We start from the raw sequence: 107,422 nt of genomic DNA on the forward strand, positions 1-107,422 counted from the left end.
ATTCTGCTTGTGTTACTATTATAAAGCTGACTTAATAGGTGTGTGTGTGTGTGTGTGTGTGTGTGTGTGTGTATGTGTGTGTGTGTGTGTATGTGTGTGTGTATGTGTGTGTGTGCTCATCCTATTGCGTCTGTTCCTTTAGAGAACCCTGATACAAAGGGAAGGGTGGAATTCTAAAACTAAGAGGCTTACCTCAGAAAATAAGCACCTCAGATTAGAGATAAGATGGCTTTCCCAAAACAGGTCATAACAAGCTTAGAGAGCTACAGTTTAAACCTGGTACGAGCGAAAACCTCCAAGTGGAAAAGGCAAAAGGAACAAACACAGTATCTGACATTTGCACACATTGTAGCAACTTTTATTGTCATGGGGAGGGGAGCCTTTGAGAGTGACTTTATGACTGATACATGGAAAATTCAGCAAGTGGGCAAACTTGAAACAACTGTTTATTTAAAAAAAAAATTGCTTTACTCTCCTTAGATCAGCTGTAAATCAAATGTGAATCCATGACCTTGGTTATAAATGGCAATTATTGATTCCCCCTCCCCCACCACTTCCAGTGTGACAACACTGTATCACTAGGGTGAGGAAAAGCACTCCTGTTGAGTGTATTGGCTGACTAGAAACTGGAGAATGGTCAGGACTCTAATTCTAACCTCCCATGAGGCAAAAAAAAAAAAAAAAAAAAAAAAAAAAAATCCAAGAAGCACCAGTGAGATCTGCTGCTTGGAGATAAACGGGAAGGGACCGGAAGCAACGGACAACAGCGGAGAGCAGGAGTTTGAACAGTAGGGCAGAGGACTGCATTTTTTTCAATTCAAGATATAGTGTTATTTTTAATTAAAAAAAAATCTAAAAACAATGCTCATACAGGAGTCTAGTTTGTTTGGTTTTTGTTTGGATGGGTTTTTGTTGTGTTGTTCGGTTGGTTTTGTTTTGACATGACTTTTAAAGTCAGACAGGCTTGGGAAGGCGGCTTGGTTGGTGGAATGGGGTTCACGTACACCAAGTCCTGGCTTCGATCCCCAGCAACACATAAAACTGGGTCCAGTGATGCACATCTGCAATCCAAGTCTCTGCAGACAGAGACAGGAGGAAGTTCCAAGTTCAGTCTTGGCTACACTTCAAGTTCAAAGTCAGCCTGGGCTATATAAGACCATGTCTCAAAAACAACCAAACAAACAAACACCACCCCCACCCCCTTATGGTCAATAGAAATACTGGAGCCCACCTCTCCTTTTCTGGTCCCCACAAGCACTGGATGCAGATGCACATACATACCTGCAGACAGAATATTCTTACGCATACGATTTTAAAAATGAAAGACTCCACGCATTCCTCAGGTTGTAAAATCAGGGACAGGCTAGGAGGGCCTGGGCCCAGAAGAAACAATAAGGAATTGTGGAAGCCACATAAACGGGACTTAATTGCTCCGTGTGATGGATCAGAGAGAGAGTCACACAGCTGCCACAAGAGCCCATTGTGTTTATTAATTAGCGTCTTTATCAAATCTGTAGCTCGGGGCAGTGCGGCAACATACCTGTAATTTCAGCACTCAGGAGGGAGAGGCAGGAGGGCCAGGCCGTGCTGAGCCACATACCAAAACAATCTCTTTCCCTTTGGAATTAGGGAACTGACGGGCTTGGAGCCTATGGATGGAGTGTGCAGAGAGCGGAGAAGGATGGAGAACTAGGAGCTAGGGTCCCTCTCTGTCTTCTGCGGCTTGGGTCAAAGACCCTGATAAAAGCATCGTAAGGAAGAAGCTCACAGTTCAAGGCCCAGTCGGTCCATCCGGAGCCTGAAGCAGCTGCCACATCAAATTCATGGGCAGGAAGCAGGGGGGTGGGGACATGCTGTTTTTCTGGTCCCTTTCTGATCCAAGCCAGAGAATGGTGCCATTCACAGGAGACAGAACTTCCCACCTTAACTGACAAAGCAAGATGATCCTCCACAGCCACGCCCACAGCCCTCCCCCCCCCCCCCAGGTACTTCTAGAGCTGGTCATGTCGCCAATCATCACAGCCACCACCCTTATCAAACATACTACCTGGTCTCCTCACTTGGAAGGAGGGGATCCCAGAACTGTGTGGCATCATTAGTTACTTCCTGAAGAGGGGACAATACTTACAGCAGGTGACTAAATGCGCCATTCCAGGTCTGGCAAGAAAATGGCTTGCAGCTCTTAAACCAAACCACAAAGTGGCAGTCACTCCACTTTGGCTCAGTTCAGGCATCAATCTTCCATGACAGCTGGCCCACAGTCTCTGCCAGGCCACCTCCCCTCATTGTGTGCGTCCCTGTATCTCTGTCTCTCACATCGACTGCACTGTCAGCAGGAGGCTGAGTGCCTGGCATGCACCTTGCATGTGCTGCCTGTCTGCACTAATCCTGACCCTGCCAACTCTACAAGGGTCCTGGTGGGCCATTGGTGCTGCATCTGAGAGAATCGACTGTCCGGCTCCCTAATGACAGTCACAGAGAACACAGGGCATGTGCTTGGGTGTGTCCATGTGTGTCCCATGCCCATTCTCTGTGTGTGTGTGTGTGTGTGGTTATTTGTAACTGCACTACAGATTTTCGCCCTCAGCAGCTCTGTATTCTGAGAGCTATGTCTCCTCCTCATCATGTTACCTCTGGTGTTCCTGAGGCTAACCAGAGGTCTAGCCTGTTCTCCCAAGCAGTACTTTCCCAATACCCTTTCCTGCATCTTAACACCCATCCTGCTGTGTCACTGTGATCCACAGTCAGGTTAACAGGGTCTCTTTTCCAAACACCAAGTTACTCCACTGCTAACAAGTGTTCGTTCCCTGGGGCCAAAGCAAAGCCCAGCGTTTTCTTGCTTCCCCTACTTCTGAACTCTGAAATTATCCATTGCACAAATCAATAATGCATTAGCCTAGCCACAGTTAGTCTAAATTGCACCATATCACCCCAGGCTAGACTTAGAAGTCCTGCCCTATCTGACCCCGTCATCTAGCCTCTTTCCAATGGAGATACCCAGGATGCTCTTGGCCAGGACCTTCTCCCCAGCATGCCCCCCACCCCCACCTGCCCCCACTTCTCAAGTCATAACCCTATCTGATTGTCATGTCCAGAGCCCAACAGTCCATCTCTGTTATAATCCAGTGTGCTCTTGAAGATCTTCTGTTCGCAGCCCAGTCAGCGCCACAAGCCTGCTGGGCTCTCCATAGAGACGTTCACAGTTAGAAGTACTTAGTTTTGCATTAAGTTGTACTTCATTTGCTTCAGAGTGGCAAGTTCTGTCTTCCTGAGGTGTAGTTAAGTCACAGAAGGGCAGACACTGGCTCCTAGGGACCCACAAACCCCCACCTCGCCCACCGCCCCCACCCCACCCACTACCACCACCCCACTCCCCATGTCAGCAGGATGCTCTCTGGGAAAGCTTCTTAAACCTGCATTCCAGGGTTCCCTCTTTTCCTTAATCTAAACTACCTCCAACTCTCAGCCTTCAATCACACTTTCCCCCTGTCCCTCAGAGAGCAGGTGTCCCAAGCAGTGTGATCACCAGACCACAGCAGCCACAAGCCTATGAGGGAGGGATTCAAGCGAATTGGGCCAGGCTACTATAGCAAGCCAGGCCGTGGGTATCGGCTCTGCCGCACCGCACCCCCCCCCCCAGAACAGGTGGCAGAGATATAAAGAAGTCACGGTACTCAAGAGAGAGAAGGGCAGAAGACCCATCTGTCTAGGTCTGTATGGTTTCCAAGCACGTTCCCGTCATTAGCACACTGGCCTTCAACCACCCAGGAGATACAAGTAGACAAAATGATTAGTGTGGTGTCCTAGGTGATGAACCACTCCTTTTCAGGAGGGACTGGGCAGCCACCTCCTGACAGGCTTGGGGCTCCCATTCAGATCCCAGGACACCACAGTCGGGGCTCTTCAGCTCCTGTCGTACGTAGGGCTCACACCACAGCAGTAGAGAAGCCTGGGTGTTAAGCCTGACTCGGCTACCTGCCTCAAGCCATTTACACAGTTTCAATTGATTTCTTGTAACCTGTAATTATTTTGCTGATTTTTTTTCATGCTCCATTTGTATTTCCCTCTCCAGCAGGCAGCGACAGGAAAAAGCAGCTTGAGAGGGTAGCGGGAGCAGGAGGAGCTGTGTGTGGCTGCAGGGATGAGGGGAACCTCCGGTAGGATTCCTTTCTTACCACCACCTCCCAGACAACTCCCTTCAGCTCTTCCTTTCGTGTGTGTGTGTGTGTGTGTGTGTGTGTGTGTGTGTGTGTGTGCATGCACATGAGCCTGTATATGTGTATATGTGAGCAGGTGTGTGTGTGTGTGTGTGTGTGTGTGTGTGAGAGAGAGAGAGCATGTGTGCGTGCACGCACAGGGGCCTGTGCATGTGTGTGTGAGTGTGAGTGTGTGTGTGTGTGTGTGAGAGAGAGAGAGAGAGAGAGAGCAGGTATGTGTGTGAGTAGGTGTGTGTGTGTGTGTGAGCATGTGTGAGCATGTGTGTGTGTGTGTGTGTGTGTGCATATGTGTGTGTGCTGGAGCTCAGACTGCCTTTGCTTATGGACTGAAACCTGCCTTTGGGCAGCTTCTCTGCCACCTTAACTCCTTTCTCTCTGGAACCGTTCTCACTGGCACATCTGTCAGGACAATGGCTTTTGGAAGAAAGGAGTGAATCTGCAAGCAGGACTTTTCATCTTCTATTCCCCGCCTCCTCTCCCCACCCTCTAACCCCATGCTGTGAATGGAACCCAGCTAGGCAAATGCTCTACTCCTGTTGCTATAACCACAGCCTCTCAACTGTTAGTTTTCTAAGTAAGGATGACTTAAACTCATCAGTATGCCTGGCTGGTAAAGCTCTGCAGTATTTCTTAAACTCTTTGGAGGGCTTGGAATGACAAAGACCGTTTGGCCCTTGACCAAAATTACAGCTGAACTCCATTGCTTCAAAAGGCCAAGGTCCCCCTTCTGTCCTTATAGAAGCCCATTTAGGCAAGAACCCTGCCCAGACACATTGGGGTTTTTGTTTGTTTGTTTGTTTTTGTTTTTCTTTTAAAGTACTTCAGTGTCAATAGTTTGCAATAACTTGTATTATTATACAAGCCAAACTGCTTTTTTTTCCATACACTGACACCCCCCTTTCAAATATTTCATTATTGATTCACACTTATCCTTTGGGGGGCCTGGCTGAGCCCAGTCTCTCTCCTCTTACAAGGCCCCATCACAGTGGTCCTATGGCGTGGGCTGGGGGGCAAGGAGGAAGGTTCTGGGGGGTGCTTGAATAAAACCTGCTTTGGCACCTGCAACAAGTGTTTGGGCTGGCTGGCTTTTTTTTTTTTTTTTTTCTTTCTTTCTTTTTAACAAAGATAGCCAATCACTCAATTCAGAAAGCTTGGGGAAAGACATTTGTAGCTAAACTTTCCCTGTGGGCCATATCATGCCTGGGGCTTTGTCTCAGTTGGCCTTTGAGTTAAGAATGGTTTCTATATTTTTATTTGTGTTTTCTGGCATGAGTAGTTGTTTATTTGCCAGGTTATGAAAATAAAATATTTCCAAACAACTAAAACAGTAAGTTCCAGAAACAGCTGGAATTCTAGTAATAGCTAAGTGCTGTACAAATTCATGACTATTAAGAAGTCATGGGGAGGTGATGCCACTCTTGCTGGGGAGATGCCAAAAGGCACAGCTAACCTTTTTATAGTTACAATGTTGCAATAGGAAGCTGTTCCTCAACTCGCAGTGGGGTTATCTCCATAAACACAATATAAATTGAGGATGTCATAGAAAGTACAATGAAAACATCTAACCTAACAAAGCCAACAGCTTAACAACATGATAGTTTTTATACTTCCAAGTGGTTGGGGGAAATCAGAGCATAATAACATTTTGTGACATGTGGAAATTCTATATAACTCAATTTTCATTGTCTATAAATAAAGCTTATTGGGAGGTAACAACACATGCGTGCTTTCAAGTTGTCCCAAGAGGCTTCTAGTCTACCACAACACAGCCGTGTGATTGCAACAGATTGTATATGGCCTGCACAATCCAAAACAGTTATTCTCCAGTTCCATACAGAAAACGCCGGCTTTGGCCAGGCATAGTGTTGCATGCCTGTATTCCCAGCACTTGGGAGGTTGAGGCAAGGGGGTCTCAAATTTGAGACCAGCCTGGATAATATAGTAAGATCCTTTCAAAGACAAAAGAGAAAAATGAAGAGAAGAAGAAGAGGGGAAAGAAAGGGGAGTGAGGGGGACAAAGAAAAGAGAAAGAACTGATGTTGTCAGAGCTGGTAGCTCTGTTTTGAGACACTGTGGAGGCACTGGGAAGTACAGTGGGTCCTCACTGGTAGAAGGTCATAGGCCCAGGCCTTTGGGGGTAATGCCTGGTCCTGTATTCTCTATGCCCTCTCTCCTTCAGCTCCGCCACCCTCTCCTACTGTCACAGTGTAAGTCACTTGACCACACCTTTCTTCATCAAGATGCACGGAACCCTCTGAAGTTGGGAGTCAAGACAAATCCTGAGGGAAGTGTGAGTTCCTCAGCTGGTTATTTGGCTACAGCCAGCGAAGGAAAAGCTAGCTAATATAATAGGCCGGCTGTCCATCACAACCCCCACTGCCCCACCCACCTCACGGAACCACTGTGAAAGTCAGTCTGAGAGTTGGGCTTGAGTCTATTAAATGTGACCTGCCCTGACAGCCCAGGTCTTAATGCTCTTAATACTGTTCCTACAGGGGAGGAAGAAGCTAGGGAGACAGTCTTATCCAAGAGGCAGAAAAGCTAAAGTTATCAAAGGGAGGCACACTGAGCACGCAGAACCTACTGCCCCTATTTTACCTCCAAAGTTTGTCCAGGCAAGACCTTGTCTAGGCAAGTCTCTAGAGCTACATACTCCTGCAAACATAGGGGTCTACTGCTTTGTTTGGAAGGGATGGACAGATATTTTTTTCAAGAACTTAATAAATAAGTTGTTAATCATGCTATCAAAAAAAAAAAACCTAACATAAACTTACAGTTCAATGCATTTTATTGAAAAGTGAGGTAGTAAAGAAGGGTCATCACTTCCTAAATCTTGGCTACGTTTTATTAGCGTCTGTGCTCTTGGGACTGTTTAGATCTATGGTCTCTGGGTGGTAGAAAACGATGAAGCACTCTGTTGCTGGCTCTTTTCCTGGCTCTGAATCAATGGTATCATATTGGTATATTGCTTATAGTGAGAACATTTATTTAAAGCTTCGCAATTGGCCGACTCCATCTCACATGTTACACAGTTTTGAATGCACTGTTGGGACTAGGCTCCTATGAATAGGAGATTCAAAGGGGAGACAGGACAAGTCTATAAAGATGATGGGACAGCAAGTAGTCATAGGCTTTGGAAGAGGAGTGTCAGGGTCACTTTTATCCTGGGAATACTGGCCCAGAGAAAGACATTGGGGGGGGGGGGGCATGGAGACGCCGTCTTCTCAAGTATTAGTTGCCGATGGGAACAGATGCACAAGCCAGGCCTGAACTGCTAGTGTCTTCCTGTCAGTGAGAACCTATCCCGCTCCCATGAGTCAGCGGGCTTAGGAATCCAGGACAGCCTGGCTACCCACAGCCCTCTTTCTCAGAGTGTCCAGCACATGACATGCTTGGCACACAGTGTGTGTGTGTGTGTGTGTGTGTGTGTGTGTAGGGGGCGGAGGGCGGTGACTTGCCATGGCTCCGGGTGGCTGTGTTGGAGAGGAACTGATAAAGGACATCTTCAATCTTAGATGAGAGGCCTTTCCATCTTGACTTATACACTCCTTCAGGGTAAGTAGAGGAAGATGAACACGAAAGAGTGGGAAATGGCATTCTGGGAGTGATCCTGTCGGTAAGCACACGGAATGATTTTATGTCATCACTTCCATTCGGCACCACGCAGAAGGGCAGACATTTAAAAATCATGTTTGCCTCAGAGGCAGATGCCAGCAACCAACTATTGGACTGGGCATGGGGTCCCCAACGGAGGAGCTGGAGGGATTTACAGACCCATGGGAAGAACAATGATCTCGGCCACCCAGACGCCCCAAGACTCCCAGGGACTGAACCATGAATCAAGGGGCACACATGGTTCCAGCCAAAAGTGTGGCAGAGGAAGGCCTTGTGGGGCATCAGTGGGAGGAATAGTCCTTGGTCAGGTAAAAGCTCAACAGAGGCCCCAACAAAGGGAAACCGAGGTGGGGGGTAGGTGGGAGTGTGGATGGTTGGGGCATATACATGGAGGCAGGAGGAAGGAGGAGGGGGAGGGTTGGGGGATCTTAAGGGTGGGGGGATATCGGGAAAGGTTTTACCATTGGCAATGTAAATGAAGATGATATTCAGTACAAAAATTAAAATACAAAAAAAGTAAAAACATAAAAAAATTATGTTTGCAAGAAACCCAAGAGCCTATCACATCCAGAGCCCCACTTTACAGATGAGAAAATCGAGGAGAGAGGATTATCAGATTATCAGAGCAAGGTAGGTCTGTGAGTGAGAACTTTAGTTCTGGAGCCAGCGGGCACTGTGACGTCATGAGCCGTGTATGTCTCTCCCTTGCCGCACAGTTCCTAATATGCTTTGCATCACCAGATGTACAGTTTGGGGGGCCCCTAGATAGCTTCAGGAGGAAGGCTGCTCACCAGAATGACTGAGTCAGGCCAAGTCATGATCACCAGGTCAAGGCAACAAATCGTACTTCCCACCTTTGGGATAAAATTGACCAAAGGTGTGGTCGGTCACCTATGAGTAGTGACATAATTAGTCTATGTAATGGTTCCCAGAACCCTCAAAAGGGCAGAGTTCATAGAAGATGGGGTCCGGAGAGCTTTTGAGGAGATGAATCCCTGGGGACGACTGAAAGGCCACAAACACCCAGAAGGCCTGGAAACTCCATACCTGTACTATGCACCATGATCCAGCATCTGCATCCCAACCCCTGTAGCACCCAGTGATAAACTGCTAGCCGTAAGCAGTTTTTTCCTCAATTCTCTGAGCTTTCCTAGCAAATTAATCCAGCCCTAAAGCGAGGGGCGGAGTCCCAGCTTAGACGTGGTGGCTCAGGAACACAAGCTACATCTGAGGCTTTGAGTGGCATAGGAAGACTGAGGAGCTTCTGGGAGACCCAGCTCGAAACTTAAAGGATCCGGCATTCTCTGCCGGGATGGGGTCGGCACTGAGTTGAAGCACAGGATCTTTGCTGTCTGCTAGATAACTACGTGGTACAAGGGGAAGAAACCCGTACATCTCACCACAGAAGTATGTTACGGTGAAAACTTATGTCTGTGTGCATGCTTGCCTGTGCGTGAGCATTTGAGGGCCAGAAGTCCTTGATGAATGCTTTTCTCTATCTCTTGCTGCCATTTTTTTCTTTTTCTTTTCTTTTGCGATAGCCAATGAACTAGGAACTCACCGATTTGGCTAGACTAACCATCCAGAAAACACCCACATCCACCTGTCTCTATCTCTCTGGCAAGTGGTTTATGATGATGCACGCTGTTACGGACACTGGGCATCTGAACACAAGTTCCCATGCTAAACCAGAAAGCGCTATACCCACCGAGCCAACCTCCTGGCCCTGAAAATAGTTTATTTTTATATATTTTTATTTACTAATTTATTTTCTATTCAGACCACCTCTTCTTGAAGTTTCTTCTTTTCCTAAACACAGGAGTAGCACTTTGTCTCTTCACCCCAGATTCCATTTGAAATTTATGAAACCATTACTATTTTTAAAGAGCAATTGCTTTATTCCTGGAAGTATGCTATACACCATGAAAGGAGCCCAGTAAACACGGTTCCTGCTATCCGTACAGTCTGGCAGGCAGCTTCACAATGAGACATAGGAAAGGGGTGCATATGGGCTTAGACGACCAATAAACGTCTAGAATGTGCATTCCCTGGCTGGTGATAATGCATAAATGCAAGCTTAGCATGCTGCAGAAAGTATGGGCATGGGAAACTGAGGCCCGAGATCAAATCCTGGCTCTGCTATTTACAGCTGTATGACCTCAGGCCAATTGCTCAGCCTCTCAGAGCCCCGGGTTCCCTGGCTGCCGGCAGCAGGTGCTCACTGCCTGGGCTCTGGGCTGACTGAAGGGCAGTCAGTGCAGAGTGCACCGTACGCCAGCAGGGACCTGGCGGCTGGAGTCCTTTTGCTAACGACAGGCAGTACAGGGGAAGAGTCAGGAGCACGTGAGCTGGGAAGGGAATTGCCCACCTGCCTGCTTTGATCGCAATAGCCGTGAGGCGCGAAGAAAATTCTTCGTAGCTCCCTATAACATATAGAAGGCCCCAGGAGACAAAGCATTGTCTGTCCTGTTTCACAGGCTAATGAGCATTCACATTTATTTATTCAGTTAAGTTTTTTTGGTTTTGGTTTTTGGTTTCTGGGCATGTTCTGACTTATGAGAATATAGTGATTATATTATTACTACTCTTTAATATAATGAAATACCAGAGGCAAGGTAACTTAATAAAGAAAAGAGGTTTACTGAGTTCATGGTTCTGGCTGTTGAAAGACATGACACGGGCCTTGGCTCAGCCCTGATGAGGGCACTGTGGTCGACACCATCATGGTGGCAGCACCCATGGGAGGAGGAGCTCAGGACCTGAAGAAGGAAGCTGGGTTGCTTTTTTTTCTATATTCTTTGTTTACATTCCAAATGATTTCCTCTTTCCCGGTTGCCCCCTCCCCATAAGTCCCATAAGCCCTCTTCCCTCTGCCCTTTCCCCAATCAACCCTCTCCCACTTCTCTGTCCTGGTATTCCCCTACATTGCTGCATCAAGCCTTTCCAGGACCAGGGACCTCTCCTTCCTTCTTCTTGGGAATCATTGGATATGTGAATTGTGTCTTGGGTATTCAGAGCTTCTGGGCTAATTTCCACTTATCAGTGATTGATTGCATTCCATGTGTATTCTTTTGTGATTGGGTTACCTCACTTAGGATGATATTTTCCAGTTCCAATCATTTGCCTAAGAATTTCATGAATTCATTGTTTTTAATTGCTGAGTAGTGCCAGGCGGTGGTGGCACACGCCTGTAATCCCAGCACTCTGGGAGGCAGAGGCAGGCAGATTTCTGAGTTCAAGGCCAGCCTGGTCTACAGAGTGAGTCCCAGGACAGCCAGGGCTATACAGAGAAACCCTGTCTTTAAACCCCCCCCCCAAAAAAAAGAAAGAAAAAGAAAAAGAAAAAATGCTGAGTAGTATTCCATTGTGCAAATATACCACATTTTCTGTATCCATTCCTCCGTTGAGGGACATCTGGGTATCTGGGTTCTTTCCAGCTTCTGGCTATTATAAATAAGGCTGCTATGAACATACTGGAGCATGTGTCCTTATTACCTGCTGGGGAATCCTCTTGGTATATGCCCAGGAGTGGTATAACAGGGTCCTCCGGAAGTGTCATGCCCAGTTTTCTGAGGAACCGCCAGACTGATTTCCAGAGTGGTTGTACCAGCTTGCAATCCCATCAGCAGTGGAGGAGTGTTCCTCTTTCTCCACATCCTTGCCAACACCTGCTGTCTCCTGAGTTTTTAACCATTCTGACTGGTTTAAGGTGAAATCTCAGGGTTGTTTTGATTTGCATTTCCCTAGTGAGTAATGATGTTGACCATTTCTTAAGATGCTTCTCAGCCATTCGAAATTCTTCAGGTGAAAATTCTTTGTTTAGCTCTGTACCCCAAAACCGCCTTTTCAACAAATGGTGCTGGTTCAACTGGAGATCAGCCTGCAGAAGAAGGCAAATCGATCCATTCTTATCTCCTTTTACTAAGCTCAACTCCAAGCGGATCAAGGACCTCCACATAAAACCAGACACACTGAAACTAATAGAAAAGAAACTGGGGAAGAGCGTTGAGCACTTGGGCACAGGGGAAATTTTCCTGAACAGAACACCAATAGATTATGCTCTAAGATCAAGAACTGACAAATGGGACCTCATAAAATTATAAAGTTTCTATAAGGCAAAGGACACTGTCAATCGGACAAAATGGCAACCAACAAATTGGGAAAAGATCTTCACCAACCCTACATTTGACAGAGGGCTAATATCCAATATATACAAAGAACTCAAGAAGTTAGACTCCAGAGAACCAAATAACCCTGGGTTGCTTTTTATGAGAACTTGTTCAGGAGTCCCAAAAGAACTACCTCAATCTCTTTCCAGGACAGCACCCCCTAATGACCTAAGGGCCTGTCAGCTGGCTCTTAATGTCCCACCACCTCCCAACACCACTACAGGAGGGAGTGAGCATCCAGTGTTGGAACCCTTGGAGACAACCTATTTCTGAAGCATAGCCATGATACACAACCAATGGCTGGTAAGCCACACAGTTGCCCAGACCGCAACTTCAGATTCTCTAAGCTGGCTTGTGACAATGCAGGTCTCACTTGTTCCTCTAGGTCAATAAAGGTCATGAATATTCAGTGTCCAGACATCAGAGGAGAGTAAGGAAGGGCTTGAAAGAGGCCACCACATGCTCCCTCATCTCATGCCTGTTTAACGCACTCGGGAGGAGGAGCCAGGTCACCTCCTGAGGCGCCTTTCCTTGATGGCTCTTCCTGACTAGGCAGGCTCCCATGCCGGGCCTGTGGAGGCCCACTCACATCGGACAATTGCTTCTGGGTTGCTGTTCTGGGATCTGTGCCAGGCAGACTCTGGCTTTCATCCAGACAAAGCCAGAGTGCAACGAGCAAGCGACAAGACAGGTGTGGCGTGTCAATGGCATGAAGGAGGCAGGAGAGATTGCTTACTGCCTGGACATCAGCGTGGCCAGGCAGGAGCCTGCTGGAGAGCTTGTGTGCAAAAGGGTACGCAGACCCACAGAGTAAGGGCGGGCATTCAAGTGACCACTTCTGGTCAAGAGATTTCCTGCACTTGGAGGCTGGAAGAGGCACACGTCTGGGGGAACGTAGCTAAGAGCATGAACACACGGAAGTGTTTGTGGCAAGGGTGTTTGAGTGCGTGCCGCGTGTTATGAGAGTGGTGGGTGGTGTGAATATGTCTGTGAGCTGTATACATCCAAGATGTAAACAGAAAGCAAAGAGGCTGATGCCTTCAGCCTAAGACAGAAACTTCACAGACGAACACTTGTTTCCGGATCACGCATGTATGTATTAATGGTGGGTATCGCTGTGGTCTGAATGTTGCCCCCTCCCCCCCCACCCCATTCATAAACTCCAAAACATGATAGTTTTAAGAGAAAGAGGCCTTAAAATGGGATTAGGATCCTTATGGAAGAGACTGAAGGGAGCTACCTCGTCCCCTCTGCCTTGTAAGGTGCAGCAAGAGTTACTGGCACCATCTTGCTTTCCTGGGCTGTTTCATTCACATAAGTCTCTGACCTTGTATGTCTGAGCCTTGGCAAGTGCCCATTAGAAATACGCCAGTCCGTAAGCTGTGTGCTTTATAAAGCAAAGACATGTGTTTACTTCACAGTTTTAGATGAGAGTCTGAGATCTTGCAGCCGTATCCTGTGAGCCTGGTGGTAGCCTTCGGGTGGGCAATATGACACAAGGGACAGCATCACATGACAGAGCATGTGCAAGAAAGGTCACGTGATGAGAGTGAAAACAGGTTGGACTGAGCCTTTTACAGAACCCACCCTCATGAGAACTAATCCATGAACCTTAGTTCAATCCAGTCATGAGACCAGCATGACTCCCTCCACAAAGGTGGCCCTAACCCCGTCACTGTCACTACTAAGGCCCACCCTCTGAACACCCAGCCACCTTTCAACACGTTACACCAAGAACTGAGCTCCTAACAAATAAACTTTGGGAAACGAACCATATCGCCCCAGAGTGACCCCAACGCTCACTGCTCCAGCCTAAATTACGCAGAAATACTTTCTATGTCACACTACCAGGAGGAGCCTGTGACCCAGGGGTTGAATTGTCCCAAAGACTGTCATAGCTATCCCTTGTCCTGTCACTTAAAGCAACGGGCCTGCAGCCCAAGCTGAACAGTCTATACCAGCATCCTGTATCCTGGGGCTAGAGGAGCTGGTGGGAAGACCAGGTCACTCTTACCGCCTTGCCATCTCCTGGAAGCTGCTCGCTCTCACGGCCCCGCTACAGGGCTGACAAGCCTTCCGTGCTCATCTCCCTCAGCTTCTGTCTAATGAGGTACAGGAGGCTGCTGAGACTGACAATGGATTGCCTGATGCTGGATTCTGCCAATCTCCATCAGGAGCCCAGGAAGAGAAAGTCAACTCACCAGACACCTTGGTGCTGTTATTGCAGTTTGCTGCAAGAGCAAATAAAACAACCTTTCCCTGTGATGTTCGCCCCTGGCCCATGAGTCAGCCTGGCTTCCAGCCCAGGCTGCAGCATCCGCCTCCTCTCCAGAGTCTGAGGAGACAGAGCCCTGGGACAATGAGGACCTCACACAGGGTGTCACTGACCCGTTGATGAGGCTCACCCTTCCCCAGAGGGAACTGCATAAGCTTGGCTCAAGAACCCGATCTCTGTTTAATGACTTCCGCAAAGGCCAAAGGCTCTGTCAGATTCTCTGACTTATGGACTCTTGACACTTTGATTTTGAGCTGCTGGTGAATTGCTTAGTAGGTAGGCCACATCTCTGACCCTTTCCTCTCCACGGGCTTTCCCCATTTGCACAATCTCAACCCACTGTGGAACTCCATCTTTTTCCTTAATGGTGTTTTTTGGGAAAAAAAAATCAAACGAAAAGAAACAATAGTCCTGGAGCAACCAGACAAACATACATATACCTGTATACATGTATATACATACATATACATGTATACACGTATATACCTAAACTGCACAGCTTATACAAAAATTAACCACAACTTAATTTGGAATGGGTCATGTAACATTTGAGTCATTCATAAAATGTAAGACTATAAAATTTCTAGATGAAAGCATGGGTGAGAATCTTTGTGATCTTGGTTAGGCAAAGAGCTTCTATATAAAATTCCAAAAAGTGTAATCAATCCACAAAAGAAACAAATAAAATAAATTTCAAAATTCAAAACTTTGTTCTGCAAATGATTCCAGGAACAGAAGGAAAACACATGCCGGAAGCAGGGAACGAATTCTTGCAAATCACACATTTGGCAAAGTGCTTAGAACCAGAATATATGAAGACCTCTCAGATGACAACAATTAGCTGGGCAGGGCGGCACATACAAAAAATTTAGCACTCAAGAGACTGAGGTGCACAGATTATGAATTTGAGGCCAGCCTGGCCTATACAGTGAGCTCAAAGCTACCTTGGACTACAGGTGAGACCCTGTCTCAAAAACAAAATACAACAAAAATTCCAAACAAAACCAAAAACAACAGAATTTAACAAGTACTTAAAGATAACAATAGAAGAAAAAAATCAGCAAAGGCAGGGACACAGGGACAAGAACCACATTCAAAAAGTTATCTGTAGCCTCAGCCATTAGAGGGATAACTAATGTAACAGCGTGTACATCTATTACAATGGCAAATAGCTAAACATGAGGCACAGCACCAGTGCTGGGGAGGCCAAGGAGCAGCTGCACTTAGGGCATTGTGGGTAAAAGAGCAGATGGCTCAGCTGCTCGGATAGCACTTGGATCACTTCCGATGATCTCACACATACTATGACTATATGATCTATATAACTCTATTCTTCCTTGTTCAATACCAGAAACTCATATTCACGTAAGGACCCGAGAGTAGATGTGCACGGCAGCCTTAGTCACTTTACCCAAGCTAGAAGAACCTAGATGCTCTTTAATAGGCAAACACATAACAGACTATAGCACCTATCCAGAATGGAGTACTATTCAGCAAGGGAAAAGAAGCACAATTTGAAACAACAGTATCACTGTGGTGAGCCTTAAATATTTTTCTTAACTGATAGCTGTCAGATCCAAAATGTTAAATTGGAGTCTCTAAACATGACTTTCTGGAAAAAATAGCTATAGGGACAACAAAAATAGACACATAGTTGCCAGGTTAGTGGTAAGAAAAGGGACTGACATAGAATTGTTAGGATAAAGGAATTTCCAGCAGGAATTGTTCTATATTTCAAGTGTGGTGTGGATATTCAGGACCAGTTACCTGAACAACACCAAAAGTGAATTCTACTGTGTTAAACAGTAAAAAAAAAAAAAAAAAAAAAAAAAAAGTTATCAGAAAGTTCAAAGAACCTAAAATATAACAAAATGAAGTATGCTACAAATAAATTATATAGCTATATCAAAATAATAGAAGAGATGAGGAAGAAAGTAGCTACCCTACATGGCAGAAGAACAGCTTCAAAGGCATGATGCAGTACTACACTGTGCTCAGGAAGTGGCTCCAGTGGCTTTATGAGCCCAATACCACTTCTGTGAGAGCATGTGACGACGGAGAAGCAAGTGGCTTTCATGGTCCTTCTGAGGTGCCTGCAGACTCTGAATTAGCTAGCAGCCACTGTACATACAGAATTTTTGCTCAAGGAGGAAACATAGGCATGGGATTTGACTCCTGGGAGCCTCTTCTTTCTTTCTTTCTTTCTTTCTTTCTTTCTTTCTTTCTTTCTTTCTTTCTTTTTTAAGATTTATTTATTTATTATATGTAAGTACACTATAGTTGTCTTCAGACACTCCAGAAGAGGGAGTCATATCTCGTTATAGATGGTTGTGAGCCACCATATGGTTGCTAGGATTTGAACTCAGGACCTCCGGAAGGGCAGTCAGTGTTCTTAATCACTGAGCCATCTCTCTATCCCCCCTGGGAGCCTCTTTTAAGAACCATTGATACCTAAGCTTGTTTTTACATGTGTTTTGTTTTTAAAATACCTTGCTTAACACACATTGCTGATCCATTAATGTCCAACCCAGGGCCAAAACCTAGAACCCACACCTACATGAAACTTGCCTACATACCCACACATTTTCTCTGCCAGGCACACCACAGACAGCTCATACTTGGGAGGTTAAAACAGACATTAGCACTGTGCTCATAGACCTCCTAAAGAGCAAAACCACCAATGAGAAGCACAAATACATTGGAGACAGGCCAGGGGAATGAGATGCCCACCCAGGCCTTTCTGTGACCTCAGTGACATTGGCTGAGTACTGGGCTTTCTGGAATCCATTCTCAGACAAGGAAAGAAAAGATGCCTAGGATGAAATACGTGCAAGTCACCTCAGCTCTGTCCTGTCTATTTCCTTGTAAGGTTACACAAGGCAACCCTAGTTTATCTCGCCCAAGAGACTTTTGTAGGTGGGGAAGTCGGAATGCTTGAAATCCAGGCCTCAGTTTACCCCGACGGTTCATCCCTCCTTTCCTCTGATCCACTGCAAGCACTGAATGCTAATCCTGGTAGCACGCATGAGGTAAGTGAGCTCATCCACCCTCACTATAATAAGTCTCATCTGTGTGTGCAGCTGTGTGCAGCTGTGTAACAGATTACTAAACTTCAGGCTCCAATTGCTGACCATCTTTCTCCACTCACTGGTTACCTCAGGGGAATCGAAAACCCAGCATCCCCAGACAGGCCTTTGATTCCCTCCCCTGGCCTCTCCTCCTGCATCCATTCCCACCTTAGTCAGCAGTAGCTCTAATTGTTCAGACAAGGCATTGCCCCTGAATCCTTCCACCTCCATCCCACACACTCTGAAAGCATTTATCTTGGTTCCTGGGACTTCCTGCCTTCACTGATGTTCCCACCCAAGTCCTCCACTCCCATCTGGACACCCTGCTCCTGCCTGGGCCCCTGTCCCTATGTCCCCAAGCCCCCTTCTACCTACTCCATCCATAAGCTCTCCCTCACACAGCCAGTCAAACAGGAGCCTGACCCTTAGAAGATATGCCCACTTACTTCTTTGCCCAAAACTTCCCAATGGAAGTCGCTCAAGGTAAAATCCAAGATCCCAGATGACCTCCAAACCATCTGAGTGCTGGCCCCCTGCCCCATCTGCTTTCCCTAGTTCCAGCCCCATGACTGCCAACTGCCCCGAACACCCAGGCACATCTGAGCCAGGCCTGTGACTACCTGGGAGCCCTTTATACAGACCAAGGCAGCCTTAAGCTTCTGGGCTCGGGTTTTGCATCTGGTGATGGATGTTAACCTTTATCTAAGTTCTTCCAGGAAAAAAAAAATCCACCTCTCCAAACTGCACCTTCAGAACACACTTTGGTCTTCCTTCTGGGTTTTCCACTCACTGCTCCTTGTTACCTACAACACACTCATGCACTTGTGAGTGTCTCTTTCAGACTGGAAGCTCACATACCAAAAATACTGCCTAGAATGTATTAGGCACTTGGGCTTTTTAATTTATTTATTTTGAGAAAGAGTCTCACACAGTCCTGAGTTTTGCCATGCAGTCAAGGGTAGCCTTGAACTCCTGATCCTACTGCTTTCGAGTCCCCCGCGGTGAGTGCCACCGTGCTCAGCTGTACTGTTTTGGTTTTTCCCAATCAATAAATGAACAAATATAGGTTTGTGTTTTAAACTGAAACTCCTTGCCTTCTGGGGAGTCAGATCAGGAGACCGTTCCTGGATTTCCCACCAGGAAAGTCAGACTGTCTCTTAGAGGCCTTCAAAGCGCAATGCCAATAAATCTATGGGGGGAAAGAAGCCAGTTTCTCAACAGCCTCCACCCAGAGAGGCGAGGGAGCCAGAGCCAGTCTATCCTGTCTTCCATGGGATCAGGGTGCCACTCTGGCCTGCAATGGGGCCCGTTTTTTCATGTAGATACAGCAACCATTCTCAGAGCCAAGCTCCTATGGCCCTCACAGCTGTCCCCAGAGCTTATCTGGAACCTTCTGGCTGCACCGCCAAAGAAATAAAATGAATTCTCATTCCAGATGCTTGTTTTCCCTTCTGTTCACCCAAGACAGGCCCACCCTGCCACCTGGGATCCACGGTGGGTAAGAGGTGATTTCCTGGTTGGAGGGGGAAGGGGGGGAGATGATGGCATCTCCAGAAGCTTCTCTGTGAAAATAGGAGAGCTTGAAAGGAGATTGGGGGTGCAGGGGAGGAAACCAAATACAACAAAACCTGCCTGACACAATCACAGCCACATTTGCATAACAGAAGCCGAGCGCTGCTTAGAAGGAGTGGTAATTAGATTCTCAGGTGAACGAGGACACTTTCCAAGTGTGCGAGGAGGAGATGAAAACCCAGCCTTGAAGTGGAGAAGGAGGAAGCGCCCAGGATCCTCGAAACGTTTTGAGTTGAGCAGGTGGGTGACATTGGGAGGTCAGCCACCTGTGGCACACTCGTTAGTGACATGGTCTTAGAGCAATTTCTTTTCTCTCTGAGTCCCAGGCCTCGATTTCTCACCTTTAAAAAAAAAGGCAGCATCCCAGGGTGACCATGAGCAAAGGTGACCTTCATTATCAGCAGCAGATAATCTGTACTGCGCCTTCCATTGCTTGTGCTGAATGACTCTGGACGATGGGGAGGCAGACTCCTCACTTGCGTGTGTCAATCTGGGCACTAGGTGCTTCTGTCTTGGGAGTTGTGGCCCTGGCCAGTGACAAAGCAAACATCCTTACCTCCGCCTACGGCCATCATGACTCAGCAAAGCCTTGGGGACTTTGAGGATGTAACACTCCCCACAGACTTCCAGGCCATCAGGCAGGGCGTTGGATTCAGTCCCTGGGTTTCTGGGTTGAGTGGACAGACAGCAAGGGCTTTTTAAAGTGGGGCAGATTCAGTTCAGCCTCGCTTCGAACCTGGATCCACCATTAGACCTAATTGAGGTGACGGGAGAAAAGCGAGCCAACATTTGTTCTTAACACTGTGTGTGTGTGTGTGTGTGTGTGTGTGTGTGCATGTGTGTGTGCATGCGTGTGTGTTTTCACTTAAGTTGTGGTTACGAATGTATTACTGCAAGTCAAGGATTAGCTAAAGCTGAGTTTGTGTTCCAGTGGTTTCCATAGTAACCAAAAGCTCCTTTGCTTTCCCCCTCTTTCTCTCCCTCCTCTGTGAGGGGAGACACTCCTCTCAACAGGAGGGCCAAGGCTGGTAGGAAAGAAGGGAAACCATGCATACCAGCCTCAGCTGCTCTAGACACTGGCTAAGAGGCAGCTGTAAGCCCAGAGAGACTGCGCTTACATGATGGGCACAGAGCCAGAGAGCCAGAGAGCCACCGGCTTCCTGTTCCAATCCACCCAGCCCTGACAGCCCTCTGGTGTTGTGGGCTTAGCTGTCTGTCCCCAGAGAAACAGCTACATACTCTGGGTTTCATGTTCTCCAAGACCTGAGTTTGTCTTTAAACAGAGGAGCATGGAGTTAAACAGGAGAAGGGCAGGAAGAATGAGCTACAGGGGAGACCGGAAGCAGGGCAGGAAGAGGGGGGACAACTATTTCTGACCCCTCACTAGCTTAAAATACAGATTTTTTTTTTTAAATTTTTACTTATATGTCTGCGCGTGAGTATGCACATGTGTGCACAGGCCCCAGAAGAGAGCCTCGGATACCCCAAGCCCGGAGCTACAGATGGTTGGTCATGGGTGCTGGGCATTCAACACCGGTCCTGTGGAAGAACAGCAAGTGTGCCATCTCTCCAGACCCCTTGTTTTCTGTGGTTTATTTTGAGGCAAAGTCTTACTAGGTAGCCCTGGTTGGCCTAGTACTAACTTTGTAGCCCAGGCTAGCCTGAAACTCCCCAATGGCGCTCTTGCCTTCCCCTGCCAAGTGGGAATTCCAAGTGTGTGTTAGTTCTGCAGCGGCCCCAAAGAGATTGCAGGTGAAGGCTTTAGAGGCCAGGTCTTGGGTTCTAAACAAGTGTAAGTTTATCCTGTACCTTTCACCATCTACAGATTACCTATCTGATGGTACATAAATGTGTGTGTAAAAACAAAACAAAACAAAAAAAAAAAAAAAACCTTCCTCCTGCAATGTATATTAAAAGTTCCCACACCTTCTTCTGTAGCATGATACAACCACTTACATTCTTGGTTTTAAAAAAAAAAGTGGCATAGACTCAAAGTTCTGCTTAACCTAGACAACTGTGTGTGTCAAGCATGGCTCCTGTCCCCTCATGTGTACACATTAATCCATTCATGCCCACAAAGACCCTACAGGTCTTTAATAACCCGAAAGGTGTTCTTCAGAACCTGATAGGAGGTTGGGGGAACCCTCCAGAATGCACCCGAGACCTGGGAGGTGAGAGACTCTCAGGACTCAAAGGGAGGGACCTTAGATGAAATGCCCAACAGTAGGGAGAAAGAACTTATAAACTTATAGAGCCCACCTCCAGCAGGAAGACAGGGCATCACATGAGAGAGGGGGGCCATCCCATAGTCACAACTCTGACCCATAATTGTTCCTTTCTGAAAGAATTACAGGGGTGGAAATAGAGAGGAGCCTGAGGAAAAGGAGGTCCAGTGACAGGCTCAAAGTAGGATCCAGCCCAAGGGGAGATCCCAAGGCCTGACACTACTACTGAAGCTATGGAGCACTCACAAAAAGGGACCGAGCATGGCCACACTCCAGAAGACCCAACAAGCAGCTGAAAGAGTCAAATGCAGATATTTGCACCCAACCAATGGACAGAAGTAGCTGACCCCTGTTGTTTAATTAGGGAAGGCTGAGAGAAGCTGAGGAGAAGGGCAATCCTGTAGGAGAACCAGCAGTCTCAATTAATCTGGACCCCTGAGATCTCTCAAACACTGGACCACCAAACAGGCAGCATACACCAGCTGATATGAGGCCCCTAGCACACATACAGTAGAGGACTGCCGGGTCTGTGATCATTCAGAGATGATGCACCTAACCCTCAGGAGACTGGAAGCCCCAGGAAGTTTAGAGGTCAGGTGGAGTGAGGGGTGGGGAACATCCATCCACATGGAGACAGGGGGGTGGGGAGGAGGTAGGGGATGTGGAACAGTCAGAGGGTGGGTGAAGGCTAGAGGGGAATAAAATAAGGAGTGTAAAAAATAAATAAAGAAGAAGAACCACTACTTTATAGAAATGCAATTGGCACAGAGAAGTTACCTATGTTGTCCAAGGTCACTCAGCAAGCAAGTGGGAAAGTTTGTGCTTGTGACCTCTGCACTAACAGAGGCAGAGGAGAGTTTAGAGAAGAACTGCCATCCCCTCATCTAGCTTTTCTATGACCTTTGCAAGGTCACAGCGCCTGAGCAGGCACCAGGTGCAAGCATCCCGATATGCCTTAGCAGAAGAGTTCCCACCCTGCCTCACAAACACGCTCCTTACTGCAACAGCATCTGCCTCCTGCATCTGGGGTTCAAGCCCTCTCTCCCTTTCCTTAGAGCACCCGTAGCCAGATGCCCTGTCAGACTGTCAGGCTCACCTTTCTGGTGAAAGTAGGAGAAGCTGTGCCCAGTAGTCCCCGTGAAGAATGACAGCGCCACCCACCACCCTGTCATCTCTGCCTAGCCCTGTCCCTGTCAGCCGCCTCCCAGCTCACAGCTGTCTGTCAGCAGCTGCTCCCAGGATATAAATAACCAGCAGTTGGCTGAGGCGCCCTGGGCTGGGTGGGAGGGGGCAGAGTCAGGAGGCAGTGAGGAAGCCAGGGCCCTCCAGTGAGCTCAGATACCACAACCTGTTCTCTGAGGAGTTAGCTAAGGCTTGGAAGAGGAAAGGGAATTTGGGCTCGGAAAGGGGGAGGGCCAGGGATCCAGCTCTGTCACCCTGTCTTCAGGTTTTCTAGTGGCTGCAAAGTCTGGTGCTGCCTGTACCCATCGAACCCTCCAGTCTACACTCCTGTTCTTGGGAAAGTATTTTAGAGACTCTTCTCCTCCCCGCCCCCGCCCCAGACTGTGGTTGTAAGGATGCCTGCTCTCTACCAGATGTTGAGTACATCCACACACACATATCACCTTACTTCCTCGGATTATCCCTTTACTACTAAGGACAAGGACATGAGCATGATGGAGAAAATCAAGAAAAAGAGAGGCTAGAAGAAACCTGAGAGGTTGCCTGTTCAGTCTTCATCTTCTGCTGGGGACACAGAGAAGCCGGTGACGGTGACATGTCTCCAGACACGGCCAGCCAGTGGCCCAGCAAGCTGCAAGGGCAAGACAACAGCTGGTAGCCACTGCATAACCTCTGGAGCCGCCTGGCTGTGATCAATATGGGTGCCCTTAGGAAAGCCATGTGGGGGTCCCTCTTCCTTAGGTAAAGTTAGGGAGGTGCCTTTGGCACAAGCACTGGGCAGGACCCTTCGGTAGCTGACACACTGCCCTTCTAGTGTCTCTTGGTGTGGCAGTGTCTTATACCTCCAGGTACCTTGGACTGGCCTAGAAGGCTGTTAAAGCAGAGAGTTGATCCCCACCCACCCCAGGGCTATTGGGTCATCAGATATTTTATATACATTGTCAATTTTAGCATATTAATATGCCTTGATGTTTAAAAACAAATCTGGAGGGAAGAGTCTTCCAGGACAGATTCTCAGAGAAAGCATTCTGATATGCACATTAGATCACCTAGAGTGAGCACCCTCTACCTGACCTCAGGCTCAGGATCCAGGCTGTTAGGTACCTTCCAGGTTGGAGCTGACAGTCCTAAACCATTCCTTCACCCCACCCTGCCTCCCTTTCCCCTTGAAATCCCCATGAAGACACTTCCTGGGTTCTCCCTTCAATCCTTCCTCTCTACCTCCTGCCCACACTGATGCTTACCCAGAAGGCTCTGTAAGGAAAATTATGCCTAAGTCCTCAGACCTATGATAACCCTGTTTCCCTGAGCCTCCTCTGTGGCCACCCCAAACTAACAGTCATATCAAAGAATACAGATATTCTGTGTTGGAGCTGGAGACGACTTTCTACCATGCTCCCATAAGCTGCTGATGTTGCTACCACCTCCTGGGACCTCATTTGTGAACTTTGAGAGACAGCTGGGTAGGACAGGATATGAACTTGCATAGGATCAAGGAGTGAAGGGAAAAGTCTAAAGACAGTTTACTCTCACCTACTCTGCTTCAATGGCCTGGAAGCTGAGACTAGAAACTAAAGTCTCAGCTGCTTAGCTAGAGTGTAAATCACCTACATAATGTCCAGATGCAAGCTGGGTGTCCTGGGGGGGGGGGGAGTTTAGGGGGAGGGTCTGTACAGTCATTTGGTCAGCAAAGGTGTCTGTGGCAAAGCCCTGTGCAGAAACCATTGATGGCAGAGAGCCAGACACCGGCTACACAGGCACCCCCAGGATCTGTTCTTCTGCTCTGTCAGTCACACACACACACACACACACACACACACACACACACTTTTTTTTTCTTACCAACTTGGGGAGAGAAAGAGAAGGCACCAAGACATAGATGCAGAACTTTCTTTTCCGGTGGCTCGGTAGAAGATTCATTTACATATTACACTATCTGTCTGGGCTGGGGAGGTGGTTCAGCAGTTTGGAACCGGACTTCGCTCTCAGAGAACCTGTGTTCCCAGCACCCACACAGTGGCTCACAACTGTCTCTAACTCCAGTTCCAGGACATCTGATGCCCTTTGCTTGCCTCTGTAGGTGTCAATGGTGCACACCAGCCAACACTCGTAAAGTAAAAATAAAGGAAAGCGATTGAAAGCAAAAGATCTGTGAAGACTGCACCCCAAGCTGGTGAAACGCACCGAACTAGCTAGCCTTCACTGTTTTCTGTATTTTATCTTTGCCTCTGGCAGGAAGAACTGGCTATTGGCATAACTGTCCCTCCATAGTCTTAGGTTCATCCAAGGATTCAGCCGAAGGAAACATATACGTATGCATGTGTTCACCGTAACGAAGAACTGAAATCAACCTAGTTGTCCACCAACAGATGAACGGCTACCGAAAAACATATATGCATGCATGTGTGTGTGTGTGTGTGTGTGTGTGTGATGGAATACTACTTAGCTCTAAAATAAAAGTTAATATTTTTGCAGGAAATTTGATGGACTTAGACTGTGTCATCGGGAGCATAGGAAGCCCTGAGTTGGTAAGAGCCCCCCGGTGACTGTGTGTGATTGTGATTGACACAGTTGTGTCCATGTCAAGGACCCCAGAGCCTCAGATTCATGGATGAATGGCAGACTCTTCTCTGCCAGGATGAGGCTCAGAGGGAAACAGCAAAGCCCTCCTCAGGGGATGGAGTGTGAGTGTTGACAGTCTGTTCAGAAAATGGCCACCATCCTGCCATGTTTACTGCCTGAAGACTCCTCCCCTACAGAGACTATTTCCACAGATAGCTACAGATAGCTAGAAACCTGTCTCCTGGATCCAGCTGTATGCCATAAACCCTGCCTCCTTGTTTACATGTAGATAACTCTGCCTCCTTGTTTAGCTGCATGCCATGACCCAGCCTTTCTGTCCAACTCTCTATAATAACCATGCTGAATTTCCGGGGCTTGGCAGTTTTTCCAGCAGAGTCCAGGCCAACCACATCCTGTATTTGTCTGTCTGTCTTTCCTTCATCCCCTTGCTGTCCCAGCCAGGTCTGAGTCCTGGGAGTTGTGCAAGGATTCAGCAATGTCCTAGTATTAAGTGAGGTCACACAATGTCAGGAAGAAACAAACCACATATTCCTAGTCCTATGTGGACTCTAGTGGCAATACATATGCAAACCGATGTGTGTTGTGGGTAAGCGTACCAGGGAGACGATAGAACAAGAAAGGCTGAGTGAGGACTGAACGCAGGTAATGGCACGAGAAATGAAAGGGGAGAGAAATCTAATTGTTTTTCTAGTTCTGATTCTGTCAGGAATTCTTGGAGTTGGTGGTGGATAAATACACAAAATATATTCAATTCGGGAAATGTGAAGTTTAATGTCAAGCTCCCCAGCTCCCATTCTAAACGCCCAATCTAAATGCATACACGTACCCGGAGCTGTATAAACTTTGAGTCTAGTTAATTTGAGTGTGTGATTCTTTCATTTATTTGCAAGTGTTTTTTAATAATAAAGATTATAAAAAATTAGGTGAGAAAATGCACCTGTAAGACACATGTAGCCTGTCTTATTGTTATTCCCTAAACAAAACAGCATAACAACTATTTGCATAGCATTTATGTCTCTCTAGATAGTCTAAGCCATTCAGAGGTGATTTAAAGTGTTCCAGGGAATGTGTGGTTATATGCAAATTACTATTTTCCATAAGAATCTCCAACATCTTCCAATTATCATATCTGCAGGGGCCCCTGAACTCACTCCCTGTGCACATGGAAGGGTCACTGTACTTACAGTGCAGAATTCAGACCCCTGTGCACATGGAGGGACCACTGTGCTTATGGTGCAGAATTCAGACCCCTGTGCACATGGAGGGACCACTGTGCTTACGGTGCAGAATTCAGACAAATGGTGAGTAGAGAGAGGGTAGGACTAAGGAAGTGGGCACTGCCAACCCAGAGCACAGCCCAGCATCTGTCTTGCCCTGGAGGAAGGCAGCTGAGACTAGCTCTATTGATGGCTGTTGCCAAGGAGAGGCCAGGAGAGGGGTGAGAGGGCTGAGGTACCTGAGCACCCAAGGGCACATGCCTCCCTCCTATCTAGCACCCACCCTTGTTCCCAGAACTCCCTGGGCTTCTTCCTTATCCTGAAGTGATAGTTGGTCCTGTCCGGGAGTTGGGCCTGTCCTTCCAGTCTCAGCCACACACCCACTGGTTAGATACTGCTTAGCGACACTTAGAATCAGGTGACATTGTTATAAAGGGATCCAGATCAGGGCTGTCTCCAGTGGGAAGCTATAAATGCCTCATATTTTATCACAGACACCACTGAGACCTACACTTACGACAGCCTTTGAAGTGGAAGGTTTTTTGTTGTTGTTGTTGTTCTGGTAGGGGTGACATGTCTCTTGTCTAGAACTCTGTGGACTTACGTCTCTTCACAGCAATGAAATTCAAACGAAGACACCGGCCACTTCTCGAACTCTTTTCCTGTGATGAGAAATGTGGCCCCAGGAAACTCACGGACCAAGTCACCCTACACAGAAGGAAAGCCCGGTACCTCAGCTCAGAGGTAGCCCTGTTGGCAACATCTGGTTAGGATGTCCATTCCCGGAGACAGGTAGATCTGGGCTGGAAGTGGCAAGATCAGCCACGAGACCAAGTCTGAAATAGGGCGATGGCAGGCTGTGCTGGACAGACAAAGCCACTGCTCCAGGCTGCTGAGGATGTTAGATCATAAGCCCAGCTGGGCGTGCAGACTCCAGGCATGCACAGGACAGATCAGCACTCCGGAGTACACGTAAATAGGGAGAGCTTATAAGAGATAAATCTTGACCAGGAACTGGAAGAAAGAAAACAAGAGGTCTTTGGGAAAGAGGAGCCTGAGGGAGTCCTCGATGACGGCTGTGCAGGAGGGAAATGAGGAGGGATGGACTGAGAAGGAAGACAGAAATCCCCAGGGAGAGACTGAAGGCCCGGGGTCCTCCTGTCCCAGCAAGTCTATTCAAGGGCCTCTGGAGGGCCACAAGACGCTGCCCAGCCCTGGTGTGGGAGGCATTGGGGAACCAACCGTCTTGGATGAGAAACACGCAGAAAGGGGGCAACTGGGGTGGGGGTGGGGTGGGGGTGGGGTGGGGGTGGGGTGGGGATGGGGGGAGCATATTCCATGGAAATTAGAAATAATGATGGCAGGGTGGGAGAGGGATGGAGGGAGAGAGGGGGAGAGGGGGAGAGGGGAGGAGGGAGGGAGGAAGAGAGAGAGAGAGCTCTGTAGCCTGTGAAAGGAGCAGAGGCTGAGAGAACGGGAGCAGCTCGAGCGCTATTGTCATGGCAACACAGACAAATCCAACTCGCTGCAGACATCACTCTGTGTGAGTCCTTTTCTGAGACAGAATCCAAGAAAGGCAGGAATAGGGGCATGGCGCCCAGAGTGTGGGGATCATGTCTACCCTGCATCTAACCTCCCATGCGCAGCACTCAGGCCAGGGTGGAAAGGAAGGGCTCCTTTCAGAGGCCACCTCTCCCGTGGTGCTGACCAAGGAGGTCCCACATACCCAGTGCTGCCCTCTGCAGAAAGGGGTGTGAGGTGTGCCCATGGTTTGTACATCCAGGTTGGCTGTGTCACAGGAAGTAGAGGAGTTCAGACAGTGGTCACAGAAGGTGCCTGTGCCCTGCTCAACCCATAGTGCATGAGGCCCAGAGGTCTACTTTCAAACCGTAGGGCGTACCTGGTCTGCTCTCTCTGGGCTAGATGGGTGCCAAGGGCAAATCCTTCCATTGGCTCCTGAGTACCAAGAAAGCCAAGTGCCACCTCATCCCATCCATCTCCCTCCTCCTCCTGCCCCCCACCCTCTTCTTCTCTCTTAGCTTTTCTTTCTTGATGGCCCCCTTTCCCTCTGACCTGCCTTCTCTCTGTTGCCCTATCCTGGTGATACCAAGGAGGAACACTAGGCATCACACCGTCACGCCCCTTTCTCCTCTTGTGTTCCCAGCAGAAGTCCCAAGAGGAATTTCGACCATTGAGCCCCCCAGGGACCCCGGCTATTCTGACATTCGGAGTTTAGCCAAATCTCAAATCAAGCCCATGAAGAATGGGAAGGCAGGCTCTGTTGCAGAGGCTCAAGCACCTCATCGTCCCACAGGGACCCATGCTGGGGCCGCAAAGGAGGACTTGAGTCAGCTTGAAAATGTCACCACACAGGCAGCCGGAAAGACGATTTTTAGATCAAAGTTTGATTCTGAAGAAGGGCTCTTGAACTCCATTTTTCTAAAATAAGAATCAATGAAGCCACTCAATGGGACAGAGCTGCTCCCAGTGGCCTGGAAGCTTCTTTCCTCAAGTTACAGGGCCCTTATGTCCAAGCTACAGAACCCTGGGGAAAACTCTGTATTAGGACAGCTATATTTCCCTCAGCCTGGCACAGATGTCCTAGGCTGTCACCCTAGTATCCCCTGGAGTACCGGTGTATGTGTAGTAAGGTAAGTGAATCAGACCGTGAGAGGCAGCAGCTCCTCGGGTACAATGTGACTTTGAGGAGCATGCCTAGGGTTTGACCTCTGCCCTGCCTTCTCAACGCTCCGTCTGTGTCTCTCCCACAGCTGTCTGTGGCCACCATGCAGTGCTAAGCATTCAGAGTCCATTCTCATCTCTGACCTCATTGGACTCATATTCAGTTCTTAGTCACCTCGCTCGCTTCCTGAACCCAGAGATGTTGTGTGGCTACCTAAAAATATCATACTGCTCATTAGACTTAAGAAAACGCTTGATTACCAGACAGACTGATAGGGCAGATCAGTTCCCCAAACCCCCTTTCCATGGACCCCACACAATGGACTCAAAGATTATATATATGTGTATATATATACATATATATATATATATATACATAACTTGAAAAAAAAATATATATATATATTTAGGTGACTAGAGAGATGGCTATAGGGTCTGATTCCCAGCACCCACAAGGTGGCTTACAACAGTCTGTTATTCCAGTTCCAAGAGATCTGAATGCCATTTTCTCACTTCTGTGGGCACTAGGCCCACAAATGTTGTGCAGATACACAAACAGACAAAACACACACATAAAATAAATAAGTACATAATTAATTTTTAAAACTCAGAGTCTGCACTGAACTTATATAGTCTTTTTCCTTTGTCATTATTTTCTTGATTACTTCCAATAACCTGCATCCATTGTATCAGATATTGTAATCTACAGATGATTTAAAGCACACAGGAGACTATATAGGTTCTATGCAATGCAAATACTATGACATTTTATATAAGGGACTTAAGCACCCATGGATTGGTAGCTTTAGGAGGTCTTAGAATCAATCCCCCAGGGATAAACAGAGACAGCTAAACTTCCTGGGTTCTTCCAGTGATTAGAAATGTCAAACTTGTCATAAACACACACACACACACAGGCTGGCACACTGCTTTGCAGCTTGCTGGTCTAACACTCAAGAGACCTGACACTTGTCTAGAGTACCCTGGGTTGTGCTCTTCTTAGGTCTTCTGAATGTGATATGAAGGCAGCTGTCATGCAAGAGAAAAAAAATGAGTAAAAAGCTAAACAGCCTTGAGCAACACGGCTCTTGCCAGACTCATGCCCTGCAGCTCAGTTAGTGTCTGTATTTGCATGCATGCACAGGTACAGATGTGTGTGCACACATACGCATGTAGGTAGGTACACTCTCTCTGATGTCCCAGGAGTCCCTCCCAAATTCTTCGATTTAGGGCAGTGGATCTAGCTGCCAGAGCAGCCCCTGCCCCTGCTCTCTGGGCTCTCCCTGTGTGGGAAGGCTCTGCACACACAATGACTTAACACAGTCAAAGAAAACATATAAACAAGAGTGGATTAACAACTCATCTGTGAGAGTCTTGCACAGCAAGCCAGGGGGCGGACGTGATGAGCGGAGGAAGCAAAAGAGGAGGTGCTGATTCAAAGAGTTCATTCTGTGCCCAGATGAACTCTAATGGTCAGTTCTAGCGGGTACCCGTGCCCTCCACATTCAGTCTGGCAATAGTGTGACTGAGTAGATGCCTTGGACCTAGGGACAGAGGCTTCTCTGAAGGGTCTGGAGGGGGCAGGAAAGGGACAGGAGACAAGAGTGTCCTGGTGAGGGCTGGGTCATATAGACATTGGGCTAGCTACCCACCATGGTCAAAGGTGTAGATGATGTTCGCAAGAAGACCAGGCCTGCTCTGGGGAGCTCTGCCAGGACCATGCCCTTCATCCTGGAGAGCTAGGCCTCTTTTAAGTTAATGGGCTTCCAAATAAGCTGGGGTAGTAAAGGCTACAATATGTCTGGGAACCAAGCCCAGTGCATACGAAGGGAGCTGTGCATAGAGTCATTGGGCTCCCGAGAGTTGAGTCTGCCTGGTTTCTTGCAGGGATTCCTCCCAACTGGCCTCATTTGAGGTCTTCTGGAAGTTGATTTAAATTAAGTTTAAAAAAAAAAAGAAAAAGAAGAAGAAGAGGAACAGTCTCTACCTCATATCCCAGGCTTTATTTTCCCTAGGTGCCAGTTCCTTGTTGTATCTGAGCTGCCCTGAAAAGACATAAACATGCCTATGTTTGAAGAGTCTCTGAGGAGATGCCTTAGCTCTGGCTGTGCTTGCTGTGGGTAGATGCCATGCGGGGATGCGAGACACCAGCCCTCCCTCCTGCTGTCCTGCCTTGTGGACCTAGATCTGAGTGAGCCTGTGCATTGGGCTCTGAGCTACTGGAGAGAGAGAAATGACCTGCCTTGGGAGCCCCTTCTCCCGGCATTGATGATATTTCTGCTGTTTACAGCAGGCACCTAATTTATAAGCTAGTTTTACGGCTGTTGTCAGACAGCTACAAACCAAGGAAATAAAGTAGGCAGAGGAGCAGTGTGTTGTCTACCTTGACCCGCCCAGCCTGTCTGCAGCATCAGGACAACTCTCTGTAGGACTGGAGAGTGAATGTCCCCGGAGAGGACAGTACAAAGTGACTCCCATAGAGCCAGGTCTCTATTAGGTTAGTGGGCTTCTAACAGGATAAGGCATGGTGAGCCAGGCCAGTATGGAATAGGAGCTGTTCCTGCAAGAGATACCTCAGGGGGAAGCTCCCAGGCCTCCTCCAGAGAAAGGGCCCAATCCAGACCTCACTGCCCCTGGCCAAGGCAGCCAATCCCTTAAGTGGCTCCCTCCCCAGGTCCTCTCAGCTGTCAAGGGATGGGATTAGAAGCATGCTTGCCTGAAGGAAGACAGTGGTGATGCTGACATCCTAGGGCTTCAGCCTACCCTGGGGGACAGTGCAGCCATTGCTCTGGCCCACCCAGTCCTTATGGCACATACTGTGTTATCAGTACCAGTAAGCCAGATTAGCACCTTACTAGTGCCATTTGCTGTGGGGTGACAGGTGGGGTGACACCTGTCCTCCTCAGCGAGATAGATGTACCTCACATCATTTCTATGGCCTCTTGTGACTGGAGGTCAGGTTCACAGTATGTAGGTGACCAAATATTACAAGAGGGATTGAGTTGAGTGATTCCGGGAAGGAAACGGGTCTAGATCTCATGGAGTTGGCAGCCAGACAGGTATGAAGTGAAGAGTGTCAAACCAAGCAGAAGGAGCTGGGACCATCCCATAATCCCTCTCTGCCCCTAGGTCGCAGCCATGTCTGATAACTATTCTGTACTCCCCACCCATGGAAAGTGATGTGAAATGTTTGAACCCCTCCCCCCAAGGGTTCTCTCCAGTGTCCTGTCATTCTTCCTGCTGAAGGAACACAGAGGAGAGTGATGGCCTCCCCAGGGACACAGAGTCTTGTAACAGAAGAGTCACCTTTCAGGGCTGAGTCTTAAGACTGGGTTTCCTGCCTAGAGAGACGACAGCTGTCTCATTCTATGAAAAGAGGGAACATCATGATTACTGTTGCCGGATCTTGTGTGTTGGGGTTCAGCACAGATAACCAGCTGCAACCACAGTGCTGGGGCAAGACTGCCCTCTCTCCACAGCCTCCCGAACCCACTGCCACCATCTCCCTTCACTCTTGGCCAGGACCACACCCTCCCTGATCACCCTCCCTACCACCCTCTGTCAATCTCACACCACTCAGCAGCCACACAGAACTAATCTCAGTCAGGAGAATGATGGGAACAGGGGCAGTCACCTTGTTGCCGTTTAGTCAATGTCCTTGAGGAGATGGCAGATGGGTGGATGACCACAGCCTGTGGCCAGGAGTGACTGCCTAGCCAGATGGCCTCATTGTAAAGAAATCAGAAAGATTAAATGATCTGATGTACCATATCACAGAGCAATAGGGCAAAGCAAAGGCTAGACCTGAAACACGTCACATTTCATGGTGGCTCTGGTGACAACCTGGGCTTGCCTCCTGGTTCTGCCATTTTCTAGCTGTGGTCCTTTGGCACACCACCAACATTGCCTGAGTCTTGGTTTCTTTGCGCACATATCAAGAGACGACGCTTGTGAGGTCATTGTGAGGATCAGGCTAACATGGTTGACTGTTTCAAGTGGTGGAGCAAGTTCATTGAAGGCGTTTTATAGGAGCAGAGGCAGAGGAAAAAGGAAAGACCACTGGAGCAGACACCGCTGCCTGCCAGTCATTCTGTGTGCCTTCCTCATATCCACCCTCTGAGGTAGGCTCCTCAGACAATAAGAGAAAGCAGCAAACTTGCCCCAGGGCTCCATTCAAGAAGGATGGAGACACAGTACGCACTGCCCCCTGGCTCCTGCCCATGCCTGTCCTGGCCCAGTTGCCTCCTGCGTCATCCTCTGACCTTAGCCCATGAACATCTATTGAAGTTTACCAAGCACTCTAGAAACCGGAGACCGGAGAAAGAGAGAATGCCCTTGTCTTCTAAGAACCTGTAGCTGTGGAGGAAGGATACAATAAACTACTCCAGGCCCAGGCCAAGTAAGTTCAGACAAGTGAGACCCAAGAAGGGATGCAGCCATCAGAGAACGTTTCACAGAGGATGCAGAGGCTGGAGAGGAAACGCTATAGATAATGATATAGATAAACTGTATAGATAATCGATAAGCGCACCTGTGACCCCAGCATTGGGGAGGTGGAAGATAAGGAATACAAAGTTAGCCTCAGCTATATAGAGAGTTAAAGGCCAGCCTGAGCTGCTTGTGATCCTGTCTCCAGAATAGATATGTAGATAGCTATAGCCATCTAAGAGAGAGAGAGATAGATAGATAGATAGATAGATAGATAGATAGATAGATAGATAGATAGATAGATAGATAGATGATAGAGAGAGATATAGGTGATAGAGATATGAAGGAAAAAAAATAAAGCAGAGGCCCAGGGACAGGACTGATGTCACGATGGAAAGTGGTGGTTGAGTCCCTCAGAAGTATCTTTTTAGTCATTAATTTTCCCCTCTTTAAGCTTCATCAGTACTGGGTGTGTATAAGGTATATACGGCCACAGGGATGCCGTGACATGCGTGTGGACCTTAGGGGACACTGTAGAGTGATTTTCTTCCTCTGCCTTCCCATGGTTTCTAGGAATTGAGTACAAGGCCTCAAGCTTTCGAAGCAAGGGCTTTTACCCACTGAGTCGCCTCGCTTGCCCATTCATCTTTTTACCCATTCACTCACCCAGTACATGTTTCTGGGGCAGCGACTGCTCGTCAGTCATTGTGCTGAGCCTGGTGATGTGGGGTGAAGATGAACCAGGTCACAACTCTCAATGCAAGCTACCAGCCAGATCACAGGACAAAGGGAGACGTGGAGGTTGACAAGGACCACTGGTGCAAAGTAGTTCTTAAAAGACTGTGTCTGTGCCAGGTGGTGGTAGCGCACGCCTGTAATCCCAGCACTCTGGGAGGCAGAGGCAGGCGGATTTCTGAGTTCGAGGCCAGCCTGGTCTACAGAGTGAGTTCCAGGACAGCCAGGGCTATACAGAGAAACCCTGTCTCAAAAAAAGAAAAGAAAAAAAAAGGACTGTGTCTGTCTGTATTGAATAAGTACACATCCTCCCTTGTCATTATTTCTTTTGGTTTTTTGGTTTTGTGTTTGTTTGTTTGTTTGTTTCGAGACAGAGTTTCTCTGTGTAGCCCTGAATATCCTGAAACTCACTTTGTAGACAAGACTGGCCTCGAACTCAGGAATTTGCCTGCCTCTGCCTCCCAAATGCTGGGATTAAAGACGTGTGCCACCACCACCCAACTAATCATCATTTCTAAACAATATCAAAAATGTATATTTCCATAGCATTTATATTGTTTAAGAAATTGTATGTAATAGAGGACAATTCCAAATTTCAGCAAGGAGAAGGAGGAGAACAAGGAGGAGGAAGAAGAGGAAGGGGAGGAGGAAGGGGAAGGGGAGGAGGAAGAGGAAGAAGAGGAGGAAGGGGAGGAGGAAGAGGAGGAAAGGAAGAAGAGGAAGAGGGAGGGAAGGAAGAAGAAGAAGAGGAAGACTTGTGTAGATTCTAGGCAAAGACTGCCATTTTGTATAAGGGGCTTAAATACCTGTGGAAGGGCACCAATCTCCCTCAGACACCAAAGTAAAAAATTCTACAGGTTCCCAAGGGACCAAAGGTAGAGCCCTTTTCTGTCCTTGTGGCAGCAGGCAAGGTTCCCTGGCGGAAGCGGTGTCTGAAGCAAAGCCACAGAATGACTCAGAAACACTCCTAGTTACTATCACCACCATCGGCGCTGTCAAAATAACTTAGGTTTGTTGAGGCCTTGGTAAATGCCAGGGACTGGGTTGGGTGCTTTGCACACATTCTCTTCTAGCATGCATGACAACCGCATGCGACAGATGCTATCCATTGTGCTGCTTAGAGATGAAGGAATGGAAGCTGAGCTTACAAGGCTTGTCCAAAACCATGCAGCTGGGAGGTGGCATGGCTTTACCCTGTGACCTTAGCTAGTCACCATCTTACTATGTGCATGGCCATAGCAGCATGATATTGGGGAGTAGCAAAAAAAGAAAAAGAAAAGAAAAGAAAAAGAAAGAAAGAAAGAAAGAAAGAAAGAAAGAAAGAAAGAAAGAAAGAAAGAAAGAAAGAAAGAAAGGAGGGAAGGAAGAAAGAAAAGAAGAAAGAACAGAAAGGAAAAGAAAAGAAAAAAGGGACCTAGTCCTGACACTTGCTCCAGAAAGTCTGCTATTCTTTGCTGTCACTATGAAAGAAGACAGGAAGGAGGGAGTGTGAGTGTGTGTTTGTGTGTGTGTGTCTGTCTACCTGCCTGTGAGCGTGTGGTGGGGAGGGGGAAGGGGAGGTTTAACACATTGGGAAGTTGTAGGCTCCTCACAGTACTTCCCAGGTCACACTAACTACCCACACCTTCAGAGCATTTGGCCACCTTACACAGGGAGAAGGATGACACTTCAGAGTTCCAAAATACCAGAGCATAGAAAGGCAGAGTCAGCCGGACGGTGGCGGCTCACGCCTGTAATCCCAGCACTCTGGGAGGCAGAGGCAGGCAGATTTCTGAGTTCGAGGCCAGTCTGGTCTACAGAGTGAGTTCCAGGACAGCCAGGGCTATACAGAGAAACCCTATCTCGAAAAAACCAAAAAAAAAAAAAAAAAGAAAGAAAGAAAGAAAGAAAGAAAGAAAGAAAGAAAGAAAGAAAGAAAGAAAGAAAGAAAGAAAGAAAGAAAGGAAGGAAGGAAGGAAGGAAGGAAGGAAGGAAGGAAGGAAGAAGGAAGGAAGGAAGGAAAGAAGGAAGAAAGAAAGAAAGAAGAAAGAAAGAAAGAAAGAAGGAAAGAAAGAAAGAAAGAAGAAAGAAAGAGAGAAAAAAGAAAGAAAGGAAAAAAAGAAAGAAAGAAAGGCAGAGTCTATCCTACCTGGCTTCCCCACTTCCAGAACTGGCTCCAAAGGGAGCAGGGAAACATGCTCTCTAGCCTTTCCCAAGCGTCTCAGATGACTGATGTCCCATGACCTGCTGCTGCTTTTCCAGACTCCCCCAAAGAACAAACCAGAACTGTGGACCACAAGCAGGTGTTCAATCGTCAGCAGGCCTGCACTGCCTTTATCCACTGAAGAGTCTCTGGGCCTCACCCACATGTGGGCTATATCCAAATGAGTCTTGTCTGCATGTAAGGAGCCAGGAAGAAGAGGAGGACACCCCCGTGGTTTGATTGCCTACCTTCCTGGGTGCGGTAAGGTCAAGCTGCAAAAGACCTGGTCATTGATGGCAAGTGGGGTAGGGTGGCTGGGGCCCTTTCTTTTCCAGAAATCTGTGCAAGCAGAGCAAGCTAGGTTTCTGAAGGGGGAAAGGAGGACCTGTTAAACTAATCAGGACTTAGAGTAGCTCATTCAGGCTCTGACGTGGGAGGAGCACCAGGTATTCCAGCCCAGGACAAGATGGAGGCTGGGATCATCAGAAGGGATGTAGGCTCAGCGAGTGCAGACTTGGTTCTAAAATAAGGCAGCTGGGTAAATGCTGTTCTACCATAATTGAATTCCAGGGTCTTTCTCCAACTTGAAGGTGAAGCTGATTAGGCTTAGGATAAACAAAAACAAATCTAGTTTATCATCACAATTCACAGCGCAGGTAATCCACTTAGAATACAATGTCCCAAGAGCAGGCACAGACTTGAGAATCAGGAGCTTCCAAACATGATTATGATGAGACGAGAAACTGGACTCACTGTGGTGTGTGAGCACTGGTAAAAAGAGAAATCAAGTGTGTTACTCTGTTCCTAATATTTGAAGCTGACAGGAGACTCTGCCTTTCCCAAATCACCTCCACACCATGAGAGATCAGGGCAGATCTGGGTTTGAAGACAATGATAAGGTAAAATGAAAGAAGGCCTATTAAAAAGAAAAAATATTTTATTTTGAAGTGATTTTATATTCACAGGAATTTTCAGAATAGTAGAGAAAGAGCCATAGATTCTTCACTCAATTCTTCCTTGTGCCAAAGCATATTGAGTGAACACATACAACAAATATCAGACCAGGAAATGGATGTTGGACAATCCACCGACCTGTCCAGTTCTCACTGACTTATCTGTTCATGTGTGTGTGTGTGTGTGAGAGAGAGAGACAGTGTATGTGCATATTGCATGTGTGTGTGCATATGTGTGGCATGTGAGTATGTGTGGTATGTGAGTATGTGTGTGTGCATGTGTATGCATGTGTATGGTGGGTGAGCGTGTGTGTATACATGTGTGGTGTGTGAGCACGTGTCTTTGCATGTATATGCACGTGTGTAGTGTGTGAGTGTGTGTGGTATGTGATCATGTATGTATGCATGTATATGGTATGTGATCCTGTGTGTATGCATGTGTGGTGTATGAGCACCTGCCTATGCATGTGTATACATGTGTGTGGTTGTGAGCATGTGTGTGCACATGTGTGGAGTGAGAGTGTGTGCATGTACATGAGCCTGTGTGAGCAGGTATGTGTACATGTGAGTGTGTATGTGTGAGATTATGGGCACATATGTGATATATATGAGTATGTGTGCATGAGCATGTATGTGTGAGCATGTGTGTGCACATGTGAATGCATGTGAGTATGTGTATCAGAATTGTTCCATTGACAAAAATCCCTCACATTGTCTCTTTGGGATAGCATGGGATGCTCTCCTCCCCAAGTCTTGGTAAGCCCTCACCTGTTTGGATAATTCTGCTATTTTGAGGATGTCTTGGGAGCAGAATCTTGCAGCATGTGACCTTTGAAATCCATTGTTTTTAATTTCCATTCAACACTGTGCCACTGACCCCCAAGTTGCCATGTGTGTCAGTTAATTTGGGGGGGGGCTGTTGGGTAATACTTTGTCACACTGTGGTACCACAATTGGTCTAATTATTCAACCACTAAGTGCCATTTACAAATAAAGCTGCCATGACTTGTACAGGTTTTTGAATGACCCATGTCCCATGACACTCTTAGGAGGGCGAGGGTAGCAGTTAATCTTCTCTTTCCTTCAACAAAACACCTGACGAAAGCAATGTAGAGAAGGATGGGTCTGTCTGTCTTATGTAGAACTGGTTTATTTGTCTTAGGATTCTAGGGGACCAGGCCACCATGGCAGGGACAGCGTTGGAGCAGGAGCAGGACACACCCACAGTCAGGAACCAGAGAACAACCATGGTGGTGTTCAGCTCCCTCGCTCCCTCACAGGCACGCTCAGAGACCGCTTCCCACGGCCATTCTAAAGGCCACCGAGTTGGCGACCAGGATTACCCATCACAGCTAGTACGTTTGCTTCGAAAGAAGTTTAGGGGTGAGTGAGCAGAGAGCACATCTGGGGACCAGGAAGCTATCTACTCTACATTCAGGGTTGTCCACTGGGCCTGGGATGGGGCTCCGCAGGGAAAGAAACAGGTACTTATTGCCCTTTAGAAGCTGAAAGCGCTGCTGTCTCACAGCCGGGAAATGAAATGGCTAATGGCAGGAAGAACTACCCACACTCCAGAGCTATTCAGAACAACCTGGGGAGAACTTAGGAATCCATTTTCGGCATCAGAGTGATGTTGGCCTCCAATAAATGCCTAACCACGCTAGAGAGATGGGGTGCTCAGGATGATATCCACGCCGTAATCATGTGCTGGTAAATCAGAGCCTGGTACACACAATGCACAGTCAAAGAGGTTGAATTGATCGCTAGGAAGTTTCATTGTCCAGCTTCTCTGAGGCTCACCAACCTGGAGGGCTGCTAAATAGAAAGCACCAAACCCCTTCTCCTCCTTCATGGCCATCTGAGGAAGGCCTACTATACACTAGGCTTCTGGCCAGCACCCAAGAAGGAGGACGTACGTGAGCAGGTGGGCACATTATGAGGTAAAGCAAGTTTGAGGGCTGAGGTCTTGCCAAGACTTAAGATACCTTAAGAAAATTAGCATCTGTCCAGCTAATAGGAGGCAGACAGTAGGGCATGTGGAAGCAGCAGGGTATCAAGAGCCTTAGCAGCAAAGGCTAGCATTGCACAGCTTGTCAGGGGCAGGCACCAGTGCAGTGTCAAGCACTTTGTGATAATAAGATTCTATTACGGGTATGCATATATGAATATATGTGTATGCATATATGCGTGTATGAATAAATGACATATACGTGGGGGTACCCATGGAGGTCAGAGGAGGCATAGATTCCTTGGGGCTAGGGTTATACATACAGTTGTGAGCCACCTAACATGGGTGCCAGGAACTGAAGGTCAGGATGTACTCTTAACCACTGAGCCATCTCTCCACTCCCATGTTTTCACAGTTTTATACCTTAAGAGTGGAGAAACATGTGTTTACTCAATTTCCTACTGGATGCCAGAATGATCAAAGATTTCACAGAATGATCAAGAGACTTGGACAAGGGATAAAAAGACTGTTGATCAGTCCCCAGTAGACATGGCCAGGCCTCCTCTGATGTCCCGTTCTCCCCTTCTCCTGTTCTTCAGTGGGGAATGGAGGAAGCTTATCCTCCAAAGTGGGGCTCGACTGGAGCTAGATAAAACATCCTCAAAAGTGTATACTTAGAAACTAAAATTATCTTATTTTTATTAATTTGTCTGGCGAAAGCTGGAGTGAGTCAGGGTCAACATTACAGCCTTAGCTAGTTGGGACAGACACACACACACACACACACACACACACAAATCAGGAACTCTTAACTGAGAACAAAACTCTGGAACAAAGTGGAGCAGAATCTCCACTTGTAGGAGTGGTGTTTTTATGTTTATATCGGAAAGAACGTGAATTAAAAAAAAAAAAAAAAAAAAAAAAAAAAAACAGTTTAAAACACCACCAGTCAGTTAGAAGGCAGCACTCAGGGGACTCCTGCCATGTCTTCTGTCCACCTCTCTGAGGTTAACACTGTCCCTTAAGGCCTTTGGGGATGTCAAGCTGCTCCTTTCCTCAAAAGGCTGAGAGAAGGTAGAACTGTCATTTTGGAAACAGGAGCAGGCCTTGCTGCAGGTCTCCTCGGTTGAGGACATGCCTGGCATCCACCTGGTGATACGACCTAGACAAGAGCTGGACACTCGTGGCATTAGGAGGGCAGGTAGTGGGAGACCAGCCCCTCACAGCCATCTGGCAGCCCCTAAAGAATTCTGAGCTTCCATCAGTGCGAGAGGAACCAGATCAGCATTTTTCTCTTTGTCCCTAAGAAAGAAGCATTCCAGATAATTTCACCAGGATGGCGGAGAAGGAAGCGCTGAAGTGGCAAAGGAAATATATTAACGCCATCTCAGCTAAAATCACACACAATTAAAACCTGGATCTCAGTGTGCCTTCTCGTACAGAGAGCAGCCTGGAAGTGACAAACAGTAGTCACTCATTCACACAACCCGACGTTGTGTAAGAATGCTAGGGAAGGAGAGGTGCTAGTTTCTGACTCTGGTCCTTGGCTTCCTGTTGTCCCGCCAGGTGTCTGAAATCCCTCCATTCCATGGCTGGGGTGTCCAGGTGAGTCCCACAGGAAAAAAACTACCTTCTCTTTGGAGTATGACCTCCCTGAGAAGAGGCAAGGATCTGAGGTCTCTGCAGGCTCTGGACTTTAAAGTGATACAGAACCAAGCCACAGGGGCTGAGGGCCCTGGACTCTGCCAGTATTTCAGGGGTGGCTTCATGTCTCTACCTTCAGACCCCCTTACTAAGGGAGGTAAGAGTTTCTTCTCTTCTTTCTGCTACTTTTCTTCTAAATTCTCTTTCCAGACAGAGACAGAGAGATAGAGACATGGATACAGAGAGAACTCTCCAGTGAGGAAACAAGTTGTTTGATGTACTATAAGCATAAATTTTTTGCAACCTACCTTTAATAAGGGTTCAACCTCTCCTCTAGCCCACCACCTAGCAGAGTTAGTGGAAAAGAAGTTATTAAGCCGGGTGGTAGTGGCGCACACCTGTAATCCCAGCACTCTGGGAGGCAGAAGCAGGCAGATTTCTGAGTTCGAGGCCAGCCTGGTCTACAGAGTAAGTTCCAGGCTAGCCAGAGCTACACAGAGAAACCCTGTTTCGAAAAAACCAAAATAAAAAACAAAACAAAACAAAACAAAAAAACAAAAAGAAAGAAAGAAAGAAAGAAAGAAAAAGAAAGAAAGAAAGAAAGAAAGAAAGAAAGAAAGAAAGAAAGAAAGAAAGAAAGAAAGAAAAGAAAAGAAAAGAAAAGAAAAGAAAAGAAGAAAAGAAGTTATTAGTCTATTAGTCTATGGGGCGAGAGGACCTGTTCAGCAATAGTTCTTTGGGGATAAGCTTGATCTTCTTGGGCAGCAGTTCAGTCCCGTAGCAAGTACAAAATATGACTGAGGAGCTGCAGACCAGTCCTCTAGGCAGCCTGCAGCTTCAACACCACAAGTAAAGGAGAGGTGGGTGGCAAGCCCGGCTGAGGAGTAGTCTTCCTGATGCCTCTAGACTATGTGATGTGGCCAGAAGTTACATCTACAGTCCCTGAGCCTCACCAGGGCCTCACCACTCCTGCTGCCTGGAGCATCTACAAAGTTCACACCTCCAGAAACCACTTCTAAGCAGGACTCCAAGGGCCACGGTCACTCTGGCTCTGGCATTCCAGGTTCCCCTAGAGATGCCCCAGGTCCTGGTTTGTGCATCGGTGAAATGGGTCAGCACCCACCACCAGTCTGTTTCCAGATGTGCTGTGTGGCACAGAGCCCTAGCTTCATCAGTTTCAGACATCTCTGTGGAGGAAGAGCAGTCTCTCATTCATTCCATGTTCCTTTTCCCCAAAATAGCATCCCCCCCATCCCCCCTCTACTGCGAACAATTTCTTTTTTCTTTCTAAAGATAGGATCTCACCATGTATCCTGGAACTCACTATGTAAATTAGGTTGGCCTCAAACTCACAGAGTTCTGCCTGCCTCTGCTTCTGGAGGGCCACAGTCAAAGGCATGTGCCACCATGGCTAACTCTTTTTTTTTTAAATACGTTAAATTAAACAGAATGAGATTTGGTTAACATATTGCCCACTCTAACTGTTTTAGAAACTTGGGTTTCATTTCAGAAACACAAAGTACAGGTGTATTCCTTACAGGTGACTAAATATGGTATTTATGTTCACACCTACAAACAACTGGGCGCTGGGATCTCAGGGAGGAATGTAATTTCTGTTATCACATTGTGTATGAGTAAAAACAAATTCATCCTACACCATTTTTACCAGCAGTGCCATTTCCAGGAATGCAACCGGGCTAAACTCGAGAGCTGCCTTCAGTTCCACAAGCTAAACTCGAGAGCTGCCTTCAGTTGCACAGGCGTCGCTACCTGCAGTGCCATGGTTGACTGCCTCTCTGGTTCACTGAGTTCCCAGGGCATCTGTGGGTCCTGGCAGCTTCCTGAGGACAGGTGACCAGAGAAGATCTTGGTTTCGTAGGGTCCTCTTGGGAAGCCAGGGACAGGATTACAGTTGGTTCTGAGGCTGGAGATATGATTTAGTTAATATTATGCTTACACAGCATGCATGAGACTGGGATTAGGTCCCCACTGCCACAGAAACAAATAAACAACAGTAATTCCCAAAGAGACAAACAAAACACCCACAAAATCAGCTCCAATGGTAATTTTTAAGAATGTAGTTGTTATTTTTATGTGTATGGTGTTTTGTCTGCTTGTATATCTAGGCACCACTTGCAAGTCTAGTGCCTGAGAAGGCCAAATGGTACATCAGATCCCCTGGAACAGGAGCTACGGCTGTTTGTGAGCTGCCATGTAGACGCTGGGAGTCAAACTTGGTTCCTCTGGAAGAGCAGCCAGCGCTATTACCTGCTAAGCCATCTCTCCAGTACCCATTCTCTCTGACTACCAGCGGTAATTTTTATTTAGGACTAGACAGATGGTCATGGCAAAACACATGAGCCTTAGAAATGCAGGTCTTTTTCTTTTGATAACCCTTCATTCAGTTTATCAGAAATGCCTACATAAAAATATTTCCTGTTTGTAAATTGGCTTTCCCTCCCTACCAAGATCGCTCTACAACTCCCACCTCACAAGTTTACACTCCTGGGTCTCCACAGGTGAGAAACCCCAAACTTTAAACTGGTTAGCTTCACTATGCATTTGCCTAGGACTGAATGGCTACATTCTCCTGTCTCTTGTTAGTCTCCAATGGCCCAGAGGCTAAGGCTCTGCCCTGGTGTGGCGATTCGAATAAGAATGGCTCCCATAAGCTCATATAGTTGAGTGCTGAATCAGCAGGGAACTCTTCGAAGGGACTGGAAGGATTAGGAGGTGTGGCCTTGTTGGAAGTGTGTCATTGGGGATAGGCTTTGGGTTTCTAAAGCCCATGCCAAGCCCAGTCCCCTCCACCCCCACCTCTCTGCTTGCAGGTAAGGATGTAGTCGTTTTCCAGCATCACTCCTGCCTGGACCATGCCCTCTGCCAGGATAATAAAACTGTAGGCAAGCTCTTAATTAAATGCTTTCTTTGACAGGAGTTGCCTAGGTTGTGGTGTCTCTTCACAGCAACAGAACAGTGGCTAAGACACTGAGGAGCCTGGGTAGGGGAACAGAGAGCAGTGGACACTCCAGCCAGCACATTTGAAAGCAAGGTCTGTCCAATCATTCTGCATGACTTCCACATTGAAGCCAACCGCTCTATGGTCACGCTCCCCATAGTTGAGTCACTGGTGGGACAAAAATCCTCACTGACCCCCGAGGCTCTGCCCTGCAGCTCCTGGGATGGGAGCTGAGAAAAGAAGATGTGCAGCAGTGGAGGGTCCTTGAAAGGGAGGAAGATGCTACCACGTCCCAGCACCTCGCCTCTGCCCCACCCCTTCTGCCAGGCATGGTGTATGTTCAGGTTCATACACAGCCAGCACCCACCAGTTCAGGATTCTGATTCTTTCACTAAATAGCCGAGTGAAGTTGAACCAAGTATTTTTTTTTCCCCTAAGGCTACATAATCCTAACATCCCTCTCTTGAGACATTCTGATATTCTAGAGTCTGAGGCCTCCTGGCAGGACACTGTACTTACTAAGCACAGAGATTAAATTGGAGGGCAAAAGGTCAATAACAGAGCCATTAAATCCTCAGAGTAATTACCTACATACTTCCAAAGACCTGTACATTGAGTCCCCATCTCTTCCCAGGGAAGCATTTGCCTGAGAATGACAATACCAGCAGAAGTAGGTGGGCCTTGTAAGTTCAAGGCAAGCCTGGTCTACACGGTATATTCCAGACCACTCCTGTCTGGCATCAGTCTGCATACATTGGTGCTTGTGATCTACTGACACCACAAGTGTCCCCTAAGACCAGACTCAAAAGTTTGGGGCCAAATCTGAACCCTCTACTCACCCTGGTTCTGCCAGGCCAGGTCTCCCTTACAAGACTTTTGGTTTTTTTGAGACAGGGTTTCTCTGTGTAGCCCTGGCTATCCTGGAACTCACTCCGTAGACCAGGCTGGCCTCAAACTCAGAAATCCGCCTGCCTCTGCCTCCCAAGTGCTGGAATTAAAGGTGTGTGCCGCCACCACCACCTGGCCTTACAAGACTTTTGAACAAGACCTTGTCTCAAAAAAAGAAAGAAAAAGAAAAAATAAGAAAAAAAAAGTTTAAAGGTCCTATATTCAATTTCAGGCACCCATATTCATAACCATCTATAGCTCTAATTCCAGGTGATCCGATGTCCTCTTGTCACTTCTATGGGCACTGCATACGTGTGGTACACTGTCATACATGTAGGCAAAAAACCCATAGACACAAAATAAAAATAAAGGGATAATGTGGAGAGGTTGAAGATGCTGTGTCCAGACACCATGCCCACCCCAGATGTACGGAGACCTCTCCTCCCCCCCCCCCCACCATCCATGTCCATCTCAGATCGGTCCTGAATGCACATAGTGCCTGGATTGCTACCTTCCTTCTAAAAGAAGTACAGCAGGCGCTTCTCCATGCCTGAACTCTGTATGCAAGGGCCTTGAGTTCTGATCTCAGCTCTGCTGTGTTCTAATTATAAGGATGCTGTTCTAGTTCCAGAGTCCTGGGCTTTGAAGTTGTCTTCTTTTGTTGTTATATTTGTTTTCTTTTTTTAAGTATTAAGGATTGAACCCAAGGCCCTATGCACACCATGCCAATGCTGTTCCTCTGAGCCACATGCATCCCTTTTTACTTTTTTGGTTTGAAGCAAGGTCTTGATACTTTGCCCAGGTGTATAATCTTTCTGCCTCATCCTCTAAAACTGCTGGGATTGTGGCATCTCTATGGCTGTGGGGACTTTTCAGTTAGATGATACACAAATGAGATCACTCCCCTTGCCTAGAGTACACAGTCAACAAATGCCCATTGCTACTGTTGCCTAAGAGATCTCTATGAATTCATTAATTTAAACATTAATATTTTTACACCAGGAAGAGAAGCTCAGTAACCTTCCAGAAGCCACACAGAGTGTGGTCCAGCAAGTTCCAGGCTCACATCTCCCTGAGTCTAAATTCTTTCCTACTAGGTTATGAGCGATTTTGTCCTAAGAGCCCATGTGGTTTTCCCATGCTTCCCTAGTGTCTATCTGCCACTCCAAGATCAGCCCGTGGCTAAGATTATCTGTTCACTAATTAGTACCAGGTGTGGTGGCACATGCCCATGATCCCAGCACTGAGAAGGCTGAGGCAGGAGAGTCACACTGAAGAAAGCCTGGCCTGTAAAGACCCTGTCCTAAAAACTTCAACAGTGGCAGAAGCAACCAGCCGTCGTGCGTCCACTGTAACATCTTGGTTTCGTCCCAGGGCTGCCTGAGTCAGGCATAGCCTTCCAGAGTTTGTGCTCCAGTTGGGCTCAGACACTTGGTGGTGTGGGTAATAGGAGGCAGGGTTTGTGAGTGCCAGCTCAGACCTCGGGCTGGGAAAAGAGTTGGCACACTCTCCTCTTATTTGGACATCCGTTTGTTTGTCTATGTTGATGGCTTTAGGCTAGAAACATAAGTTCCAGGGACTTGACAGGTGTCAAGAGCTTGGCGCCCCATGCAGACCCCCTCCTACTCCCCTAGGCTCAGCCCAGGCTCCCTTACAAAGGCTCTTCATTCTCAGTGCTCCTTCACTTCCTGTCTCTACAGCAGCCTCCTTCCTAGCCTCTGGCCTCTTCTCATCCTAAATCACTGCATACGAGGCCACAGATGGCTTTCGAGATCCTGGTCGCAGCCTCTGCCCCCCTGCGTAACTGAGGTCACACTACCAGTACAAGAGGGCTGCCAGGGTGAGGACCCGGATTTCACCTGCTCCCAGCTTCCAGTTGCTGGGCTGTTAAATGGGGACACATGTCAGCTTGATACAGAGCTGGGGGGGGGGGGGGTGTCTCCAGCTTTCCTCTGCTGCCTTCCGCCCCGCCCCCACCGTCCAGACAGCCCACTCTATTTTGCTTGCCTCGACTTTCCTGCCTTGCTGGTCCTCATTTTCTCTGCCAGTTTAAATCCCATCCGTCCAGCTGGGCTCAGCTGGAAGCTCAGCTCCTCTATAAAACCTCCCATGAATAACCAGAGCCCAGAACGACATTTTCACATTTTCACGTTTTCATTCCGTGTTTCTATGGCACCTTCCATTGCCTTGAAATGCTAAAAATTTGTTTCAAGTACTTCCAAACCATCCCTCTCAGATTCCCCCTCCCCCCTCCCCGCCATTATACCCCCACAGCAGGGGTGGCAGGTGGAGGCCGGGGAGTAGTTCAGCAGGAATTTAGTAAGTGCTTACTGGAAGAGTAAAGGGGCCAACTCTGTCTGTACAGAACACAGAACTTCAAGTCCAGTTGACAAACCTGTGGGCATGGCTGTCACTGCTGGTTGCATTCTTAGAAAAGGCAGAACCCAGAAGTCCTGTGTTTGGCCATGACTGAGCTGAAGTCAGTCATGAAACCCCGACTTGCAGAAGTCCCCATACCTTGGGCCCCATCTTCTCTCATACTGACTTTCCAGGCTCTGGTTGGGCGTGGCCGCCTATGAAGCTGAGCTCTGGTATCCATTCTGAGTGGGACACACTGAAGGCCTCTCAAAGGTTTCACTGCAGCAGGAGACCTACTCTTCTAAGCCCCAATGCGTGCTGGTGACCCAAATCGTCTAAGCCACCAAGCAGTAGCCCGGCACCCATTTTCTGCATACGCGGAGTCTTGCCTTACCTCCTAGATTCATGGCTTCACGATGACCCACCAGCCTGCAGGTAGAGAGCCCTGCAGCCAAGTCCCTGTGTGGACCTGTCAGCTCCTCCCTTGACCCCTCTGAGACTAACCAGGTGCCAGGAGACTGGAGCTGCCTTTTCTGGAAGCAGTACTGGAAAAGCTACTACTCCTCCTGCTAACAGAAGAGCCGCCAGTGCCCATGGACAAACTCACCCAACGCTACTGTCCTATCCACCGTGAAGTTGGGAAGGGTAGTGCCATGCAAAAAATGTGGTCACAGCCACAAGCGGTGCCTGTGAGCCACACCTGTCCTACAAGCTGAATTTCCCATCTGTTCGCTTGGCTTTTGCAAGAGGGTCAGAGGGAGCATCAGCAAAGCCGCTTATTTCTCCCCTGACCCCCAAGCGCTATGCCCTTCCCCCCCTCTCCCGTAAACCTTGGGTCTTGATGCAGAAGGACCGCTCAAACTACGGCATCGGGCCCCACCCAACTCCTTCCTCTGGGATGTGTGCAAGTGAGGCAGAAGGGGCTTCTGGTCACTCAGGAGTTAAAATGGCAGCGGGACTGGAGGGGGTTGGCGTGGCAAGCAGACAGGGAGGAGGCGACCGGAGTGGGCTAGGGAGGTTGGGAGCGCGGTGGAGCAGCTAGTGAGGAGGACGAGCGCGAGCAGCCGGGAGGGAGGAGGCGCGGCGGGGGCGCCGGGCGCCGCGGGCCTGCTCCGTGCTCCGCAGACGCGCGGCGCTCCGGGAGCGCCGGCCCTGGCCGCCAGCCTCCAGCCGCGGCGCGCAGGATTGGGGACACGGTCATTCTGCTGACGCCCTCGCAGGCTCAGCGTTGCGACCACTCCCAGGACAAGTGCAGGTTGGGGAAGGCGCCCGGCGAGCCTCCCGGGCCTGGGTAGCAGCGTGCAGTGAAGCAGCGATCCCAGCCGGGCGGCGAGTGACAGACATAGGACAGCGCCCGCGCGGTGAGTGTGCGGCTCTCTGGCGGCCAGGGCTGTGGACTCCGAGGACGCTGCCGTGGCCTTGAGGGTCGCCGCGATCCTGTCCCCGCGGCCCGGGCTTTGATGACCGGGTGGGGGAGGGGAGCGCGGCCGCGACCGCGGCGGTCGCCGAGATGCCTGCAGGAGAGCTGGTGATTTGGGAGAAGGCCGGGAGGGGCGAAGGAAGGAGAGCTGGAGAATGCAAAGGAGGTGGCCGCCGCTCCGGCTGGACCCGAGCGGCGGGGGAGGGGGCCGGGGGCCTGAACCAACTGGGAGAGGCCCCAACCCCTCAAACTGTTGCTGGGTAGCAGGGAGCCCTGGAGATGTGGAGGAGCCAAAGAGGTGGCCCCGGGGTTAGAGAGGGCGTGACAGAGGCGAACTCGCAGGACAGAAGCACACCAGAGCCTAGGGGACTTTCCCTTCCTGGGAGCTCGGGTGGTGGCCGTGCAGAAAAGATAGGGTGGTCTAGGTTGGGTCTGTACAAAGTAACTGGCACCCAGAGCCAGGCTCCTCCGGGGCGGGAGACTAGGGTCTGACTGCAGTCTAAGATGGGACTTTTGGGTGGGGGAGGGGCCGGCCGGGCTTAGCCTGGGCTCTGTGCGGTTTAAAGGAGCTCTGAAGCCACCGCATCACACCAGGGACAGGCTGGGCTGGCCAGCCACAGGTGGGCCGTCTGTCCGGCTGGCATGACAGGGTTGTGCGGGCGCAGACTGCCCAGCCAGCCAAGATCCTCGAGCAGCGGGATGAGGCAGCTGAACTGAGATGCTGAAGGAGAGAACTGGCCCCCGGGGGTGGGCCCTAGCCGGGTGTTGCAGTGCTCCCGGCTGCCCCTGCCCTTCCTCCCCCACCAAATGAACAGGAAGGAAAATGTCAGCTGGGCTTTGTGCTCTGTTCCTCAGGCTGCCGCAGCTCCCATCTGTTGAAGCCAACGCAGCTTCTAATTGGGCGACTGGCAGGGCTTGGAGGGGGTGGGCTGGGCACGGCGCTGGTTGCCCCTGGTTGCGGGAGATGGACTGGCCGCCGTCTGCTTGAAGACCCCAGGAGGCAGGAGGACACAGGAGAGAGCAGTCAGGTCAGGACAACAGGAGTGGCCTTTTGCCAGCTTCCTCACCTTTATCGAGGGGACCAGGAGCAAAGATCTAGGCGTCTTTACTTATCCAGAATGATGACAGACTTCGTGTCCCTTGCCTCCACAGACAGTGTTCTCTTTTTGAGGGAGAAGCCAGCAGCCTCCTGTCAGTGGCCGCTGGCCTCCTTGAACAGTCCTCCAAAAGAGCAGAGAGGCCAGGGCTCCGTGCAGGGCATGAAGGCTCCCTGGCCAATGGGTCTCCTACCTACCTTGTGGTGGCTTGACCCACTTTCCTGGCCAGGAGACATTGTGAAGAAGTGGAAGAGAGGAGCCCAGCTCGGGGTCTGTGCCTCCCCAACCGTCTTCCTTCCCTGCACTGCCTCAGATGTGACCTGCTGCCTGTTTAGGGGGCCTGAGGCCTAGGGGAGGACGTTATTTGGAAAGGGTAGAGTGGAAAAACTCTCTGGCACCTCAGGGATTTTGACACTCCCGAGGTCTGGCTCCTGGTAGCACACCCCACCCCACAAGCCAGATCTCCTGCCAGAGCTTACCCTGAGGGAGCCACGGAATGACAACAGGAACGCAGGGATCTGGGCCTCACTGAACCAGGTTAGGCCAGCAGAATACTTCCCAAATGCCCACGTCTCCTTCCCCCTTTCCCCTGTCCCTCCTTCACTCTTCCCTCCTCCCGAACCACCTCTCCATCTCCCTTTACTCTCACACTGTACTGCTCATCCTCCCTCCCCCCCCCCAAGCTTATCTCCCTCCCTCTCTTCCAGGTCTCTACCTCCACCTTTGCCTTTCTGTAAAATGCCGCTTAAACCAGAGTCGAGCATACAATGGCTTCCTCGCCTCTTCACAGTAGGTGCACATGTGCCACTGTCCCTGGCACATCCCCTTTGCAGAGAGCACCTGGCTGGCAGGCAGGTCTGGCACCTGGATTTCCTGGTTTTCTGGCGTCCCCTTTGACCTGCCATTCACTCACTTGCCCCTCCCCCGCCTCTCTACCCCCTTGTTTCTTTTATTTGAAGGGAAGGAGGAAACTCATTACTTTTTTAAAACCTATGGTCCAACAACTACTTATTAAACACCTACTATGCACCTGTTTAAAGCGTGGAGGACACAAATAATAGACCTGAGCTTGTATTTGAACTTCATAGTTAGTTCCATGCCCATCAGTTTCTTTCAAAGGTTTGGTGGAGGGAGACGAGGAGTATTAATAACCCCAGCAAATGAGCATCCTAATCACAGAATGTCCCTTAACATCCCATCGCAATCACTTCCTATATACGATGTATCGCTTAAGTCGTTTCTAACCTGAAAGGATGAAGTGGTTTGTATATCATCATCTGTCTTGGAGGCCAGGACTGTGCAGAAGTCAGTGGTTCGCACAAGAAGGGGATTAAAGACAGCTTAGGGAGCAGCTGCTCTGCACCAGGCTATGTGAGAAGATTTACAGAAACCATCAGCTTCAGTCCTAAAGGGCTGCACCCTAGTCTCTGCTTTCTAGCTGAGGATTCTGGGGCATGGAGAGAATGGACCACTTGCCCTCCACGGTTTTGGAAACCACCACTGCAGTCCTGTTGCCTCTTAGGATACATAAGACATCTGCTAAATTCTCCATTTGCAACGAAGCCCGCATTCCCCCTAGCTTTCCAGGGGTGTGTGTCTTCTCCCTGCACTTAGAATACAGACTATATTTGCTGAATGGTTGCATGAATAAACCTTCTCACGTGATCCAGGAAGGCTTCCCATGGGAGGGAGGGCATTGCAGAGGACACAGGGAGGGCAGAGAATCCTCCTGACCTACAGAGGCAGGTGGCAGCAGCCAGTCTCCCTCAGTCTCCACCTTCATCAGGATGAAGAGCAAGGAGGACATTGCTGTGTTTATCAAGGCCAGTGTTGGGGGTGTCATCGGTGGTTGGCCTGATGAGTCCACATCACTCCTGTCCTTGGCCTCCCCACCCAAGCCTTCACTGTCACAAAAGCCCAGAGACAGAGAATGGGAGTGGGTAGCTTGGGTCCCTGTGAGGACTGTGGGCTGGGACAAGGACAGTGATTGAAGGTGGAAGGAGAACAGGCTATGGCAACACAGACAGGAAGGGGACAGTGATAGAGGATAACTTCAAAACAAACACAGGGGCACAGCCACAGCAAGACAGGTCCTGCTGCAGAAGTGTGTGATTGGCCTTTAAGAGAGGCCAGACCAGAAAAAGTGACTGTGTCTTAGATTTCCTGAGGAGTGCAGCTGTCTCTAGGCTATGGACAGGCATGGAGTTTGTCTCATTCGGGCATGACTTGTTCAGTCAGCTCATCTTCCCTAAAGTGCCTATTCTGTGAAGAAACAGAGATGAAGCAGCCATTGTGTCTGCCCTCAGGGAGCTCACAGTAAGGGTATAGATTCTGGAGCCACCCACCCAACTTCTATCCAGGCTGTACCACTTGTTGCTGGGAGACTCTGGGAAACTCATCTACCCTCTCTGAGCCTCAATTTCTCTATAACTGGTATGATTATAGCACCTACTTCATAAGAGGAGAGAAACACGGGTCAAAGAGCCCAGAAGAGTGTCTGGAATATAGTAAATGCTATATGAGTTGTTGTTATTATTAGCAAGGAGTCAGTGCTGTATAGTCTAGGGCTGAATAGAGGAAGGGTCTGTTGTCTTTAGAGCAGAAAAGACTTGCTGAAGCGCTTGAAATTTGGGGCAAAGCCAGAAAGAGGGCCATCTGGCAGAAGTGGAGAGCCTCAGGGTAGTGGTGCTGAGGGTATCTGGGGCACAGGAGTTGTATATGAAAAGGCACCGTGAAGTGTATGTGTTGTCCTTTATGGACATCACTAATACCACTTAGTGGCCCTCTTCAGCCGTTTTGTCCCTAATGCTAGAAGCTGAGCTTCTGGTGGGACTGGCTGGCTGCCCAGAACAGCCCCACACCCCTCAGTCTAAAAGAGCGAGCTTCGAAGCAGGGGGCCTGGTGCAGGCCTGCTGGGTTTGGATGTGTGACCTTGACTTCCCACACATGTCTAAGCCATCAGTGTCCCGATTCTGCTCTACCCAAGGCCTTGTACTCTGGCTTCTGGTACTTTCTGGGGACCTGAGAGATGCTTTGGCCTTAGAGAGCTGCCTTGTAGGAGGTTGAGTTTAACCAGGTCTGCTTTAGAATTCAGCTTGTCTCCGAGTGTTTCTTCCACCCACATCTTCCCTGCTGTTCAGCGTTTGATGGACTTGAAGCGAGTCCCAACATGAAGAGCATGCAGAGAGTTCCTGGGGCAAAAATGGCTTCTCCAGGTTCCACCTCTCAACTTGTAACGACACACAGTAGAGCACCTAGCATTTTACTGAGCACTCGTGTGCCAGGCACTGTGCAAAGTGCTTGCCCAACTAGACCCCAAATACCCCTATTAGCTGAGTGGCTCCCCTGCCCCTAATTGAAACACAGAACAACAGCTGGGCAGTGGTGGCGCACGCCTGTAATCCCAGCACTCTAGGAGGCAGAGGCAGGAGGATTTCTGAGTTTGAGGCCAGCCTGGTCTACAGAGTGAGTTCCAGGACAGCCAGGGCTATACAGAGAAACCCTGTCTTGAAAAACCAAAAAAAAAAAAAAAAAAAAAAAAAAAAGAAAGAAAGAAAAAGAAAAAGAAAGAAAGAAAAGAAAAGAATGAAAAAAGAAAAGAAAAAGAAACACAAAATAGTTGAGGCTTAGACTTGCTGAAGTAGACATGAAAAGAGGGAGGGATTTAACCCTTCTCTGACTTCAGGGTTCCAGCCCCTTCACCACTCCCGGGAAAGCCATTATTGGCCTAGAGGCACCCTGAGTCATGTAGCCTACTCTCTTAGCCTAGCTTCTTCCTACAGGAACAAGTTCCCCAAGCCTGCCCCGTCCAAGCCAGTGGTCACCTTTGCCTCTTTAGGAAACTCCAGAGTCTTCACGACCCTTTTCCCTGCTCCCACAGGTTGTGATGCTCAATACTATTAACCTGTTTTGGTTGTTTGTTTCTTGGTGGTCTTGGGATTCAAACCTGGGATCTTTCACAGGTTGAGCAAGGACTCTGAAAATGAGCTACAGCTACGACCCCCAGGACCTGATAGTTCAGGACAAGGTAGCACACATCTTTCATGACAGCACACGGGAGGCCGAGGGAGACAGATCTTTAAGTTCAAGGTCAGCCTGGCCTACAGAGAGAACTCCAGGACAGCCAGAGCTACACAGTGAGACCCTGTCTCAAAACAAAACAAAACAAAACAAAACACAAGATCTAACACTGCTTCTTTCGGTCAACACCTCCAGGGCCTCCAAGAAGCTGACCCTGGCTCAGTGCCCATGGACACAGGAGAGGGCCCAACCAAAGTGTGCCTCTCTGAGGGAGGGGAGAATAGAACACACCCAGGGAAGGGGAAAGGAGACCAGCAGGCTATGTAGGGCCGGCAGTGGGCTGCTGCTAACACAGCAGGCTCAGTGTGCTGGGAAGAGCCAGTGCAGCCGGTTCTGTTTACAAGCATCTCTTGAGGCAGCTCCTTCAGAGAAAACATGAGGTAGGAGGGAGTGATGGTTGTGAAGCAGCCAGCTTAGGTTCCCCCAGGAGAAGTGGGGCTGTCATATCTGATCCTTCCCGGAAGCAGAGAGAATAACAGCACGGAAGGTTGATGTCTGCAAAGCTCTGCACTTGAGCATGCAGAGTTGGGGGGGTGGGGGGAGAAAAGGTCTAGCCTGGGAAGGCAAAAGTCATGATGTCCTGAAGGCGGAGCAGCTGTAAAAGGGGAAAGGAGAGAGGCCAACATTCGACCCCTTGCCCTGGCAAGGAGAGGCATGGACTCCCACGCCCCAGGGGACCTGGGGAATGGCTCCACCCACAGCCCATCTCTGCACTGCCATGCTTCTGCCTTCACAAACAGGGTGGGTGGCGTGCCTCTTCATTAGCCAGTGTTTATCAAGCCTCCGTGCCTGCCCCAGGGGTGCAGGCAGCAGGGAATAACAGAGAGCTATGCCCTTAAGGAGCTTTTATTTTGCCATCTGGGGATACAGCAAAGTAAACTTAGAAAGCAACCGGCTTATTAGAGAGTGTAAAGTGTTCCAGAGAAAAATATAGCCAGAGAAAGAAAGACGATGAGAGGTCTGGGGCTGAGGGGCTGGGGGGAGGGGGAAGTGAGAGGGGGAGGATCATGGGGGGAGGGTGGTTCAGCATGGCCACAGGTGACTAGACAACATGAAATGAGTGCTGGGCAGAAGGAAGAGCTGGTGTGATGCCTGGGAGGCAGGATGGGGCCTGGCATGCTGGAGAGGGGCAAAGGAGAGGCCAGGGAGAGCATGGCGTACTGAGAAAGGAAGAAGCTGAGGCTGGGGAATACCCAAAAAGCCAGACTGGAGCTAGGGTTCTGGTTGAGGGCTTTGACTTCTCTGGGTGAGATGGAGACCTTTCAGGATTTGGGTTTCTGAAAGCCCAGGGTTGGGCCATCCGTTCCAGCGTTCTCCTGCCATCAAGACGATTCTGGTCAATCCGTGTGTGCCCACCGGCTTGTGGCTCTTGGTTTGGGGGGCTGGGGTATGGGTGTGAAAATGTATAAGGCCTAGTTGCTGCTGGTAGGGAGATGCTCAGATGAGTTGGGGAGGCAGAACTCATACTCTGAAATGACGAGGGAATAATAGCAGACAGTATTTAAAACCAAGTGCTAAACTGTGTGATTTAGACTATAAATGTTATCAGAACTGTGCGCTTTGTGTGGGAGTACACAGGGAACGCTTCCTCGGGAGGTGCAGCAGATCGGGGCCTGGAGAACAGAGTGGGGTTCCACTCTACAGGGGGAGGGATCAAGAATCTCTCTACCTGGAGGGGTGAGAGGGTGACCAAGCAGGACGGGATGATGATGGGGGGGGTCACATTAGGGATGGGAACAAGTCAGCAAGCTCTGTGCCAGGGCAGGGAGGTAGGGGACAATGGCGGGGGTGGGGGTGTCCCTTCCCTGTAGCCTCTGTTTCTCACCGGTGTTCCCCCAGGGTTTTTCCCAGGTCCAGCTGCTTTCTGTTCTGTTCTCAGAATCCCCTCCGAGCAGTCTACAAATGTCCTTAGCCCATCTGGTATCTGTGGCCCATGAAAGGCCCCTGGGCTCCATTTTCCTATCTAGTTAGCATCTTAGTGGCCCTGAGCTCCTGTCTGGCAGGTTACTCCATGACAGTCCTGTTAGTGAAGTGGCTGATCCTTTCCCCGAGTAGGGGGTGCTCGGTTGGAGCAGAGGGTGGCTCACCTCTGCAGCAGAGGGTAAGGGTACCCATTGGGGTACCCTCACCTACTCAAAATATAAGCAAAAAAAAAAAATGCACCTCTCCTTGGACCTCAGCCAAAGAGTAGAAGGCAGGAGTCACACCGATAAAATTGTCACTATTCACTAACAGTCCCTTCTCCTGTTCTGGACCCTCAAGAGCTAAGAAAGGAGGATTCAAACTGTATTTCAGGTCCTGCTCCTTGAAGCGGCAGGGCTGAGTCTCAGGCTGTTGTCCTTGTGACTCACAATCTCCAGCAAGTGGAGTCATCAGGAGCTGGGGAAGAGCCCCATTTTCTAGCTACTTACCCTTGGGCATTTAGGTTAACCTCTCTGAGCCTCAACCTGGGCTTGTGTTAAGTCTGGGTTAATAACAGCTACTTCCCAGGGTTGTTAGTAATAATAGCTAACACTTGCGCGTGCTTCTGCGGCGCCCAAGGCTTTCCTGCATTTATCTCATTTAATCCACAGAACGCTGGGAAGCAGACATTATTTTCCCCCATTTTGCAGCTGAGGAAACTAAAGCCGAGAAGCTTTAAGTCACTTGCCGGAGGCCACACACACAGTCGGCAAGTGACAGACCCAGAATGCAGCCCCACATCACTGTGACTCCAGAGCTCTGGTTCTCAGCCGCCACATTAAATGATCTAATCTGTGTAAAGTGCCTACTACAAAGTAGAAGCTCAATAAGTGTTAGTTCCTCTCCCTTCCTTTTCCCCAGGGCTGCTCCTCCAGAAAACAGCTTTTCCCTTCCGCATTCCCTTTCCAGAGTCCCCTGGAACACGAGAGGTAAACCTGAGAATGAGGAAGGAACAGGGCAGAGAAGAGAGTGATCATTTAAATAAAATCTATAGACACCAGACCATGGTTACTTTCTACCTTTCTGTGGTAGTGTTATTCAGCCTATGGGGTCTCAGGCCCTGGCAGACTGTATCTGCCAAGGTGAGGACAGAGGTCAGGTGGAAAGAAAGAGCAGGCTACCATTTCTCCCCCAGAGCAAGGAGGAAGCGGTTTCACATGCCAGTGCTGGAAATGGCCCCTAGGACTGGCAAGGTGCTCACAGGAAGGTTCCGAGACTGAGCTTTCCAGTCTTGGGTATGGCTTTTTGAAGGGTGTGGAAGAGAGGCTGGTATCTCAGCTTCATGACGGCTGAAATCAGTGTGCCTCCTGCACCTGACTTACACACACAGCTCCATGTGACCTTATCTGAAAAGAAAACCAAGATCAGATACTGCAGGGTAATCTGAATGTCAAGGTGAATGTGGAGTGGAGCTAGGGAGGTTCTTTAGAATGGTTCTCATTCCTTCCTCCCTAGATCCCCTTTTCTGGTGGCACTAGAGTCATCTCTGTGCACCCCGCAATTTCCTGTCGTCGTTGCCTCTGGACATGCAGGTTCCAGAGTTCCTGTTGTTTCCTCAGAAGGAAATCCCAAGAGATGAGAGGAGGAACCCAGGTCTCAGTTACTTAATAACTGAAAGTCATCTGGCCTTGTGCTTTCCAGTGCTTTTAGAATTGGGTGTTTTGCTTTGTTTCAAAACAAAACTGCAGTATATGGCAGACAGAGTAAGAGCCCTTTTGTATTATGCTAGTCCCCAGAGCCTGTGACTATGTTGTTACATAGGAAAGAGATGGTAAGTTTGTGAATAGAATGAGAGGGGCCAATAGAACTTCAAATCAAGAGAAGTCCTGAACTATCCTGATGAGTACAGTGTAACCACAGGGTCCTGTGAAGAGGGGACAGAAGTCAGAGCTGGAGAGATACGGTTCAGAAAGACTTGACCAGTCACTGCTAGCCTTAGGCCGAGGATGAAGACAGCTTATGGAAGCAGGGGAAAGCATGAAGCATTGTCTCTGGGGCCTCCAGAAAGGAATGAACCGTGACTTTAACTCAGAGAGACCCATTCCGGTCTGACTTCTCTGCCTATAATTAATTAATTAATAAATAAATAAATAAACAAACAAACAAGCAAACAAAAGTAAGACACAGAATTCATGTTAATCTGTTACAGTAGCCATAGGAGAGTGAGTATAAGGCAAAAAAGAATGTAGTGAGGTAGACCAGAACTCCACTCAAGATCCTGCTGACCTCTCAGTGACCCTGGGGTAATTGCTTTATATTCTGAGACCTGAACGCTAGTTTGAAACACTAGATTTAAAGTACCTCCTCCATGTCCTCCAGACAGTGAAGCCAAGGCACAGAGAGAAGGGACTTTGTTGGAGGGCATACTGAGTTGTTGAAGAAGTTGGGCTCCCAAAGTAGGGCTTACTTTTATCTTGTCAAATCCTGTCTGCTTCTGTGAAGTCTCTCTTCCACTCACCAGTGTGTAATGTGTGTGTGTGTGTGTGTGTGTGTGTGCTTACCTACAAAGGGTGCTGTGCTAAGTACCTGGCTGAAGTAAAGTAAGACCCAGAACAGTATTGCTTGGGTTCTGCCCTGCCTTTAGACTCTCCTTAGTTTTTCCAAAGAATATGTAACCAATCCCAGGATACTTAGGGCTGCAGTACTCCTTGCCCTGGGGCTGGCTGCCAACTGGGCACTATCACAGCCACCTCCTCTGCACCTGCCCCCACCCACCGCAGCCTGTGCAGGATTCGTCATCCTAGCAAGCTGCAGGTGAACAGCGCACAAGTCCTGGGAATGGGAAGAAAGGAGGCAGAGCCAGCAGCACCTCAGTGCAGCACCTTATCTACCTCTGTCAGGCAGTTCAGCCTTCCCAGTTCTCCCCCTAATACACCTGAGCCGTTGGCCAGCCCCCAGGACCGCCAGTTCTTGGTGTTGGTCTCCATGACAACCCCACATTTGCCGGTCTGGTTTCTAATGACTTATTGGCATGTGTGGTAATTTGCAGAGCTTGGCAGACAGAAACTTGGGAAGCTGGGAGGAGAAGCTGGAGGCAGTGAGAGAGACTTGGCCATGGAGAGGGGGTCAGAGTATCCAATGGAGACTGAGGCACAAGCCTTCCTTCCTCAACCCTTTTAGACCCTTTGGAGTAGTGGTCCAAGTAAGCCTCAGGCTTGGGCCTCCCCTCTGAAGAACATTGGCTATCCGTCCCCTCAGACCGGCAAAGGAGACAGATGGACAGGCAGATGTGGAGCACAGCTGCTCACCTGTCAGGCAGGCTTGAACAGGGGTGGGGGAGCTTACAGCTGTGTTCAGCTGTAGCAGACCAGACCACGCATGTCTTCTGGAATGCTTCTGCCTGCTCCCCTGGCCTCTGGAACAAGGGATCCCTTCTGGGGCGAGGAGTCATAGACTTCCGGGGACATAGGTGAGGACAGAGTCCACAGGCTCTAGATCTTGGCTTGTTTCTAGGCCTCTGGAGCATTCAGAGAACTAAGAAGTACAGTTGTGAATGAAATGTGAGAGGGTGCTGGGAAGGGAGAACCAGCCCAGCCATCAAAGAGAGAGAGCCGTGCGGGAGCCAGACCCTTTCCTACTCTGCTTGGGCAAAGGTCCCCAAGCTTGAAGTGGGCACAGCTTCCCCAGGATAAGGCCATGGGGAGAGGCAGTGGGGAGCCTCCGCTGCCTTCTTCCTTCACACCACTTCTCAGTCTTCCCCTCCACTCCGGTGACTCTCAATGGCACTGTGTTGTGACATTGTGGGAGTCAGCTCGTGTTCTGAACATAGCTTTACCTTTAAAATGAGCTCCTAATCTAGGTTAGAAACCAGGGGCCACCGCTTGCTTACTTGGTGGCCTCAGGACAGGCTCTCAACTTTTCTTTAAGCCTCAGTTCGCTTATTTCTAAAGTGGAATTGACATACCCAGCTCACCGGATCGTAAAATAAAATCAGCTCACATTTGTAAAATTCGTGATGCGTGGTTGGCCCTGATAAGTATTAGAGAATGTTTTTTAGCAGACTTTTAATTATCTACCCAGATAAACAGGAGGAATTCAGTCGATAATGTAGAATTCTGGTGGACCTGGTGAGGTTTTCTTCTTTAAATATTTGAAATGCCTTCATTTATTCGGCAAATGTTTATTGAACACTTACTACAGATGCAGGGATTGTCCTGGTGTGTTGGGGGTTAGGGTGGACGAGTTTGCTTGTGTATCCTCCGAGCACAGAGCACCTCTCAGAAGTCTGGCACCCTGGAAGTGGCCCTGATGTGGCTCCCTGAGAAGTGGCTGGCTCCGAGACAAAGACCTGCCTTACAAAGGCAATGCAGAGAGATAATGCTGCCCAACTCGGCAGAAAGGGTGAGGATTTTCAGGGCCGACTTGAAGAGAACAGCTTAGGGTAAAGGAGCTGACCGGTGGTCATTCTTCTACCTTGGAGAACTTCTGAAGCAGCAAGGGGCCACCAAAGACCACCCCAGCCACCAGCTAGAAGGGGAACAGGGAGCACCTGCTCTCTCCTGGTCAGATGAGCACGTTGTCACAGTTCCTTTGGTTGCAGCAAGAACGGAATATAGGGGAACAAGAGGAGCTAGGACAGTTGGCTTCCTCTGTGCCAGCAGATGGGTTTCTGCCTGTAGCAAGAGCCTGTTCTTTGATGAGCCCGCCTACAGCCACCTCTGAGAAGGCACACTGGAGACGCTGGTGTAACGGCAGGGATTCTGGGCCCCAGGGACTGGCTCACTAGTTGGGTTCACACTGTAGCTCACACCCAGGTGACAATGCTTAGGGGTTCCTGCTGACCCAGGAACGATGGGATCACTATCCGAACACACCATGCTGTCACTTCTAACCTGGGCTGGAAGCCAGGCCTCAACCACTTCCTGAGGCCTACTTTTATTTATGACAAAGTTCAGCTGCATGGAAGGGAAATGACTTGCCTGAGGTCACACCATGTGTTTATCGCTGCGGGAACTAGACATAAAGCTTCTAACTCGGGCCGTGTGTTGCATCTGTTGCCTGCTCTTCCTGATTTTTCTCCGTTTTCCTGAGCTAGTTCCCAGGGCACGTCAGATGCAAGGGGAGGAGGCCATTTCTCTAAGCCTTGTAGCCACGCTGACCTTCCCTGCCTGTTTGCTAGCCACTCTCCTTATTAAGTAAGTCTTTGGCACCTGCCCATATTTCCCCTTTCCCCTCCCCCATACCTACCCTCTCTCCCATCCCCCCCAAGTGACCCTCACCATCAGACCTCTTTCCAAGCCTGTCTGTCACCTGGTAAGATCAGTAACTCTGTGGGCAGTACATCCTACCTCAGGCCCAGCAGTCCTTCAGTGGCTCCTCCCGATCAGGGCCATCACCTGCAAGTCACCTAGAGGAGCACCCTGCTCTCTGATGACCGTCTCTGGCTCTCCCAGCTTTCTCGGCCAAGGACCCGCACAGCACCATTCCTGAACATTGGACCCTTTTCATTCGCTCCTCTGATTCTATACAGATTCCAAGGTCCATGTTAAGGATCCTCCCGCCACTATCTGACCTAAGCTGTCTTGACCCTCTCTCTTTTTATTGCCCCCCCCCCATAATGCCAGTTTTGGATCAATTGCTCTTTCTGCTGCCTTTACCTGAGATCAAAACTCCTGGGGACACACACACACCACACACAACACACACACACACACTCAGAGGCAGATGGGGACATCTACAAGCGCACCATCACCAACTCGACTTGTTCTTCAAAAGTGCCTGGTACTCCTATCACATTCCCTGGTCCTCCCCGCTGAGTCTCCGATGACTGTTTCACACCCTCCTCCCCAAACCTCCGCCTCCACCGGTGATCTCAGCCGAGGACCTCACCTCCCACTTCGCAGAGAAATAGCTTTCTTCTTCAGGCAGAACTTCCCAGCTTGTCCCTCCCAAACCCTCAGGCACACTGCCTTTCTCCATCCTCCTCGACTCCCTGACTCCCTTCTGTTTCAGCCAAGGTCACAGGTGCCACCTCAGTCAGTGCTTGCCCGCGGATGGGTTCTAGAACCTTCTTTCAGCCCTCCGAGAGTTTCTTCTGGCTTCAGGAAAACAAACCAACAACGCAGTCCATCCTCAAGCCCCATTGCTGCCCCGCCCCCATCTTCATCCTCTCCAGCCAAGTGTCTTGAGAGACTTGGCTCCACCAGTGTGCTCTACTCCACACCGCCCACACTTTCCTCAGCCCCACTCGGGTATGGCTTCCTCCCCCAGCCCTGGGAAGCAGCTCCTCATTCTGCTCAAGCTGGGGCAGCAGGCTCCCTTTGTGGAGGCACTTCCCCTCACTCTTGGCGCTTCCCTCTCTCTGAAGTTCTCTGACCCCATATTCCTGGCTCTTTTGGTTACATCCCACATCATCTTTGCTGACTCATGCGCCTTGTCTCCATCTTTAACTGTTAGCCTTCCCTGTCGTTGTCCCCGTTGGCAGTACTGTTTCCAGACTGAAGGTCCTGTCTCCACCATGTGCAGATGACCCCCAAAGCTCTAGTCCGTCTGTCTTTCCATCTTAGCTCTGTATCCTCATAGCCACATGCTGAGGTGAGTAAGGATACGCCAGGAAACTCAACTTTGGCATACCTCAGCCAGAGTCCCGCTTTTCCTAACTCTCCATGCCCTTCCCACCCCTGCCTACCATGGCTTGTGAACAATGCCACCTCATTGCTTGTTCTGCAAGCTGTGGGCTCGGACTTGTTGACCATTCTTCCTTTACTCCCTGAAGTCCAGTATGTGGCCAGGTCTCAGCTCCCCTTGTGCGGCCTCTCCACTCCCCTGCCTCCACAACTGCACTTTAGCCCAGGCTGCCTCTCTGACTCCAGCCGCGGGGATCGCCTTCTCCCTGGCTGTGACTACCTTGCATCTCCAGTCTTACCTGCCAGTCACTGCTCTAGAGACCTTTTAAATACAGATCTGATGTGGGCACGTTCTGTCATAGCCTCAGCACTCTTAAGGGCATCCTAGTGCTCTTTGGGATGGCCAGGAAATAGCCTCATGTGGAACCTGGCCCAGGCCTGCCCCAAAGTGCACGCTTGAGCTCTGAGCTCTCAGCATGTGCTTCTGTGTGTGTGTGTGTGTGTGTGTGTGTGTGTGTGTGTGTGTCTGTGTCTGTGTCTGTGTGTGTCTGTGTGTGTGTGTATAGGTGTGCAGGAGTGGAGGCCAGAGGACAACCTCAAACATCATTATGTTCCTAAAGCACTGCCTTATTTTAGAGAAAGTATCTCTCACTGGCCTGGAAGTCATGAAAATAGGGCAGGCTGGCTGGCCAGGGAGACCCAGGGTTCTCTGCCTCTCCAACCTCAGAGATGCATGTGCACACTACCATGCCCGGATTTCTTTTAGGAAGACCCAGGTGCTGGAAACCAAAGTCAAGTCCTGATTCTGACAAGCAGGTTCTTTACTCACAGCCACAGCCCCAGTTCCACGCCTGCAGGTCTTATATGTCCTCATGGCCTCCGTGTCTCTGTCCCCTGTCCCTTTGCTACTCCAGTCCTATACTTCTCTTGACATTCAGGTATAAGCGTCAATTGCCTTTCTTTAGAAAATTGATCCTCTACCTCCTCAAATCCCTGGAAAACACTCACAGTATCCCATGTGTCTCCTTTGCAATATGCATTCTTTTTACAATGGTTTGTTGTTTGTTTGTTTGTTTGTTTGTTTGTTTGTTTTGGAACAGAGTCCCACTGTGCAATCTTAGCTGACCTGCAATTCACTGAGATCCACCCGCCTCTGCCTTCTGAGTCCCAGGGTTAAAATGTGCACCACCACACCTAGCACATCCTTTTTACAAAAGGCTTATTCCTATTTTTATGTGGGCTTGTCTGTATGTGTATGTGCCACATGTGTGCAGGTACAAGCAGAGGCCAGAAGAGAGATTGGATCCCTTGGAGTTACAGGACACCGTAAGCTGTTTGACACGAGCTGGGAACCGAACTTGGATCCTCTGGAAGAGCAGCAAGCACCCTTAACCTATGAGCCATCTCTCGGGTCCCACAACATGCATCTCAATAGCTAATCACACCAATGGGAACTTTGCAAATAAATGCTTTTCTCCTTTACTAGGCTGCATCCCCATGAGGATAGAGACACTTCAGTCACACCGGTGACTACCTTGCATCACTGGTACCTGGCACAGATTAGGTATTCACAAAAATTCAGAGCAAGTAAGGTGGCTCATACCTGTAACCCCAACACTAGGGAGCTGTCAGCAGAAGGATGTCACATCCAAGGCCAGCCCGGGCCATGCAAGGAGCTCTCTCAAAATCTCAAATGAGGAGGACTGGGTGTGGTAATTGCATACTTATAACACTAGTTCTCTTGAGGGTAGAAACGGGAGGATCATGAGTTTGGGTCCAGCCTGAGCTACGTAGTGGGATTCTGCTTCAAACACCACAAAAAGAGCAGAGAGAACGAAAAATATTTAGGAGTGAATTCATTAAGAAAATAACTTTAAACACTAAAAGAATCTCCTAGCAAAAAGCGGGTAGGGCTGCTGGAGAGTTGGCTCAGCAGATACTGGCTGCTCTCACAGAGGACTGAGGCCCAATTCCTCACACCCACGTGGCAGCTCCTAACTGTAATTCTAAACCAAGGGGACCCAATTCTCTCTTCTGACCTCCACAAGCACCAGGCTTGAATGTGGTGTACATACTTGCAATACTTGTACAATGCAAGCCAGCCACACACATGCACATAAAAAAAATCATAAAAAAATAAATATTTTTTTTAATTCCTCAGCTAGAGGGAAGTCTAACTCTTGAGCATGGCACTGGTAGAGCCAGTGGCTGGATCTTGTCAATGGCCTCTGAGTGTTCCTCAGCATCTCTCTTCCTTCTCTTCCACCAGCTGCAGACCCAGCCCAGGTTTAAGGGGAGCCAGGGTCTCTAGTGAAGACCCCCTCCTCGCCAGTAGCTCTCTCAAGAACCCTTTCACATCTGACATTTGAAGTTCTCTTTGAAACTTGCAGGACCTTCGCAAACATTCCGATGCTCAATTGCATCTCCCTTCGTGCTCCTGAGGAAGCTGGAACGCGTGTCAGGTTTGCCTACTGCACTGTGGAGGAACCTGCACTGTGGGGTTTGGTGGCTCCCATGCAGTCCCGGGGCTGATCAAGCAGAGTTGAATCTGGGCCTGGTGTTTGGGGACGGCTCCAATGTTATGCCCACTGCTCCATGGCTTTGCTTGTGGGAAGCAGCTGCTGTATGCTCTAGATAAACCATAACAAAAGATGGAGGAGTCACACCAAACCCCAAACCCCCGTGGGGTGGAAGATAGGATCTCGGGTACAACCTGTACTTGAGGGGAGCCAACCTTGTACTTTTGTCAGAGACCTTAAGAACCTTTACTCCAGGCTAGGGTCAGTGTCCCATCCAGAGGCAGAACCCATAGTGAAGAAGGAAAACATGGAGGCTAACGGAGGACAGTGGCTCCTCACATCCTCTCCTGAAGACCCAGAGCCATGCTTCCCGGCTTGGCTTCCACCAGCCTCTCCTCAGCCTTCACTGCCTGAGCCAGTTTCCCCACTCCTCCCCTGGCCACTCCCTGCTGCTCTCTGACCTCTGGGGGCCTTCCCAGTCTCCCCTCCTGGCTGGCTCTTCCCCACACCTCGGCTGGCATACAGGTCTACTGACATGCCTTCCAAGAAAGTCCTCCCACATACTGAGCACACTCTGCATAGTCTACGAAAGGCCCTTCTTCTCTGGTCTTTTCCTTCTGTTGGGTTGGAAGCTCCTCAATGACAGAGCCTGAGTTTTATTCACAGGGGGACTCCCAGGCTGGTGTTCCACAGTAGCGATAAAATAACACGCATCGAACACTTGCTGTGGACTAGATGCACTGAATTTTAAAGCAGCTTTTTATTTTAAACCAAGTATAGATTCACTGCAGGTACAAAGAAATGTACGGAGAAGTCCTAAGGACCCTTCATCCAGCCTTTCCTGCATTTAAAATCCTGCTTAACTACACTGCAATATCAAAGTCAGGAAACTAAGCCAGGAAAGGTGGCGCACAACTTTGATGGTAGAGCCAGATCTCTGAGTTTGAGGCCAGCCTGGTCTACAGGGCAACTTCCAGGACAGCCAGAACTTAATGAAGAAATCCTGTCTTGGGTGTGGGAGGAGAAGGAGCGAAGGAAGGAACGAAGGAAGGAAAGAAATCAGGAACCTGATTTGGTGTGACCCATAGTCCTTATCTATATTTCATGTTCATGTGTGTGTATATGTGTGTGTGTGTGTGTGTGTGTGTGTGTGTGTGTGTGTAGCTTTGTGTAACTACAACTGAAATCAAGATACTGAACAGAAGCTAGGCATGGTGGACATGTCTGTTATCCCAGCACTCACAGCTAGCCTATGTTACATAGAGAGTTCTAGGCTAGCCTGAGCTACACAATGAGACATTATCTCATGTTACTAAATAATGTAAATAGTTAGAGGTACAGGATCAGCTCTGCTGTCCCTTTATAACAGTACATTCCCACCAATCTGTTGCCACTAGTTATATGATGTCCAGATGTTCTTTCTGTTCTATCACTACAGTTTATAGGATGCCAGATGTTCTGTAAGATGAATCATTAGTTCTCCCCCCTGCACCTAGCACACTCTCCTCCAGGTCCACCAAGTCATGGTCAACATCGACCATCTGTCAGTCTTTGTTGCCAAGTAGTATTCCAAGAGAGGGTTGGATGCACTGCTATTTGTTGGACCATTCAGCCACCAGGAGATAATTGTCTCACTGGGTTTTACAAGTGAGGAGACTAACATGCTCAGGGTCCCAAGACTAGCAAGTGGAATTTAGTAAATATTAAATGAGAGAAAAAGAATAGATGTTTATTCCACTGAGTTCTACTTCATGAGGGTAGTATATGCTCTTACCCTAGCACATGGAAAGTTCTTCTACACACAGTAGGTCCTCAGTAAATGCTTGCCCATGAGATGTGCCTGTGTTTACACGAGTGAGAATTACATATAGCTTGCCCTGAGTGCCACCTCTTGCAAAACAAGACTAGATCCTCTCAGTATTGTGCCCAACATCCACACTTCCCATTTTACTTGGAATGAAAGTAAAATTGGGACTATAAATGTTGATCGCAGACAGGTCTGCCATTTTATTGCCTAAAATGCCCCAAAACTATTCGTTGTCTTGTAATTTCCATATTTGCATGGTAGCTTGCATCTAATTTGCAGGTTGCTCAGCTAATCAAAATGCCTAGCAACTTTTGCAGTCCCTGCTCCTTGTAACTGTTGCCTTCCTAGGGAGTGCTGGGTCAAGATGTCAGGTCCTGGGTCAGGCTGAGTGGTCCTGGGTCAGGGTGTGCAGGTTCCGCCTATCAAGACAATCTGTCAGGTCGGTCCTGAACATGCCCACCATAAACTGCAAAATCTGCCTGGGTGTTTTTGCTCATGGAAGGGGTGACAAGTCATTACCACTCAGCAGGAGCCCCAAGAGGTTTAATTAAGGAGGATTTGTGAAGCTCCTAGTCCTCAACCTGAGGCATGCAGCGCCAGAAGGCGTTAAGGGACTGGAAAGGAACCACAGTTAGACCAGCCCTGCCATGGGTACAACACCCAGAGGACATCTTGTTGAGCTCCTCCTGCCTCCCTCTCATTGGTAGGGTGATGAGAACCAATCACTGCCTGTAGGGACACACTGAGGATACACTGGGCTCCATGGTAGGACTGATACAGGGAGCATGTGGAAATATGTACATGACCTTGAAGAAAATATACAGTTTAGTCCAACCAAGGCCCTACCAAGGGCCACAGGTACAGCTAGGCTCTGCCTAATGAAGAACCAATGGCTTAGACTCCCCCTAGAAATGGTTCTGCATAACAGGACCTACCTCAGCACAAAGGCTCCAGTGCCCATAGCTGTATGTAGAAAAGAGTCTGCTTTGAGCAGAATCCCCGAGGCATCTCCTGTCTGCTGAGCTCATGCTGGGCACTGGAGAACAGTTCTCGTAAGTAACTTGCTCTTCAGCGGTGGTGCCCAGGGACACACAAACTCAGGGGGAAAACACTGGAGGAAAGCAAGCGCTGTCTGCTGAGATGGTTTCTTTACAAACAGTTTAAAATGAGACTTGATAGTAATTGTGGCCTGCTGGTATCCATTTGGAACTGTGTCCTCAGGCCCTGGAACATATGAGCACTCAGGCATTGGGACACCAAAAAGATGGTATAATGCTCTGAGTAGGGGCTCCCAAAGGACAGCGTATTAGAGGTGTATTCCCGGAGTGGTGCGGTTGGGTTTAGGCCTTCAAACAGGAAGGATTGTAGGAACCACAGTCTCTTCCTCTTTCCCTATTCCTGCCATGCTGTGAACAGTTTTCTTCATCACATGCTTCCCACCATGACATACTTCCCAGTGGCCCAGAGCAACAGGACCAATCAGTCATGACTGAAACCTCCCTAATTATGGGTTCAATAAACCTTTCCTCTTTGTAAGTTGAGGTATCTCATGTATTTTGTTACAGTAGTGGAAAGCTGACTAAAGCAGATAGAATGGTAACTGGGGACATAGAACGGACTATTAGGAAGTGGGGCCACCACCAGAGCAGAGGGGTAACATATCTGATTTAGAATATGTAAGTAGATCTCTAAGAACACAAGTAGAATTTGGTATTTGAGGAAACAGAATGGGAAAGAAAAATATCTGTGTGAAAGATGGCCGCTGGGCCAACTCTGGTAGTACATGAGATTACACGTGGTTGTAAAGAGAGCCCATGAAAGAGGAGAATACGCCTGCGGGTGAGCAGAGGTTGGGTCCAGAAAGTACAGAGTTCAAGGGAAGCGTGGAGCTAGGAGTCGGGAGTCAGAGTTCTTAGCCTGCTAACTAATGCCAGGAGTTTCCAGAGGTTGGTGGTTGGGGAGATGAGGATAAACAAATAGCCCGGAGTTCCAAGAGCAGATCAGGGAGGCTGAAGCAGAAGGGACCTGTGGATAGAAGCGATGACCAGGGGGACACTTTGTTCTCCTTAAAGGCAGAGGAAGGAGAGTAAGCGATTGAGTTTCCTGGGGTGGGAAGAGATGAGGATAGTTTAAGAGCTCTTTCTCTGTACGTCACAGGGAAGGCAGGTGGAAGGGGCAAGCTGGCAGAGAGGGCATAAAGGACAGCAGAGACCATACCTGCCAGCTTCTACAGTGCAGATGGTGCCCAGCAGAACGTGTTCCACCAGGCTGCGCAGAGTGCTGGGGCAGAAGCCAGAGGAAGAAGGATGAGCTGCAATCATACATCTATATAGGGCCGATCTACCAGCTTCCGTATTTTCTTCTGCAGTGCTTTGGGAGAGGACGTTTTCTAATGATTTAATTGAGATGGAACAGCAGTGATCTCATCCTCCTGCAGAGTCTGGCCTCTTCCAGTGGAAGCCCATTCCCCCCGGCCTCGCTGGTTGGGAGCTAGCTCTCCCTTAAAAGCTCACATTGTTTCTCCTTGGCCTGACTTATGGATGGCACAGAGTCCCTCTGCCCTTCACTGCTCCCCTGAGCAGTTTCATTTTTTTTTCCCTCTCCTATATCTGGCAACAGCAGTTTAATAGCCTTCCCAAGGGTCAGGCTGAGAAGATGAATGTTAGCCTGTGGGGGCTGTGTCCTGCCTTTCCATTAGGGAGGTGATAGAAGACAGGGTGCAAAGAATGGATAACACGAACTGACATTACAAACAGCTTGTAGGATGAAGCAGAATGTCCACCAATGCGGATGCATGCTGGGTTGACTGGAGAGCCCCCAGTCACCGGTGTAATTAGCACTGAGGTGGGGAAGGCAGGGCACGTTCCCCAGTGTCAAGTGGGCAGGCAGGAGAAACCACACTTGGCTCAAAATGTTTGCTGAAGGAACAAGGGAACAGTAACCACATGTATGCCCAAGCTGCCCTTGTTCAAAGGCTTTGAACACAGAACACTTAACCCCACCAAAGCTCCTTGGGCCTCTGTCTCCCCATAGGAGGAGGGAGGGCCCAGAAAAGTCAGTTTCTAAAACTTGTGAAATAGGCTGTATCTTGAGAAGAATCATCCCCAGTGATAAACGACTGGGGAGAACTTGGGAGAATCCATCTTCTATCTCAGTTCCAAGGCCCAGTTACTGACTGACTGTTCAGCCTGCGTTCTTCACTCTTTGACTGCAGATTGATCTTTGCTCAATAACATTAGAGCTCAGTACCCACTTCACGTAGCACACTAATAAACTACAGCAAGGTGAGAACATTTGGGAAATCCTTAACCATCCTACCACAGACTGAGGAAAATGGCAAGGACAGCAGACAGATCCCAGTCCTGAGCCATGTGGACCTGAGTCCAGTTCCCACTGTGTACGTCTGTGGCTTTGAACAGCTTGGTGATCTGTCTTGATGCCATCCTCTGTAAAGCAACGGAACATTGCTCAGTGGATGGTGGTCTTGTGAAGGGCCGATACCGGAAATCTGTCCCATGCCTGTGTGTGGCTCTGCTCCTTCAGTCAGAGGCCTCTCAGGTCTTCACAGGCGGCTTAGCAGACATCATTTGCACTTGCTTTCAGACACCCAGCCTACCCTGGCATCTCTCTATTGAGATGCCACATAGTCTGCACTCTCCCCAGGGCTGCATCTCCAGTCGCATGTCTTCAGGATCTAGTTTCATTCTGCTGAACGGCAGATGCATGCTGAAGAATCCCAGACTGATAAAGTCCACTCGGTAGACCCTGCAATCTCACGCCATCCTTCTGCTGGGGACTGCACTCCCTGGGCAGCTGGCCACTTGATGAAGCTGCCCAGCCGTCCTGGGGCAGATGCCAGGGACAGGAGTGCTGGAAAAGGCTCCTGGTGTGGAGGAATCTTTCTCCCCTTGTCTTCATCCTGTCCTGATGTAAGCTTAGTCGACTGCCTCATCTGTAGTTCTGACAGCCCTTCCTTTATTGACAGCCTGGACAACCTCTGACCTTCCCTGCCATGGGCGACTGGGGACCCCTCACCACATAGCCACTTATATGGCTCTTGGCAAAATCTAGACCCTTCGTCTAGATAGCTGTCCAAGGTTCTCTGTGCTCTTCTATGGCCTGTGGACTGCCTGTTTCAAGATATCCTTATAGGTGGGGGGCATTAAGACCACAGATTCCCCATTGTATTAGGGTTCTCTAGAGTCACAGAACAGATGGGTAGTCTCTATAGAGTAAAGGAATTTGTCGATGACTTACAGTCTGTAGTCCAGCTCCCCAGCAATGGTCAGCAGCAGCTGTGAATGGAAGTCCAAGGATCTAGCAGCCATCTAGTGAATAAATAATGAAACAAAAAATGAATAATACATTTGCAGTTCAGACCAGGGGTCCAGAACTTTGTATTTCAAATAAACTCCAATGAGATCATAAGCACAATAAAGTTTGGGGAACACTGGGGGAACCCCCCCCCAAGCTCTGTGGTAGAATCCATAAAGAACAAGCAGATTCTCAGTGTGGAACTTGGTTTATGTGAACGTGAGGGCTGCAGTGTCCCCCATGTTATCGCTCCCAGAGCAAGGTCTAGAACACACAGTACCACCCCGTTCCCTCATGTTCCTTAACAAGAGAAGCGAATTTGGAGCCTGGCCACGCAGATTCATCTTCCCTGCTCTTAACTTCACCTGAATAGAATCTGACTTCTTTCCTTTGGCAGGTCTGTGCTGTCTAACTTTCAATGGGCAAGCCACCTCTCTCCTGTCCTGTGTGCTTTGGCTTCTCCTGAGACACAGAGAAACGTCAGGTCTAACCCTAAGCCCCTACCACTCAGTTTCCTAGTCCTCCTGGCTCCCCCCACTCCCCCCCCCCATGGAGACTACACTCAGGTGTGGAGGTCATATGTAGGGGTGTCACTCTTCAAACCTTTGTGCACGGGAGGCTCAGCTTGGGAGACCCTGGGCCTGCTCCTGCCAGCCCCTCTCTAGACAGCAACGAAAGTTGTTCATTTGTCGGGTGTGGGTTGCTAGAAAGTCCAGGCACACTCCAGATGAAATTGGCCAATTTCGGCTACAAATGAAGAGACAAATGAGATGGAAATTGCACAGAACAAGCCTCCTCCCTGTGTGGAGGTATCAGTGCTGACATGCTGAACTGGGGAACCACTTCCAGCCCTTCTCCCCGGCTGGGTCAGAAGGGCTTTCCTGGCAAAACACGGCCCCTCCTCCCGCACCAGGCAAGCAGAGGAGCTGCTACCCAGGGGAAGGAAGAAGGTGTGTGTGTGTGTGTGTGTGTGTGTGTGTCTGTGTGTGTGTAAGGAAGAAAGGAGGGGACAGGTGGAGGACACTGGGCAGCTACTAGAGAAATAAGGTGATGTTTATTTCCCGCCCCCCAAAGAAAACCAAACATTGTTAATATCCACTCCCTGCCAGGCCCCGTGCTGGATATTCTGACTGAACAATGAACAAGAGCAGCCTCTAAGAGTGCTTAGCCCGGGGGGTGGGAAGGAAAGTCATGGTGGCCCTGGTAGAGAGGGCGGGGAGAGACGAGACACAATTACAGATGAGAGAGTGGCTGGGAGGAGCAGTGGGCAGAGCCGGAAGCTGAAGCTGGCGAGGAGGAGCAGAGATCCCTACCCTCCCTGCCCCAGAGAAGGCGGCCAGGAGGATGCCCCGAAAAGAGGCTACAAACACCTTTGCAGGCACCAGCATCAGTTCTTGGTAAAGAGTCATCCCAGTAAAGCGAGAGAACAGACAAATGGTAGATGGTGTCGTGTCTTATCCCGTTATGTAAAGAAGTCCGAAGACCCAGGATTTCTTCGTCTCCGGGTCTCCGTGGCATCCAGTTTCTTTGTTAGGATTGTTGCAAAGAAGCAGGGGATGCAAATTTGTTTTCATACAGGCCCAAGCTAAATACAATTTTAGTAATAATAATAATAGCAAACACTTCTAAAGCACTCACCATGAGCCGGGCTGTTCGAAGTACTTCACACATATTAACTCGTTTGCATAGTAAGTATGCTAGAAGGGAAAAAAACCTATGATGCATTTCAAAACCAAACAGAAATGACTTTTGAACTATCCAACACCCACACACAGTCTAAGAGCTGTGTTCCAAACCTACACACACACACACACACACACACACACACACACACACGCACGCACGCACACACACAGGTGAACATGAAAGCAGAAGTCCTAGGAAGTGGGTTTCAAAGCAGCTCTAAGTAGCCTTGAGTAATTCTAGACCTGAACAGGTCAACAGGCTCATCCTCTTTTTTTTTTTCTCTGAGTTGACACACTTTCCAGCCAGGCACTCAGGCTTAGGAGACCTTGGAGACATCGTGAAAGGATGTGGTCAGTGGTTAGGGGGAAGGTGGCTTTCTATCTGGGGACTGTTGCGTTCCAATCTCTGTGCATCACATCACTGAGGATGTTACAAACATGACTGCCACAAGGGAACTGGTTTCCATAGCGACAGAGGTACAATAGACCCTTGACATTCTCAAGGGATACAGCCTAGCCCTTGAGTCTGTAGATTAGAGAGGACCACATCATTTCCCCCATAACATGCACTAAAGTGTGGCTTGGAACTGTAATGAGTGCCTAGCAGGGCACAGTCCCCAGCGCCCAGCTGGCCTGGTGCCCTCCCAATACCAGTCTCAACCTTTGCAGGTCAGCAATATAGGCCGTATCATGGTAGATCATGGTCAGGACAGCAGACACAACTTTATCCTGACCCTGAAATGCCAGGGTCTGCTACATCAGGAGCTAGGAAGGCATTCTGGTTAAGCATGTCAGACTAAACACATCCAAGGGTCTCCCTGCTACCTCCCAAGTCACACTGGAACGAAAGCAAAGGAGGGGCAGGGAGAGCAGAGCAAAGCGAATGAGCAGCTTCTGTCCCGTTGTGGAAACTAAAGAGAGCACATTGACTTGGAAGAGAGCGAAAAGCCTTGTAGATGGAGGGCTACAGGGAGGGCAGAGAGGAGGGATGGGCTACTCCTGCCACAGAGCCACACAAAGGTTCAGAACTCCATGGTCCTAAAACAATAGTCTCCTAACTACATCTCAACCTGTGACTGTCCCTTCCTTACCCCCAAAACACCCTAGAGAAAACTGTCTTTCCCAGATAGGCTGTGGCGATTTGGATAAGAATGTCTCCCTCCCCCCATCCCCCCCCCCCACTCTCCCACTCCCAGACTCCTGTGATTGAATGCTTGGCCTATTAGGGAGTGGCACTATTAGGAGGTGTGGCCTTAAGCCGGTCGTTGATGGCGCACGCCTGTAATCCCAGCACTTGGGAGGCAGGACAGCCAGGGCTATACAGAGAAACCCTGTCTCAGAAAAACCAAAAAAAAAAAAAAAAAAAAAAAAGGAGGTGTGGCCTTGTTGGAGGAAGTGTGTCACTGTGGGCTTTGAGGTGTCCTATGCTCAGGCTCTACCCAGTGTGGCTCCCTTCTGCTGCCTGTGGTTCAAGATGTAGACCTCTCAGCTCCTCCACCCCCATGTCTGCCTGCACACCACCATGCTTGTCACCATGATGATAATATACTAAACCTCTGAATCTGCAAGCCAGCCCCAATGAAATGTTTTATTTCATAAGAGTTGCCTTGGTCATGGTGTCTCGTCACAGCAGTGAACCCCTGAGACACTGACTAAGAAGTGAACACCTGGGGATGTGGGCACGAACACAAATGGAGATGAGGCAAGTTTGAACCATGGAGGAGTTGCCAACAGTTTGCAGGCAACACGAAGAGGTCTTTGCCTTCCCACTGCCCCTCCAGCAGCTCAGGGGGTGCTGGTGATGCTGGGCACATGGGTATTGAGCTCTCTTGAGGTGACACTTACCAGTTCACAGCTCTCCTCGGGCATGTGGGATGTTTTAAATCAGCCTTTCAAGGCCTCTCTCAGAAAATGCAAACCATTGGCTTTGGCCAATGGTTTTTGAGCCACAAGATTCTAAGAGAAAATTTCTAATATTGGGCAGAAAGGTAAAATAGATAAAAAAAAAATGTGAAGAAATCAAACATTATGGTGGAAGTATACGGGACCAACAGGCCACCAGGCCACCAGGCCACCATAGGTGATATCCTCCAAGAAGAAATTGTGGCCACAAAATAAGAGCAGGAGATGCTTTTTAAAGTTAGGGACTAGCTCAGACTCCATAAAACTCATCTTATTATTACACACAGTTTAGTAGGGTTCTGGGGATTCACGAAGCTATGCGACCATCACCCCTAATTCTAGGATATTTTCATGACCCCTCCCAAGAAACCCTGTGCCTATTAATAGGCACTTGCTCCCCCATTCCTCATCCCTGGCAACTACTAACTCCTTTCTATAGTTATAAAGCAGCCTGCCCTGACATTTTATATAAGCAGAATCATTTAGTGTGTAGCTTTTCACGTCTGGCTTCTCGAACTGTTGTGCATTCAAGGTTCCATCTTGCTGCACACATTGTTACTTCGTTCCTGATGTGATTGGGATAGCAATACTGCAATGCATGGATATATCTTATTCTATTTGTTATACATTTTAATCCATGCTAGTAGGTATTTAAGGTTGGATGCAAAAAAGAAGAATGAACTCTTGGAAATTTAAAATGTCTGTTCTGTCTGGGTGTGGTGGCTCACACCTAAATCCCAATTCATGGGGCAAAACAGTAGGGCCGAGTGTTTCAGGCCAGCCTGGGCTACATATCAAGACTCTTTCTTGATACACTAAGTTCTAGGATATAGCTGAGTGGCAAAATCCTTGCCTAGCATGCACAAGACCCTACGTTTGATCTCCAGCACTTATCTATACGTTGTATGGGTGTCCTCTTTCCCTAAATAATGATGGCTACTTTTTAGATTGTAAGGGTCCTCTCAGTGATGGGCACAGTTAAAAATAATACTAAGGAACCCAACTAAAGCTGAACACAGCAGCATCATTGCATTCTGTAAGTCGAGATTTTGGGAAACTAAGGTAGGAGGCTTGCTTGAATCCAGGAGTTTGAGAACCAGCCTGAGTAACATGTCAAGACCCTGCCTCAAATTTCACAATATGGAGGATAAAAGCAAGATTCTGCAGATATCTAGAAAGGCAAAGACGGGCTTTGGGGTACAGCAGTCTGCTCAGCAGCTACCCTGGCAGCAAGCAGACGATGGAACAGAACATTTAGAAATTCCGGGAGCAGGTTGTTTCAATGTCAAATCCTACCAAAATGTCAGTTAGCCATGTCGAGTGAAAGATGTGTACGCATGCAAATTTTCAAGAAACTTTCTTCTGGCTATTTTTTTTTTCCCCAAAGCAGCAGGAAGGTGCTGGGAAGATGGCTCAGCGATTAAGGACACTTACTGCTTTTGTACTATGCCAAGTTCTTACAAGCAAGGCTGTAGGGACTGACTGACTGGGGCAGTGAAGGAATGAAGAGAAGACAAGCCCATACAAAAGCTGGGGCCAGGTGGTCTGGACTCTGATGGAGAAACCTCAGCACCCTAGGAGCTCTGCCTGTGTATTATGTGGAAAGGCAGGGTTATTGCATACAAATGGATCAAGGGGCAGAGTTTATTTAGTGTGTATAGCTAAATCAAGGAAGCAGGTTTAGCTAATGTTGGTAGGAGCTGTCTCTGCAGGGGAACCGTGTTCAGCTCTAGTCATGGTGTGGGGCAGAGAAAGCTATGGCTGGACACTTTGCACACACTGTCAGCATTTGTACTTGGATCCCCACAAAAGAGGCTTTGTCACACCTCTGAGCTTCACTGGAGAAGGTCTCATGAGGCTGAGGCACTGGGGTCCTTGCCATGGCTCTGCCCATGTCAACAATACACATTCACTCAGAACTTCATCCCGGAGGGCCTTCCTCTGTTTCCCACAGCACAGGATCTGGGTTTGCTTCACAGCACCTGCATGGCAGCTCCCAAATGTCTCTAACTCCAGTCCCAGGAGTCCTGATGCCCTCTTCAGGCCTCTTAGGGCACTGCATGCATGTGGTGCACATACGTGCCTGCAGGCGAAAACGTTCATTACGCATGAAATAAAAATGAATAATTTTCAAAAGCAATTGGAAGATGTGCTGTATCAAAAAAAAATGGTTTAAAAAAAAAAGATGGCGTGAGACAGGGAGAGAGACAAACAATGTTTATCACCACAGGAAAAAGCTGGGGAGACAGAGTTGGAGTATGACAGCAGTTAGCCCCTGGAGGAGAGCCAGAACATAGCTTAAATTTCCTCCCTGTTTTTTGTGTTTTCTCGTTTTTCAATAATAATGTTATTGTGTACCTACCAATGGGTGTGATTTGTCACATGCAGATACAGAGAGCCAGAGGGCAGGAGAGGAAACAGAAACATCAGAAGCTAAGAGGAGATGGGAGGCTCTAAGGCCACTGTACAGTCCCCAAAACCAGCATCCTAGATTGCAGGTGCCTGTGCAACATGTCACAGCCATAAGGCACCTCTGCCCGGCTGCATTGCTGGATGAAAGGCTTCCTCAGGACAGACGCTGGATCGTGTTTAGCTTGTAGACTGTCCCTGTCTCTGGATTCACAAAGAGGAAGAGGAGAGCGCCCACGTGTGGCAGGAGGGCTTTAGGACACAGACTCTAGTCTGAGGCTAGACTGTAAAGATTCAAATCCCAGCTTTAGCTGCATGGCCCTGTCTCTTTACAATCTTGCCTACAAATTGGGGTAGACGCATCACAGGACTAGATGCAAGAATCCGTGCTAAGTGCTTAGAACAGCCCCTGGCGGGTCCCAGGGTAAGGGCCAGCTTATCATCACTCCATAGCAGAGGAGCGGAACTCAGAGGAGTGGAGCCTCCCTGACATTTAGAATTCAGTAGCCAGGCATTGCGCTTTCATCCTGCCCGTGGGTGGCGGATGCTGAGTTCTGGCCATGTGCTTCTGGGAGTGGGGGTAGGGGAGCAAACCTGGCCCCTCCATTTCTTCCGTTGGAAAGTAGAAAGAGGTAGATGCAGGTCTTTGCTTCAAAAGCACTGACCTGGACTGGAGAGATGGCTCAGCGGTTAAGAGCACTGACTGCTCTTCCAGAGGTCCTGAGTTCAATTCCCAGCAACCACATGGTGGCTCACAACCATCTGTACTGGGAACGGATGCCCTCTTTTGGTGTGTTTAAGACTTACTTACATACATAAAAAATAAATTAAAAAAAAAAAAAAAAAGCACTGAGGACAGCTTACGACCTTGCTTAGGGGTCAAAGTTGCACAAGGAGCAAGCCCGAAGGAGTAGACTCACCCCAAGCCAGCTGAGTCCAGAAAAGGGGACAGTGGCTCTAGAGGCAGACAAGACACTGCCCTGAGACAGTAGGGTGGACACAGCTTCACATGGGAATCACCCACTCGGCCCTGGTTCCCTCGTAGGTCTCTAGACCCCACCCTCTGAGCAGCCCGAAACCGGGGAAGGAGCATGGGATTTGCAGCTCACAGGGCTCTGTGGTTCTTGGGCATACTCTGCCTTTGGATTGCTGTTTTTTGTTTTTGAGGTCTCATGTAGCCCAGGCTAACCTTAAACTTCCTTTGTAGCCAAGGATAGCCTTGACTTGCTAATCCTCCCGCCTCAGGTTCACGAATGCTTAATTACAGGGGTACAGTCCCAGCTATTTTGTGTTCAGCAAGGGGGCTGCCATCTAGCCCTGGAAGGTGTGGCTCTCCCACAGGAAGCGGCCACCATTTATCCAGTCCCTACTCCAGAGGGATCACTTTTGACATCTCTAAGGGATTTCTACTCTAATTGCACAGAAGAGGAAACTGAGATCCAGGGCAATTAACTTGCCAGACATAGAGCATACTGAGACAAAGCTGAGTGTGTAGCCAGCCCTGTGCTCTTCCACAGTGCCCACACACCCACTCACAGATGGGGTGTGTTACAGGGCAGCAGCCCCAGTGTCTGCCTGTCTTTCCCTCCCTCTCTTTCCACTTCCATGAGGTTCTTCGGGTGTGTAGCTCCTGTTTTGACAGACCTTGAAGCAGTCCACCACCTTTCCCTTTCTTCCCAGCCTCCTATTGTCTCCCTAATTAAAGACGACTTGAAAATCCCCCCCTGTGAGACTGCTGCTTGGCAGTATGCCAACCCCTGCTGGGGAAGGCAGCAGCAGGCATCTGGTACCTTGGCACATGGAGACACCTGGGCACTTAGTAGGGGGCCAGCTGGGGAAGGGGAGCAGGGAGGAGGGAGGTGGTAGGGGCAGGACTGGGTAGGGTAGGCTGCCAGTGGTGCCTGTCCAGCCACACAGCTGCGGGGAGGGGCTCTCTCCTCACTCAGTTTTCATTCCAAACCTTTCCTCCGTAGTTCCCAGGCTGGAAAGGTTTGGGGGTGCAGGACTTCAGCGCTAACACTTGAAGGTAGAAATAAATTGGTTACCCTAGCTCAGGTTTCGAATGCTGTCATGACATGTCACCAGTGGTAATGACTTCAAGCCTCACGCTTATTGTCTCATGGTCCTGCCCCTCACAGGTCCACCTGTGTGACCCACTCTTTTCTCAGGATTAGGCTACAAAAGGCCAAACCAAGATGTTAGGCAGACCATGGAGATCTGCTCTACCCAGCACTTGTGTGGTTGGTGATGTCAGATCCTATTGTAGGACTGTGGTGATTTGACTCTGCCTGGCCCAGGGAGTGGCATTATTTGGAGGTGTGGCCTTGTTGGAGTAGGTGTGACCTTACTGGAGTGGGTGTGGCCTTGTCGGAGTGGGTGTGGCCTTGTTGGAGTGGGTGTGGCCTTAGACTCAGCTTAGCGCTGTCCCACTCTCTAACCTTAAAGTCTTTTGCCATGGAAGGAAGCAGGGTCATCAGGTTTCATAATGGAGGTCTTTGGACGATTCATCTGCCCACAAAGTGCCATCGGAGCCCTTTTCACCTTTGTCACACACAATGCCCTTATTCCATTTCACCCCTATGTGATCAGTCTTTGTAGTGTGCATAGCAATGTCTGCTTAGTGTTCGGTGCAGAGTGGGCTGTTGGGTGTAGTAAGTGAATGAACATTCTCGTGGCCGTTAAATCCCCACAGGAAACAGAAACATCTGGCAAACCCAAGAAGGCTTCCCATGGTCCTCTAGTCTAATGGCAGATGGGGTCATGCTAGCCAAGCTCCTCCAGTCCTGGCACTGCATGAGGACCTCTAAGGGCAGAAAATCATTGCTAGGGACTGCCTTAGGGGGTCCTGATGTCCAGGTGGAGGCAGGATCTGCCTCCCTCCACTGGGTTCAAAGACGGTCCACCTGGGATTTCAAACAATTAATTTCCCCAATCTGCAAAACGATCAGCTTCTGAGGAAAAACAATTAGTCCACTGCAAATTGTAATTGTCATCTCGCTCCTGATTTTAATTTGGACTAATGAGGGCTAAGTGATTCCGGCTGCCTCTGACTCCCACTGTCCCCAGGCCTAGGCCCTCACCTGACAGTGGTTATTTAACCCTCAGCTGCCCGCCCTGCTGCTGGGGCTGAGGGACCTTTTAGAGCTGGCACAGCGCCCAGGGTGGGTACAGCGAGAAGAGGAAAAGGAAGAGAGTCTCTGGCCCACAGGGAAGCTGCCTGTTTACAAGGCTCATAGGCAATCAAGGTTTTATTGAATGGAATTGACTACAGGCTTGAGCCCTGTCACAGCCAGTTACCTCTAGCTGTGCAATCTCTGGGGGCCTGCTTCCAGAACATCTGTCGGCCTCCCTCTAGCCAGAGACTCTCTACCTGGTCTTGCCCCCACCACCATCCCGCCTTGACACAGCAGCTGAGGAAATACATAGTGTTCGCATCTGCCAGCTGTCGGGGTCAGTGAGGAAGTGACCTTGGTCTAATGAGTTTAACCCTAATTCCTGATAAACAAATCCAGGCCCAGCGAGAGAGGGTCTTGGTCAAGATCAGAATGCTATAGGACCCTAGAGCTCTCCCTGCTGTTTGTCAATGCTCACAGAATCTCCTCTCCCCTCTGACTTCTTAAAATGCTTGCTGTGGCCCATACCCACAATGCCTGTCACATCGAAGGCTGCAAGAAGGGAGGGAGAAGCAGCCCTTTCTAGTCCTCTACCTTGACCCATCCCGCTCCCACCCTCGGCCTCATGTCTGATTAGGTTGGCTTGATTTATTTACCCATCTACCCATCCATCTCTCCATGCAGTCATTCTGTACTGCAGCTAGCTGTGTGCTAAGAGAGCCGTGCCACGTTCTGGGGATGAAAGATTAATCCCCTCACCTTCCCTTCAACCTCCCTAATATCCTCTAGCAATGGAACCACCCAGCCCGGAGGCGCAGCCCTTGGGAGGCAGTCAACAGCGTGATTGTTTCCCCTGGATCCTTAATAGCCACAGGGAAAGGATTGTATTGTCCCGTCCCCCCCCCCCCCCCCAGCTTCTGCCCCTTACAGCAGAGAGGCCACTTGTCGGCCCCTCCCAGTTCCTGTGGCTTGAGGACGAGTTTAGAATAGGAATCCTGAGCACTGGTGCTGGCTTTGACGTCGATCTGCTCGGCTCTGGAGCTTCCTCTGGGCCGTGGAGGATCCTGGGAGAAGCTCACTCTACCTAGCCAGCTGCCTGTCGCGTGTTAGTGGAGCCCCAGAGATAAGCCCGAGTCCTGCTTTGATCAGAGAAGTGGAGCTCTAGCCCTGAGACCATCATGGGTAACATTGAGTGTCTGAGTTTCAGACGCCTCATCTGAAAAGTGAATATGGTAGGGCCTAACTGTGTGGTAACAAGTAGGCCTAGGCCCCAGGAGCCTACCTTGTAGGCCAGACCGGGCCATGTAACTGGTTTAGGGTGGATGTTCTAACTGGAGATTCTGCAGGGCTAAACTTGCATCGATCTAGGCATGGGGAAAGGAAAGACTGTCCTGCTTGCCTTCCTGGGGAGCCCAGGACAGATGATCTTACAGGCTTCTTCCAGCTCTGCCATGTTAGGAGTCTGCAGTAAGACCCACAGCGGTGAGGGCAGCCTATAGGTGGCCCCTTCACCTATGGCCTGCCCAGGTCCCTCTCTCCGTTCCCACTGCCAACCCTGACTCAGCCAGCAGTAATCCTTCGCTCTTCCTGACAGCCCAGCTTTTGCTCAGTCCCCAAGTAATTGGTGGAGGTAGGATTCGAACCTGAGTCTCTAATCTGCAGTCTATGTCCTCTAAGAATAGAATACGGTCTAGAGTGTAATACAGTGTGATAGCAGTATTCAAATGAACACATTAAATAAATAAATGGGAACAGGCGAAATTATTATCACTAAGCCTGTTTATAAATATATTATTTCTGGGGCTAGAGCAATGGCTCATCAGTTAAACACACACACACATACCACACACACACACACACGGGGAAGGGGGGTACTCTTGAAGAAGACTTGGGTTCTGTTTGAGTATCCATGTTGGGTGTGTAGTTGCGTGTACACCCAGCTCTATTTGGAACAATCACAGCTACTCAGAGGCCACCTGGGAGGTGAGGCTGCCACATGGGACCATTCCGGCCACTGTTCTTAGTGCTGTTCCTTTCTTCTTAGTCACAAGGTGACTCACTTCAGAAACTGAAGCCACCTCACCTGGCCTGGCTTCCTCTAGACTCCAGACTGCCCTGCCTCTGCTGTTCTTCTTTGGACTCTTTGGAGACTGACTTTCCTTTCCACCGGCTCACCTTCTATCTCCAGACCACTCCCCCTTCCCATCCTTAGCTATTCTGAAGAAAGACTTGTCGGATTTTCTCACCTTTATGTCAGGAGACAAAGGAAGCAAAACGTTGCTCATTTACATTCAGGATGGACCTGAGGTTCTGGCCTGTTGAATGGCATCTCTATCAAAACATCACATTTGGAAATGTCAGAGTGGCTTTTTGATAAGCCATCCGTCACTCTGAGGGTGGCTGACAGACGCAGTGACAGGGTGGTGTATCTAATGCACTGAGGAACTCATCTTTTACAATTGTGTAGTATTTTATTTATTCAATGCACCATGAAATCTCCTGAAGGAAAGGAGCGATTAATCCCACAGGCCCAGCCTCCAAGGTCCTTCTGCCCATCTCTAGCCTTTGTCACTCCCCCATCCCTTTGCTGTCTTCTGGTCAATACAGGGCCAGCTCGAAGCACTTCTGAAGCACCTCTGGTCCTGCTGGCAGCCAGCCACTCTCTGGACAGCCCTGACACCCACGGAGGGAGTATGTGAGTGTTTCTGGGATGCTGGTGTGGATCTGAGAGTGACCTGCCTGGGTCCTGACTGGGCCACAGCTCACCCATACAGGAAGGATTCCACCCTGTTTCTGGCTGTTATCTCTTTCCCTTCCTTCCTCCCGCTTTTCTATATATGCCAGTTCCCCGGCTGTAGCTCTCCATCCCTACTTCCTCTCAACTTCAATGGAAACAACAGGGTTTGTTTGTTCATTTGTCTGTCTGTCTGTCTGTTTTAAGAAAACTCCACTAAAAACTAAAAAACAGCAGCATACATATAAAAAGGAAAAATGCCAAAAATCAAAGTAAGTACCAAAAGCTTCAAATCACATATTTCTTACCAAAATAAAGACATCAAGTCCCTGGGGAGATAGGCTGGTTGGAGCCAGGCAGATCAGCCCCAGTCCTTCCTCCCTCCTGTGTCTGAGGTGCTCCTCTTCTCTCACAAAGAGGACTTCTTCCTCCGGTCCTCCTCCCATGCTTCAGCATGCAGACTTTGGCCAGGGAGTACAGGTGGCCATGACGGTGGGGTGAAAAGTCAATAACTGGTCACGGATGTCCCCAAGCTGGAGAAGGAGCCATTCTGGAGCTCTTGTCATTAAGTAGAGAGGACAACCCATGTGGTGCAATTTGTAGATGATGCCTTAGAAGCAGATGTTGGGATCTGCATGCTGCCATGCTGTTCAGTTCTTCTGCAATTAAATCAACAAATTTTACACACACACACACAAACACACATGTTACATATGTGTGTACATATATACATACATATATGCACACATTCACCTATCCATTCTTTTCTCCATCCACCCAGCTATCCATCTAGTCACCCACTCACCCACATATCTACATCCGCCCTATCTTATCCAGTCTTGTCATGTCCAGGTTCCTATTGTTGTGATGAAACACCATGACCAAAGCAACTTGGGGACAAAAGGGTTTCTCTGGCCTACACTTCCACAGCACTGTTCATCACTAAAGGAAGTCAGGGCACAAACTCAAACAGGGCAGGAACCTGGAAGCGGGAGCTGATGCAGACGCTGTGAAGGGTGCTGCTTAGTGACTTGCTCCACGTGGTTTGCTCAGCCCAGCCCATTTTCCTGTTGAACCCGGGACCACCTACAATGGGCTGGGATCTCTCATAGATCACTAATTAAGAAAATGCCCTACAAGACTGTCTACAACATGGTCTTATAGAGGCATTATCTGAATTGAGGTTCCCTCCTCTCACATGACTTTAGTTTGTATCAAGTTGACATAAAACTATCCAGCACACATACATACAGCATACATGCTTACATATACAAATATACATGCATACATTTACCCATCCATCCATGCATTTGTCTACTCATTACTTATCCACCCATGTATCCATTCATCCACCTCCACACACACCCCCATCTCTCCTCCCACCAATCCATACATGCATCTAGTCATCCATCTATCTATCCACACACTGTATAAGTTACTTTTCTTGTTACTGTGACAAAACACCCACAGAACAGTTCAAGGGAGGAATGGTTTATTTTAGCTCATAGTTCAAAACTACAGTTCGTTATAGCAGGACAGTCACAGGCAGAACGGGAGCTTCAGGCAGCTGGTCACACTGTATCCAGAGTCAGGAAACAAAGAGAAATAAATGCTGAGGTTCAATTACCTTTCTCCTTTTTATGAAGATAAAAATGTGAAATGGTGATATCCAGTGTTTAGGATGAGTCTTCTCACATCAATTACCCTAATCTAGATAACCCTTCCTAGAGATGCCCAGGGGCTTGTCTCTTCAGTGATCCTAGATCCTGTCAAGTTGACAATCACTTAACAATCATATCACCTACTCATTGATCCACCCACCCTCCGACCCATCTACCCATCCACCTACCGACCCATCAATTTGTACATTCTTATGCCTATCATCTGTGATCTATGAAAGAGAAATCGCAGGAGCACAAATCACACAGATACAGTTTTTTAGTGTGAGCCTTTCCCTGACTCCTATGGGAACTGTGTTGCAATTTCTGCAGAAGGAAGCGTCTTAAAAACCAACTCTTGCTTCAGAGCTAGTCTGGCTCCAGTTTTAGCTGTGTATCTTCTCCCATGGCTCTTGCCCAGTCAGTCGCCCTGGTTCCTTCATCAGTCTACAACCGCAGGATGTAGAGGAAGATGAGACCGCGATGAGTTCTCATGCATGTGCGTCTCTTCCTCATCCCCATCCTGCCTTTGCGCTGCATAGGTGCAAGGGTTGATCTGGGGCATCATGCCTTGGCATGGAATAGAGAATTGCAGACTCCAGGTAGCTACACCTCCAGCTGAGCAGACGCGGCCCCCATGCGTTGTCTACACACAGCGCCAGGCTTGCTCTGGGAGAGCAAATGGGAGAGTAACCATTCCCTTAACAAGGAGCTTCCATTAAAGGGTAGCCCCATAATCGGAGCCATCTAACATAAACTGATGAGCACTGGCCACACGCCCAGCCCCTGCTTGGAGGAGCTCAGCCTAGGGGAGGCATCTAAGGTTGCTAGGGAACCAGCTCCTGCTAAGGTCGGGTCGGCACAATGGCAGCCGGGAGGATGGCAACGGTAAGAGCCAAATAACTAAGACTTCCCTGAGCAGGCAAGAAAATTCCAAAAGGACCGATTTAAAGACTTGGAAGCACACAGGAGAGCTCCAGATCCTGTGAGTACAGGGACGGAGGTGGCGGCAGGACTGGAGGAGGCTCTGCCCCAGTCACCAAGGAGATTAGCAACTCTCATAAGGACAGAGGGAAGAGATGAGAGACAGAAGGGAGCCCAGATGGCTGCTGTGGGATGCCGCGGAGTGGCTCCAGGGACAGCTTTGTGGGGAAGCCATGGGACTGGTGGGCTCCAGCCAGAAACCCAGGGAGAGGACCTCTGCCTATCACTGCCACACGACTGAGTGGCCACCTCACTAGGGCCCTCTTTCCCTCATATGTCATTGGGGCTACCAGAATGATCACAAGAGAAGAGAGAGAGAGAGAGAAAGAGAGAGAGAGAGAGAGAGAGAGAGAGAGAGAGAGAGAGAGAGAGAGAGAACATGGCAGCCTAGTGATGAGTGGAAGAGAAACTTTATTGTAGATATGAGGGAGAACATAGCCAGAGGCATCTAGAAAAGTCTAGAGTGACCGTGACCAGCAGACTGGATGGATCCTTGTAAGGAACTGGGGGTAAAGGGGAGTCAGAAGCCCAGGAGCCTAGAGAGCAAGAACCAGGAACATCAGCCAAGAGGCAAAGAGGTCAAGAGATCTAGCATAGCAAATATGTGTGAGTGTGGGTGTGAGTGTGTGTGTATGTGCACGTGCGCACGCGTACACACACACACACACACACACACACAAATAGGGAAGAGAAGGTTGGGGAAAGGGCCAGCCCAGTCTCTGGGCTGGAGAGTTGATAGGCAGTGGGGTATGTCAGCTAGGATATCTCCAGAACAGGTACTGGTGAGGCTGAGCTGAGTGAAGCTGGCTGGCAGTGCCCGCTTTGATATGTTAATAGGCACCTCAGTTAGCTGCTTGTCCCAGATTTGAGACCTAACATTCTAATTCAGTGTCCCTACCCATGCCGACTGGAGAAGAGACCTCACTTGTTGAGCACCTGCCCTGCCATACGCCAGATTCTGTCATGATGATTCTATTTAATGCTTAAGACAACAGTGTGAAGTACTGCTCTCGTGTCATGATCCAGAAACTGACACTCAGAACGGTTAAGTCTTTTGTTCAAGGGTATAGAGCTAAAAAAGATGCCAGGGCAGGATTTGAACACGAGTCTTTGATGTTTTGGAAGCTGTGTTCTCTTTCACCCTGCAGTGAAAGGCACTTGGTTCCCAGCTTCCAAAACCTGGCCTCTCGGATTCTGGGAGAATTTATATGACACTGGGGCTGTTTTCATCATTAAAGGCTGTCAGCATGTTGACAGGGAACGGTAGATATGGAACTGTCGCAGCGGGGGAAAAATGAGGCACGGAGGAGGGCACTCCATCACTGCCTGCATGGTAGGGGAGGCCGGCGCCTGCTCCACACAGGGTCTGCAAACTGCCTCAGCGGCGGCGTCATCCTCATTCAGGCCCTGCTTGCTTCCAGCAGGGCAGAAAAGGCTGTGGCCATGGCAAGAGGCTTGCCAGCATCCGGAATCAAGCTGGCAGCAGAATAGGGGACAGAGCAGCTGCTGAGAGGCTCATCAGAACGGAACCCTGAGGCTACCTACAACTCTACCTAGCCCTTGCGCTAGCCTGAAAACTCACCACCGGCTCCCAAACTCAGAAAGCTTTTGAATAGCTGGAGGTTTTGAGGTGGGGCAAATTTATCATGACGTCTATCTTCAGTCTCCCCTCTGACTCCTTCCTGCCCTGAAGTTCCTGAGGTGAAGGAGATGTGACACCCAGCAAGCTCAGCTGCCAGTGAGGGGCAGGGATTGGATGTAGGGGCGTGGGAGCGCCGCACGGTCTCCCAGAGAGCAGCGGGGCGGAGCCACGGTCTCCCTGGGAGCTTTACAATTGTTTAAACCGCTGAGGGTCCTTGGGTTTGAAAAGGTGTGGGCAGGCACCAGGCGGTCAGGAATGGACTGAGTGGCTGACAACCTGTCCAGTTTAGAGCCCTTCTGGATCCTGGCTCCAAAGAAGGCTACAGGGCTCCTCCCCACCCCCGCCCCCAGCAAAGGCTCCGCGGGAGAGCAGCTGTTACTGCGGTCTGGGAAGTTTCCATCCTTCTCTAGTGGGAAGCACGTCCTTTTCTAATACAGTCACCTAATTACTTGTTTAAACCAGGCATTCCATGTGTAATGACTCCTGGCTGAGACCAGAGAAAGCCATCAGCTGTCCCCTGCAGGGCCAAGCCCTGCAGGATGTGATCCCCACTGGCTGAGAGGCACTGACAGCCCTGCTTGTGCAGAGGCAGCTGGGAAGCTCTGGGAGGGGGCGTTTGAAGGTTGTGCTGACACCTTCCTCTCGGCCAACCAGCTCCTCCTGGGCGTGGCTACAACCAGACCCACAAGGAGTGGGCACCCAGAATCCTTTTCCAGTTGTGACTGTGTCACGCCAACGCAACTTCTAACGCTGGTCCCTGGGTGCTTCTCCCCCAACTGGAGGAGACAAAGTCTGGCCATCCCTAAGCCATTTGGGGCCCTGCTGTGTGGCTGTAAGCCAATTGGTTGGTTGGTTGCCCAGAGTTTTGAGGTCTGGAGGAGAGGCACTGGAGATAAGGAAGCTGTAGGGTGTTCATTATTAGATTTTTAATCATTATTACTGGGAGAACAGTGCCCTTGTCCATTCCCTGAGAAAACATGCTGGCACTGCCCACACCAACGCCCACGTCAGATGGCTGCAACTCTAGGGGACCCAGTGCCCTCTCCTGGCTCAGAGGACACACACACACAGAGTAAATTTTTTTCAAACTTTACAAAGGTCCAATATACTGTAAGCTTTCAATAAATGGCACCTATTAGGATTCAAGGTAGATAACTCCCATCCTCATTTTACAGACAAGGGAATTGCAGCTTGGTAAGATTGACTGTGGTCTGGAATATCCACACAAAGCAAACTGTCAAATCTCGCTCTTTTCTGAGAAGACCTGTGTGGTGCTGTGGACTGGCTCCCTCCCACTTGGTCATGTGACTTTCCGTTGTGGCAGCTTCTCTGTCCTGTCTCATAATTCACCGTGAGGCTTCACCGGGGTGTCACTTGGGGCCCAAAGCTGTGGGACAAAAAAGCAACCATTGTGGAAACCTCAGAGTCTCAAAGCAGAGAAGGGAGATAGAGAGGTGTCTCACAACAACGGAAGCCTTATAGCCAGGCCCCAGGGCTGCAGCTCTGGAGCATGCTGGGAGAGGAGAAGACATGTCCAGGAAGTGCTTTGCCAAGGCTTCCCATGCTGCTGTAATTGGGTAGTTGTGCTCACTGTCCCGAGTGCCGAATCGTAATTTGAAAGATGTTGGCATTTGGACACAATTAGGTCACAGGTGGGGTAAGTGCTTGTGTAAAAGCCTCGGAGCCTCATGGCCTGTTCTACCACGTGCAAGCACGGTGAGAGGGTAGAGGGTAGCCTTCACCTCCCCAGCCCCATCCTAGACTACCCAGCTCCAAGAAATCAATTCTGTTCTTTATAAACGTCCTGGTTGATGGTACTTAGTGCTTGTGTCCAAGTAGACTGAGACAGTGGCCAATGCAGCCAAGCAGTAAAATAGGTGACTGTGAGCTCACTGTGTGAGAATTCACTCTAAAGAAGTCATTAGCATAACTCTCTCCCGTGTGTGTGTGTGTGTGTGTGTGTGTGTGTGTGTGCAGGTGTGTGTATATGCAGCTACAGGTGTGTCTATATGTAATGGCATTTGATCGCCCTTCCTAGCTGGGCAGAGGCTTACCTTCTTCTATGCCCCGTTTCCTTGTCTTCCTGATGGAGATGACTATAACACACTGTGAGGATTTACAAGGACGGTTACTGGTAACTGCCCGGCAGAGAACTTTGTTAACTTTGCTGCATCCGTTTCATATATCACATTCCCCATTAGAACTGAGGAAATTAGGTCCATGAGATTGACCTTGTGGGTCTGCAGGTGACTGGGTGGTCTAAATCCATGATGCCAGGTCCAGGAGGCTCAGAGAAGGGTAATTCTTTCCCTTTGCAGTAGGGCCCTGGCACTAGGAAGAAGGAGTTCTCTTGAAGTCAGACAAGTCTAACCACCTGGGGAGCCTGGTGGCCACAGGGTTAGATGTTGGACACAACCCTGTGGCCATCAGGAGCCCAAGCAAGCCCTATGGCCAGGAGCCCACTGGTGCCCTAAAAGCCAGAACTGAGCCATGCCCCTGTGCGAGCCAACACAGGAAGGCCTCCCAGAGGCAGCCTGGGGTGACCAGCCTGGGGTAATGCTCCACTTAATGCAGACTAGGAATCACAAGGACTGCAGTGCCCATGTTGCCACCAGGCAAGTCTGAGTTGGCTTCTCTGTGACATATAATTGTCAAAGGCCTGTTAACTTCACCTCGGTGTACCTCCATTTCCTCATCTGTAAAATGGGAATGCTGGTAGTTCCTGCTACAGAGGAAGGGGGAATCACTGAAGATCCATCTAGCCCAGAGCTGCACGGGTAACACTGAAGCCATGTTTGGATCTGGCCCTGAAACCGCAGCTTGAAGAGGGGCACTTGGACTGCATTTCCAGCACTGCTACCTTGAGCCCAAGGCTGGGAGACCAGGCAGTCACAGTAGGGATCCCCTCCACCCGTGGCTTTCTTGAAGCTAGACCAGAAGCAGCAAGGGAGGGCAAACCTCAGGCGAATTCTCCCGGCTTCTCCCAGTTCCACAGCCCCTGCGGGAACCAAGCTGCATAATACAATGGGATTTAATAAAATGCCTTTAACTCACAAAGTTTGTCTGCTGCCAGCTCCTTAATTAAATTGCCTAACTCTCTCTCTGCAATGGCAGCGCGAACTCCCGCGTCTAAAGAGCACGGTGTTGCTATGGTATTCGCGCCAGGGCAGGCTCAGGGCAGGCTGTGGAAGAGCAAACAGATGAGCAGCTCTTCCCGCCTCCGTGGCGCCAATGGCATCCTTCCAGCCCCTCACCAAGATGCCCAAAGCACTACCCCCAGCCCCTCGGTCCACTCCCCACACACACTGAGTTTTGTCAGCTAGGAATCTGTCTTTCCTGGTGGGGAACTGACTCCTCACTGGGAATGCTGAGTTGAGCTTTGGTTACATAGGGCAGAACTGCTCCCTACTCTGACTGAGTCCCAGCCCATCCCTGGCCCTCAGAGCAGCCCTGTGAGGTGGTAGCAGCCTCTCCTACAAAGCCCCCTCCTCATGCCACGCCTGTTCCTCGGCTCTGTGCACGTGGGCTCTGTGTGCCCATGTGCACACTTCTGAGTGCCCCTGCGGCCCACCTCTTCTTCTTATTGGAATCTTGCTGTCTCCTGTGTCTTTGCCAGTGGCAGAATCTGGGTCTAAGTGTGTACACGTCACTGACGTGAGGCATTCCCATGTTCTCTCATGGTGACCAGGGTCTTGTGAGTCACAGGATGTTGACAGCAGATGCAATTAGGATGCTAACTGAGGTCACTCAAAAAGGTGGTGATGACAGGAGAGAGAGACTGACCACCAAAGCTGAGAAGGGACATCCTGGTGGGCATGGGGCTGATGGAATTGACAGAGGGGGAGGAGCTGGCACTGCAGTTATAGCATGGGAGGAAATCTCAGATGCTGGCATTGTGATGAGACAGTAGTGGTTGTCATGGTGTGTTGTGTCGCCTGCCCCTGTGAGAGTGAGGTGCCAACACATGCCTATTTTCTCTAGCGATACCCTGCTGAGAAGAATGTTAGTGGTCATGGTAGCAGGAAGGCAGGTTCCCTGGGACTGTATTTGAGACCCCCCATTGCTATAAGCTGCAGCTTCTTCTGAAATTCTGAGAGCACCTGAAAAACCCTCTTCCCAGAGGAGGCCCCCACAGAGCTGCTGCCCTGTTGCGCTGCATTTGGGGACAGAACACCAGTGCTGAGTGAGGAGAGCCATTAGGAACATTTGCTTCGAGTGGTCCTTGAGAATAGAATTTTATTTCTGGCTCCTGCTGTTCCCAAGTCCATTCATACTCTGTATGCTGTAAGGAAGACAAAGGAAAACTGCTCTGGGGCCCCTCCCTTAGCCCAGCCACCAGGGGCAGAGCCAGCAAAACCTCAGAACATTCCAGAAACCTTGTCAATCAACACTGCCACTCCCCCTACCCTAGAATTGATATTACTGGCTGGGCTTCCGGGGGAGATGTCATGATGAGAACAGGAGTGGACGGCACAGATATGCTGGGTGTTTTTTTGCTTTGGGGTTTGTTTTTATTTGAGATAGGGTTATATGTAGCCCAGGCTAGCCTCAAATTCATTATGTGGTAGTGTCCAGCATTGAACTGATCCTACTGTCTCCACTTTTCAAGTGCCGCGACTATAGGTATGTCCTACCACAAAAAGTGACACACTACTTTTATAAGTTGAGGTCTAAGTAGCCCCAGCTGACCTTGATCTCAAAGTCACGACAATTCTGCTTCAACCTCCAATATAATGCTGAGAGTAGAGGTATATGTCATCATATATACATATATGTATATGTATGCATATATATGTGTCTTAGTCAAGGGTTTCTATCCCTACACAAACATCATGACCAAGAAGCAAGTTGGGGAGGAAAGGGTTTATTCAGCTTATACTTCCACACTGCTGTTCATCACCAAAGGAAGTCAGGACTGGAACTCACACAGGTCAGGAAGCAGGAGCTGATGCAGAGGCCATGGAGGGATGTTCCTTACTGTCTTGCTTTCCCCGGCTTGCTCAGCTTGCTTTCTTATAGAACCCAAAACTACCAGCCCAGGGCTGGCACCACCCACAATGGGCCCTCCCACCCACCCTTGATCACTAATTGAGAAAATGCCTTACAGCTGGATCTCATGGAGACATTTCCTCAAGGGAGGCTCCTTTCTCTGTAATAACTCCAGCCTGTGTCAATTTCACACACAAAACCAGCCAATATACCTTCAAACAACAGAAACACATTATCTGAGATCTGGAGGCTAGAAGTTCAAATTCAAGGTGTCAGCAGAACTAGCCTCCCTCAAAAAGACCAAAGAAGCTCATGCTTGTCTCTGCTGGCTTCTACAGACAGTCATCAGTGGGGGCAGGGCACTTCCTTTGCTTGAAGCTGAATCTTGTCCCTTCTCCCTGAGTATCTATCTGCCTCATGTGGAATTTTCCTCCTCTCAAGGGATGTCAGTCATATTGGATTGGATGATGTCCTGACAACATCATCTTTGTTTAATTACATCTATAAAGACCCTATTTTCTAAGAAGGGTACATTCACAAGTACCCAGAGGGGGAGTATATCTTTTTGGGGAAACCCTGCAGCACATGCCTAACATCAGGCCAACAGCCTTGCACTACGTTCCCCCTTGCTTCCTCGATGCTTCTGTGTCTCCCATCTTCCATCTCCACAGACAAGGTGCCCTTTTTCTCCAGCACAGCACGGGGCCGCCAGAGCACCGTTCACTTCTGCTCTTCCGAATTATTACCCAGCTACTAAAGTGGAATCATGAAATATAGGCGGGCTTTTCATCTTTTTTATTCACAGACAGTAAAAAATCATTAAGGCTTGCTCTTAATTAGTTTAATTTTGAAGCTTCTAAATATTGATTTAACCTCCACTCCTCTGTACTTGCTGCAGTCACTGAATTATGCCTGGTATTGATCACAGACAGAAGCATTTCCCTCCACCAGGCTCAGGGCTTGAGAGCCATCAGCCTGTGTAGCATGCTGGGCTGTGACACTGCGCAGATATGAAGGAGAAGCTGTACCAGGGCAGGGAAAGGTTCGTCCTTGAGGAAGGCCTGTAAACTTAGGCCAGAGGCCAGCTTCTTTTTCTTGCACTGGCCCAGACCCAAATGCAAGGAGATTGATCAAGAGAAGATCAACTGGAAATCCCCACCCGCCCCCCCCCCATTCCATTATGGGATGGAGGAGAATTGGAAATGGGGCAGGAGGATCTCGAAGGATCAGGTCCCAGATCATAGGCTCTGGCACCAGCCAGCTATAACCTGGCTTTGCCGATGAACACTGCAGAACACCTCTTACACTGCAGGGCAGCTCCTCATCCCCTTGTCACGGTGGCGTTATGAGCACACAGGCAGCTACTCGTGTCAGATATCCGAGACCTGGATCACAAGCAGGTTGTTTCAGTGCCTATCGGGGACCTCAGGACTGGACTGGGGACATATCGTGCCTCTGGCCTTGGCCCCTTACTGTGTGCTGTGTGAACTTGAGCAAGTCACCTGATGCTCTTTCCACGAAAACAGGAGAGGTGACATCTGTGGCCATCAAACATGTCCTCTTTGTGCTGCTTGAGGATAGCACCACCACAGACTGGGCATTTATAAAGACTAGAAATTTGTTTCTCACAATTTTGGAAGCCAAGAAGTCTAAGACCGAAGTATCAGCAGCATGCACAGAGGCCTGCTGTCTGCTTTCAAGATAGTTTTTTGAATTCTGGGTTCTCTGGAGAATACAGTATCCCCACGTGAAGGAAAAAAAAAAACCAGACTAACAGAAAAAGATAAAACTCCTCTCTCATGCCTTTCAAAATAGCATGTGTCCAATTCAGGAAGGTAGAACACTTGTGACAAAAACATCTTCCAATACTGAGCCATTGGGGGATTGTGTTTCTTTCTTATTTTGGTTTTTCGAGATACAGTTTCTCTGTGTAGTCCTAGGTGTCCCAGAAGTCACTCTATAGACCAAGCTGGACTTAAACTCAGAGATCCCCCTGCCTCTGCCTCCCTAGTGGTTAGATTAGCAGCTTGAATCACCATACTCCACAGGGGGGATTGGGTTTCTAACTGAAGAATCTGGAGCCTGCATTCAGACCATAGCGTCATAGATAGTAGGGATGGTAGAATTTTAATCGCAAGATGTGGCTGGCTCAGTGGATTATTAATAATGGCTGAAGTCTCGATGGCCTCCGTGGCTCCTGTGACTACACTAGGCCTACACCACACACAGGATCATGTCCAGACCCATGCCGGCCCTGGCTTGCAATGCTCTTTACCGCTCTCCTCACAGGCCATTTACTTCCTATAGTTTTCTCCCAGGCCTCTGCTTCTGGTGCCTCCCGGGTTGAATGTCCTCCCATTATCTGTATTTCCTTCTTGGTCCAGACTCCCGACAGGAGCTTGGTCCTCCCAGCCTAGGAAGATTTTTAAAGATGATCTTATCAAAGTGCCTATCAATGTTACTCATTGTTTTAAATACCGACTGGGATAAAACACTCTAACCATAAGTAACTTGGGGAGGCAAAGGTTAATCTCCTCTTACACTTGTGCAGACTGCATCATCAAAGAAGCCAAGGCAGCAACCTGGAGGCAGGAGCTAGCAGAGGCCATGGAAGAGTCTCACTTACTGGCTTGTGCCTCACGGTTCAGTCTGCTTTCTTACAGAACTGAGGACCACTGGCCCAGGGGTGACACTGCCCACAGTGAGCTAGGCTGTATCCCATCAATCATTGATCAAGGTAGCCAATCTGGTGTGGACATTTTCCTTCTTTCCCAAATGACTGCTGTGAACAGACACCATGACCAAGGCAAGTCTTATAAAGGACAACATTTAATTGGGGCTGGTTTACAGGTTCAGAGGTTCAGACCAGTATCAAGGAGGGAACATGGCAACATCCAGGCAGGCATGGTACAAGAGGAGCTGAGAGTTCTGCATCTTCATCTGAAGGCTGCTAGCAGAATACTGACTTCCAGGTAGCTAGAGATTTTTACTTTCCTTTACTGGTACTTCCAGGTAGGTAGAGATTTTTCCTTTGTTTTGTTCTCAATCTGTGAGAACACCCACAGTGGCATACCTATTCCAACAAGGCCACACCTTCTAATCCTGCCACTCCTGGGCTGAACATATACAAACCACCACAGACTATAATTTTTGTCAATTTGATATAAAACTAGCCCACACATTAGTTTTCAGCATATTTCCACTAAATACTTGCCTAACTTCGTACATGGGAGGGGGGGGACTATGTATGCCTGTCCTATATGTATGTCCTCTCTAACGCCTTTCTAGTCCATAGGGATTTTTCCTTTGTTTTGTTCTCAATCTGTGAAAACCCACCTGCTCTCTCTGCATGCTGTGGCCCTTGTCTTTCCCACGAGTGTCATGCCCAGCATGAGTGAAAGGCCCACTGGACCTTTACTGATGCTCCTCAGAAGTTTCTCTGTGCCTGGGAGAGGAAGTAAGGGAATTCTGGACGACTCCATTCCTTCCTGTCAGGAGAGCAGCATCAAGCCTGTCAGGAGTAAATGCCTTGGAGGTTTCGTTCCTTGGTCTATAGAATGGGGATCTCGGAAGTCATCCATCTCGAGCATGGGTCTCAAGGCCCTATCCATCCTCAGTCTCTGATCTTGGAGGGCTGGGTGGATTGGAGAATCTACATTTCTGAGGACTTTCTCAGAACTGTTACTACTAGGCCTGAGGAGGGATGAGGCCTTGATCAAAGCCTATTCCCAGCCATAGCCTGGGCTGCATGGCCTACCACAAATCCCCACACCCTGGGCTGTGCTGTCTCCCCTTTGGCTGTAGGGCAGGCAGTCCAGGTCATTACAGAGAGAATAGGAAAGAGCTGAACTGCAGATGTCACCTCTGGGGTGACCTATAGGGGCCTATAGGGTAGGGAGGACTGAAGGACTGAGCCAGGCCAGGGCAGATCTGGAAGGGTGTGGAGGGCTGACAGGCTATTTCACTGCGGTGAGGGGCAGGGGTAGAGAAAAAAAAAAAAAAAAGCCCGCCCACCGAGGGCCTCAGCTGCAGACATTTATCTCCCAGCCTGCCTGCCACCGCTGACAGAGGGGAAGGCTTGCGCCCTCGAGCCCAGGCCTTCTTTGCGGCGTGATTTATCTCTGGGCTTCATCTGGTAAACCTGCTGATGAAACGAGTCTCCTTTTCTCCCCGCCTCATCAATTTTCATTCTGATTTCATTTTCCCTTTCTGTTAGGAAGGGTTTAGCCTTTCTCCGTGCTTAACTGGCCTGCTCCGCATCTGCTCTGCCTTCTCACCCACCACCCCACCTCTGGCTGCGTGTAGCCAGGTGCAAGGGAGACCCACAGCTCCTCACAAACACGGCAGATTCCTTCCTATCCATGCCTTCCTGTCATCCGGGGACTCAGGGCCTTCTCTAACAGTGCACAGAGAGGAGACAAGAGCCCCCACGGGACTGCAGGCTGTGGCTTCATAGTGCACGGAGGGAGCAAAGGGTGCTCATCCAGGAGGAAGTGCTCCGCAGAGACACTGCTTACTGAGGCTTTAGACAGGAAGGCATTTCCTAGATGTGCAGTGAGGAATGGGAATAGGAAACAGCATCGCTTGTGTCTCTTCAGTGCCTTCCCTGCTCCTATTCCTAGTTCCCTGTGGCTAAGAGCCATCTTGGGGCCCTGGCTCATGAGGTAACTGGGGAAGACTGCCTAATCTGCCCGGCACCTCCACCTGGGCAGCAGCCGGTCTAGACTGCCCATCTGGCATGTGTCTGGGGCAATGTCTGTAGATTGCTGTCAGACCTTTCCTAGGAGCACCTCTGAACCCTAGCAGGGAGCACCCTGGGAGAGAGTCACTGCTCACCACCTGCCTCTGTCCTGTTTATTGGGCAACTATTTGGTTAGATATCTGTGATCTGGGGGACAGTGTCCTGAAACATAGAGCCAAGGGCCCCTATTAAATGCCCCATGGAGTATTTTCAGTGACTTAGTATTTTAGTGACATGGGCGGAGGGGGGGGCTGATTCTCTTGGAAAGGGTGCCAGCCTACAGAGGAAAGCTCCTAAAACATAGGAGATCTGGAAGCCAAGGTGCAGCCTAGCCAAAGAAATATGGTGACGCTGAGCCCCAGAAGATGTCTACATAACCCCACCAGGGGCACATTCCTCCCCGTCTGACAGATGAAAAGGCCCAAGAACACAGGGACAGCCAGAAACAGGATTCAACTGCAGAGCCCCCTCTAAAACCAGTGTCTGATCTAGTGGCTCAGAGCAGAAGGCAGTCTGCAGAATTTCTAGAGGGATCAGGAGAAAGCTCCAGAAAGACGAAGGCCGGTGTAAGATCCTGTTAAACCAGGCAGAAACTTGAATGACAACAAAGTTACTTTCACCCAGGAGCAGTGGCCAGGAAGGCAAAAGAGGCACAGAAAGGCTTGAAGGGACCTTGGATGGTCCCAGACCATGGAATGGTGCCGGCCTCTTTTAAGGGAAGAGAGGCAGAAAGAATCACCCACAGAGACCTCTCTTCTCTGGGCAGTTAGTCTCTGTGGCTTCTGATCTCTAACCCAGACAGACACACAGACACACAGACAGACAGACATGCAGACAGACATCCCCTGCCTGACCTTTGGCTGAGTTCCTGCTGTGCCAGTCCATTCGAGCTGGCAGCCTGGGCAAGGCTCCTGCCACTCTGGACTTCTCAGTCTGCAGAACAGTCAGGCTCTAATGCAGGGATGCAGGGCACCCCAGGAGCTCCAGAGAGAAGCAGTCCCTGGGGGTTTGCAGATGCCCAAGTAGCCAGAAGAGGTGGGCCCAGCCGGAGCCACTCTCTGCCTGGGCTTGCTGGCCCTGCTCCCCTGCAGCTTGTTTTGGTGCAGTGCAATCAGACAGAAATGGCTTTCCGTGCTACCTCCTGGCACCCTCCATTCCAATTAAGAAATAATGAGGCAGGCTCCCTTCCAAGCTTGGAGCTCCCATACCCTCTGCCTGGACAAGCCAGGAGAGCTGACGATGTAGAGATCACTGCCTAGCAACAAGACCCTTCCCTCCCCACTCAAGAAGGAGGTTTACCAGAACCTTGACCTCTAAAATTCCTGGGAGGAGAGAGCAAGGTTGACCAAAAGGACTCTCACCCTCCCGGCCTTGTCACCCTACGGGATAGCTGAGCTCTGGCACCAAAATCTCAGAAATAACCAGAGCTATGAATGCAGTCTCCCGGGTCCCTCCTGGCCTTTCATGAACCAGCTGTGTAACCTCAGTCTTGTACCTTAGTTTCTCTGCACTATGTTTCTTGTCTAAGAATCCCATAAAGAATTCTTTTACAGCTAGCATATAGGGAGTCTGGCCCACAAGCCCTCGGGAATGGTAACCCGTCTTCCCGAAGTTGGAGTAGTGTTTGGGACAGGTTCTATGGTTGAAGGAGAGTTCGAGAGACTAAGGGAGCAGGGCATCACAGTCAGGGTGAGAACCTGCAGTGTTGGTGACAGGTTGGGTGTGGCAGATCTGGGAATGGAGGGCCCTTCTGATGTTAACGGGAGAGCGTCAAAGAGGCCACCCTAAGGGCCAAGACTGGGAATAAAGACAAAAGGTGGGCAGATTTGCCAGGGGAGAAGGAGCAGTTCAAAATGGTGATTTCTAATCTTAGGCACGGCAGGGTGCTGAAGCCAACAAAGATGCGACTAAAGGAGCAACAGCAGGTTGGTGAGAGAGGATGTGGGCTTTGTGACAAGATGAAGAATGGGAGGGGCTCTGAGACTTCAGGGGAGAGAAGTGTAGGGGAAGTTAAGAGTGCGGGGTAACTCCCATATATTCTCTTGCCTACTGCCCCAGTACTCCATGATGAGAAGCCCTAGGAACATGGGGGCCAGAAGGTCACCGAGCTGTGTCTTCCGGCCTCAAGGGGACGTGGAACAGGCAGACCCAGGCCATGAGGATTCTAGCGAGAGGTGGGACCCTGAGGCATAGAACTATTTCTAGGTATAAGAACAAAAAAGAAGCCCCACTTTACCACATCAGAAGGATGGCGAGAGGCTCTAGACAGCTTGGCAGTAGTAGTAAGCATTCTGTGAATTTCCTAGGTCCAAAGACTTGGTTCTCAACTCAGGATGGAAAAGAAATAAGAAGTTGGGCTTAAAGATTAGTAAGCCTAGAGGTCAGGCCAGTGGGTAGGTAACTGGGTGTGGTGCAAGGGTGCATAGGAACCTACTGGGTAGTCGCATCTAGATCTGCCCAAGGTCATGGTGCCTAACAAACAGGCCTGTGCAGTATCTTACACCTCATGACTCAAAAGCATTACAAAGGATGGTGACAAAGATGGGACAAGAAGCCGCAATAATGGGAGAAATAAAGGGAGCAGAGATAGTGCATCCCAATCCCCACAGTTGTAGCCTATGAAGCTGGGTACCTTGCTCAGGGTCACACGGAGAGTGCACAGCAAGGTTCAAACGCCCTGACAAAGCCGAGTCCCTTCTGTCTGTCCTACCCGCCCTCTTCCACATAGTCATTTATGGAATTCAGACTCTGGAAGACTAGATAAACATGGTGGTCTCCTGTGCAGAACCTCTGGTTACGTGTGATTGAGAGGTAGATGGACCTGTTCACCTTCCAAGGATACTGGAGACGACCTGTACAGATGAAGGCCTGCCTCCCACCCTCTGCTGCCTCTGGCCAGTGCTTATCTGCTGCTGAGGCAGCTGGAGTTTATCAGTGCTACACTCAATTATGCTGCCCCTCTGTCTCCACAGCTCTGGGGGAACTGGTACCAAAGCAGCCAAGGCTAGGCCACTGGTAGCTGCCTGCCTACTGACCTCCTGCTGAAGGCAGGGGTTAGGCGGGGACTAGGGAAGGAAGCAGAGGGCAATGATAGGAGGGAGGAGGGAGTTTGCATGCTCCAGTAAACTCCACCTCTGTGCTGCAGGGGATAGGGACAGAGAAGGAAGGATGGGAGGACACTGTCCCCAAAATTCTTCCTTTGGGGTTTTGTTAAGGGTCTTCTTAGCAGAGGGATTGGAGAATCAATTCCACCCATTCTGCCAAGACCAAAGATGATTCGTGGAGGGAATCCAACTGGAAATAGGTCCACTTGGATCTGTAGAGCAAGCTAATGGTGTGCCCTTGGAGGGAGCCACCTAGCCTTGGAGCCTGGATGATGACTCCAGGAGTCTCTGGCATCCTCTCTGTAGTCAGAGGGCAGGGTCAGGTCTGTGGGTAGCAGTAACTTCATTTGACCCTGTGGTGCTAGGCCCATGCCTGCTCAAACATTAAGAGTCCTTCCTGTGTGTTCCTAAAAGGGGACAGTCTTACCAGGAACCAAGGAAGGGGTCTGCTGGACCCACTAGGAACAAGACAAATTTACTAAGGACCCAACTCCACCTCCGAAAGAACTTGCCACTGAGGTGAGTGATCTAGGCCAGCCTAACACCCAGCTCCTCTCAAGCCTGTTGACCAGGCTGGCAGGGCAGGTTATAGTGAAAAGAGGAAAAAAAATCTGTGTGACCTCTGATATAACCTTTCCGGACCTCAACTGTGCTCTGACAAAATGAAAGTAAAGAATCCCTTTGTCGCCCACACGTGGAACTGGTGGGAATCTGAAACGTAATGTTCTGTGTTCTGCATGTTGGATTATTCATGCTTACCCACAATTACTCCGCATCGCTTGGTTCTCTGTGGACACCGAGAGCTTGCAGAGAGTTTCCGGGAGGTGTGCGTGTGCTCATGAACTCCTGATCACCTGGGACATTATAGAGAAAAGTCAATTCACCTTCTCTGAAGCTCCTGTAGAGCTCACTAATCATCTTGAATGAGTAGGGCCATGTCAGCCTTTAATGATGGTGGTGAGTGAATGGCAGCGTTGGGCTCCACTGGGAGAGGGGAAGCTGTGGGAGAGAAGCTGTGGAGGGAGGGGGAGCTGTGGGGGGAGAGAAGCTGTGGAGGAGAGAAGCTATGGGGGGGAGAAGCTGTGGGGGGAGAGAAGCTGTGGAGGAGAGAAGCTATGGGGGGAGAAGCTGTGGAGGGGAGAAGCTGTGGGCAGAGAGAAGCTGTGAAGGAGAGAAGCTGTGGAGGGGGAGAAGCTGTGTGGGGAGAGAAGCTGTGGAGGAGAGAAGCTGTTGTGGGGAGAAGGTGTGGGGGAAGAGGCTGAGGGGGAGAAGCTATAGGGGGAGAAGCTATGGTGGTGAAAAGCTGGGGAATGGAGAAGCTGTGTGTGTGTGGAGAAGCTGTGGTGGTGAAAAGCTGGATGGTGGAGAAGCTGTGTGTGGGGGGGAACTGTGAGAAGGGGAAAAGCTGTGGGGGCGGGGGGGTTGAAGGTGTGGTAGTGAGGTGGTATGTGCTAAGCCTCAATGGAAGGACTGGTCTGAGACTTTACCACACTTTGGGATCCCAGATTCAGCTGCCTCTTAAAGCCAGCCCTGCTGGGTGGTAGTGACACACACCTGTAATCCCAGCACTCTGGGAGGCAGAGGCAGGCAGATTTCTGAGTTCGAGGCTAGCCTGGTCTACAGAGTGAATTCCAGGACAGCCAGGGCTATACAGAGAAACCCTGTCTCGGGAAAAAAGAAAGAAAGAAAGAAAGAAAGAAAGAAAGAAAGAAAGAAAGAAAGAAAGAAAGAAAGAAAGAAAGAAAGAAAGAAAGAAAGAAAGAAAGAAAGAAAGAAAGAAAGAAAGAAAGAAAGAAAGAAAGAAAGAAAGAAAGAAAGAAAAGGAAGGAAGGAAGGAAGGAAGAAAGAAAGAAAGAAAGAAAGAAAGAAAGAAAGAAAGAAAGAAAGAAAGAAAGAGAAAAGAAAAGAAAAGAAAAGAAAAGAAAAGAAAAGAAAAGAAAAGAAAAGAAAAGAAAAGAAAAGGAAGGAAGCCAGCCCTGCTCCTAGCCCAGAATTAATCTACCCTGCTGCTCTTGCGCAGATATAGATAAGGCCAGCAGTGGAGATGCTGGCCCAGAACTCTGTAGGTTCTGGTAGCTTCTCAATGGCCTGAGCACAACTGGATGCTACATGACACTCAGAACAAAGGAACTGTTGGAAGAGAGGAAAGCCAGGGGTCTGGGTCTTATCTGAAGGTCAGTGACACATTGGGGTCCTCTCCAAAGAGCCCTTCTACCTACTTAGACTCACCTTCTTCTCCAGCTGGGAACTGTCCGGGTTTCCCTCCTCCATCGGCATCCTTTGCTGGATGACTCTGTTACCAGCTCACAGCTCTCCACCCCACCTTGGGGGAGGCATTGGGTTCCCAGGGGCTAAGCTTAGTAGCGAGGGAGCTTACTGCATTCCATAGCTGTCTAGAAGGCTATCATTCCCTTAGATGTCCTATGGTCACTGAGCACAGTGTTGCATGCCTATACTCTTGAGTGCGTGGGAGATGGAAAGAGAAGGTCCTGAGTTCAAGGACAGCCTCGACTGCCTAAGAGAAGGGAAGGAAGGAAGGAGGGAATCAGAGGAGGAGGGAGTGAAAAGAGGTCTTATGTGGCAGGAGCACTTCCCAACCCTGGGAAAGGAGGCGCTAATATTTCTACAACTCTCTATATGAGCAGCAGGCTCGTTTCAGCCTCATGATGGTCTTCTGCAAGAAAAGAAAGGAAACATAAAGCAGCAGATGCTTGGAGAGATTGTGCAGTTTTCCCCAGAGCAGAGGTAGAGCCCAGTTTGGTGTCCAGGCATCTGGTATAGAAGTGTGAGCCCTCTGAATGGCAGCGCGTCTCAGCTTGTTTCCTGCATCCTCCCCACACACAAAGTACTCCACGAGCCCCCTCCCCCTCCGTGAGCCCCAGTTACCTGCTGCGCAGCTGCTTTCCCAGGGCTTCCGCTGAACAAGCAGACATGCGTGCAAGCAGACATGCGTGTGTGTGCACGTGTGTTTGTTTGCCCCGAGATCTATGTGACAGCGCACACATACCCCTACGCAAACCTCTGTGCCTTTCAAGTCACCGTTGTTTTTCCCACCTTCAGAAATAGCTGCTGAGAAAAGTGGGCTGCAGTCAGATGTACACAGGCTTGCTGCTCTCCTATTCCTCCTCCTCCTCCTCCTCCTTCTCCTCCTCCTCCTCCTCCTCCTCCTCCTCCTCCTCCTCCTCCTCGGTGGAGGATGCCCTGTCACCCACTGCTCCCCGCCTGGCATCCTGGAGCAGGATACTGAGGCAAAGAGTCCCAAGTGGCCAGCTGGAGGTGTTGCTGGTAAATACCACTCAGCCTCCTGCAGCTTCCTGCCAAGGAGATCTCACCCAGAGGACAAGAATGGTACCCATCTGCCTCAGGGCAGCCAGTGTGCCCTAGCTCTAGGCTAAAGCAGGCTGGGCCAGACCAGGGGTGGGGTCAGCGCTGTATAAGCGGCACTTCCGCAAGGCTGGGCTGCTTCCCAGCATGGAGAGGAAAGCCTGCTTCTTTGGAGTTCTTCGGGACCTGTACACACCAGAGGTGCGAGTGCTTTGCTCACAGGCCCGTTAGTGCAGTTAGGTATGAAAGAAGCTGTCAGAGCCTTAGCAAGCACATTCTGCACCCCTGCCACTGAAGACCTGTCAGATCAAACCTCTACTTAGGAGGCAGGCCAGGCCAAAGAGCAGAACTCGGGATCTGGCCCAGTTTTGTGAAAGTCGTCTGTTCTAAGCCAAGGTTTGAGATACCTTCGGGGCAGTACAGCCTGGTCTGAGAGAGAAGACAGGATGATTTTTCCACACCCAGGAGGGAGGAAACATCCTGGATGGGGCTCCAGGTAGAAGAGACCTCCCTGGGGAAGGGACCCCAAGGACACAGAACTTGAACCCTACCTTAAGCACCAGTCATACCCCGTGTTACAGGTGTGTTGAGAGGCCTGGGCTCTAGCCAGAGGAAGCTTTTAGACCCCGGATAGGACTACTCCAGCATCCAGAGAGCCTAGGCAGACCCCGGGTAGGAGCATCCCAGTGCCCCAGCCCATGAGAATCCATGTAAGATTCACTGCCCAGTCCCAGGGTTCTAGGAAGCCCAGCCCCATATTTTAGTGCTGGGCCTGTTTCCGCTACCTCCTTCCCCCTGCATCATCAAAGAAGTGTCTAGAAACGATCATTTATCTCATTTAACCAGTGAGCCAAGGAGGGAAGGAGGAAAGAGTAAGAAGGTCAAAAACTCTATTCCACATTTATCTGGGTTTCATGGATGACCATTTCAGCCCAGCCATCCTCCTTCCCTCCCAAACATGCACACAGAACCTACTATAACCCCACTGTCGCCCGTCACCATACCACCCTCCCCCGACCCCACACCTCTAAGTCACCAAGACTTTCCACTTTCCTTAAAGACTCAGAGTCACTCCTTTCCTGAGAGGGTGATAGGAGGGGGACTCTGAAACCTTGAGGACTGCAGAACAGGGCCTGGGAGGCCTGGTTCCCATCCAGCTCCTGAGCTATTCCTCTGCTTTCTGGAGTAGCGCCAGGGGAGGCTGGAGGGACCGATTCCACCCCTCAGCCCTGGACATCTGTAACTCTGTTGTCTCCTTCCAGGGCCGCCCGATGAGGAAATGAGTGGGCAGTCCCAGTCCAGTGCACAAAGATGAGGACCCACACCCAGGATGGCACGAAGTGATGCCCACCCAGCCTGTGTAGAATGATTGCCCTGAGAGGGTGGTTCCCCAGACCCTGGCAGGCCTGCTGAACCTCAGCCTGCACGTCGTGAAGAGCAGGACTCTCCCCTGCCTTCCAGCTCCACCATGAGGCTCTTCGTGGCCGCCCTCTTGCTATCTTGGGTGGCTGGTACCACCGCCGCAGTGCCGGTGGTACCCTGGCGTGTGCCCTGCCCGCCTCAGTGTGCCTGTCAGATCCGGCCCTGGTACACACCCCGCTCATCCTACCGTGAAGCCACCACTGTAGACTGCAATGACCTCTTCCTGACGGCAGTGCCCCCAGGGCTCCCTGCGGGGACACAGACCCTGCTGCTGCAGAGTAATAGCATCAGCCGGATAGACCAGACTGAGCTCGCCTACTTGGCCAACCTCACAGAGCTGGACCTATCCCAGAACAGCTTCTCGGATGCCCGAGACTGTGATTTCCAAGCCCTGCCTCGGCTGCTAAGCCTGCATCTAGAAGAGAACCAGCTGAGCCGGCTGGAGGACCACAGCTTTGCTGGGCTGTCCAGCCTGCAAGAGCTCTATCTCAACCATAACCAACTGTGCCGCATCTCCCCCAGGGCCTTTGAAGGGCTCGGCAACCTGCTGAGACTGCACCTCAATTCCAACCTGCTTAGGACCATCGACAGCCGCTGGTTCGAGATGCTGCCCAACTTGGAAATCCTCATGATTGGTGGCAACAAGGTAGATGCCATCTTGGACATGAACTTCCGGCCCCTGGCCAACCTGCGCAGCCTGGTGCTGGCAGGCATGAGCTTGCGGGAGATCTCAGACTATGCTCTGGAGGGACTGCAAAGCCTGGAGAGCCTCTCTTTCTATGACAATCAGCTGGCCCAGGTGCCCAAGCGGGCATTGGAGCAGGTGCCTGGGCTCAAGTTCCTAGACCTGAACAAAAACCCACTGCAGCGGGTAGGCCCGGGAGACTTTGCCAACATGCTGCACCTCAAGGAACTAGGACTGAACAACATGGAGGAGCTGGTCTCCATTGATAAGTTCGCTCTGGTAAATCTCCCTGAGCTGACCAAGCTGGACATTACCAATAACCCGCGGCTTTCTTTCATCCATCCCCGCGCCTTCCACCACCTGCCCCAGATGGAGACTCTCATGCTCAACAACAACGCTCTCAGTGCCTTGCACCAGCAGACAGTGGAGTCTCTGCCCAACTTACAGGAGGTGGGGCTCCACGGCAACCCCATCCGTTGTGACTGTGTCATCCGCTGGGCCAACGCCACAGGCACCCACGTCCGTTTCATCGAACCACAGTCCACACTGTGTGCTGAGCCTCCAGACCTCCAGCGCCGCCCAGTCCGGGAGGTGCCCTTCCGGGAGATGACAGATCACTGCCTGCCCCTTATCTCTCCCCGAAGCTTCCCCTCCAGGCTGCACGTAGCCAGTGGAGAGAGCATGGTACTTCACTGTCGGGCACTGGCTGAACCAGAGCCTGAGATCTACTGGGTCACCCCAGCTGGAGTTCGACTGACACCTGCTCGCTCAGGCAGGAGGTATCGGGTCTTCCCTGAGGGGACCCTAGAGTTGCGGAGGGTGACCGCGGAAGAAGCAGGCCTTTACACCTGTGTGGCCCAGAACCTGGTAGGGGCTGACACTAAGACAGTCACCGTTGTGGTTGGCCACGCTCCCTTCCAGCCAGGCAGGGAAAAAGGACCAGGCCTAGAGCTCCACGTGCAGGAGACACACCCATATCACATCCTGCTGTTTTGGGCGCCACCACCCAATATAGTCTCCACCAACCTCACCTGGTCTAGCGCCTCCTCCCTCCGGGACCATGAAGCTACTGCTTTGGCCCGACTGCCGCGGGGCACCCACCGCTACAACATCACCCGCCTCCTTCCGGGCACAGAGTACTGGGCCTGCCTGCAAGTGGCCTTTGCTGATGCCCACACCCAGTTGGCTTGTGTTTGGGCCAGGACTAAAGAGGCCTCTCCTTGCCACAGAGCCCTGGGGGACCGACCCGGGCTCATAGCCATCCTGGCTCTTGCTGTCCTCCTGCTGGCGGCTGGGCTTACAGCCCACCTCGGCAGAGGCCAGTCCAAGCAGGGGGTGGGTGAGAAGCCTCTTCTTCCGGTCTGGGCTTTCTGGGGCTGGAGCGGCCCCTCTGTCCGAGTAGTGTCTGCACCCCTTGTCCTGCCCTGGAATTCAGGAAGGAAGCAGCCCAGATGTCAGATGGGGAGACAGTGCCACCACCATTGTCTCAACATTGCTGAGGCTCGGCCAGATCTCAGCAGTAGAGAAATAACTAGGACAACTCTGCACTAAACGGGACGTGATCTGGGCCAGATACCGGCCAGGAACGTGGCATTGATTGATTCGAGTGCTTGAGGCCTGGTAGCTTGACCAAGAAAGATGGGGTTCTGCGGCTCCCGGGGAAGCTCTCGCAGCCCCCAAATGGCTGCTGTTGTCTTCTGGGGGATCCTCGGCTGCGATTCTGAGGAGTGTGTCCAAGGAATAGGAAGGACTCTGCCTAGAGCCTCCTAACGCCCCAGAGGCTTCTGGGCCTCAGCTTGGCTGTCCCCTGCCTGTGTCCCTAGGCCCTCGGCCCACAGGAAATGCCCCCTCCTCTTCTTTTTCTTTGTACAGTCTCAGTTGCTTGCTCAACCCCCTCGTGGGCAAGGCTGAAAGAGGCTTCTCCTACTTGTCTTGGGAGCTTGCCCCAAAGTGGGAGTGGCCCCAGCTGGATCTGAAGGGTATTTGGGGAGAGAGGTGTCCAGGGATGCCTCATCTCATAGCCTGGGCTCTGAAGTTGACTTTCTATAGGCAGTTTTGTACCTTTGTGGAGAGAAATGTGTCACTTGTCCCCAACCCAATTCACTCTTTTCTCCTGTTTTGTAAAAAATAAAAAAATAAACAATACCAACAACAATAGGGAGAAGATGATCTTTTGCGTGCTGGGTATAAGAAAATCTCTTGGGTCTCTTCAAACCCTGAAAGTGGTGGGGCAGGGATGGGGGAGGGGTTGGATGCCACAAGAGCGTTGATTTCCGGGCCCCTAGGTCTGCTCCAAATCCAAAGTTTCCCCAAACAGGGAGCACAAGAGCTGGGAGAAGAGAAACAAATTGAGGAGAAATCCCCA

At 49.6% G+C, this 107,422-nt stretch overlaps 1 protein-coding gene across 2 annotated transcripts; it reads left to right on the forward strand.

Annotated features, from left to right (window-relative positions):
* The first annotated feature begins 47,823 nt into the window (after positions 1–47,823).
* On the forward strand, positions 47,824–107,200 carry Lrrn2 (leucine rich repeat neuronal 2). 2 transcript variants are annotated; one of them, XM_052200794.1, is made up of 2 exons: positions 47,824–48,261; positions 104,213–107,200. In XM_052200794.1, the coding sequence occupies exon 2, from the start codon at positions 104,419–104,421 to the stop codon at positions 106,606–106,608; it is 2,190 nt and encodes a 729-aa protein (XP_052056754.1). In that variant the 5' UTR covers positions 47,824–48,261; positions 104,213–104,418; the 3' UTR covers positions 106,609–107,200. The 2 variants fall into 2 exon arrangements, with proteins under 2 accessions (XP_052056754.1, XP_052056755.1); XM_052200795.1 differs by lacking the exon at positions 47,824–48,261 and adding an exon at positions 101,691–101,800.
* Positions 107,201–107,422: the final 222 nt, after the last annotated feature.

Source organism: Apodemus sylvaticus, chromosome 12 (assembly GCF_947179515.1).
Source record: "Apodemus sylvaticus chromosome 12, mApoSyl1.1, whole genome shotgun sequence".
Taxonomy (NCBI): Eukaryota; Metazoa; Chordata; class Mammalia; order Rodentia; family Muridae; genus Apodemus; species Apodemus sylvaticus.

Coding starts and splice junctions, on each gene's coding strand:
- Lrrn2 (XM_052200794.1), top strand. CDS start 104,419: ATGAGGCTCTTCGTGGCCGCCCTCTTGCTATCTTGGGTGGCTGGTACC.